The 105,938-nt window shown below is 36.6% G+C and overlaps 6 protein-coding genes across 8 annotated transcripts; 3 read left to right on the forward strand and 3 right to left on the reverse strand.

Moving 5' to 3' along the window:
- The first annotated feature begins 383 nt into the window (after positions 1-383).
- LOC306880508 (integrator complex subunit 9-like) lies at positions 384-17,746 on the forward strand. Of its 2 annotated transcripts, none has more exons than XM_079434059.1 (17): positions 384-502; positions 917-1,044; positions 1,893-1,953; positions 2,056-2,118; positions 2,217-2,356; positions 3,253-3,339; positions 4,533-4,653; positions 4,743-4,877; positions 6,164-6,275; positions 6,353-6,533; positions 7,649-7,709; positions 7,806-7,977; positions 8,696-8,820; positions 8,909-9,076; positions 9,637-9,735; positions 12,026-12,163; positions 17,316-17,746. In XM_079434059.1, exons 1-17 carry the CDS (start codon positions 494-496, stop codon positions 17,325-17,327), a joined length of 1,812 nt encoding a protein of 603 aa, XP_079290185.1. In that variant the 5' UTR covers positions 384-493; the 3' UTR covers positions 17,328-17,746. The 2 variants fall into 2 exon arrangements, with proteins under 2 accessions (XP_079290185.1, XP_079290184.1); XM_079434058.1 differs by having other exon boundaries at positions 17,342-17,746.
- A 5,431-nt stretch (positions 17,747-23,177) lies between these two features.
- On the reverse strand, positions 23,178-54,784 carry LOC306880501 (exostosin-like 3). Its single transcript, XM_079434047.1, has 6 exons — positions 54,614-54,784; positions 30,672-33,263; positions 29,817-29,944; positions 27,269-27,413; positions 26,835-26,963; positions 23,178-25,441 (listed from the first exon to the last, which is right to left on the reverse strand). The coding sequence occupies exons 2-6, from the start codon at positions 32,814-32,816 to the stop codon at positions 25,232-25,234; spliced, it is 2,757 nt and encodes a 918-aa protein (XP_079290173.1). The 5' UTR covers positions 32,817-33,263; positions 54,614-54,784; the 3' UTR covers positions 23,178-25,231.
- Positions 54,785-55,023: 239 nt separating this feature from the next.
- Positions 55,024-63,634, forward strand: LOC306880510 (ribosomal oxygenase 1). 2 transcript variants are annotated; one of them, XM_079434062.1, is made up of 15 exons: positions 55,024-55,184; positions 55,788-55,928; positions 56,005-56,159; positions 57,507-57,606; positions 57,692-57,805; positions 58,203-58,309; positions 58,400-58,507; positions 59,449-59,483; positions 59,597-59,775; positions 61,783-61,887; positions 61,979-62,120; positions 62,787-62,907; positions 63,110-63,209; positions 63,285-63,371; positions 63,463-63,634. In XM_079434062.1, the coding sequence occupies exons 1-15, from the start codon at positions 55,113-55,115 to the stop codon at positions 63,514-63,516; spliced, it is 1,620 nt and encodes a 539-aa protein (XP_079290188.1). In that variant the 5' UTR covers positions 55,024-55,112; the 3' UTR covers positions 63,517-63,634. The 2 variants fall into 2 exon arrangements, with proteins under 2 accessions (XP_079290188.1, XP_079290187.1); XM_079434061.1 differs by having other exon boundaries at positions 55,071-55,184; positions 63,285-63,500.
- Positions 63,635-64,487: 853 nt separating this feature from the next.
- Positions 64,488-65,322, reverse strand: LOC306880531 (NADH dehydrogenase [ubiquinone] 1 beta subcomplex subunit 1-like). The gene is made up of 3 exons (XM_079434094.1): positions 65,266-65,322; positions 64,703-64,847; positions 64,488-64,621 (listed from the first exon to the last, which is right to left on the reverse strand). The coding sequence occupies exons 2-3, from the start codon at positions 64,840-64,842 to the stop codon at positions 64,585-64,587; spliced, it is 177 nt and encodes a 58-aa protein (XP_079290220.1). The 5' UTR covers positions 64,843-64,847; positions 65,266-65,322; the 3' UTR covers positions 64,488-64,584.
- Positions 65,323-65,677: 355 nt separating this feature from the next.
- Positions 65,678-83,026, forward strand: LOC306880504 (cleavage and polyadenylation specificity factor subunit 2-like). Its single transcript, XM_079434053.1, has 15 exons — positions 65,678-65,834; positions 66,432-66,581; positions 66,663-66,822; positions 69,520-69,625; positions 69,762-69,891; positions 70,573-70,688; positions 70,805-70,992; positions 71,864-72,154; positions 73,678-73,778; positions 75,160-75,363; positions 75,543-75,695; positions 77,199-77,424; positions 78,048-78,359; positions 79,456-79,590; positions 82,364-83,026. The coding sequence occupies exons 2-15, from the start codon at positions 66,433-66,435 to the stop codon at positions 82,454-82,456; spliced, it is 2,364 nt and encodes a 787-aa protein (XP_079290179.1). The 5' UTR covers positions 65,678-65,834; position 66,432; the 3' UTR covers positions 82,457-83,026.
- A 3,188-nt stretch (positions 83,027-86,214) lies between these two features.
- Positions 86,215-88,587, reverse strand: LOC306880408 (E3 SUMO-protein ligase ZBED1-like; the record flags this gene model as incomplete). Its single annotated transcript, XM_079433896.1, has 2 exons — positions 86,215-87,233; positions 87,711-88,587. The coding sequence occupies 2 exons, from the start codon at positions 88,585-88,587 to the stop codon at positions 86,215-86,217; spliced, it is 1,896 nt and encodes a 631-aa protein (XP_079290022.1).
- Positions 88,588-105,938: the final 17,351 nt, after the last annotated feature.

A 105,938-nucleotide genomic window follows, 5' to 3' on the forward strand; every position in this document is an offset into this window, starting at 1 on the left:
ACATCTGTCTTTATTATTTAGAACAAAAATATATTACATAATTATTTTATATAAATACATAAAATATATACTATTGTAATATATGATATAATACATTTATATAAATAACAAAAAATCTTTAAACAAACAAATAAGTGCATGAACAATAGCGTTTTTAATACACTTTTTTTTTTTTTTTTGGACTTGTGGGGCCTACCATTGCCGTAATATTCTTTATTTTATTTATTTATTTATCTTGCAAAGCCAGAAACTCTCTTTATTATCTAAATCATATATTTTAGAAATAATCATTATTCAACTTGTTCCTCTGTTTTACGCACTGGGTAATGCAGTGCCACACCCGACCGCTAGGGGGGATGCGCGTCTGTCATGAGCTGAATGACACTCACAGACAGTAGAAGAAGAAAAGACATCAGTCCTGAATGTTTCCCGAGTTGTAGCATCACAGAAAACAAGAAAGCTAGGAAATCAGTTCAGTTTCTGAGGAGCAGATATGAAACTGGTGCGTATATGAGCGTGTTATGTGTTTGCCATAAATACGATAAGCTTTGTTGTGAGTCAAATCAGCTGCAGTGACAGTAATATTGAGTCTCCTGCAGTAAATGATGGTGTGTGTGTATGTTTATGAGGACACAAATTTGTATAATGACATGGGTATGACAGAGGTATTACAATATGAAGGTGGTTTATGAGGACTCTGCCTATGTCCCCGTAATTCAAAAGGCTTAAAAAACATACTAAATGGTGTTTTTTTGAAAATCTAAAAATGCACAAAGTCTCCTGTGAGGGCTAAGTTTAGGTGTAGGGTTGGTGTAGGGCAATAGCACACACAGTTTGTTCAGTATAAAAACCATTACGCCTATGGAGAGTCCCCATAAACCACAAAAACCAACATGTGTGTGTTGTGTGTGTTCAGTACTGTCTGTCAGGTCATCCCACTCTGCCCTGTAATGTGCTCAAGTTTAAATCCACCACCATCATGCTGGACTGTGGGCTGGACACAACAGCAGCTCTGTATTTCCTGCCGCTGCCTCTGGTGCACAGGTCAGTCTCACATGAACACTGATCACACACATCAGTGCTTTTACCAGAACCCGGGTCCCTCTCGAAATACATACACACATAATGTGCTGATATGAAATGGCATTTTGATTCAAGCACATGTGTGTATCTCTTCGTATTTCCAATTGTCCTAAATATACACAGCATATCTATTGTTTTTTCTTATGCTCTGTAAGGTGTTGTAGTGTTTTCCTGTTATGCATTTTGTAGTGCGTTATTATTTGTATTCTGATACTACTTTACTGTATTGTATTTAGGTTTTATCGCCATTTATTACACATATGTTGTAATATTATGTTTATTGCTGCAACACCTCAGTTTGATTTTAAAGCATCAGTAAAGTTATTGTTTACTATTTTAAACTGTTATATTGGTGTATTTAAATAAAATGATTTAATTCAGTATATCATTATTTTGACTAGGTTTTACATGCATTGACATTTTTATTAATATGCTTGGGTATTAGGGCTAGATACACTAAATATTTTATTTCTATTCTGTTTTACTGAACAATTATTACAAGTGAAAATAACATAACCATCCTAATTTTCATATAATATGATATGATGACTTTGCATGTATTGGATATAATATTTATCTTATATTATATCTTATATGCCCCCCCCCCCCCCTTCTCTCTCTCTCTCTATATATATAAACATACATTATATCTTATATTATGTAAATATCTACTAGGGTTTAAGCGACACAGAATCCCATCCAGTGGACTAAAATAATTTAGATATCTTATGAACATGTGATTTAAAGCTAAGGTGATACAATTTTTCTGTTAAATTGTAATAAAATAACTTTGTTCTGCTGATTTACAGTCCAAGATTATCCAAACTCCCAGGATGGGTTTCCAAAGATGGAGCCATAAACCTGGAAAAAGTGAGTACTTGTTTGCCACTGAAATAATCGCAGAGCTCATTTTAAAATATGAATGAATTCAAATATATTTCCATAATGATTTATGTTGTGTGTGTGTTGTAGGAGTTGAAGGAATGCTCAGGACGTGTGTTTGTGGACTCACAGCCCGAATTTTGCCTCCCTGAAGTAAATATTAGCTCTTGACAGAAATAAAACTCTTCCTCCTCCTGTCCTGTCTGTGCATCAGGAAGTGTTTTATTAAAGAAATGATTTTACGTTTCCAGAAAGAGCTGTTGGACCTCTCCACCATAGACGTGATCCTGATATCAAACTATCACTGCATGATGGCTCTGCCGTATATCACCGAACACACGGGCTTCACCGGGACCGTATACGCCACCGAACCCACCCTACAGATCGGCAGGTGCGCCTCTCCAACTGATCATGTGACACTGAAGACAGGAGTAATGATGCTGAAAATTCAGCTTTGATCACAGGAAAAAAAATTTTTTTTAAATATATTTGAAGCGGCAGTCCGTAATGTTTTTTGGTTAAAAATGATCCGAAATCAATATTTGAGAAAATACATAACCAGCCAGTGTTCAAAACTATCACCTTACTGTAGCCCGATTCACAACGGTTAGCTTATAATAATATTTTCTCATTTTAATGGTACGGGTAGGTTTTCACGGGAGATTCAAGCATGGCAGTGCGTCATTACGTCACGTCTGTAAACATAAATTTACCGTTTTCCCGGCTAGTAGGCTATCGCATGTGAGGATCCAGCAGGTGGCGGATAGTTTATAGCCTTTTCTCACAGCAGCTGGAATAATTAAAGTGATCATTTTGATGGCGGATTGTGATCCAGAAAGGATTGTGTGTTTATGAAACACATGTGAATGAAATGAAATTATATTCCAGTTTTAAATGTGCTTCTGATTACAGATGTAATCTTTGTATTTTAAATAGAACCAGTTTGAAGGAAGATTAATTTGCTTCTTGGATTAAATTAATTTCTTAATATGAAATGTGAAGGGTGTGACTATTAGATTGTACAAAAATTGAAATCTACACGCTAATACTATACTCATAGTCATCTAATGCTGATGTTGTTAACATTAATAATTTGAGAACAAAGTATAACAATAATAATTTGCACAGTTTGATGTGATGTGAGCTAAACGTAAACCCTAAACGTTTGAATGGTAGTGAATGTAACTTGAATGATCTCACATTAGCTGACATTTGATTCCTCACTTGATATAATATTCAGTTCAGTTTTAAAGGCCCTCACAGGTTGGTGTGATGTTGTGTGTTCAGGCTGCTGATGGAGGAGCTGGTGACGTTCATGGAGAGAGTACCAAAGGCTCATGCTGCTACCTGCTGGAAGAACAAAGAAATACAGCGGTACTAAACTCACACTGCAGCTCATTCGGGCCAAAAGCCACCACCTCTGACAACTGATTTTTTTGTGCATGAATGAGAAATCCCATAAAGGTGTCTGTGTGCATTTCAGGTTGCTAATTAATTTTTTGTAGTTCATTAGCTATATATTGAGGGGTTTGTCTTATTAAAGATATCTTTTAATATTATAATATACTTAAATCATTTTTTTTGTAGTTAATCTGCTAGATATTGTGGATTTTGTCTTATTAAAGACACCTGTAATATAATATGCAGTAATATGTGACCCTGGACCACAAAACCAGTCATAAGGGTCAATTTTTCGAAATTGAGATTTATACATCAGCTGAAAGCTGAATAAATAAGCTTTCCATTGATGTATGGTTTGTTAGGACAATATTTGGCTGAGATACAACTATTTGAAAACCTGGAATCTGAGGGGGCAAAAAAAAAATCAAAATACTGAGAAAATCACCTTTAAAGTTGTCCAAATGAAGTGCATATTAATAATAAAAAATTTACAGTAGGAAATTTACTAAATATCTTCATGGAACATGATCTTTACTTAATATCCTAATGATTTTTGGCATAAAAGAAAAATGTATAATTTTGACCCATACAGTGTATTTTTGGCTATTGCTGCAAATATACCCCAGCGACTTAAGACTGGTTTTGTGGTCCAGAGTCACATATAATAATTAATACTTCAATGTTAAATAAAAATAAAACTATTTTTTTGTAGTTAATCTGCTATATTGTGGGTTTTGTCTTAAAAGAAATGTGTAATATACTGTAATATAATAGTGTATTTAATAATTCAATGTCAAATTAAAATAAAATTGATAATTATATTTAATTTTTCCTGTTTATCAGATGGATATTGTGAATTTTGTGTTAAGGACATCAGTAATATTATATAAAATAATATTCAGAATTTTCATTTTTTTGAATATCAAAATAAAGTTATTAAATTATATGTAATTGTATTTTTTTCTAGTTCATTGGCTAAATGTTGTAGGTTTGCATTATTAAAGACATCTGTAATATAATAATGTAGACATAATACATTTAATAATATATAATGTAATTAATAATTGAATATTAAATAATAATACAAATAAATTCTTCATAATAGTCGCTGGAAATGTCATTGATAATCACTGGTTTGAAATCTCATAAAGGTGTTTGTATTTCAGGTTGCTCCCTGGGCCTCTGAAGGACGTGGTGGACGTCTGGAGCTGGAGGAAGTGTTACAGCATGCAGGAAGTCAATTCTGCCCTCAGTAAAGTCCAACTGGTGGGATACTCTCAGAAAGTGGTGAGGTCCTCATTTCGACACTCCAGGCTAAATTGAAAGACATAAATCTGTGTAAACTCCTCAGTTTACTCTGCCTCTCTGTCTGTCAGGAGCTGTTTGGAGCGGTGCAGGTCACACCGTTGAGTTCGGGATATTCTCTGGGCAGCTCAAACTGGATCATTCAGTCGCATTATGAGAAAGTGTCTTATGTGTCTGGCTCGTCTCTGCTCACCACACACCCTCAGGTGACGCCACACGCACACAAATCACAGCAGAAACATGCCACGCCAGCCAACACAGCATTTCAGTGCCGTCTGAGTATCCTTGAGAGAGAACACAATCCCTGAAATCATGAAAAAATCCTCCAAGTCGAGAGAAATGCTGATTATTCATTTGTTCAGTATCATAAAATCTATTAAATAATCAAATAAAATGAATAAAATTCATTTATTTCACAGCAGAATGTATTAATAAAAAAGTTAAATTTAAAAAGGACTGTTTTACCCAGTGTTTATTTTATATATATATATATATATATGCACACATGGTGTAGCAACATTGAAATCAATCGTAAATTGAGTCCAGTGTTGAAATTGCTAACTAAAAAATAAAAATAAAATTTTGTGTAGGGGAATAAAGCTAAAAAACAAATCTAAATATTATATAACAAAAGTAAGCAAAATGAGAAATGCCTTGGAAACTAATTAAAATGAAAGGACTGGAGTTTAAATTAAAAAATTATAAAAATCAATTAAAGCTATAAAACAATACATAAAAAAAAGATTAAAAATGAATAAAAATGACATAAGCACATTACAAAAATACTAAAACTTAAAAAATAAAATGAAAACTTAAAATAAAAAAATAAACGCTAATCAAAATATTAATAACATATAAATAATAAATTATATAAATAACTCAAGTGCTTTTTAGAAATGTTGAAATGAGGAAAAATTACAAATGTTGCCTTGGCAACTAACTGAAATGAAGTAAGCTAAAATTACTATTAAAATAAATTAAAGCTAAATAAAAAGAAAACAAATTAAAATTGCAAAAGCACAACGAAATTACTTAAACTGAAAATATAAAAATGAAAAGTATATATATATATCATATATTTCATCTAGTTAAAATACAAATTACCAAATCACATAACAAAAAAGGCTAATTCAAAATATGAATTAATACCATAATAGTATCTAAATAATACAAAAGAAATAACACTGGTTGAGTAATATGTGTTTTCTAACATAACATCACAGTTCATTAATATCAGTTGTGAGTTTAGTCTCTTAATAGTAATGAATAAAAAATATAATCTTATTTGTTAACTGAAATAAAGCTGAAAAATATATAAATATTAGATGAAGTGCACTTTGTTGACATCTACTGTGAGCTGTGTGAATGTTCTCTGAGGATGCTGCCCATGTAGACAGTGTGCTGGACAGTAAGACAGCTCATTAGCGTTTTCACCTCTGGCATAAAACATCAGTTTTTCATGGGTTTCTATTTCTTCTGTTGTGTGCTGCAGCCCATGGAGCAGAGCTCTCTGAAGAACAGCGATGTGCTCATCCTGACAGGCCTGACCCAGATCCCCACCGCCAACCCAGACGGCATGCTGGGAGAATTCTGCAGCAACCTGTGTGAGTTTGACGCTGCAGCCTGACCCGCTGTGTTACATAAGAGCGTGTCTGACTCAGAGTGTTTTGTCTCTCCTCAGCCATGACGATCCGTGCCGGTGGGAACGTGCTGGTCCCGTGTTACTCGTCCGGGGTCATCTACGACCTGCTGGAGTGTCTGTATCAGTTCATGGACTCGGCTAACCTGGGCAGCACCCCGTTCTACTTCATCTCCCCCGTGGCCAACAGCTCGCTCGAGTTCTCACAGATCTTCGCAGAATGGTACGATTGCAAACCGCTTCCAGTAATGTGCTCGATTTAAAAATAGAATGGCTTTCCCATTACTAAAAAGTACAGTGGTAATCATAGTTCCTGCCAAAATACTATAGTTATTTTAGTAAAACTGTTTTGGTCACAGGTCTTTGCAATTAATGAAATTTAGTCCATCAAAATGACTTCATCAATCATGATAAATGTTCAAACTGTTTGTTGGTACACCATGGTCATGGAAAACCATCAACAAGTCATGGAAAAATTAATTAATTTTTTTTCTTGATCATCTTCTAGATATTGTGGGTTTTTCTTATTAAAGACATCTGTAATTTAATTTTATGTAATGTAATAAAATGTAATAATACATTAAAAAATATATGATTTTTAATATTATATTTTTCTTGTTCATCAGCTAGATATTGTGGGTTTTATTTGAGATTTTAATAAAATTTAAATATATAGTTATTCATTGAATAAAAAAAAAATCAAAAGTATATTTTGTATTTTGTTCATCAGCTAGATATTGTAGGGATTTTTATTAAAGACATTTTAAATATATAAAATTAAAATCTAATATAATATTTGAATATTAATTAATAAAATAAAATTATATTTGTTTTTTTCTAGTTTTGTCAACTATGTATTTTGAATTTAGTTTTATAGAAAACATCTGTAATATGTAAAATATAATTTTAAAATGAATAAAATAAAAATATTTACGTACAATTTATTTATAGTATTTTTTTTCTAGTTCATCAGCTTTATATTGTGGGCTTTGTCGTATTAAAGACATCTGTAATGTAGTATAATATAATATAATTAAATATGAAATTATTATTAAATATTAAAATTAATAAATTCATATGTATTTGTTTGCATTTCATTGTGGGATTTGTCGTACAAATGACATCTGTAACATTTAATATTAATCAATTATGAATAATTTCTTTAAAAGGTTTTTTTTTCATCATAGTCACTGGAAGCATCACTGAAGTTCACTGGTTTGATAGTATGCTGGCAGATACTATGGTTACCATGGTGATTGTTCATTATTGCTGTGATATTCCCATAGATGTGCTCAATAATAGCTCATTCTCTGGCTGTTTTGTGTGTTTGTGCTGAAGGTTGTGTCAGAACAAGCAGTCTAAGGTCTATCTGCCCGAGCCGCCTTTTCCTCACGCAGAGGTACGAACCAAACTCTGCTAAATCATCAGAACGCAGACCTGTACTGACACACAGCTGTTTGTCGTTCCCTGACTGTCATGTGTTTGCTTTCTGCAGCTGATTCAGACCAATAAACTGAAGCATTACCCCAGCATCCATGGAGATTTCAGCAGTGAGTTCCGGCAGCCGTGTGTGGTGTTCACCGGTCACCCGTCCCTGCGCTTCGGGGATGTGGTGCACTTCATGGAGCTGTGGGGCAAATCCAGCCTCAATACCATCATCTTCACCGGTGAGACACAGCATATCAGTAAACATGTCGCTCTTACTCAGCGAAGATGCATTCAATTGATCAAAACTGCCAGTAAAGACATTTATACTGTTTCAAATAAATGCTATTCTTTTGAACTTTCTGTTCATCAGAGAATCCTGAAAAATAAAATGCATCACTGTTTCAATAAAAATATGAAGCAGCACAACGGTTTTCATCATTGATAATAATCAGACATGTTTAATGAGCAGCAAGTCTGAGGGATCATGTGACACTGAAGACTGGAGTAATGATGCTGAAATTTCATCTTTGCATCACAGAAATAAACTACATGTTACAATATATTAAAATAGAAAACAGTTATTTTAAATTGTAATAATATTTCACAGTTTTTACTGTATTTTTAAACAAATAAATGGCGCCTTGGTGAGCAGAAGATTAATGAACACCATTTACCCAAAAAACAAGAAACAATAAAACCGTATATTTTGCATATGACTATTTTTAGGATCATTACGTTTTGCATCGATTGACACAGTATTTCTTCTCTTCTACAAACAAATATTTTTCATAATGATTTTATAATGATGCAAAGTCCTCAGTGGAAACCCATTAGAATGTCTACACTGGTTGCCATGGAAACTGGGATGGAAAAATGTGCTGGAAAATTGACTTGAAGGGTTTCCAGGTTTCCTTGAATGTGATGTAGTTCTGAAACGCTTTGACCTCTGACTCTCAGAGCCGGACTTCTCTTACCTGGACGCTCTGGCTCCGTACCAGCCGCTGGCCATGAAGTGCGTTTACTGTCCCATAGACACGCGGCTCAACTTCCACCAGGTGACCAAACTCCTGAAGGACATCCAGGTACAGTCGGAAGGTCAGATGTCCTCAGTGTGTCCATTAACACATGAAATGATTGAATTGGCCTCGATCGACTCTGTTGTCTCATCAGCCTCTTCATGTGGTGTGTCCGGAGCCGTACACGCAGCCTCCTCCGGCTCAGCCTCACCGCTCGGACCTGATGCTGGAGCTGCAGCCTCCGCCCATGGCCTACCGCCGCTGCTCCGTCCTGGGCCTTCCCTTCAGACGCCGCTACGAGCGCATCCACCTGCTGCCTGAGGTCCCAACACAACTCTCAACAGCTCTCTAAGATTCATTTTAATCACACACTGACAGATTAACTGCTTTTTACCATGCTTTAATATCTAATATTCATATATTGAATTAGATTTTAGTTTGAGATTTTCAGTTTAGTTTCAGTTCAATTTGTATAATTTTTTTATATTTATAAATAGTTTATTCATTTCTGTTTTAGTTTTATTTTAGTTAGTATTTTAACTATATATATATATATATATATATAAAAAACTGTGAATAGTTTACTTAATTTTAGTTTAATTGGCTTTTATTTTTGTATTTTCAGTTCATTTTAATTTTACTTTTTTAATTTTATTAGTTTTTTTTACACATTTCTAGATAAATTTATTTATATTTTAGTTTTATTTCTGTTCAGTAATTTTAGTATTTTAAATAACTTATTTCACTTTGATGCCAAAGCAAATTTCAAATTTTTGTATAGTTGTTGTTCATCTACTATATATATATATATATATATATATATATACTGTATATATATATATATATAGTATCTCAGTTTTGTTTTCTCCTGTTAACGTCCAGCTCGCCAGGTCTCTGGTGCCGTCAGAGATTAAAGCGGGCGTCTCTGTCGCTACAGTGTCTGCGGTTCTGCAGTCCAAGGACAACAAGCACGTTCTGCAGGTCAGTGAGTGTGTGAACACAGCATGTTCAGTGCTTTAGCCTGATAAACCGTGACCCGGCCTCAAGCCGTGATGAAGTTTGCCTTCATGCCTACATCGTCTGAAGCTTTTTATAACGCATTAGAACCAACAGCATGGTTTGTAAACTACAGTTTATTCATCCAGCGTGAACACACAGCTCATTCTGATATTAAAAATGCAAAACGCTGAGTTTACTCAGGTTTTTTTTTTGGAAACTAAAACACAAAAACATCTCGTAATGTGTTACAATATGCACACTTCTATGAAGAAAATATGCAAAAACCACACAAAAATTAAATAAATAAAGATACTACTACTGCTATATATATTAATTTCATATTACTTGAAAATGGAAATTTTAACAAAGTAAAATTATTATTAGTCAGTTGAATTGATTTTAATCACTGGTTCATATATATATACATACATACATACATACATACATACACACACACACACACACACACACACACACACACACATTTACATTTTACGTTTACATTTACATTGTCATTTGGCAGACGCTTTTATCCAAAGCGACTTACAATTGGGGAATACAAAAAGAGATTAATCTTGAAGAGGCAATCAGACAGAGGAAGTGCTCGTAACACCAAGTCTCAGTCATTGTTAAAATAAGTACAAGCTAGTAAGGGAGGGAGAGAAAGATAGAGGGAAAGAGTAAGTTTTTTTTTTTTTTTTTGAGTTTAGGATGAAGTCAAGTACTGCCGAAAGAGATGAGTTTTCAGTTGTTGCTTGAAGATTGACAGGGATCCAGCATTCCGGATAGGGGTGGGAAGATTATTCCACCAGCCAGGAATGGTGAACGAGAATGTTCTGGAGAGTGATTTTGAGCCTCTCTTTGATGGTACCACAAGGCGTCGCTCACTAGCAGATCTCAAACTTCTGGAGGGGATGCAGGTTCGTAATAGTGAGTGGAAGTAGGAGGGTGCTGAGCCTGTGGTAGTTTGTATGCGAGCATCAGTGTCTTGAACTTGATGCGAGCTGCCACCGGTAGCCAGTGCAAGGAGATGAAGAGAGGTGTAACATGGGCTCGTTGAAGACCTGTCGTGCCGCTGCATTCTGAATAATTTGTAGAGGTTTGATTGTGTTTGATGGCAGACCAGTCAGAAGAGCATTGCAGTAGTCCAGTCTAGAAACAACAAGGGCCTGGACAAGAAGTTGTGCAGCATGCTTTGTCAGAAAGGGCCTGATCTCTCTCATCTGCTGAGAGAGCTGCGTGTCATCAGCCTAGCAGTAATAGGAGAAGCCATGTGCATGAATGGTGGGACCCAGTGATGTAGTGTATGTGGAGAAGAGGAGGGGTCCAAGAACCGATCCCTGAGGAACTCCAGTGACCAGTTGATGTGGTTTGGATACCTCCCCTCCCCAGGCCACCCTGAAAGATCCACCGGTGAGATAGGATTCAAACCAGCGAAGGGGAATCCCAGTGATGCCCAGTGATGAGAGGGCAGACAGGAGAATCTGATGATTGACAGTGTCAAAAGCAGCAGAAAGATCCAGCAGAATGAGGACTGATGATAAAATAAGTCAAACAAATGAAAACAATTAATATAATTACAATACTATTTTATTGTAATAGTTTTATATAGTTTTAGTTTAGATACAGTTTCATAAACAAAAAGCAAGGCTTTTTTCACAACCATGATAGAAATTTTAGAAAGTAATAGATATAAAGTAATGTAAATGAAAAATAACAAAATTATAAGATAATAATTGATGATGATAATAATATATAAAAAAATAATGTTAACAAAATAATTAAATACTATTTTATTAACATACTTTTTGTTTAGAATATAAAACAATTTTTCTATAAAAGCAATGCTTTTTTCAAAACCATGATGAAAAAATAAAGAAAGATTCATGTGAGTATTGTAAATAACAAACAAAAATATAAAATAATAATAATATAATAAATTAAAAAATATATAATTTTTCATAGTAATTAAAATAACTAACAAAAATAATTAAAATACAAATTTATCGACATAGTTTTTAATCCAAACAAAAAGTAAGTCTTTTCACTTTATTTTCACTCCCTGGTCTCAAAGCTGATTGAGCAGCTTCATCACTTAACATAAGAAGAAAATAAATGTGTGGAATATGGCCCTTTAAGGTGAAAAACATACTTTACAGTGTTTTCATACATCTGTGTAACTAGAAGCATTTGCATTTACATATTTGTGTGTCTCAGGCCTAAGAATTAATATTCTTTTAAGCTCTTATTTATTTGTGTGTGTGTGTTGTAGCCGGTACCCAAACCCGCTCCGGTGCCGCCCAGTAAGAAGAGGAAGAGGGTGATGGAGGAGGCACCAGAGGTCCTGACTCCCAAACCTCTGCTGAGCGGTGCAGTTCCTCTGGAGCCTTTTCTGGCCATGCTACACAAGGTACAACACACACTCCATCTGCACTCTAACAGTCATCTCGCTCTGTTAAACAGGGCTCAGAGCGCCTGTAGGTTCAAGTCAAGCCGGGACAGGAGTTTGACGAATGACTCGCAGTGTCTGTAGTGAAATGTGGTCTGTGTGGCACCCCGGGGCGCTAGAAAGAGAAGCGCACACCTGACGGAGGTAACTCGACCCACATGACCCACTGGCACACAGATCTGCAGCTAGAATGTCCCGCCGGTGGCAGAAAACACAGAAGAAAGAGAAATCCAGCGAGTGCCATTAACATGCAGGGAAACAGCAAACTCCTCATCTGCTTCGGATCCCAAACGGCAGATTCTGGCAGCACTTCTGCAGGTGTCCGGAACATCGATTAGATGCTAATTAATCTGGAAGCCAAATGAATTTCTCTAATGATTGTAAAGGAAGGTGATCCTGCTCAAGGTGACTTTGTGAGCTGCTAATGAAGTCGCTGGGTTTCTCAGAGAAGTGCTAGTTTAGTGCTGATGATGCAGGTGTGCTGCAGATACTGCTGCATTATTAGCAGGAAAGCTGATGCATTTGATCAAGTATCATCTACAGAACTATTTTCTGAGATTGAACTTCATTTATGTGACAGTTCTGCAACAATCAAGGTGACTTGTAGTGCATTTATGAAGTTAGTTCCCAATCTTTTGTCTTACTATAGTTTAATAAATCAAAATTCATAGCAGTTTTATTATGTGAGCTTGTTTCAAAATTTTAAAGGGCTGGTTGATTGTGATTTCACTTTTACAATAGTTAGTGTGTAATGTTGCTGTTTGAGCATAAACAATATCTGCAAAGCGGCTCATAGGGACTACAATGAGCTACTCCCGGGTTCGTTACAGGGACAGAGCGGTGTAGAATAACGTTAAATTATGTGAAATATTATGCTTTTTTTTTTTTTTTTTAAACCAAGCATTAAAACATGTTAGACTGCACCCCATAAACACAATCAGTCAACCACCCATTTAAAAAAAAAAAAAAAATGTAACGAGTGAATAATATAATTTTTTATTTTAGTATTGCTTGTATACAACTATATAATTTATGCATATTTTGAATGAAATGTTTTTATATTTTTAGTTTAGGATTTAGTCATTTTATTTGGTAATTAGCTTTTGTCAATGTAATTTTTTTTATATTTCACTTTTATTTTATTTCAGTTTTAGGACTAATATTTCTTAGTACTATTTTATCATTATATATATTTATATATAAAAAAACAATTCAGCTTTAATGAAATGCATTTTTTAAAAGTTTTTGATTTAGTTAACATTGATCTACATTTGTTTTTTAATTATTTATTGTCCATTTTGATATGTTGATGCCTTGTAAAATACTAGATTGGTGCATAATATCAAATCTTTAATTGTATATACTTTTAAAAATTATTTTAGTATTACTTACATATTATTGTAATATTTCTTCATATTTTAAATTGGCTTTTATTTTTGTATTTTCTGTTGTCATTCATTTTAGTTTGGGTTTTAGTCATTTTATTTGCTTTTATCATTTTCATTTGTTTTTCTTTTTTAAATATTTAAATTTAGCTTTTTAACTTCAGTTTTAACAGTTTTAATAATTTTAGTGCTTCAACCTATTTTCAGTTTGTTGCCAAAACAACACAAAACAAAACACCCTAGCAACAGGCGTATAACAATGGCCTAGTGTTACGACCCTTCTTTGATTAAGCGTCTAGGGACTAAGAAGGGGAACATTAGACCAGTTCGGAGCAATGTCAGAATTCAGTCTGTGTGTGTGAGTGATAGTAACCAACACTAGAGAGAATAAATACAGTAAACTTGTTTTATTATTAAAGACTGGAACAAATAATTTAAATATAAAATAAAAGAAAAACTAGACACACCGGCAACCTCAGCCTGTTGGAGAATGAAGGGAGCCTGGACCGTGCCAAAAGAAAGAAAACAACAAAACCAAAAGAAATCTTACTAACCCATTTTAATCTAATTCTAAACTAAGAAAAGAAAAATGTGAAAAGAAAACAATCTTCAACGTCCAAGACGTCGTCATACCTCGAGTACACTACCTAACCAAACAAAAACATACAGAAAATGGCACAAGTCCCTAACCTAGGGTGTCTAGACAACGAAATAAACCTAAATGTGCATCATGTAAGTCACATGACATAACTTACCTACCCCCTTCACCTTCAGTCCAGTTGTAACAAAACTTTGAAAAGCTTTCTAAGGCTTTCAAGTACCAAAGGACAAAGGCTTCAGGACAGTAATTAGATAAGATGTCTTACATGGCCGTCAAAGCACATTATGAACTAAACCATACAAACGAAGACAAAACAAATTAACCAAGAAAAACCACAACACAAGTTCACAAAGACTGGCGTTTCCCTTTTATAGCACTGCTGGACGTCAATCAGCGAGTGCGATTGAAGAACACCCCCCCCCCCCCCCTCACGTCATCACACCCAATCAACTCGTCCCGAATGATTGACAAGCGAAGCAACCAATCTGTGCGCCACCTGCGGAAGTGAAAGTAGAAGAAAGAGAAAAAAAACAAGAGGGTGGCAAAAAAGGAAAACCCAGAAAAACAAAGAATACAAAAACAGAAAAATACTCAACAACAACTCAACGTCACTTATAGGGACGTAACACCTAGCAACTGCATAGCAACGTAACAAAAACTCAAAACACCTAAGCAATGTCCTGGCAACCAGTCAGAACACCTTAGCAATCACATTTCAACAAAAGCAAACCGAATTCTGATTTTACAGTAATAATATCGTGCTGTACATCTGAGCGTTCTGAGGCTCTCTGATGAACGTCCCGCTGAGAGGCTGTCGGTTCGACCGCAGTAACTCCAGCATTAACCGTGATCTTCAACATATAAACACGACTGAGCCAGTTAACACTAATCAATCCCCAGATGAACTTGGAGATGCATATTGAGTGTTGTGCTGGAGGAATTAACATCGCTTACAGCTCTCTGTACAAATCACACAGGCCAAGACCAAATAAAGAGAGATGGCAAGTTCAAAGCAGTGTTACTTGAAGTAAACTTTTAACTGAAATAAAATAAAACATTTCTCATTTTCATTTAGTTTTACTAAAATAACTAAAACTTAAATAAAAATGAATGAACTATATAGACATGTAAATAAAACTTTAAAAATTAAGTATAAAATTAATTCAAAATATTAGTATTGTTTAAAAACATTATACAAATGATAAACAAAAATTTTAGTTAGTAATATTAATAAAAAGTGAAATTAGTCAAACTAATTGTATCCCTATTATATTGTATTGTGTGTGTGTGTACAGTTGTGTTCAAAATAATAGCAGTCCAACATGACTAACCAGATCAATCACTGTTTTTGGTATAAATCATATTATTACATGGCAAATAATTTACTAGTAGGTGTAGTAGACTCAGAGAAACCAACAGACCCAACATTCATGATATGAATGCTCCTGAGTCTGTGTAATTGAATAATTAAGTGAAAGGGGCATGTTCAAAATTATAGCAGTGTGGAGTTCAATCAGTGAGGTCATTCATTATGTGAAGAAACAGGTGTCATTCAGGTGGCCCTTATTTAAGGATGAAGCCAGCACATGTTGTACATCCAATTCTCTCTGAAAACCTGAGAACGATGGGTCGTGCCAGACATTGTTCAGAAGAACAGCGTGCTTTAATTAAAACGTTGATTAGAGAGGGGAAAACATATAAAGAAGTGCAGAAAATGATAGGCTGCTCAGCTAAAATGATCTCCAATGCTTTAAAATGAAAGCCAAACAAGAGAAACGTGGAAGAAAACGGAAGACTACCATTCGAATGGATCGAACAATAGCCAGAATGGCAAAGACTCAGCCAATGATCAGCTCCAGGGAGATCAGAGATGGTCTGAAGTTACCTGTGAGTACTGTGACAATTAGAAGACGCTTGTGTGAGGCTAATCTATCGGCAAGAAGCCCCCGCAAAGTCCCACTGTTAAAAAAAAAGACATGTGCTGAAGAGGATACAATTTGCCAAAGAACATATCGACTGGCCTAAAGAGAAATGGAGAAACATTTTGTGGACTGATGAGAGTAAAATTTTTCTTTTTGGGTCCAAGGGCCGCAGACAGTTTGTCAGACGACCCCCAAACACTGAATTCAAGCCACAGTACACTCTGAAGACCGTGAAGCATGGTGGTGCAAGCATCATGATATGGGGCTGTTTCTCTTACTTTGGTGTCGGGCCTATTTATCGCATACCAGGGATCATGGATCAATTTGCTTATATCAGAATACTTGAAGAGGTCATGCTGCCTTATGCTGAAGAGGAAATGCCCTTGAAATGGGTGTTTCAACAAGACAACGACCCCAAACACACCAGTAAGCGAGCAGCATCTTGGTTCCAGACCAACAAAATTAAGGTTATGGAGTGGCCAGCCCAATCCCCGGACCTTAATCCAATAGAAAATTTGTGGGGTGACATCAAAAATGCTGTTTCTGAGGCAAAACCAAGAAATGCAGAGGAATTGTGGAAGGTTGTCAAATCATCCTGGGCTGGAATACCTGTTTACAGGTGCCAGAAGTTGGTTGACTCCATGCAGCACAGATGTGAAGCAGTTCTCAAAAACAGTGGTTATACAACTAAATATTAGTTTAGTGATTCACAGGAATGCTAAATCTTAACGTTTTTTCAGTTTATTGAGTAAATATTTGAGTTTGTAATGAAAAATGCAGACACTGCTATTTTTTTGAACAGCCCAATACCATTTTTCTTCTTCATTTTCTGTAAAGTAATTAAAATATTGATAGTTTTTCTTCATGTTTTGATGTAAAATATAATGTGCAGTGTTCCTAATGAATGGAAATAAAAAATATTATAAGGATTTTGAGCTTTACTCACGTTTTTAAAAACACTGCTATTATTTTGAACACAACTGTATATACACACATCTACATTCTAATTTATATATTTTAACATTCTATTTCTAACAAGTTTTTCGTTGAATATTTAATTTCAGCTTTATTCTAATTACCAAAAATGTTTAGTAGTTATTTTTAGTTAACGATAACAATCAAGGTTGTATTGCCTTATATTAAAACAAAAATATGTGAAAACTGATCACGCAACACTAAATGTTTCGAATGCATGCTATTTACAGCATAGCTGTTGAATCTCTGCTCGCAGAACGGCATCACGGAGGTGAAGGTGGAGGAGACGGCAGACGGGCACATTCTTCACCTGCAGACGGAGGACGTGCTCATCCAGCTGGAGGAAGACGCCACACACATCATCTGTGACAACAACGAGCCGCTGCGGACGGCGCTCAGAGACCTGGTGCTGCGCTTCCTGCAGAAACTGTGACCTCTGACCCCAGCGCTAATCAAATGTGACTGGAATAAAACTGCATCTGTGTATCCCGAGCTGGAAACCAGGATCCAGAACTACTGTGTGAGGCTGATGAACTGGTTTCGAGTCGCTCTAGACACATTTTCAGAAGGTGTTACTGTTTAACGGACATTTGGATGGAGACTTTTATTTGTGTTTTATATCATTGTAAAAGAACTTTTGGAATAAAACTTGTTTTCTGTATTTGCTCAAGCCTGTTTTTCTCTCTACTCTACTCGCATTTCTTACGAACACTGAAAGCTTGTTTTAAATCATGTAATGATAAATGAGGATCTAATACATCTACAGCTGTTTGAGAAAGTGTTCAAGTCACCTTTAAATCTGTCTGAATGTCACTGCATTAGATAACAAACCTAAAGAAGTTCCTGATAGTGAAGAGCAAAGCCCAACAAATCTTTAAATTAGCAGCTCACTGTGTCAGCGGCCTCCACCTTCACTCTTACTCCATATCATCACTTATGCAACAGATTATATGGCTTAAACCGCATTTATTATAAAGAATACCTCAAGCAAACCGCTGCAGTTGAAAGTGAAGACGGTCAGTGGCTCACGCTGACAGTTAATGTGATGAGCGACACCTGTGCTTCCTCTGCTAATTGAAATAAAGCAGATATAATAAAATAAACAAATTTCAAAATTAGAAATGTTGCCCTGGCAACTGAAATAAGGTGAAGTAGTAAGATTATTAATACTGAAACAAAAGTCAAATTAATTACCGCTAAACATAACTCATGCATACATTTCTAAATACATAAACCAAAAAATTTAGATCAGTGATGTTATTGATAAAATAAAATTAGTACAAATCATTTTCATTAATAGAAATAAAGCTGAATTAAAATAAAATAGCCTAATCATTAAATGAAACAAATTTAATTTGAAATACTAAAATGACTAAAACATTTAATTTTCTTTCAAACAAATGAAAAAAAATAATAGAAATATATGAAAAAAATAATAAAAATGACAAAAGCATGTAAAATATAAATGTAAACAAAAGCTAATTCATAATATTAATAAATACTATAATAGTATAAAATATCACTGCTGAGTGAATTTGAGAAGCGACTTCATAAATTCAATAAAAATCAACGAAACATCAGATGATTTAAAGACATGATGAAGGAAAGTGAGCACTCAGTTTGAGAGGAGTTTGGCCTGAAACACTGCTGTAACACAATCTCTCTCTCTCTCTCTCTGCACTGGTATCATGTGTGTCTCTCATGGGTGCTGTAAACACACACCTAACACTATTAGGAGTGCCCACGTCTGGACACAAATCCTGTAGTTATTCCGGTTACAGTCATTAGTAGAAGTATTCTCCAGTCAGTGCTTGTGTGGGATGAATTATTACTGATTTTATGGTAAGAAATAGGCCTACTACAGAAGTTTATATACTGCATAGTCTTCACTGTATGAATCCAATATGAACTGATTCTTATTAAAGATCCAAAAGTGATTCAGTCAAGAGCAGTGAGTGATTTTCTCTCATCTTATGTTGTCTAACATTAACATTACTGTCTCAGGAGGCAGCAGGTCCCTTTAAGAACGTCTGCACGGATCCAATATAATGAAATACATCCAGTTTTCACCCAAACTGTTTATTTAACACATAACGACTGTTTATGAGAATACTCCACATGATGAGCATTTTGACATAATTGTGTGTATTTGACCATTCAAGCGCAATAAGACGCCAAAGAGATGGGAATTTGAGAGAAGCTGTCTGTGCGTGTGCCACATTTAATTCTTTTTCACTGCTTATTGTGCTTAAGAACTCTATTTAACATCAGCATGCCCCACTGTTTACTGTTATTCGTGCATGTTTCTTTATCACCCTTAGGTCAGGTGTATAGAAAACCACATAGAATGAACAAGGGAAAGAACGACAGACAGAACAAAAGACGCTATATAGAACAATAGATATAGAGAATAATGGAATGCTATAAAGAATGATAAATATTACAGATGCATCGATCCGATATTCAGTATCGGTCTCGGCTCCGATATTGGCATTTTCTGTTCGATCGAGTATCGGTAAGTCTAGACCGATCCACATACGATATTGTGCATATACTATTCTGTGTTATTGTTAAGCCCCATGAAATGCATAATAAAGCACCATAAAGTGCTTGTGCACTATATTTCAAGAGCGCACAGTAACAGATTTAAAACTGTTAAAAGGCTCAATTAACTATTGCAGAGATGTAATGCACTACACATCAATATCTCTTTCTTTTGTGCGCATAAGCGTTTTCTGATGCTCTATATTGGAGCATTTCGTACTTTTGCGCAATGAAAGATTATAAATAGCCTTTCTTGTTCTGTCCTATCTATCATATGTTGCTGCCTTCCTTACTGTGCTATACATTTACAAGAAATGTCTTAGATTTTATAGTATATATTTCTATATAAATATATTTACTTGTTTTTCATGAATGTATTTTACCATAATAAAAAACCAGTAACATTTTACCAGATTTAGTCCTACACTTTTATTTGTTCCCCACTAAATAATGTTGTTTCACTAAATGTGTGCACCTGTGATTTTTCAAGAGTATCTTTTGCTGCTGAATTATCCACTAACCTAGTTTATAATAGTATTTTTGTCATAGATTACGATTAGATATTTTTTTCATTTGTTATTTTTTGCTAAAATGAAGTTGTCTACATTTCTCAGAGTGATGATCAGGTCAACACAGAAGTATAGAAATTCTACAATGATAAAAAAAGAAAACCTGCACTGGTATCGGATCGGTATCGGCAGATACTCAGAATTTTCGGTATCGCTGCATCCCTAATAAATATAATGAACGATAGACAGAACGAGTTATAGAAAGAATGATATACAAAATAGAACAAAAGAATGATATAAAGGCGGCTTGACAGAGTAGAATATAAACAGAAACGTGTCTTCCAGGATTCATCTTTAATAGCGAGGCGTTTCTATTGGCTGCTGGGAAGGTTTCTGAGGTTCGTCTCGAGAGGTTTCCTCACAGGGAGGGTCTAATTTCATGTTGCTTTACAGCTGCTTCTCGGCCTCTCATCATGTGTGTGAGAGAGAGAGCCGCTCAGCTGATGTCAGACAGTGAGATACGTGTCTAGGCTTTGATTACAGCCTGCAGTGATTCCTGAACTGCAGACCCCGCCTGAGCCCGGGGCCCGTCGAAGCAGCTGCGCTATCGGCCCCTGAGACAGGAACAGTCAAAACAACAAGTGCTAATGGAGAATATTATAAAGGTACATCTGTGTGAATCAAGAACAAACCATTGCCGCGAACCGTTTATTTACGCAAATGAATCTCTTAAATGACTGTAATGTGTGATTACAGTGAAGAGGATTCATTTGACTTGTCCAAACGAATGATGAAATCTGCAGGAATTTGTTATTGGAGAGGGCAGGTAAATTAGAGCTGTGCAGATGTCATTTGTAATATCACATTTTTGAACACAGTGTTTTTCTCATGCAAGATTGCTTAAAAAGAAATGGCCTACTGTTTTAACTAAGGAATACTGTATTTTCACAACACCTCTAATTTATTTTGACTGTTGAGTACCATAACTCAAGATGGATTTAGACCCTCTTGACAACTTTCTGGGTGAAACGTAGTACTGTCCAACATCACATCTGATCTGAAATATTACATTTAAATACAAATTTAAATAAAAAAACTAAATAATAACAATGATTACAAGTACTTACAAGATAATGTAACAATATTCAAAGGCAAATTAATACAAACCACAGATCCAGAGAACCGGTTTTATTTTAGTATAACAGAGACTGTTTTAGTTATTTTATTTGTTTAGTTAACAGGGACACTGATTCTACAAAACATTTCTGTAAATGTGCCAAAATTAGCCAAAGGCTATTTTTCATCCTTAGTCCCTTTATTGTTATATTTTGTTTTCATTGTAATTACAGTAATTTGGTTGTGTTTTTGTCATTTTTAGGTTTATACAGTGGGGCAAATAAGTATTTGATACACTGCCGATTTTTCAAGTTTTCCCACTTACATAGAATGGAGAGATCTGTAATTTTCATCGTAGGTACACCTCAACTGTGAGACAGAATATATATATAAAAAAATCCATAAAATCACATTTTTCAATAATTAGTTTCCATTTTATTGTATTTGATACAATAGAAAAATAGGACTTAATATTTGGTACAGAAACCTTTGTTTACAATTACAGAGGTCAGGCGTTTCCTGTAGTTCTTGAGCAGGTTTGTACACACTGCAGCAGGGATTTTGGCCCACTCCTCCATACAGGTCTTCTCCAGATCTTTCAGGTTTTGGGGCTGTCGCTGGGAAACACGGAGTTTCAGCTCCCTCCATAGATTTTCTATTGGGTTCAGGTCTGGAGACTGGCTAGGCCACTCCAGGACCTTGAAATGCTTCTTACGGAGCCATTCCTTAGTTGCCCTTGCTGTGTGTTTGGAGTCATTGTCGTGCTGGAAGACCCAGCCACGACCAATCTTCAGTGCTCTTATTGAGGGAAGGAGGTTGTTGCCCAAAATCTCACGATACATGGCCCCATCCATCCTCCCCTCAATACGGTGTAGTCGTCCTGTCCCCTTTGCAGAAAAGCACCCCCAAAGCATGATGTTTCCACCCCCATGCTGCACGGTTGGGATGGTGTTCTTGGGATTGTACTAATTCTTCTTCTTCCTCCAAACACGGTGAGTGGAGTTTATACCAAAAAGTTCTATTTTGGTCTCATCTGACCACATGACCTTCTCCCATGCCTCCTCTGGATCATCCAGATGGTCTTTGGTAAACTTCAGCCGGGCATGGACATGTGCTGGCTTGAGCGGCGGGACCTTGCGCACGCTGCAGGATTTTAATCCATGACGGTGTAGTGTGTTACTAATGGTAACCGTTGAGACTGTGGTCCCAGCTCTCTTCAGGTCATTGACCAGGTCCTCCCATGTAGTTCTAGGCTGATCCCTCACCTTTCTCAGGATCATTGATACTCCACGAGGCAAGATTTTGCATGGAGCCCCAGTCCGAGGGAGATTGACAGTCATCTTGAATTTCCAAGCTGTTTGCCTATTGTCCTGTATCCCATCCCAGCTTTGTGCAGGTCTACAATTTTGTCCCTAGTGTCCTTAGACAGCTCTTTGGTCTTGCCCATAGTGGAGAGGTTGGAGTCTGATTGATTGAGTGTGTGAACAGGTGTCTTTTATACAGGTAATGAGTTCAAACAGGTGCAATTAATACAGGAAATGAGTGGAGGATAGGAGGGCTTCTTAAAGACAAACTAACAGGTCTGTGAGAGCCAGAATTCTTGCTGGTTGGTAGATCAAATACTTATTCCATGCAATAAAATGGAAGTTAACTATTTAAAAATCATACAATGTGATTTTCTGGATATATATTTTTTTATATTCTGTCTCTCACAGTTGAGGTGTACCTACAATGAAAAGATGTACCTCCGTTCTTTGTAAGTGGGGAAACTTGAAAAATCGGCAGTGTATCAAATACTTGTTTGCCCCACTGTACAAACATAAATATACACACATGTTGTGTGTGTGTGTGTTCAAATTAAATTCAAATGGGGAAAAAAAAATGTTGCTGGAAAAAGACATTTTCTTCTTTTTTTTTTTTATTGCAAGTAATGAAAATGTTTCTTTTTTTTTTTTAATTAGTTTCAGTTTTAGTTAACTATTAGTTAACCATTTTTCTGTCCGAGTTGTTAGTCTAAATCCAATTTGGAATTTCTTGATCCTGTTCCTCAATGAACACAAACACAATACAACCTACTGCAAAATTTCACATGAAGAAGCAATGACACAAATCATTCTGTGAATCATTCATTTCAAACCAACTGATTGAGATCTTCACCATGAGGAAAGAGATGATGACACTGGCTGGTTTATTAGTGTGGCTGAAGAAGTTGTCAGTTATAACATTTGCTGGCATTCAACACTTTACTACCAATAGTTTATATCGTCAGTTCTTGTCCAATCCCAAAGGCCATACGGCCTTCACCATACTTAAAACATAATAAAACATTAAAGCCTGCTCAATAGATTTATACACAATATAAAACATGGGTGTAACCAAAAAAAAGAAAAAATCATATTTAATCATTCATATTCCTATTCTAAGGGGAACAGAGCCACATTTTTGTGTTCTTAAAATATAAAACTCGTTAATTTACAATTGCAGAGCCATTTTCCTAAATGTACCTGTCAAACATGTCAGGACAGCCATCATGAATGCGTTCTCAAAGGCATCTCAGATTTGTCAACCGAATGGTGAAATCAGCTCAGTAGGAGGAGTCCCAGGTAACATCCTGGCACAGAAAAGAGACTCGTACCGTTTACAGAGCAAAGAGAAACTACTGCGCTTCCCGTCACTCTTATCCTTCCTCACAACCGGAAACCATGCTTGCCATTTGTAGTCACACAGACGACACACAAACACATTCACACATGAAGCTGTCAAGAACATGTCCAGGCCACATTTCACCACAAAATCGAAACCAAATAAGAAATGATATTATGCATGAAGAAAAATGAAGACAAATTATTTTAGGACCAAATTTGGACATTTTCATGACAATAAAGCACATTTTCTCTAAAAATCTCCCTTACACCATTTTGCAAAAATAAAATATTTAAAATGTATACATTTAAATAAGTCATAGTAATATTTGTTGCACTGAATTTAATGTGATGTAAACAGAAAAATGCACATTACTGAGATTTTTTGGGTTATAGTAATGAGAACTGATAGAAATGTGTTTAATCGCCATGCAAAACCACATCTTAACATATCTTTTAATCGAAAAACAATATTTTGCATTAGAAAAAGTATTTTTTTTGCATTACAAAATGATAATTTGGGTGCTGTAATTCATGAAAATTGTCTCATTGAACAAAAAACAGGCTTTTATGTAAAATATATATATGATTAAATATGACCTGGATATTTCTTTGTGATTTTCACTCATGAAATCATTCAACCTCATTAAAATGACGTTGTGATTATCCAGCAAAATGTGTTAAGATGGATCTGTTATTCCACAAGTGAACAGGTTACATACAGACATTTTGTTTTCTTGTATGACTGACGGATATGAGAACGTGTAACAGCTTGATTTGGTGCTATTCCTATGCAGTTATGTTTGATATCTTGTGCTATTCTTAGTGATGATCAACAAACATTTGACGGGGGTTAATGATGCTTAGTCAGCATCAATCTACAGAACAACACAGTCATTCACACGTGCACAAAAGCACACATGAGTTAAAAAAACAAAACATGACCATCAGTGCGTTTCAAACGAGTATATGCAAAGTAAAAATAACACAAATCATTTAGACTCTCCCATAATTCTCAGATATGTCATCAAAAACAACCTCAGTCACTTCTGTCAATATAGCATGATCAAAATGCAATTTGATGTCTATTGACACGTCCCTGTCCCGTCAAGTGAAAAGTGGTGCAAATAAAGCCTGTAGTGGTTGCTGATGAATCACGGACAACGTTAAAAACGCCTGACGGTAATCGTTCGTTCTCTAATTGTTCTCCCTTGACTTCAAGGAAGACAAGTTCAAAGTGAAATTCTCCGATATTTACAAGAAGCTTTAATTCCCTTCACATACCCAGAGAGAGACCGTCTCGCATCTGCGCCTCCGTCTGTGCTTTTCCATCCGCTAAATGAATTTAAAACACTTCGTCTTGTCGTGGGGCAACCGCGTCTTGAAGAGTACCGAGTCCACTCTGAACTGAGTGTATAATAGCGGCATGTATCCGTAGACTTTTACGAAGAAGTTGATGCACTTGTGACGCTCGTGGAAGTGCGAATCGTCGTGCGAAAGAGCCTGCGGACAGCCGGGACAGCGGAAGGTCCAACGTGACGTCACCTGAGAGGAGGAACGTCATGAAAAATCTGATTTATGACTTCAATTTCAGTCAGTACCTCACACAATCTATCAAACAACTTGAGAAGTCTGGGAATGTAGGGCATAGGTTTGTATGAACTACTTCCTTCGGATAGCAATACAGGTCTGAAACAACATGAGGTTGAGTAACTGACTTTCAATTCTGAGTGAATTATTCCTATAAATCAATCCCTCCATCTAAAGATGACAGACTTATTAACTTCATATCACAATATCATCTTTTTCATTTGTGTAGTCTGTTCTCGCATTGCAATCTGGTCAACCTCTTCGTGACAACAAATCAAATGTAATTGATTTGTTTAATCTGCCGGGACGGCATCAGACGGAGAGAAGGGTGTGTGTGTGTGTGTAATAACGCCTGAGAAAATCCATCAAATTTCATCACACCGTTAATTCATGGCCGTCCCGATGCTTCTGTCAATGGACTTCAGAACATCAAAGGCTTTTTAAAGCTTACTGAAATCCTACTGAACAATCCCACTGGAATCAATTTATTGTAACATACACAAGTACAACTGGAAGAGGAGTGTTCTCTGGACACTTCCTAGACATTTAATTTCTTTTACAGAGCACAAGAACCACAAAATTGTGGTTGCAAAATGATAACAGGAGAATGTCCAGGTCATATTTCACCCCCAAATAAAACTAAAAAGAAAAAAATAAATTTTGGCATGAAGAATGCTTATTGACATTTATTTAAACATTTTAAAAAGACAATTCCAGAACTTTTCCATACAATTTAAATTTTTGGTCTGCTATTCTCAGTGATTAGATTCTCTTTTTATTCGATTCCGATTGTTACAGCAATTTGGGCAGCAAAATATTACTATGAAATATGAACAATTTAAATAATATACAATAATTTTCGATTTAAATATAAAAAATTAAGGGGTGAAATTGAATGCCTAAAAAAAAAATCCTAATACTACTGAAAATTAACGTAACTCATATTATTTATATTGTTTTTGATTTGGGAGTGAAATATGACCAAGGTATGTTATGTTCTTGATAACAGAGAAATGTATCAATGGCAGCATATTTAAATTTGAGCCAGATAATTAAAATGTAACACTGTGGCTGTAACGAAGTTAAAAAAACAAAAAAGAATTTTGTTTTGTCCTGACTGAAAGTGCTGCATGATGGCAAAATAAAAGCCAATAAGGCCATATTCAATGTTCAAAACACCGTTTCTCTGTGGGCGGGGCTACCCAGAGAAACAGAAAGCAATTGATTAACAGAATGTGTAGTCTGATTAACATTATTCAGTTGTCACTTTATCCAAAAGGGCATGACTGAGTAAGAACCTGAAATCTTAAAGTGAAATAACATGTGCTTCAAGTAACAGCCCACTGACCTTGATAGGGGGTTTGCCAGTTATATGAGACACGAGGAAGTTCATGGCGATATCCTCACAGTTGATGTACTCGTCCACCATGTCACGTATGGCTTGAGGCATGACGTACGAATAGAGGTACGCGTAATACTGAGGAGAGAAAGAAATGTTGGATTTTAATAAAAAATGAACACAAGAGAGCAAAAGCATCTCAAATGTACCAAGATGATGCACAGCAATACTCATAAATGAAACATGCTGTGCTGTTCACTTATCCATCTGGAAAATGAAGCACTAAGTCTTGTATTTGGCTTAACAACAATGTACTTAGTATCAGCATTGGCTTTCAACTAACTAAACCATATCCTGGTGTTATCTGGGTAAAACTACATAAGCCTGGTGTCTATTTCTGGGATAATCAGGCTCTGGAAGTGTCAAAGCAGGCAAAGCTTCACCTTGTGGAAGAAGGCCGCACCCGTCAGCACCATGGAGAGCTCACAGGAGTAGTTGGAATTGTAGAGCCAAGATTGGTGATTTACATCCCAGGCATGGAACCTTCCTGGGAATCCCACAATTCGGTCCCTGGCCTCCCGCCATACCCTGGGAGCGAAGAAAGAGAAAGAAACGGGAATGATCCAAACCGGAGCAAGAACTGTGATTATAATAATCACTGAACAGCACTTGGTAAGTTTCTTAGCAATATATACACTCAAAAAATAAATAAATAATAGTTAAGAAATGTAATATTTAAAAAGCATATAAAATTACCACCCATTTGGATTAAAACACACACACAACCTCAATGTTCTATACACAAACAATATATTTATCATCAATAAATAAATTTGATTATAATTGAATATTGCTTATTTCTCTGCTTCTTTAACAATATTCAGACTTTTTAACTGAATATATTTTAATGTTTTCACAACGGATTTATGCTGACTAAGAAATTTGAATAAATGCATTTTGAAAACTTTTTTATTTTTTATTTATTTGAATAAAATAGTCATATTTGAATATGTCGTGCCTGTTTGATGAATATGCATCGCATTGAGTTTATTAGCTTATTTTACAACTGTGTTAATCCAAATGGATGCCAAGTAAAGCCCTTTAATAGAGTAGCTAAACACATAAGCTAAATAACTAGAAGCTTTTATTGCACTATGAAAGATCTCACAAAACAGACAGATCACCCATAAAAACAGTTTAGCAATGGCAGCATCTTTGATTGCAATGCAAACCTAATAACAAAAAAAAGTCTAAACATTAGGGGTGTAACAGTACACGTATTCATAATATATTGTTACTTTTGGAAATTCAATCAGTGGCACGACAGATCGCTGTATAAATGCCTATAAATATAAATGTATAAATGCGTGAGTGAGCGTAATCATTCCTTCCTCTTTACTACTAGTTTTAACGTGAAATAAACATGAATGAACATCTCATGACTGATGTAATCACTCAATCAGTGTTTCAACCGCAGAAAAGATGTCAATAAAACAGCTTCTAAACAAAATGTCCAGAAGCATTTCATCTACCTCAGGCAATCCATCAGTGTCCACAGCTTGTTAGCTCACTGGAGAAATGAAGTGCAGAGAAGAGCATTTCGCAAAATATTAGACTATATACTCATTATATTATACATTAACATTATACCTGTTAGTGATGTCAATTATTTTATGCATGTTTAAATTAATCTGTTATTAAACAAGTTATGTCAGCCACTGTGTAAATTAATATATTTCAACAAAAAAAGGCAGAAATTTATTAAAATTTATTTAAAAAAAATCACGGTGTGATTATTAGAAGTTAATTAAAAAAACTGCATTATGTGCAATTTACATGTTGAGTGTTGATTATTATATTTAAAAATAAATAGTAATTAAATTTAAGTTTGGGCTCTGTTGTTAATTGTACCTTTATAGTAATGTAAAAGGGCTCCCTATTATTTAAGGTATATTTTTATCATTAAGAACATTTTAATCGTAATTAAATTTATTTAAAGAAAGAGCAATTTGTTCAGTAAACCAGTAATAATAATAAAAAAAACTATTTTATGTATAGTTTTTTTCCCCCTGCTGTATCGAAACCATTCAGAACCGTGATGTAAAATCTGAGGTACGTACCATACCGTCATGTTTGTGTCCTGTTACACCCCTACTAAACATGAAAATAAACATGGAGGTACACAGGAGAGAAGAACAGAGTTTTCTTCAACTGTCATGGATTTATCAGATCAGATGCTTTACATTCCTCAAACCAACAACTGAATCTGCAGCTGTTGGTTTAAACTCAACATCACATGACTGAATGAAAAAACAAACCGCAACAGTTCTTCTCTTTCTCGACAAATGCATTTAAATGGGCATACAGATGTTAATGTGCATTTGAAAACACTTTTCACATCTTTGGATCAGACTAACATTTTTATCTAAAATGGTGTGGTTAAAATGTACAGACTGAGGTGAGAAAACAGATCGGCTTACACGCTCTCTCCAATAGAAATATTTAGCTTTCCTTGCTTCATAAAACTGAATATATTCTTTCTAAACATACTTTAGCCCAAACCAGTGACATCATGGGGAGTTTCACATTCTTGTCTAATAATGTCAGCTATGAAAATGACCTTCACAAAATAACATTTCTTTAAAAGAAGCAAACGTACTGGAGCCACAGCATCATGGGCACTATCCTATACAAATCATCTAAAAAATGCCCCTAAATATATCTTTAACAAGGTTGGAATATCTGCAAAAATTTAATTGCATTTTCAGGATGCAACGTTTTACCAACAAAATCTCAGGTCAATCTCAATATTTTAAGCCTTTTGACCGTATTCAGTATATATTGATGTTTTTGCTTTGAAATGGCCAAAAGATGGATAAATATGCAAACAGATAAACTAGACTCATGAAAATATAATAATAATAATCACTGTTTAATTGCTCCGCCTTAATAAATATACTATGCTAAATCTCGGCATCACAAAAACCTTACCTGAACCCAAACATAATTTCATCGTGTCGAAGATGGGCATCATCATCAATAGACAAAATAGCCTCAGTCTCGACTGCATCCCAGGGAAGGAAGCGATTGTTTAAGCTGTTCTTTTCTGTGCGTACCACCTGCAGAGAAAAAAGCCCATCTGTTGAGTCAACATGCCATATTGTGAACGACTGAGGTAGAATATGGCATTATTACAAGATTTTACTGGGCCTGCCAGATACATGACCTTATAAAACCAACAAATGCCAATCAAAACAACTTAATACTTCCAGAAACCGTTTTTAATTAATAAAGCAAAGGCTTTGTGTGCAGTGACGGTCTAAAATTAATATTAGTTGCTAGTTCTAATACAACTTTGCAACCTTACATCCATAATTAAAAGATGTTCAATTTCATAGTTCCAAACTACTTGAAGATAGTAAGTAAATGTGGGGTACTTCGGCATTCTGTTTGGGTTTTCATTTCAAAGTATAACCTTACTGTGGGCTTAATACAGCACTGCTTCCTTTAATATCACCAGAACTAATTTGGCTTGGTGCCCTAGAGACATGAAAGCTATGCTTCAAAGACAGCAGAGAGAGCAGACCAAATCTACAGTAGAATGCAATACTTGTGAGGTTCTATTACATAAGCCTTGGAGAATTCCAACTATTAACAAGCTTAACAATATTATTTTTTTTTTCCTTGAGTGGTGCCTGCCTGTGCTAAACTTGCCACTGTGATGTTAGGGTGTTATGCATTGGTAGGGTGTTCAGGAATCTTACTAGGGTGTTTACTAGGTTGCTTACTGGCCCAGTAAAAAGATATGACTATAAGAAATATGATCAAGAAACACTGTATGCTCACCACAATTGGTAGGCCAATGTCTGGCCAGAGGAGATCATCCGAAGGTGGTTTGGGGGAATTCCACACTACCACCACTTTGTTGAGATAAGGAAGGCCATTTAGTCTCTCCAATGAGTTCATAAGAACCTCCTCCCTTTCATAAGTAAGCATGACCACAGTAAACTGCTCCCGTGGGACGTTACCTCCTAGAGCAGCCTGAAACTCTTTACCAGATCCCCCAGAACCTCCGCCGATAGGGCGAAAACCAGTCCCCGACCCCAGAAACTTGGCCTCTGAGGGAAGTATGGGGTCAAGGGGAGTATGTGGGAATAGATGGAAAGGGCCAGGTGCACGATTCCAGGTGCGGTAGACATCAGCAGCTGTGTAGGTGAAGTTACGCAAGAAGCGTGGCGAAGCATAAGGGGGCTCTACTTCAACAGGCCCCAGATCTAAGTCGCCATTGTCAGCCATGTTAGCATCGGTTCCTGCCAACTTTCCAGCTTTGTGGGGAATCTCCTGGGCAGGCTCCTCACGAATAGGTGCTGCTGGTATTTGGATGCTGGTTCGTACGCTAGCCAGGATGGTGCTGAAGATGCTCTCTGAGGTGGAGAAGTATGTCTCCCAAAGAAACCGACCCTGCCGTCGCATGGCCAGAAGGTCATTGTCTGAGATGCTACGCAACAGAAAGTGCAGCTCCGTTATGCGAGGCTTGGGTACCATAATGACTGCCTCACTCCAGCGTATAAGGTGATGATAGGGCAACTTTGAGTGGTCGCCAAGCACCACCGGTATTGCCCCGACTTCCAAAGCCTCAAAAAGTCTCATGCTACAGCCAGCAGAGGCCACCAACTGGCCATCGCCTGGAGATATCACCAAGGTAAACGTAGAGACTTTCAGTACCTCTAAACGATCCTCACGCTCCCCACACAACGCCCACTCTGTTGGTAAACTCGGCTTGGGCAGATTCTTGCAAGTGAACTCCACAAGAACCTGGTCTAGGTGACTGTCCTGTACAGCCTTAAGAGTGCCAATAATGCGATCATCATAGTCAGCTGGTGGATCCCCTTCCATTTCCTCTTCGAAGGACTGTGGTGGGGCTTCAAGCAAGCTGCTCCTCAAAGACTCCACCTTTTCTCCCTGAAAGGTAAAGAGGTACTTCCTCTTGACCGGGACTTGCGGAGGCACCTCTAGGAAGTTGGGCTCAGACAGAGCGTGGACTAGAGGAGACACCACCATGTCGAAACCTTCTCTATATTGACGTTCAAAAAAGGTAGACTGTGCCACTGCTGCTCGTCCTGTGCTCACATTGTACAGGAAGTTCTGTGTCAGAGACTTTCTTGAAAGGTGTACAAGCAGGTGGTTGTGGCCGTCCAACCTCCAATACGGCAAGGCCTTGAGCTGCTTTTCAAGGTCTAAGGGCGAGGCAGGGGGAGAGGAGGAGGGTGATTCTTGTATTTCACCAACTAGCACTATGTACAGACAAGCAATGTTGGGCTTATCGGTCACATATACACTGCTTTTGACGGATGAGGCAAAGGCTTGTTTGACAAGAGGGTCCAACTTCTCACCCCAAGGATATGATCCTGTGTCATAAACATAGACAGGGAAGCCAGATGTAAGTGGACATCTAGCGTAATCAAAACAAGTATGCAAACGACAGTTTTGGGCCGACTTTGGAGGAGGGTATCCAGGATCATCCTTGTCTGGTAAAAGTCTAACTGGCAATGACAGTTTTGGCTGGTTTTGAGCCATAAGTTCCTTGTAAGAGTGCTCTGTCTGGCTGATGACATTTTTGAGTTGTAGCAAGTCCTGTTTGGCACTGTCAATACTACGTTTACAGGCCTCGATTCGTAGGTTAAGTCGGGCTATCTCGCCATTGAGCTCTTGACGCTTTGCCTCAAGCTGAAGAAGCTCCTCGCTGACGGATTCCCGGATACGACACAGGTCTTGAACGTGCTTCGCTTCACACAGCTCTCCTCCAGGTCTTGGCCCAAAAATGCGCTTATCTGGTCCCCCTGCTTCATCGATTGTGGCGAGGTAGTAATGTGCAATGAGAGGGAAGAAGACCAGGATGAAGAAGAGCATGAAGCTGAGCCAGGTAAGCCGTATTCGCCGCAGTACCCATGGCTGGCCGCTGTTCCCGACGATGCCTCCGTTTCGCTGCATCGTTCAACTATCACTCTCCTCCAAACCAGATACGTGAATGGAGCTTTTGAGGAGATTCAGCTGCCATAATGCAACCTCATCTGTACTGTACACACTTTCCGCTTTACCCCTTTCTGGAGTTTGTCACTTGTGTGTCTTTAATTGGGACTCCTAATAAAAGGAAATTTCATCTTTCTTGTGATAGAATTATATCATCCATAAACAATATGATCTTGCGTGCTGTATGATGTATTTTGAAATTTGAACTATCCAAGAGAAGAGGGAGAGTCCCAGACAGCAGTAAAAACTGAGTGCCCTTGATGGAGATCAGCAATGGAGGCATGGCTGATCTGCATTTTTATTTGTGGCATCACACTCTGGTCACTGTTCCATAGTTGAGACTCATGAATTGGCCACAGTGTGCCATAAACTCTTGAAGATACTGCATCCCATCCAACTGCGTTTAATCTGCAAAATAGAAAGCAAGTATCAGTTAATTGTACATAATTTCAGAGTCTTAAAAACATCCCTAGGTCATCTGATATGATCAATGCCAAAGATCACTTTATTTTGATCTGAAATGAATATGGCAGATTTAATATATCATTATTCAAAGGACACATCAATCTTCATCAAGTCTAAGGCCCGAAACAGACTACATTAGCACTTCTAACTACGCATTCCAAAATGAACTGTCAGTGTTCTCTTTTTATCGCTCCTTGAGTCTGCTACAACATTGCAAGTATGCATGTGAAATATCTTCTATAGGACAGTACACACTTGCAATGTGTTGGCCAAGCATTTATGCCTGTATTTGTTTCTGGCCTAAGAGACTCTCTGGCCAAATCGCAGTTCTAATTAGCGATTACAGTATGCAACTGGGAAGAGATGTTTTTGATCACAGCTCCACAAAAAAAAAAAAAAGAAGAGAGAGTTTACACCCATTGGTTAGATTTGAAACCAACTGGCAGAGCTCAGAATGACCTCACAGGCTTGTCCTATTCACTGAACACATTATCTGGTATGCTGACAGCTAGCTCCAAGCATTAGCAGCTGTTCTAAAACAAACCCACAGAGCAAACACTCCATAAGGCATGTGTACAGGAAAAAAAAAACCTCAATAGCCTCAAGTGACCGTCTCTGATAGATTTGCCCATGCAGCCATCAGTATAAGCCTTGCAAGATTTCAGAGAGCTTCATTATCTCTGGATGAGAGAACATGAGGGATGATTTTCCCATTAATGGAACAGATTTTGACATGGCCACTGATCTTGCAGCAGAGAAGACATTAATCGTACGTTTCTGTCAGACCACTGCCTGATTCATTTACTCTATTGATGAAAACTCACACAGAACATAAAACACATATACATACATATACACACACACACATATATATATATATATGTGCTGTCAATTGATTAAAAAAAATGAACTAATTAATTTTTCTGAAATTAATTACGATTAATCCCACCTAACATTACAGTTTTTAAATATACTTTTATATTGCAATAATTTCACATTCAATCTTCAAATTAACGTAAACAACATATTTTTTATATTTGTTTAATGGCATCTTTTTTTATGACTGAAGGCCAGTATAACTGATCTCCCTATACAAAAAAAATTCCCTTAATATTTAACCATTGACTATAGCCATTAAATATTACATTATAATTAAGAGCTATCAATTTTAACATTTATAAGACTTTAAAAATAACTTCTAATTTAAGTGAACTTAAAACAATCCACATGAACCCATTAATAAATGTTATATTTAGCTAGGCTACCTGTGCAACATACAGAAATTGAATAAAGTTATCAAACACTAAATTCTAAACTAAATACAGTTAAACACTTACAGCTATATAAAAGTTATGGATTTCCTCTTTTTTTTTCTTTTATTCTTGATGAACAGACGTCACAGCCTCTGGGTTGTTAGGTTGTTTTTGGCTGCTATTTCTTTAAGAGCTGCAGCTACTGACGTGACGCGGATCTGACACGCATCGTATTTTCTCTCAACTCCCATCACCTTTTCTGACCCTTTTCAGGTCGGACCCATTTCAGTCTCCTCTAATGAGCTGACGAGTTGAATCGGTGTGTTAGATGAGGGAGACAGTGCTAGGACGCTCCGGGACAGTTTTGAAAACCATTTCAGAGACATGTTCTTAATGTAACTCATATAGACTTGGTCGGTGTCACGTCATAGCTGTGTGGGCGGAGTCGGCGTGGGGAAAACGATCCTTTACCCCCTCATTGGAAAAGCATGGCATTGACCCAGAATGGTGTACATAAAATAATTTCTGTCTCTCAACAGAGCAAGATACGTCAAAAAACCAAGCCGTATTGGGTCGGACTGTCCGTATGGTATGTGTGACTGGTCAAACGACCCAACAGAATGGCCAGAGGTGTCGTTTCCCGACCCTTTTTGTTACCTGATTGAGTCTCCAGGCAAGAGACAGCTTACTACAAGCCTATCGTGACGGCTTGTGAAAGTAAACATTTGTCATTTTGTTTTGCTTAATTTTAATAAAGTGATAAAGACTAGAGTAAAAGCCTGTCATACTTTTTTTATCGATATATTAAAAAGAATTTTAACATTGACAAAACATTGGTAACATTAAAGGTCCACTGCAGTGCCTTGAGATGGCGTGTATAGAAATACACGCCATAAAATAAAAAGATATAAAACATGAAAATATCCCTTGTGAAAATTAACCATGGTAAAAAACTAATTAAACGTTTTGCTACACTAACCAGTTTAACCATTGTATTTGTAGTAAAACTGTGGTTACAGGCTACAACCATAGTAATAATATTGTTAATTTCGTAAGGGATTGTGTATAATAATATGAAATAAATGCTTTAATAGATTAAGACATTTAAATCACAAAATATCAGGGAGTGACATTTATTTGATGTGAAGGAGGGGTACTGTAAATCCCCATCAGAACTGGGTTACGGTGCAGGCGGGACAGGACTAATGATAGGTCATTGAAGGGTAGTCTAGCCTATTTGGAGTGCATATATGAATATTAAGCTTGATATGTTTCATACATTGTATATCCGTAACTGCTGTCGACGTTCTGATGTTGTGTGCTACCCGCTCAGACTGTGCTACCTCCGTGTCTTATTCAGCAGTATATAAATCTTCAGATAGTTTTTTTTTTACTTATTAGAGGTACAGAACGCCACACAGCAACTTTTCAGCATTGCACCAAGCAAAAATCAATCGAAATCATAACAAAAAGTAAAGCCCAAGCGCCTAACAAGGTCTATGAGCATTAATTTGAATGGTTTGTTTTCCCCCACGGCATAAACGGATATGACGTTTTTGTGGGTGTTCCTAGCAATGACGACAAAGTCTATATAACATATTACATGCACACACCGTTTTAAGGCAGCTTTAATCGCCTTTTTGGTAACTTCATTCCTTAACTGACCACGACATTGCATCCACGTAGTTTATTTCACGCTTTGATATGAATTGATACAGGCTACAGCGCGCCGGTTACCGCACTCGTTTGACTCGCGCCTGCCGCTGAAGAGAAGCTGAAACGTCTCCAGATTGATGTGATCGTTAAGACGTTCTGCGACTGAATAAATGCACTTGTCAAGAAAAAGCAGACAGAAACAGCAGTTATGAGTGGGTTGGCCAACCCTAGGCTCCGCCCCTGCGTTAACGGCATTAAATAATTTTCACGTGTTAAACTGAAAAAGATTAATAGCCTGCGTTAACGCGCTAATTTTGACAGCACTAATATATATATACTACATCAAATATGTTTCCAGTATTTATAGGCTATATGTACTGCAGATTTTAAAATTACAATTTAATATTATATTTAGTATTTTCACATCTTGGTGGAAATTTTTTCAATTTGTACTACTGTCTGTTCAAAATAAATGAAAAGAAACCGATCATAGTAGATTTGTTGTTTTTTTCCTGTTGTACCGAAATCGTATCAAACCATGACCCCTGAACCGAGGTATGTACCGAACCGTGACATCTGTGTACCGTTACACCCCTAATATATATATATATATAAGATAAGCCTGTATTAAGACAATGTCAGGACCTACTCACTCTTTGATCATCAGTGTAGTGTATAGTTTTTACATTTGCAATAGTATACAAACTGGGATTCAGCACAAGCCTGATCTCCATTGCTACTTACAGACTATCAGAGCTGGACCGTGTGAGAAGGAAGGGCAGCCTGCCCTCTTCAGATGAATTACTCTAGATCTCCAGAGAAATGTTAAAGTGATGAGAGACAGACGCTGATACAAAGGGACAAATTGGGGCTCATAAAACACTTCCCCTCTGAACACCTGAAGTGGATAATCATTCTTTTTGACCTTTCCCTGATTAAGCTCCATTATTTAGCCTCCTTCCACTGCTGTAAGGGCTGTTATTTGTGGCTGGTTCAATAACACATCACGCTGATGTACCAAAAAAATTAAAAATAAAAACCCAAGCATGTAAACTCCAAAACATAAAAGCCAAACTCTGTGTTTATGCATGACAGTGTTTTGCTCCATTACTGATTTAAGCCATTTCACCTCTTTTGTGAGTTCAAAATCAGTCTGCTCAATTACATAGATTAATTAAAGCAATTCACAGCAATCAATATTTGTAGATATAGAAACGCAACTTCTAACCCTTCTACTGTACACTACTGTTCAAAAGTTTATGGACTTTTTTAAAGAAATTAACTTTTATTATATTATTAAAGACATTTATAATCTTACAAAAGATTTCAATTTCATTAACACTGTTCTTTTTATTCATCAAAAAATCTGCTAAAAACGTATCACGTTTCCACAAAAATGTTCAGCAGAACAACTGTTTTCAACATTGATAATAATAAATTATTCTTGAGCAGCAAATCAGTATATTAGAATGATTTCTGAAGGATCATGTGACACTGAAGACTGGAGTAATGACGCTGAAAATTCAGCTTTGATCACAGAAATAAATAAAAAATGAATATGGGCCCCTTAAAGCAGAACCGTTTTTCTCATGTGAACATGCAAGATCCGGCATGTCTGAGCTCCATCTCCACTGTGAATGGTCCAGACATTGAAACTGGATGTGTTCTGAAGAAGAAATTCACACTGACCTGTGATCAGGTCTGGAAAGTTTCCCTAGAATAACAACTCTCCGTCTAATCCTCACACTGCCTCTGGGTTGTGAAGGCAAAGCAAATTTACCACAAGCCAATATTTAACCAGTTTTGTAAATGGAAGGATTTTTTCCAGCCTGGCCATGGCTGAGTAGCAGCAAATACAGATGAAAGCAGGAAATTATGGATCCCTTATTATCAGTGAGAGCATATTTTATGCAGCAATGACATTTCCCGACGACAGGGTAACCAATTTTCTCCTACTGAAATTTGCTTTGAAGGCAAGAGCTTAAAAAGAACCAGTATAAAAAAATAAAAAAAATTAAAATGTTTGGTATTTTAATCAAATATCAGTCTCCACTGGTTTCTGCATAGGAATATTTTTTCTTCTCTCTTCCTCTTTTTCCACTTCTGAAAGTTGCATCAACAGAACTGGACATCAAAAGAGAGGTTTAAGAAGTCAAGCATCGATATTATTTTTAAAATTAGGATTAGTGTTCTGAACAAAACCCTAACAGTATTAAATATAGGGATGCTCCGATCGATCGGCCGTAGATCGGTATCGGCCGATATTCACATTTGATGACTCGATCGGTACTCATACATTTGGCTGATCTCATGTACCGATCACAATTTGATGACGTCAACGCGTGGCGGCGTATATGATGCATGGGGACATATGCTGCAGTCATCGCCAATGTGGAAATCCTATGACATTTCAAGAAACAATTAAATATTTTTGACTATATGTCATGTATGTTTTGCATTATGATACTATGAATGTATGGTTAATTTTTAACAGCAGATTCAGTGCTGTTAGAGCTGATCTGCGCATCACTGCACGCATCTGCGGAGCGCAGGCTTTAACGGCACGGGCACCACAGCTGATCGTGGCCGCTCTATGAACGTTTATTAATAAAACAAAATATCTTCTTTGGCCATATTAGCCTACTCAATAGCATTAACAGAGGCTTTACTCCTTTTAACCCTCTGAGCCCGACAAACGCGAATACGCGCTTTGGGGCAGATTTTCCTGATAAGGCAGAAATGAGCTTGAATTACTCTGCCATTTTTGATCGTTCAGATAAGAGCAATACACCATTCGAATCTGTAAGGGGTCTACTTTTATTTGTATTCACTCATAATAACGACTAAACTTTGTGCTTTTGAAGAATAAAGAAAACAAACAGGGTGCGCTCTCTGTCTTCTCCGTCTCTGCGATCTGTTTTCAGAAATGCGTCACTAAAATGAAGTGTAACTCAGCGAATACTCAACACACAGACATGAGAGTTATCTCTATAGAAAGCTTGAAGTGTCTTCTTTCAAATGAAGTAAGTCATATCGAAATATTATATCATATATATATATATATATATATAGATTACAAAATTTTGACTCAAGTGATCAAATACTTATTTGACACAGTAATTCACAAATAAATTGTTAAAAAATCATACAATGTGATTTCCGGATTTTTATTTTTAGATTCTGTCTCTCACAGTGGAAATGCACCTATGCTGAAAATTGTAGACCCCTCCATGAGTAAGAAGTAAGGGAACTTGCAAAATCACAGGGTGATCAAATACTTATTGACCTCACTGTATATATATATATATATATATATATATATATATATATATATATATATGTGTGTGTGTGTATATATTGCTAAATGTAGATCAGAAACGTCTTGTTACATCTGGTTTGAATCATAAGTTATAGATAGATAAATAGATAGTAAGAAAAATAACTGTATTTGCAGCATTGTTTTTTTCTGCTGTATTTTAGTTAAAGTAATCTATAATTTAGCCTCTCACCGTGTTTCTGTTGTTGTTAAAATAACCACGGCAGCTCTTGAACTTGGCACCGGCGCGCATCCGGAGAGAGAAAGCGCACGGAGCTGAAAGGGCTTGAATAAAGCGTGTTTAGCTTTAGATAAAAATACGAGGATATAGCACTGAAAGATATTTACCATAAACGACCCGGAGCGCTTGTAATATGATCCGCTCCGCTGTTTTGATGCGCCGCTCACTTAAAATGGTGCTGCTGTTACGGCTCGGAGTCCGGATGGATGCCGGGGTGCGGATGCACTTATAGAAGTATTTAAGGATAAAAGACTCCAGTTGCTTTTAAAATATTCACAAGTCCTTTTCCTCGAGTCGAATAAAGTCTGGAGTCATTTCAGGTCAAGTCAAGTCTGAAGGCTATAAAAATGCGACTCGAGTCCTAGCCCATCTCTGCCTTGGGTTGCATCAGACATTTTGTTTGCATTTATTTTTGTCTTATATTAAGTGTCCCTGATATACATAATGTTATGCATAAACACCATTTTAAAGGAATATTAAAATGCTCACTGTATAAGGAATAACTTTTATGAGTATTTATATAATATTATTACATATGTTATATAAAGCTTGAAGCATCAGAATCGGCATCGGTATCGGCCGATCACCATGACAAGAAATCGGTACTCGTATCGGCTGCAAAAATCCTGATCGGAGCATCCCTAATTAAATATTAAACTATACTCGATCAACCACATAGCAGCATGCTAAAAACACCTTAGCATCTAGCACAATTTTAGACTAATATCTATCGTCAAATGTAGTATGTGTGTATTTTCCTTTATGTGAACCTGAAACGGCTTTTAAAAAATCTGATAAGGCAAAGTTATAATGTTTCCCCACATCTCAATGAATCTTTATTGAATATTTCTGTCAGAGTTGTGGCTCTCCTTGACTTCTAAACACGGTTACTCCAATTTATCTTTATTTTGTACCATAATGAAGGCAAATTAAATTCCAGGCCGTATAAAATAACTCAGCTCAGCACAGAAGCATTCGGCGCTCGCAAGTTAACTAGGACAAGCTTTTAGCTGGATCGATGTTCTACACAAGGCAGTTTAAACATCAGACAGATGTTGAGTTGCACTTTGGGACATCTTCTCCGGGCAGGAACGATTTGGCAGTACTTTTTCCCAGATGATCTCCAGAACTCCATCAATGAATCATTCTGTTCCTAATGCACTGCTAAAACAATATAGACCACTGAGGTAATACGGCCTGTCTGATTGAATTATCTTAGATGCATTCTGGCGCATGATGTCAATATGAAGTCAAAAGGGAGATGTCAATAGTGCCTGTCAAATAAAAATTTCAAAAGATGCAATAAAATTAAGTAAAAGTGAAGCTTCTAAGTGTTTTTTAAGCATTCCCTTACCTTTTCGATTTAAAAAAAGTTGAAAAATAGGCCAACAACTTCTAAGTTCTTTTATTATTGGTGAAATACTTCTTTTACGGTCAATAAGTCTGCTTCCCCAGTCATCAATAAAACAGAAAGCTGCGCCACTAACAGACTGTATTGGCAGGGAGGGAAAAATAAACCAGTTGTTTACTCAGTATTGACCTCGTTCACACATCTTATTCTGCTCTTCTACAGAAAAGTCAAGCTTTTAAACTTTTCCAGTGGAAATAAAACAGAGACAGCTGTGTTGAATTAACTTATGCATGACCTATCAGAACGTTCTGCACTGAATTCAACATTAAAATACTCTAGACAAGGAGGTTTTGGCATAAGGGCCACACATTGGGCTTTAAATAGAGCACATAGTGTAATTCCCTTTGCGATGTTCTATGTTGATTGGTTCTACATAGGGCTGCACAATTAATCGAATTTCTAATCGCGATTACGATTATGGATGCCACGATTACATAATCGTTCAAAGCCGCGATTACAAAAATAAATAAAGAATTAAAAATCCCCACTTGCATTATTCTGTGTGCTTAAAGGCCCAGGTATACTTCACTTTCCGCATCCCGTTCCGTCTCGCGCTCAACCACATCAATCTGGATACTCAACCACGGATGAGTGCGGACGGACGAGCTCGACACATGCGCAGTACCATCTACTTGACTTGTCTCAACATTCACCTCGTGCATGCACTGTTGTACGCGCCTGCACACAGACGGGGTGCGAGCCCTCCTGATGACGAAAAGACGTAATGCGGACGGTGCACGGATGCGGACGGCGAAGTATACTTTGGCCTTAAGAGGTCTTTGCAGCGCAGGGTTTAACAAACTCAAACACACTGGATAAAAGACATTTTGTCTAACTGATAGTCACTGTCACTCTGTTGTGCATGATGGATATGTTAAACGCCAAATATGTCAAAAGCGGAACAAAATAGCGGTACTCGTTTGAACTGCGCGCCACACTGACCTTTTATCCGCTTCGCCTCAAAAGAAAACAGCGCGAGCTTAGAGCGTATGCGTTTATTACAGTGACCAGTCACAATCACGCGCTAAACAACGCTGTGAAATCCAGTAAGAAGCACCCGAGTTCAGCGCAGAGTTGTCCAGAACAAATCACGTCTCTTTAATTTAAACTAGTTTAAAGCCAAATAAATCGGAGCTGTTATTCTCATCAACGCTGATGCAGAAAGAAGCAGAAACAGTGCAACAACGATCCAGTTAGAAGACGTTTCAATCCACAAATCTGGAGCACTGATAATATAAATTGTACTATAAAATGTTACTGTAATTTGACATTTTGTCTGTTTAATTGTAAATGAAATATATAGCTTTAGAACTATTTTTTTCTTTTAGTTTTAGTATAACATTATTATACCATGCATAATTTGACCTTATTTTGTTTAAAGAAGAAACCAAACCAATGTTGACATTTGAGGCTCAATGCTATAGAAAAGTAATAAAAGTTCAGGAAGAGTGTTTTCAGGCTTATTTTTAAATATATATTTTATATAAAAATATGGTTCAAAATAATCATTATTAATAATTGCAATTACAATCGACAATTATGATTTTTGTCATAATCGTGCAGCCCTAGTTCCACAAGAATACACCGTCATCTTTGAATCTAGTTTTGCTCAGGCTCGATGCCTCAGACAATTAATCTTGCCAGATGACCATGCATGGATAGTTTTCTTTGACTAGCAAGCGCTAACAGGTCCCACCGCGAGACCTCCAACAGTGGCCTTGAGGCGCATTTGCATCCTGTTTGCCTATCTATTGTATAAATAACTAAGACTTCAGTACACTGGACAAAATATGGTGTAGAAACAATTAGACTAAGAAATTTCACAAGCAATTACTGAGATGACAAGTAACACATTTAATTAAATCTGAAATTGTGAAGCAGTAAAACTGAAATAGTATTTTTTGGGAAATCTCTGTTATACTTACAACCTCGAAAAATCAGTTTGTACAGTGCATATCAATATTAGATGACCTAAAAGTGGAAAATGCATTCGAAAGTTAATCATCTGGGCACATTATGCAAAGGAGAATTAGAAGGAAAATGCACTTATATTGTTACGAAAATAACATCACAGTGTAAAAAGGCTTAATGGCCCTAAAAATAGGTTGATTATCAAAAGAGGCCACAGTTCTGAAGTTGTTTACCAAAAACAAAGCAACAAACACCCCTTGAGATAAACGATAATGCTTCCATACACAATTATCTATGCACAGCAACACAAAACAAGCAAGATTCACACTCAAATGTCCCCCACCTGCAATCAGAAAACTGTCAGTGGAACCAGGAATGCTTTTGTGTTTTTTCAGATGACGTCCTCCAGGCAGTAGATTTGCCTCTGAATGACACTGCGGCTAAATGCAAGGACTGCGATTCTTTGTGGACATTCTAACAGTTTTAATGAAGCAAGGTGAGGCATATTCTACAATGAAGACTGCCGGCATACTTTGCATACTTCTGCCCTGCACTAAAGGTATGTACTTTGCTGGGAATGTGAAAGTATATACTTCTGAGTTCCTAACAAGACAGTACACAACAGTACTGGTACATACTTCAACATCTAGGGATGTAACGATTCACTCAACTCACGATTCAATTCACAATTTTTTTTTTTATACAAAATTAGATTTAAGACCAATTATAAATTAAATGTGTCCTTTTATTATTGCTTGGACAAAATGCTGCACGTTTCTTTGTGAAATTGAAATATAACACTACAATAATATGTTAATATAGCACTTGCATATTATTCCTCTTTTGTTGGTGTTGATTGCTTCTATTGTCCTAATAATAATTGTCCAGGTGGATGCTGCACACTGGTGGTGGTTGAGGAGAGACCCCCCACATGATTGTAAAGCGCTTTGGGTGTACAGCAATACACAATAAAAAGCGCTATATAAATGCATCATTCATTCATTCATTCATAATAACAAAATGTAAATACAGGTGCATATAAAAAAATCAGAATATCGTGAAAAAGTTAATTTTTTCTTGTAACCTTTTTCAAAAAGTGAAAATTTAATATATTCTAGATTCATTACATGTAAAGTAAAACATTTTTAAAAAATTGTTTTAATTTTGATGATTAGAGCTTACAGCTCATGAAAGTCAAAAATCCAGTATCTCAAAATATTAGAATATTTACAGTACATTTGGGTTTCAATAAATCACCATCCCTACAGTATAAATTCAGGCTCTCTCTTGTTCTTTGAAACCACAATAATGGGGAAGACTGCTGACTTGGCAACGGTCCAAAAGACAGTCACTGACACCCTCCACAAAGAGGGCAAGTCACAGAGGGTCATTACTGAAAGGTGTGGCTGTTCATAGAGTGCTGTATCAAAGCATATTAAATGCAAAGTTGACTGGAAGGAAGAAATTGGGTAGGAAAAGGTGCACAAGCAACAGGGATGACCGCAAGCTTGAGAATACTGTCAAGCAAAGCTGATTCAAACACTTGGGAGAGCTTCACAAGGAGTGGACTGAAGCTGGAGTCTGTGCATCAAGAGTCTCCACGCTCAGACGTCTTCAGGAAAAGGGCTACCAAGCCACTTCTGAAACAGAAACAATGTCAGAAGCGTCTTACCTGGGCTACGGAGAAAAAGAACTGAACTGTTGCTCAGTGGTCCAAAGTCCTCGTTTAAGATAAAAGTAAATTTTGCATTTAATTTGGAAATCAAGGTCTGGAGGAAGACTGGAGAGGCACAGAGCCCAAGCTGCTTGAAGTCCAGTGTGAAGTTTTCAAAGTCAGTGATGATTTGGGCTGCTGTGACATCTGCTGGTGTTGGTCCACTGTGTTTTATCAAGTCCAAAGTCAATGCAGCCCTCCACCAGGAGATTTTAGAGCACTTTATGCTTCCATCTGCTGACAAGCTTTATGGAGAAGCTGATTTCCTTTTCCAGCAGGACTTTAACACCTGCCCACATTGCCAAAAACACTTCCAAGTGGTTTGCTGACCATGATATTACTGTGCTTGATTGACCAGCCAACATGCCTGACCTGAACCCCATATGGAATCTATGGGATATTTTCAAGAGAAAGATGAGAAACAATCGAATCCAGACGAGCTGAAGGCTCAATAGTGCCTCAGCAGAGCCACAGGCTGATCTCTTCCATTCCTCACTGATGCTGGAGTTTGTGCTAAAGGAGCCCCAACCAAGTATTGAGTGCATAAATGAACATACTTTTAAACATACCTTTACATAACTTGAACTTTTCTGTTTTGCAAATCCTTTTTTGATTGATCTTAGGAAATATTCTAATATTTTGAGATACTGGACTCTATTGTTCACTTACATCTATTTTTATTACCACAAAAAAATTATAATTATAGGGCCCTGAAATCAGTTTTATTTCCAAATTCAATTTTTTCCATTTTTCTATACTCTGTTTTAATGGTTAAATTAAATTTTATTAATCAAAAAGCCTGTCTAATTAATTGAGTTTTACAGTTTTATCTTTAACAAATTCTGTTTTCCATTATTTTCTGGATTCCATTTTAATGGTTCCATTAAATTTTAATAATCAAAAGCATCTCCAATTAATTGATTTAATTTTTTTTTTATATTTTTTTTTTCAGAAATACTGCACATTTACATTTTTCGCCTAAATAAATTCTGGTAAATAATATTTCTGGTAAATACTCCTTTAAAAAGTGTTTTTTGATTTTTAATTTTATTAGTAGACTAGAACACGTGGAAATGTTGTCATTCTTACACTATAATAGTGAACTTTGATTTCAGTCATTTGGACTATGAGATGGACACTTGTTTCTTGCACTCTATATTGCACTTTACTTTTGCTTTAAAAAATTTGGATTTCGTTTGGTTCAAAAAAATATTTGCAAGAAAATTTTTAGTTTTTTGTGGGAAATTAATCATTTAGATTAATCGATTAATCATTAAATTAGTCGATAGATTAATCAAAATAAAAATTGTTGTTAGTGGCAGCCCTATTCTAATTACTAAAGTTCTGTATATACAGTGCCCTCCAAAAGTATTGGAACCGTAAGGCCAATTCCTTTATTTTTGGCATGAAAAATGGGTGGGTTCAAACAAAAGGTGCTATCTTCTAAGTTGTGTATCAGATCCAGATGAAAATACCTGTAAATAAAAGATGAAATGTTAATCTCTCATCTCATATTCATCTTTCGATGTCAAACCCAAATGTTTACAGTCTACAGCAAAAATAAAGGAATTGGTCTTACTGTTCCAATACTTTTGGAGGGCACTGTAAACTATACATAAAACAGTGTAAAATACTGTAAACTATACATAAAATAATTGTATCAATTCATACAGGGCTAGTAGTACATACAGCTGTATAACCAGATACACACCCAGGTATCGGATCAGTACTCGGTATCGGCCGATTCCACTGAGCCTAGGTATCGGAATCGGTATCGGGAAGGGAAAAAGGGTATCGGAACATCTCTAGTGCATACATTTTAATTGTGCCAGGCATCGCCAACTGAATGGTGGAAAAAGAGCCAAATCACAATTTCATCCTCTACCGATTGTGGGTAATATTAGCCTAAAAAGCAAACATACTTCAAAAAACCACCAGAAACAGTATATCATCTGGTCAACCTTAAGCATTATATTTTCAACATATTTTGATTTGAAATACACTAATCCTAATAAGCTTGGATATTATGCAAACTGGTTTGCAACTATTCCAGTTACCTAACATGACCTTGGAAAGAAGTAGAGATTCAAACCAGGTGTTTATTCCCGTTCCAGCTCATCTTGCAGGTTCGATCGCTGAGGAGAACGGAGCTGTAGTCTAATTTTATTCAGGACGGAGAGGCTCTGAAAGCTGACAGCCAATTCTCATTGCCTACAGGCAGCTTCAAGAGAAGTCACAAGGAGGAGTCATCGCAATCCCTTTCTTAGGAGACAGACATTACGTATAAATAAATAAAGTGATATAGATACAGAGCACAGGTATGTGAGGAAAATAAATCCACAGTGAGGTGTACCAATAAGCAGTATTGGAGCATCTTGTGCCGGATTAGTGCTCAATCATATTCAGGCTGTTTATGGGAGTTTGTCATTTGTTATCTAGTCTTGCATAACAACCCACATCTGGGGAAAAATGCTAAGATAACTACTGCAATGCACATGCCAAAATCTGTTTTTCAAGACTCTTGTTTACTACTTTACAGCAAATTTATCAAGATTGCAAATGTAAAACTTCATTAAAAGTAGACATTTGAATGAATGTGAGCTGTGCGTTGCCAATGCATTACTAAAGTGTTCTGATTGTTTTTATCAAGATACTATGCTTGCTATAGTTAGTCTCTACAACATTCTGTAAGGCAGATATTGATTTTTGCTCATTTCAGCAAATACCAGGTCAGTCATGTTCAGGTTCAATCATGTTGTCATCATGTCATATACACAAAGAATCACAAATATCTTCATGACCGTCAAAATCAAGGTTTGGTTTAACTTGAATAAACTGTGACAGAAATATATTACTATTATAAAGCAAAAAGGTACTTCTCAAAGTTATGATGATGATGATAATGATGATAATAATAATAAGTATGAATCCTTTATTTTTCAATTTTAACAGTAAACCTCTGTTGTGCAAGCACTGTTTACAAAATAAATAAAAAGTAAATAAGTAAAAATAAAAATGAAAAGGAATTGTTAATTTTCATTTGATTATATTTTAAAAAGTTTAATTATGCCTTCATATAATTACCACCATTTTTGATATACTATTTGTATTAAATCATAAATCCATAAAACAGGCAACACAGAATTTGAAAAAAAAAAAAAAAAAAAAAGATATATATATATATATATATATATAATAAACATTTAACTGGCCCTAATTGTAAAACTAACAAACAAACATACAAACAAAAGCTTTATGAATTCAATTGATTCCACATGGTTTTCAATTATTAAAATTTTAACTAAAGTCATAGAATTCAGAAAAATTTAAAATATGGGAAAATTAAAATAGAATTTGGGGAAAAAAATGAAACTGATTTAATGAACCCTAAAAATAATTTTTTCAATGTTAAATGGTATAAGCGTCATGGTTTTATTTAATTAGACATGCTTTTTGACTACTAAAGTTTTATTTAACAATAAAAATGGAATCCAGAAAAATTAAAGCCGAAAAATACTGAATATGGTCAAAAATAAAATAGATTTCATAGTGTTCTATAATATTAATGTCTGACTTGGCAAACATCACTAATAAATTAATAAAAAAAAAAAAAAAAAAACCCTGACAGAATTAAGCCCACTCCAAGCTGTGAAAATTCTATGTATTTTTTTTCTTCTGACACACTTTTTGAGAGAAGGAAGGGAAGCTTGATATCACCCAGGGGTGAAAGCACAATGTGTGTGTGGCTGAACAGGAAAAGCACAACCTTTTCCTGCCTGTATCCCTCTGACATTTATGAGGTAGAAAACAGGGATCACCTGATGTTGTGGTACAGATACACACCCTGAATGATTCCATTATGGCTGAGCTGGACTGCTAGTGAGATGTTACGCTTTTCATTTACACATCCATTAGCCTGGAGCCAGACTGCAGCCGCAGATGCAGAGCTCCACGTTCTATAATTAGCACTTTAATTCAACGTGACTGCACGCTCTGTGGTTTTTCTCTTTTCCATTTCCAAGAGAGTTGATATGAAGGAAAAAGTGAAAAGGAAAAAAACAGAAGCTATATGATTCAGCACATCTGACACCTTTAATACCAAACTTCATGAAGACCTGCCACTGGAATCAGGCCCGCGGTGATCATACTGTAGTGTTTCTCTGCTTATTGCTGTCTGTGTGGGCAACCTGGGAGGCTTCTAACTTCAGCATACAGACAATGAAATAGAAATTAAACTATACAAATATACAGAGAAAATTTGACTTATTTAGGCCCGTGAAACCCAAATAAAAGCAATCTTATTAAAGGGTTAGTTTACCCAAAAATGAAAATTAGCCCATGTGTTACTCACCCTCAAGGCAACCTAGGTGTATGTGACTTTCTTCTTTCAGACGAATCCAATCAGAGTTATATTAAAAATTTTCCTTGCTCTTCCGAGCTTTATAAATGGCAGCATTTTTGTTCAACAGTCCAAAAGTAGTCAAATAAAGCACATCCATTCATAATAAAACATGCCTCACATGGCTCTGGGGGCTGAATAAAGGCCTCCTGTAGCGAATTGATGCGTGTTTGCAATAAAAATATAAATATTTAAAATGTTATAAACAAAGTCTGTTAAAAAATACTTGAGTTAAATAAAATGATCCTTTATTAGAGGCGCTTTAGCAAGTATGGAAGTTACTGAATAATAAAAAAAAAAGGTTATGACTTCTCAGAATTAAGAGAAAAAATTATGACAAAAAAAATCAAATACTTTTTTCATTTTTTATTAAGATTTTTTTTTTTCTGAGAAGAAAAAATGTCTGCCAGTAATAAACTCAGGAATTGCAAAAACAAGAGTCAAAACTGTGAGATATAAACTCAGAATTCTGTTTTTTTCTGTTTCACCACAGAACAAAAAAAATGTAGATGTATTCTCACAATTCTGACAATTTTCTTCTTTGGATTCTGAGTTTCTACAACTTTCCACAATTCTGAGTTTAAAAATCTGAAATGTGACATGTACACTCAAAATTGCAAGGAAAAACACAGAATTGCGAGATAAAATGTTGCAATTACCTTTTTTTTATCCCGTGACATAAAAAAGCTTTCTTAAGTATCGTTACAACTACTGCTCAAACATTGCATTAATGATCTGAACAAACTGATCTTTTGGGAAGAAACTGAATTTTTCATAATGGGTAAACTTCAAACATGGTGAACAGAAACTACAACCACTAAATATAATTTTTGCATTTATTTGCTGCAACAATAGAATAAAAAAAATAAATCCATGACAGCATTTCCATGAGGAAAAAATATCAAAAGGGTAATTATGGTGGTCAGAGGAGAGAAAAAGATGTCAAATTTGCAACCACTCCCACAGCTGTTATGTTAGAAACACTCATGCAGCAGCATGTAATCAGTTTTCTGTAAAGGAATGCCAAGGCAATATAACAAAGCACAGTGTTATAAACATACTTCAAGTCTTAAAAATGGAAATATAAAAAATGCTGCTGGATTTGCGACACTAATAACTGTGGAAATGCATCATCACAGTCTGTAAAAAGGTCAATCCAAAAGAGAGTCTGTTCAGGAAAGGTGTGCAATTTTTTAAAGGAAACATATTTTGCCAATAAAAAGGGTGAAAAAACACTATAGATTTACAATAAATAACCCAAGACAGAATATCATAGAGACTCGATCGGCTTTTTAGACTTATTGGGCCAATAAGAAAACATAAGAGTGCTAAAAAAAATGCTTAGAACACCACTAGGGCAACCGACCCAAGACAAGTATAAGTGCTTTTTATTACATAAACATTACTGACGTGCCTCCAGGACAAAACCATTCTGAAACCTTAAGAAGTTCTTTAATCATCTGCATAATGCATCAGGTCCACTTTCTGAGCAGTAAGGTGTACGATCATCTTAATTAGGCCAGAACCTGCAATCGATAGTTCACAACAATGACACGGCCAAATAAGAGAGCAAGAGAAACAGATGGAAAATTCTGCTCTAACTTCCTGGCATATGGCAAAAAATAACTATTAATGAAAGCATTTCAAACATCCTGGAGCTGATGTACTTTGTCAGAAAGAATATGTTTAACAAACTCAGCTTCACTCTGTGGGAACATCTAACCCAGAAGTCTGTGCCCAGGAAATATAACATGATATATTAGCTTCTTCTAAGCACCAAAACAGAGCAAATCAGACTCACACTAAAGTAAAGAAGTAGAGCACATCAGGTTAGAGAACAACAGACCCTGACAACACTGAACAGATCAAACCAGAATAACTTAATTCTGATCATACTGAAGTAAACTACATCAGATTTAACTAATCCAAATGAAACAGGAGGAAGAAAATTGACAGACAAATGGCTGCTTTGTTCACAATTAGAGCAAGTTTCTCAGATGCGGTTTTTCAACACAGAAACAGCTCTGTCAAGCAAAACTCAAAATAGATCTGTGAAATTAGTCATGAGACTCTAATAAATGCCCATTTATTAGCGATATTTCCCAACATCAGGGTGTTTATGATGAGGGAAACGTGGCTCTATAGTTAACGAGCCGAATTCCCTGCAATAAAACAAACCAAAAAATTCCCACATGGCATTTGCCATATTCAGCACCTGATCCAAATAAGTCAAATCCCAGCAGCGTTATCCATCCAGAGCAGCAGGCCCTTTCCCAGCCTTATGCCGGATCACAGATTTAACACCTAGTAACAGCTGCCAGACCTCTGCGTATCCACACCGCTGGACAGTGACGGATAACAGGAGAAGAGCCAGCGGGATTGTTCCTTCGCCTGCGGTGAATTCTTGCATTATGCTCAAAATCACAAAGCCGACTACAGTACGAACAATGACCCGGGACAACAGAAAAGCCATGTCTATGTCCACGAAGTTTCGATTAAAAAGGGTTTATGCTGGTTTATAAAGGTAAAACAAAGACTATTTTAAAGGAATAGCTCAGCAAAAAATATAAATATAAATAATCCATAATGATGCTTCCTCCAGTGAAACAGCTTCCCTGTTGTCCTCTCACATCAAAATCCACCAACATGTTTAGATCTGTTTTGGCTTGTAAACGGTTCTTGATCTGGGCATATATTGCTCCCGATTCAGACGAGACGACTTTTTCACTGGAGGAAGCAATATTATGGATAGAGGGCTTGTATTTTAGCCAAACGCTAAAGTCCATCAAGAAATTTAAAAACATCTTGATGGATTTATTCCAAATTAGCAAAATGATAACTGATGGACTGGAATGGTGTGGATTATTGTGATGTTTTTATCAGCTGTTTGGACTCTCATTCTGACGGCACCCATTCACTGCAGAGGATCTATTGAGTGAGTGAGTGAGTGAGTGACATATTCTGCATTTAACCCATCCAAAGTGCACAAACACAGCAGTGGACACACACCCGGAGCAGTGGGCAGACATTTATGCTGCGGCACCCAGGGTGCAGTTGGGGGTTCGGTACCTTACTCAAGTCGTGGTATTGAGGGTGGAGAGAGCGCTGGACATTCACTCCCCCCACCTACAATCCCTCCCAGACCTGAGACTCGAACCCACAACCTTTGAATTACAAGTCCGACTCTCTAACCATTAGGCCACGACTTCCCTGGTGAGCAAGTGATGGATTGCTACATTTCTTCAAATCTCTCCAGAAGAAGAAACAAACTCATTTACATCTTGGATGACCTAAGGGTGAATAAAATTTTCTGAAAATGTTCATTTTTGGGTGAACTGTTCCTTTAGGACTATTTTAAGACCAAGTAAAAAGATTTAAGGAATAAATTGAAGGGAACACAATACTTCTATGTTCTCTAAATGTAATGATATTTTTTATTACATTTTCAAAAAAACTAAAAACAAACAAAAAAACCCAACCACTAGAATACGGAAATAACTTTTACTGTGCCTTCTGTTAACACTCCAAAAAATAAAATTTGATATATTTTTTCCAGTGCAAAAACTTAAAAAATAAAATAAAATAACACACAATTACCTAAGACAATATGTCTTTCTGAGAAACTGACTAAAATTAAGGTTTTTTTTTTTTTAACCAAGGACAAATATCTACTAATGGGCTCAGAAAAATCAAAATACTGAGAAAGATATTGCATACAGTGCCATGACTTTATGAATGTAAGACTTTCTACTCCAACCTTTTTAAGGCCTTAATCTCTGGAGGGGCAGATTAAGACTTTAAGATCAGCAGAAACCCGTCTTTAGTATACAAATAAATGCAAAATTAAAGACTCCACATATCTTAAGCACATGACGCCTACAATGAAAGCTGTTAGACTATAAAAATGGTTTGGTGATTTAGTATTTGTTTTAGTCACGCCTGAACTGGCACTGCATCGCACAGATGGTCACCCATTATCAGGGCAGAGAGACAAAATATCTTTATTTTCCTTCACAAATAAAACGTGTAACGAGTTATAACCTTCACAGATGGGTTCGAAGGAAAACAATTCATTTACACAAACACAGAACTGGTCAGCACCCTAAATAATCACGGACCACCTCAATACAACTCATCATCGACTGACACATCTGTTCCTCCAAATTCATCACACGGATGACCGGCTACATTGACTCTGAATACCAGATGTAGATCTACTGATCGGATCTAATCGATATTACCATGGTAATCTGATAAAATTATCATTCACAGATATTTATAATGTCTTATATTCAAAATATGTTAATAGAACATAAGAGTCTGACACTCATTATCAGACACAACATGTTCTAATCAACAATATCAGATCTGATCTTATGTGTCAGACTGAAAGCATCTTATGTTGATAGATATTCAGAATCTGATGTTCATAACATGCAAAGCTTATTATGAAGGTCTGATCTCAGAGTCAAGCTCTGATTAAGAACAATTCTGATATTCTGAGTCTGTCAAGTGAGATCAGATCACAACAGAGTGTATGTGATATTCAATATCAACAAAATCAATATCAGACATTGTAAATAATGAGAAAAATCTGATCTCACATTATATATTGTAATAGATCACATCACTGTCTGATATATCTGTATTTTGCTGATTGCTGACTGGATTAGGAGTTAGAATTGAATTACTAAACTAAAGAGTGTCTGATACTGCTAATCAGATGAAATGTTACATATTATTAAATCACATCAGTGTCTGTCTGATATTATTAAGCACATCAAACAATTAATGACCAGACTAGAATGTGAACAATATTACTGACCAGAGCAGGTGTCTGATATTGACAATCAGACGAAATGTTACATATTAATAAATCAGATCAATGTCTGTCTGATACTATTGTACAGATCAGACATTATACATTAATGACCAGATTAGAGTGACCAATATTATGGATCAGAGCAGATCGCAGAAATTAATGACAAGTGTCTGATATCTATAATCAGATAACATAAATCAGATCAGAGCGATTCTGATATAAGTGCAGATGTCATAATTGAATGTCAAATTTAAAATCTGATGTTGGTGATCAGATTAAATAATACCAATGTGTGTCTGATATTATTTGTTTAAGTGAGTCTGTCGTCGTTTAAATGACCAACTTACACTGATTCCCTGCAGTACTTTAGAAACATAGAGATCAAACATATTCCACCGATATTATTAATTTTAGAGTAATATCATAACTTAAATTACTAACGTACCAATACGAGTGCTATTTATATGTTGAAATCAGAAATGTTTTTTTCAGCATCTGTCTGTTTGATGTTAGCCGCTGCTAACCGACCCGCTAACGAACGACACAACCGTTATTTTACTGTAACTTTACCTCAGAATAAATCCATCAGAACGGGCGTCGGTGCTCGTAAACTTCAGTTCTTCAGCGTGTCCACGGTGTCGGTAACGGACAGAAACGGCCCGGTAAACGGCTACTGAAAACGCTCCGTCCTGAGGTGCAGCAAAACGCGTAGCGCTCCAGCAGACAGCAGCGGCGTTCTGCGCATGCGCGGTAGCAGCCTGAGAGCTCGCGCGGCGTTGCGTGCGCGTGCTGCCATCTAGCGCTCAGAGCGGAAAGCGCGAGAGTACGTTTATAAATATTTATGCCAGGTTTTCGGTAACATTTCAGGGTAAAAATAATTTGTAATTAATAATTTACTGATAATCGTGTATTTGCGTGTTTGATATATCACACACGGGTGGATCTAGTAAGAGGAAATTGTTTTGAACATGTATTTGCAGCTCCAGACCTGTAGGTGGCAGTATGAGCGCTGTTTGTCTGTTTTGACTCCTGCCGAAGGAAAGCGCTCATGTGTCTTCACATCTGAACCATGGAAAGAAAACACATGTCCGCATTATCTATTTATCAGTCGTTATCAGGAGGGATAAAACCACAAGTTCAGGTAAAAAATGTTGCATATGAGGGATGTCATGATAAAAACATAACCATAATTTCACTGCAAAGTTGTTAATTAAATCAAGCTCATCAGTAAAGGCTTCTGATATAATCAATACACATTGAATTTACTAGATATGCAGTGTACTAAACTTCTCTGTTCTCTCGCTAACAACCCCGCATTCTTTAGCTACCATTTAAATAAACTTGCATGTAAATATAACAATCATTTAAAACACTGGTATACACTATCACTCAATATTAGCAGGGTTTTCAAACCAAGGTGTGTGAAAAATGTTATAAAATCAATAAATCGTTGATTTAAAGACTGGTTGTAATAAACCCAATAGTGCAACTATGTTGAGTAGAAAAAAATACCATAATAGAAAATAAATGTTTTTGGAATAATATTTTTTACATGTATTTATAATGTTAGTTTTGTACTGTACAAATTTGGTCTTTATTCATGAAAATATATTGCTGCCTTTTAGCATGTGGACCCTAGCACCAGGATGGATTTGGGATTTAAAACCCCTGTATTAAAAATACCATGGAATTACCAACGTTTTGTAAGGGCTGTAAAAGTAATTGCATGACTTCTGCCTTGCAGGCTAAGTCACCGCCAGCAAAGAAAATCAAGAGGAAAGAGAATGGCATCCAACCAAACAAGAAATCCAATAAAAAGAAAAGAACGAGACCTCTGAAGTCCAGCATGAGGCTCAGCAGCAGTGAAAAGGAGAAATCTAAGGCCGTAAGTGTCTAACCGTATGATGACGGATAATGGAGCATCAGTGGAGATTTGAAGCTCACAATCTTCTGTTTTCCAGGAGAAGGACTGTGAGACACATAACGGTGAAGGATTTGAGAGTCCAGCTCTTGATGCGCTCCTGACAGATCTGGCGAAGGTCAACAACAGCAGAGCTAGAGCCAACAGACTGTTCCAGTGGCTTATTCACCCAGTCCAAGACAAGAGCTTCTTCAGGTGGGAATCAAAATTTCATTCGTTTCTTTATTGATGAGCTGAATTGTATGAAAGCTTGTTTCTGCCATGGGATAACAAATTTAAAGGGGTCATATGAGGCGCTGGTGTCCTGGAGTCGCTGTGTGTTTTGTTGTGAAAGCAAAAGTACTTTGTTTGGGCTTCCAAAAGAGGACACAACTAGAAATCAGTGGTTAAATAGTTTTTACTACACTGTTCCAGAACAGTGCAATGCAGATATTAGAGTGTGTGCAGCGCAATTTTGCGGAGGACTATTTCCTGAACCTGGGAGTAGCTTACAATGATAGCTGTGCTCAAAGGCTGTTTCTATAAAGTCGGGCAATTCCAACTTTGCAAGGACAGTCTGGCGCTGCTGACCCACAGCCTGTAAGTATGTTTTCTTATTTAAAGAATTTGCCACTGACGATTCAAACGCGAGTTTGACGTTTCTACAATCACAAATGCGGACATGGTAATGTTTACGCAGCGTGACGCGTAAAAAGACAGCATAAGTCATTATAATCAGTAATTATGTTCCCACTGGATGCAACAAATGCCTTGTTTATAATGGGTTTTATTGTTTTTGTGGTGTCGGGACACAGCATCACAATACGGTGAGGGGCGTAACATTTCCGTCACACGCTTGAGGTATTTGGCCAATCACAACACACTGGATAGCTGGCCAATCAGAGCATGCCTCACTTAGAACGATGAGCTTTGTAAAAATCGACACGTTTCAGAAAGAGGAGTAACGATAATGTACAGTATGTGGAAAATAATGTGTTTCTTGAACCTTAAACCCCATAAACACATTGCATTACACCAAATACACAAAATGTTCTTTTTAGCAACGTCATATGACCCCTTTAAAAGGTAGTTGCAATCACAATTCTGACTTTTCTTGCAATTCTGAGAAACAATCCAGAGCTGCGAGATACAAACTCAGAGTTGCGATATAAACGGAGAATTCTGAGAAGAAAAGTCTGAACTGTGATAAAAACTCACAATTGTGACGAATTTTCGCAATTACTGTGGCAGAAACATAACAGATTTGTGAGACGTAAATTGAGATTTCTGAGTTCATATCTCGCGATTCAGACTTTCCTTCTCTTAATTTCACGTTTATATCTCGCAATTCTGAGGAAAAAGACTAAAGTCTAATTTGTGAGATGAGTCCTTTTTTAATTTTGTTATTCTGTGGTGGAAAAGGGTTTCCATAGAATTGAATCAACATTGAACTGTTGAATAATTCACATAATATATATTTCTATAATATTTCATCCACAAAGTGTATTAGAAGTGGCTTTGGATCAGAGATGATTTACAGGTCTTGTTCTCTCCACATTATAGAGATAATTGGGAGAAGAAACCGATTCTGATCCAACGACAGAATCCAGACTATTACAAGGGACTCTTTTCAACGGCTGAGTTTGACCACATCTTAAGAAATGTAAGCAGTATTTTTCTTTAATTTAGAAGGAATCAATGTATCGAATGTCGCTGTCAGATGTAATAATGTTCAGTTTTATTTTTAGGATGACGTGCAGTATGGAGTGAATCTGGATGTGACGAGCTACACAAATGGAAAAAGAGAGACACACAATCCTCCAGGAAGAGCGTTACCATACACTGTGTGGAATTTTTATGAGGTACATTTTCAACATTGATAATAATCAGAAATATTTTTGAGCAGCAAATCAGTATATTAGAATGATTTCTGAAGGATCATGTGACACTGAAGACTGGAGTAATGATACTGAAAATTGAGCTTTGATCACAGGAATAAATTACATTGTACAGTATATTCAAATAGAAAATGGCTATCTTAAATTAGAATAATATTTCACAATATTACTGTTTTTATTCTATTTTAATAAATGCAGCCTTGGTGAGCAGAAGAGACTTGTGATAATATGCTGTTGTGCAAACATTCTTAAAATTGCAGGAACTGTCATTGCAATATAACACATCTGTAAAGCATTAGTGTTTAATTTACTGTTAAAGTGGGAAGTTTATTCACATATGTTGCTTGTCATCTGTCGTCAGAGTGGCTGTTCTCTCAGAATGCTCAATCCTCAAGCGTTTTCCTCCACTGTGTGGCAAGTGCTCTCTATTCTTCAGGAGAAGTTTGGCAGTATGGCGGGCGCAAACGTGTATGTGACCATGGTTCATTAACACTATATTATTACATAAATTTGCTACAATCTCTGTCAGTTATTGTTTAACTGTGATATGTTTTTCAGATACCTGACACCAGCGGGGACGCAGGGTTTTGCTCCTCACTATGATGATATAGAGGCGTTCATTTTGCAGTTGGAGGGCAAAAAGCACTGGAGAGTGTACAACCCTCGGTGAGTGAGCAGTTACGCTTTAAAGGAGTAGTTCACCCAAAAATGAATATTTGTTATAGTTTCTCACCCTCAGGTCATCCAAGATGTAGATGAGTTTGTTTCTTCATCAGATCTGGAGAAATGTAGCATTCCATCACTTAATCAGCAATGGATGCACTGCAGTGAATGGGTGCCGTCAGAATGAGAGTCCAAACAGCTGATAAAAACATCACAATAATCCACAATAATCCACACCACTCCAGTCCATCAATTAATGGCTTCTAAACTGAAAAGTTACATGTTTGTCTACAAACCATTGCTTCCGGCTAAAATACGAGTCCTCTATCCATAATATTCCTTTCTTCAGTGAAAAAGTTATCTAGTTTGAATCAGGAGAGAAATCTGCACAGATCAAGCACCGTTTACAAGCCAGAACAGATATGTGGGTGGATTTTGATGTGAGAGGACAACATATTTTGGTCAGAAGCGATGGTTTAAAGTTAAAATTAATGATGGATTTATTTGAAACAGACATGCAGCTTTTGGCTTCACAAGACATTAATTGATGAACTGGAGTGGTGTGGATTATTGTGATGTATTTATCAGCTGTTTGGACTCTCATTCTGACGGCACCCATTCACTGCAGAGCATCCATTGCTGAGCAGCTGATGCAGAGACACATTTCTACAAACCTGATGAAGAAACAAACTCATCCTAATCTTGGATGGCCTGAGGGTGAGGACATTTCCAGCTAATTTTGATTTCTGAGTGAACTCTTCCTTTAAACTTCAGCTGTCATGTCCATAAATTTAAATTATTTATTTATTCACTTCTGTCACTATAACAAATTCCTTGTATGTGTAAACATACTTGGCCAATAAACTCATTCTGATTCTAAAATCTTTACTTGCACCAACTGAAGAGATGCAGTATTAATTAGTAGCTCCTCTGTTGTCCTTCAGATCTAAAGATGAAGTGTTGCCACTAGTGTCTAGTCGTAAGTACAGACTTTACACACAAAGCAAGAGTTTTATTATTTATAGTGCATTATTAATTAAATCAATCGTTATAAGGGGGGTAAACACTGTCTCTGTTGCGTTTCTCCTCAAGCTAATTTCAGTCAGAATGAGATCGGGCAGCCCATCTTGGACGTGGTGTTGGAAGCTGGTGATCTGCTGTATTTTCCTCGTGGCTTCATTCATCAGGGCGACTGTCTGCCTGACGCTCACTCGCTGCACATCACCGTCTCCTCCTTCCAGAGGAACAGCTGGGGAGATCTGCTCCTCAAAGTACGACCCTTCACTTCTGAGTTGGGAATGAATTGAAAAGAATCAATGATGAATTTTGAATAAGTGAATCTCACAAAAGTTCATGAAAGAAAATTCAAATATCTGCACACCAAAATCAAAAGAAAAAAAAACATTTTAACCTAAATTAGGGCCTAATTTAGATCTTTTTGCATGGTGAGTTGTTTTTTTTTTTTTTCATGGAAATCAAGCACACTTAATATCCCCCTTTCCTAATTATCAGTAGTGGTATAATTTAATTACTGTACTATTTTTTTTGTTCTTTTTTATATTATTTATTTTTTACATTAAGGAAATGAGAATTTAGAGGAACATGCTACTTTGTTTCTTTTGATTTTTGGGGAGAATTTTGCTATCTAAGACTCAACAATTGACACCCCTGTTAAAATGCCAGGTTTCTGTGATGTAAAAAATGAGACCAAGATAAATCATTTCAGAACTTTTTCCACCTTTAATGTAAACTGTAATAATCTGTACAACTAAATTAAAAAACAAGCTGAAATCTTTTAGGAAAGGTGGAGTAAAAATAAAAAATAAAATAATGTGGTTGCGTAAGTGTGCACATCCTCTTATAACTAAGGATATTATTCAGAATTAAGCAATAACAGTCAAACTCATGTTGAATAGGAGTCAGTACACACCTGCCATCATTTAAAGTGCCTGATTAAACCCAAATAAAGTTTAGCTGTTCTAGTAGGCTTTTCCTGACATTTTCTTAGTCGCATCTTACTGCAAAAGCCATGGTCCACAAAGAGCTTCCAAAGCATCAGAGGGATCTCATTGTTAATGTATATTTAATGTTAATGTATCTCATTGTTAAGGTATCAGTCAGGAGAAGTGTACAAAAGAATTTCCATGGTATATCTAATGCCTAAAGTGAAGGCAGTCATCATCAAGTGGAGAAAATATGGTGCTACAGTGATATTACCAAGCACTGGATGTCCCTCCAAAATTGATGGAAAGATGAGAAGGAGGCTGCCAAGAGGCCTACAGCAACATTAAAGGAGCTGCAGGAATTTCTGGCTGTGTAGTATGACAACAATCTCCCATATCCTTCATATGTCTGGGCTATGGGGTAGGGTGGCAAGAAAAACATCCAAGCCTGGCTAGATTTTGCAAAAACACAAGTCTCCCAAAAGCATGTGGGAAAATGTGTTATGGTCTGATGAAACCAAAGTTGAACTTTTCGGTCATAATTCTAAAAGGTATGTTTGGCACAAAAACAACACTGCACATCACCAAAGGAACACCATACCCACAGTGAAGCACGGTGGTGGCAGCATCTCGCTTTGGGGCTGTTTTTCTTCAGCTGGAACTGGGGTCTTAGGCAAGATGGAGGGAATTATGAACAGCTCCATATACCAGTCAACATTGGCACAAAACCTTCAGGCTAGAAAATCTGAAGATGAAGAGGAACTTCATCTTTCAGCACGACAACTACTCAAAGCACACATCCAAATCAACAAAAGAATGGCTTCACCAGAAGATGATAAAGTTTTGGAATGGCCCAGCCAGAGCCCAGACCTGAATCTGATTGAAAATCTGTGGGGTGATCTGAAGAGGGCTGTGCACAGGATGACAGATTTGGAGCGTTTTTGCAAAGAAGAGTGGGCAAATTTTGCTAAGTCGAGATGTGCCATGCTGATAGACTCATACCCAAAAAGACTGAGTGCTGTAATCAAATCTAAAGGTGCCTCAACAACGTATTAGTTTAAGGGTGTACACTTATGCAACCACATTATTATTTTCAATTGACAAATGTTAAGTTGTGAATTACATTTTACGTATACATTTAAAAAGTAAATGAATGAATGAATAAATGTCCTAACAGCATGATTTAATTACTTTATTACATTTCTTTATTTGCATTACAGAAATAATGCAGATAGTAATAATGCAGATAATTGATTCAAATGTGAAGCAGATATTTCTATGTAAGATTCAGCTCAATTACATCTTGTCACTTCAGTGAATGTGTTTGATTTGCAGTTGATGCCAGCAGCTCTGGAGATCGCGATGGAGGAAGACGTTGAGTTCAGGAAGGGACTGCCGTGCGATTACCTTCAGTTCATGGGAGTTCAGAACTCTGAGAAGGTACCTGTGTTTCTACTCTATTTATATACTGGCTCCGTTCTGTTTGTTCCTGAGCCGTATTGACACAGAAATCACTTGTGCGTGTGAACAGGAAGACCCACGAAGAGACAAATTCATTGCACGCGTTGAGGACCTGATGGAGAAACTGGTCAGATTTGCACCAGTCGATGCTGCTGTGGATCAGAAAGCCAGAGTCTTCCTGCACGACTGCCTTCCACCGGTGCTGAGCGCTGGTGAGTCTCACAATAACACGCCACAGCTAAAGGTCAGGTGGTGTTTTACTTGAAAATATCCCCTTTGAAAGGTCAGACATATAACTTCTGTCTAAACCAATTCTGTGAGTTTCAGAAAATATATGTGTGGTAAATGTCTAAATATATTCCAGTTTTACAGAAATAACATGGTTCAAGTTATATTTGTTGTATCAGATATCTCACAAACATGACTTTTTTTCTCCAAATTGGCAGTTTACATCTCACAATTTACTTTTTTCTCTAAAGTTTGAGTTTATATCTTGCAATTCTGACATTTTTCTTAGAATTTTGGGTTTACATCTCACAATTCTGACTTGTTTTTGTTTCTGCTACGGTACTCTATATTAAACCAGTTACCAACATGGAATAAAACAGTTAACTCACAATTCTGGCTTTTTGTATCTCATAGTAACTGCATTTCATTAGCTCTGTACTTGTACTCTGCATAAATGACAATAAAGTTGAATCTAATCTAATCTAAATAGTTTATATCAGAATTGTGAGAAGTATGAATTGTGAAATATAAACTCAAAAATTGTAAGGAAAAGGTAAGCAATGTGAGGGGAAAAAAACCTCTAATTACCTTCCATAGATTAAAGTTCAAATATTCATTCAATAAAATGTATGTGTGTGTGTGTTTTATAGAGGAGAAGGCCAGAAGTGTGTATGGGGCTCCTGCTCGATGGGGAGACGGTGAGGCCCTCGATGTGACTGTTCAACTGAAGGGCCAAACCCAAATCAGACTCGTGCGGGCTGGAGCTGCAAGGTACCAGTATTTTCTATAACAATTATCACCCTTGTCAATCTTATATTGCATAAATATACTTGAGTTGTATAAAGTGAATTTGCAGTCTGAATTGAATATAAGAGTGAAACCTGGGGTGCCACAAAGTAATATTACTAATTATGAAGATACACATTCGTTTATATATGCTAGAATAAAAATACAAATATTTTTGTCTTCATAGGTTGTGCGGCGATGGAGAAACAGTCTCTCTTTTTTACATTACTGAGAACTCCAGAGTCTATCATAAAGTAGAGCCCAAGAGCATTGAGATGAAAGCAGAGGTAAACATGTACTCTTGTCTGAAACGGCAGCTTTTACTTTCTTTAAGCATTGGGCTGATCATGTTTTTTTTACAGCACATTGATGCCATGGAGTTTCTGATTCATTCATATCCCAAGTTTGTTTCTGTGGCCAGTTTACCATGCGAGACAACGGAGGCTAAGGTACTGCATGCATTTGTTTTATACGTAAGGACTCTATCCCTTAATGACCTGTTCAAATTGCTTTTAAGAATGAATGAATCTCGTTTTGCAGATGTCTCTGGCTGAGCTGCTCTTTGAGAAGGGACTGATCCACACAGCTGAATAAAAACAGTATTTTGTGACTAAAGAAAATGAGTGTCTTATGTCATATGCTTATTATCTGTTCTAACTACATTTTTATGTCAAATGAAATTACCTATGTGTATAAAACATTTTTAGAAGGCAAACTAAAGAGTATTTGTAATTTTTTAGGTTTCTTTGTCTTGTTGAACAGTTGTGGCCTGATTTTAGTACATTTTGGGAAAACAAACACTTCTGTAAATTTGCAGAATTGCATCAGTGCTAAAAGAGTGTGTTAAAACAGTGTCTTCTAACAACATATGCTATTGCATTCAAATATGAAAAAAAGGTTATTGCGTTTATTTCGGACACATCTTAATAGGCCATGTAAAGCAGGATAGGAAATCAAAATGTGAAATTATCAAAACAGATGATGCCGCAAAATCACATCAAATCGGGACATGTTTTGATATTTTATAACATTTAATAATTTAGCAGACGCTTTTATCCAAAGCGACTTACAAATGATGACAATAGAAGCAATCAAAACAGCAACAACATGCAAGCGCTATGACAAGTCTCTGTTAGCCTAACGCAGTACATGTAGCAAGGTTTTTTATTTTTTTTAGAAACAAATAGAATAGAAAAAAAGCTAGTGTTAGTTTTTCAAGAAAAGCTAGCAGTTAGAGAATAAATATGCAGTTGATACAGGGCCAAGTGTGTGTGTTTTTTAAATAGAAGACAGAGAGATCAAATAGAATTAGAATAGAGTGGAAGAGATGTTTTGTTTTTAGCCGTTTCTTGAAGATGGTTAAGGACTCAGCTGCTTGGATTGAGTTGGGCAGGTCATTCCACCAGATGGGAACAGTTAATGAAAAAGTCTGTGAAAGTGATTTTGTGGCTCTTTGGGATGGCATGATGTGGAGCAGGAGTTTGGACTGAATAGAAACCAGTCAACTAACAAAATCTCCCATCACTCATCCTTAATGTGCTGTAAATAAAAACTACAAGACATTACAGAATTAAATGCAAAATTTATTGCGCCAACATGCTTGATGAACAGACAATATACACATTCTAGACAGAGGGTCCAATAAATATCACTGCAGGAGTCTCACTTCCAGGTGTATTCCTCACCAGGCTTCAGTTCCCTGAAATCAGAAATGACAGATTCAGAAACGATTCACTTACACACTCTGGTTTTAAGACATGTTTATAAGATGTCGTATGACCTGCTGTATAAAGCACTCTTGTTCCTGAATGCTGTGAGCTTCTGGTCATTCCATCGGTCCAGATAAACCCCGATCACGAATCCCAGAGGAACCAGAACATTGACCCAGTGCTCACGAATCACTGCTGCGAAGTTCACCATGATGCCTGTCATTAAAGAAAAGAGACATCAATTAAGTTTAATTATTAATGGCTGCTGCTTAAATGCTTGATTATACAAATAAATAGTGTTCAAACATTTGACTCGTATTGTATACATGTCTCAGTATATGTGTATATAATTATGTCAATTATGTGGCGTCAAAGATAGTGAAATACAGCAATTCTGCAGCATTCATTGATCTGTCTGCATATATATATATATATATATATATATAAAGATAAATGTTTGTGTTTATGTGAAGGTGACTGCTCTGGGCCCGTCTCCGTCCTCACATAAACACAAGATTTTAATTTCATTACTTTCACAGAAAACCCCTTTTAAACACTTGATTCCCTTTAATAGTCAAAACGAAGTATAAAACATGTTTATTAATTGAATATATATTAATTTAAAGTCCTTTACCTTCCGTTAGTTTCCTCTGTGTGTTATTAGCACAGTAGCATTAGCTGGAAGGGTTAGAGGGCTTTGGACTGTACCAACTATCAACGTGACAGATTGAAGGGAATTGCTACAATTTTCGTTTCAATACCCTAGCACGATTGTTTGTATATATCGACTTCGGCTACTTACATTTTTGATATAGGTAATATAAAATACTTTAAAAATGATGTGTATAAATTCTGATATCATTTGGATGCTTTTGACAGTTTGATAGTTGAAAGGCTGAAGAATTATAACATTTTTCGTTTCGATTTTTCTCATCAAAAAGATTTTAGACATAGATTCAATGTGTTGCATGAATGTATCTTAAAAAAAAGAGCTATTTATGAGACTTTTATTAGTTATTTGTAAACGCCCCTCCGCTGCTGTCAGTGGTAGTGTCCAGTGACGTCAGCACAAGTGGTAATGGCTGCTGCTCTCATGCCGCCGATCTGAAACATTAATATGAATTTAAGATGATTTTTCAGCGATTTTCACCATTTATTACTGACAAAACCTCCTGAGATCAAAAGTGACATAACGAGACACGGGTACGCAAGTTTTGATGTACATAAATCAAGTCAGTTTTTAAAGAAAAGCTCTCTGGTTTGTCTGCTGGGTTTTTTCATTGAGTTCAGGTTAAGTTTAAATATCAGATTAATTTGAAAGTTGAGTAACTTTATCATGGATGAAGGCTCATGAATATGCATTCATTCTGTGCCCTTCTGTCTCACTCTGTTATTTTATGCGCCTTTATTAGCATTGTATTACAATTGGCTGGTTTTAGAAAATATTTCCATAGTATTTGGATAAATTTAATGAAATATCATGATTATGGTAATGTTTTTTGCCATATTCTTGTGGTACTGAAATGAATACCATAGCATTACTGTGTTATCAATATAATACCATGGTTTTATGGATATTTATAAAACTATGGTAATACTGTGGTACTGAATGATTGATTTCCATATTTATATACTATATTATGAATGACTTCTTTAAAGAATACCATGTTATTGCCGTAGTACATGTTCAAAAACATGGTATTTGTTTAGTACATGAGTTTTCATTCTGACTATTAAACAAACAAATGCTCTAGACTAAATGTAAGTTGTGTACTGATGATCTTTTGTGTCCATCTGTAGAATGACGTCCATCATCAAGCTGACGGCTCTCTCCGGGGTCCAGGAGGAATCGGCTCTATGTTACCTGTTACAGGTGGACGAGTTCCGCTTCCTGCTGGACTGTGGCTGGGATGAAAGTTTCTCCATGGACATCATAGATTCCCTGAAGCGGTATGATTTTTGGATGGTAAGGTGGTGTTATTGATATCATTTCCTGTATGTGATGTGTATTTCCTGTCCTGTCTCTATCAGGTATACCCATCAGGTGGACGCAGTGCTGCTCTCTCACCCCGATCATCTGCATCTGGGCGCGTTACCGTACGCTGTGGGCAAACTGGGGCTCAACTGCACCATCTACGCCACCATCCCCGTCTACAAGATGGGCCAGATGTTCATGTACGATCTCTATCAGGTGAGATGGACGGGTTTCAAAAGAAGCACTGATTAGCATTAGCTCTTAAATCTGAAGTATGTTTCTTAATTGTGTCAAATTAGTAATTAACATGGCAAAGGCTTGACAGTTCACGGCAGCATTTATATGATGAACGTAGGGGTGACCCCGAATAGTCGACGCTTCGATAGGAGGACCCTGATTCGAATCCCAATCTCACAGTCGAATATTCGCTTAGGTGTTATGATCGTGCCATTTTGGCTATATGGGGGTGCTCAAATGTCTGATTTCACATAAAACTACCGGTTTTCTCCCAATAAGTTAATATACAGCCTATTAAGTGAATGCTGCAAATAAGAATCTGAAAAGAAAGAAGCTTTAGATAAATAAATCCAACCACCTCTATAGATTTAAGTTTCACTTTCCATAATCCGTGACCGACAGAGGAGCAGATTTAAAACTTTAACAAAACTCAAATTGACACAGGCAGAGTGAAAGACTGGACTTTTTTTCGATCGGGTAGGGTACAAGTCATTTCAAAACATTTGAGCCGGTTTATGTAGGCTATATTGTGTAGATTATTTATCTCATATAGGATGCATTCGGTTGAGTTGGGCTGCAGTAAAGCGCTTCATTGTAACGTTAGTAGGCTACGGTGATATCTCGTCAGCGCGAGCGGCACAAACAATGCAGAATATTAACAGGGCTCGCAAAATTTCTAAATCCCTGGTAGCCCTTCGGGCAGGTACTCTTCAGACTTTGGTAGCCCGAAAATTTATTTAACTAGCCCAAATAAAAAAAAGACCATAAATGTCAATCAAAAACATTTTCAATACACAAATATCAATGAATATCAAGGAAAGAGTTTTACTTGACTATTTACAGGGTATCTGCAGAATTTTAAAAAATCAATTTAAGGCAATTTATGACTTTTTAAGAGCTGCACAAGTAAAATGAACACCGTATTTTGACTTTAAAACGTGCAGTGCTCATATTTATTCAATTACATAATGGCCTTTTGAAGTTTAATCCAGCCATATCGCGATCCTTGCCTTTCCACCCCCAACTGTAAGACCTCTTGAAATTATAATTAAGACTTTTCTTATAATACCATTTAACGCATTTAAAAACTTTTAGGCCTTAAAACTCTTAAATTTAGTTGTATCAAATTTAAGGATCCGTGGGAGCCCTGTATTTAAGAGAGCCCGTCGGACAGAGCAGTGATAGATTTTGGTAGCCCGACTGGAAAACAAAATAGCCCCGGGACGTCGGACTAGCGATTTTGTGGGCCCTGATTAATAACTATGACTGGGATTGTCATATACATAACATTATAATGAGAACACTATTACAATAAAACGCTTTGAATTTTTAGAGTTTAGTTGCTGTGTTTCTGCACATTGTTGCGTGAAGAATGCGTCCACAAAAGAGTTCATTCAGACACATTCATGCATTCGGGGCATTTTGTGCCGTACGTTATGTTGTATAAATGACGAAGCATATTCTATATGAGATAAGTTAAATCCCACTGATTAAAAACCTGCTATGATATGCTTCATTCTAGCCTACTGGTCATCTTCAGCGCGCAGCCTAAAACAGAAATGCATTAGTAACTAGTAAAGTTTCTCTGAAGTTTAATGTTAACTTTTAATCAAAACATAAAACATTATTTTTGTATCTGCGAGGCATCCGTTACACATTTTCCCTGTGTGTTAACATCAGTAATTATGACTGTCGAATGTCTGACTTGACTCTTGGTAATGTTTTTTGCCCCAAACATATGATTCGACTATCAGCAAGATTCGAAAATTCCGATTCGACTATGAAAATAGTCCCTAGATGAAAGTCACAAAATTAGCACATTCAAATTAAAATTAATAAATTTATAGTCGACACAAACATATTCGAATTTGAATTTTATTTTCATATTCAAACTATTTTCATGTTATAATTTTAAGATAATTATTTAAAAAGTGTTTATTTTAAATTAATAATTAAAACATTATTTAAAAAAAAATCACTTCATTTTTCAATCAAAAATTGACATGCAATTTGAGAAAAAATTGAGCGAAGTTTAAATAATAAAAAAAAATGTCCAGCTCACATCACACTTAAATTAATAACCATTTTTATTAGATTTAAAAAAAAAAAATTAGCATAAAGTAAATGATCCCAATTATAGGTACCAGTAAAAGTTTAATTTTCTTAAATTAAGCACATTTTCCGCCAAACTACCTATTACTATAATGCATTTAACGTTTGAGCTGAATTCCCATTATTCCCAATGGTGACTGTTTCTCATTACTTTGATGCACATTTTGTCTTTACTTTAGTAAAAATTTAAATCAGCATAGAAGCAGTACAAGAAATATTCTATATTATTTGAAGTTTTTTTCACATTACAGTAATGATAAATGTTTTTTTCAGGATGGCAATTTAGGGGCTAAAATATACTTAATTATCATGTATATAAAGTCCGATTTAATAGATTTAAATGGGACGTGTGGGAGCAAACTATTTTTTTAGTGGTTGTATGCAGTAATGGCTATTCTTATTATTAAATTCAATTTTAAAGAGATCTATGATGCATCATAGACTTGAATTGTTAGTTAAAATCCCAGTGTAAAAAAACCAACAACGTTGTTTTGTAGTGTTCAGTACTTCTCGCTTTGAGGCAGTGCTGAAATATTAATTGTTCCATCTTATTTGATCTCATAGTCTCGACACAACACAGAAGATTTCACTCTGTTCACTCTGGATGACGTCGATTCAGCTTTTGACAAAATCCAGCAGCTGAAATACTCTCAGATCGTCAACCTGAAAGGTGAGATTCATGTCCTCATTCACATGTGCAAAAAGAGAAGACCCAATCAGGAATGATGAATCTTTAATAATCCAGAATAATGATAATGTGTCCTTTTGGGCATCTTGGAAGTTACTCATAATTTATTAACGAACAGGAAAAGGTCACGGTCTGTCCATCACACCACTTCCTGCGGGCCACATGATCGGTGGCACTATCTGGAAAATAGTGAAGGACGGAGAGGAAGAGATCATCTATGCTGTGGATTTCAACCACAAGAGGGAGATGTAAGTATGAAAGAAATCCCCTGTAGATAAAATGAATATTGTATGTTTTATTTATTAATGGCCAATATTTGCACCCTGGAATTGATTGTCAGGGGTATTTCCTGCCCTTTATGAGGTCATTTTTCACTTTTTCTCTTGCTATGTTTTTTCAAATACTTTTTAATGCAATTTTCTCAAATAATGATTTGAAATCAGATAAATAATATTATTTAAAAAATAATTAAACTAATTAATGTTAAATTCACAACAATTATGGCTGTTAATTAAATATCAAACCAACATACAGATAACAACGTTATTAATTAATAAATTTTTTAAGAATAAATACAAAAAATTGAAAGCAATTTGAGGTTAAAATTGAAAATTGAAATAATGTGCATTATTTTCTCATAATATTTTGTAAATAGTTTGAGTAATTCAATTATAAATTATTTGGTCTATTGAATATTTATTATAATTTTACCTTTTAATAAAGCTTAAAAAATAAAACTAACTAATAAACGACTATTAAATAAAAACCAAGCTACAAGGTAACAACATGTAGCTTTAATAAATTGAATGTTACAGTATTTTGATTATCATGGCCATTTGGGTCTCTTTATTTGCCATTTTTCTGGTTCATTTCTGATCTCAGTGTGGAGTAAATCAGTTTTTTACATGATGTTTGCTGTGTCCAATCAGTCATCTGAACGGCTGCTCCCTGGAGACCATCAGCAGACCGTCTCTCCTCATCACAGACTCCTTCAACGCCTCGTACGTTCAGCCTCGCAGGAAACAACGTGACGAGCAACTGCTCAGTAAGTTCAAACTAAACCAACAGTTCGCCCGAATAGTATTTTGATGATTTGTCATCAAACGTATTTGCTGCAATGAAGTTCTACAGTGAAGTGTGACGTTCGACATTCTCTTCCAGCCAATGTCATGGAGACCCTCCGCGGCGATGGGAACGTGCTGATCGCCGTGGATACGGCGGGACGAGTGCTGGAACTGGCTCAGCTCCTGGATCAGATCTGGAGGACCAAAGATGCAGGATTGGGAGTTTACTCGCTCGCCCTGCTCAACAACGTCAGCTACAACGTGGTGGAGTTCTCAAAGTCCCAGGTCTCGCTGTCACAGTCAAATCCTTCAAAGATGCTGTTTGTGTGGTCTACAATAATATTGTAATTGTTTTAAAGCTAGCTGGCATTATAGAGTGTCACTTGCTTTGCAAAAACCAAACAAACATTCCTTGAAAGTGTGTGCTTTCACTGCATGATATTTAATGCCTTTTGAATGTCTCGAAATTCATGATATGCAGGCACTTTTTTCCTGTATGAGTTTTGTTTTGTATTTTTATCAAATGATAAAGTTAAGCAATATCATATGAGCAAGAGTGTGGTCTTATCTGAATATCAGCATGATTGTAAGCAAATGTTACACTGATTTTATAAAACAATATTTTGTCCATTTTATCCTTTTTCTCTCAAATGTGAGTTATACATTTAGAACTTGAAGTTCTGATTTGTTTTCCCTCTGAATTGGAGGTATAATCTCAAAATTGATTTATTTATTTTTTTTTCACAATTGTAAAGAATTCCGACTTTTTTCTCAGAATTGTGACGCGTTCTGGCTTTGCTCAGAATTGTGAAGAATTCTGACTTTTTCAGAATTCCTCACAAATGTATGAGTTATTAATTGCAAAAATGTAAACTCCGAATACTGAGAAAGTCAGAAGTCACAATTACATAGTTTTTTTCCCCATGGCTTTTGTGTCCCCAAACATTACATACTGAAACTTCATTACTGAATGAATCCGCGTTTGAACCAATGAGTTTAATGAATGATTCAGTGACCGACTGAATCAGTTGTTTCAATGAAATGTCTTAATAATATCTATATTATTTTTGAAATATCTAGATTTTTTTTTTGTGGAAATTTTGCATGAATAGCAAGACGTGTCATAAATCAGAAAGCTTCTTGTGTTTCCTCACAGGTCGAGTGGATGAGCGATAAACTGATGCGATGCTTCGAGGACAAGAGGAACAACCCTTTCCAGTTCCGCCACCTGTCGCTTTGTCACAGCCTGTCCGATCTGGCCCGTGTGCCCAGCCCGAAGGTGGTTCTGTGCAGCCAGCCAGATCTGGAGGCCGGCTTCTCACGGGAGCTCTTCATACAGTGGTGCCAGGATGCCAAGAACTCAGTCATCCTCACCTACAGGACCACACCGGGAACACTGGCCCGCTACCTCATAGACAACCCGGGGGAGAAGAGGATCGAGCTGGAGGTGAGGCCTAGAACTGTATCACTTAGATTTTATGATCAGCATGAAGTCTGGTTTACTTTTTCTGGCTAAGAACTGACAAGGAATTTAATATGAAGATTGGACAAAGTATACTTTTGTTTATTAAAGAACATTATGAAAGTGAATAGCAGGCACAACAGTAACAGATGAGTTTCAATATATTGGATCCATGCAGTCAGTCTTAAAGTGACAGCAGCCTAATAAAAATAAAATAACAAAAATAGCTATATCGAGATGTGAAGTAAGATTTTGAATAGAAATTTAACAAAAAAAAACTATCATAGGAAAAAATAGAGATTAGCTGAAAATATGATTTTAGTATCAGAATCTTTTTTTTTTGCTGATCATTTTCTTAGATATTAATGGAGGTGTAGAACATCAGAAAATAATGTTAGCATCCATTCATTTTAACTTTTTTTTAAAATTATTGTTAATTTTGGGATTTTTGCACTATTTTCATCGTCTGGCTTTAATATCTACATCATGCCAATGTTACAGGATGTGTGTCATGATTATTAATGAGACTGTATGGTCTTCCTATGAGAAGACGTTGTAATTATTCATGATAACTTATTTACCAAAATTACCAAAGAACAAAAGTGGATAAAATATGCTAGCGGGTAGGGCTGCACGATTAATCAAATGTGATTGTCATGCACTTCTCGTCAGTAAAGGCGGTTCTGTGATTAGTAGTAAATCTCCATAACCTGCTTTCAGATGGGTGGTGGTGGTGCAGTGGATAAGACACATGCCTTTGGTGTGAGAGACCCGGGTTCGAATCCACTGTGAGACACCAATGTGTCCCTGAGCAAGACACTTAACCCCCTAGTTGCTCCAGAGGCGTGCGACCTCTGACATATATAGCAGTTGTAAGTCGCTTTGGATAAAAGCGTCAGCTAAATGAATAAATGAAATGAAGCAGCATTTACTACACAGAGCTGTAGTTCTCTGACAAGCTACGCAAAAAAAAATCGCAGACAATATAATCGTACGATTATGAAATCGAAGAAATCGTTCGTGATAATCATAGCTGTTTGCGTAGCTTCTCAGTGAGCTACGGCTTTGTGTAGTGAATGCACCTGAAAATACCACATTTAATAACATGTTTTTACTCTAAACTCACTTCATAACATCAGCCGAGTGTTTGAAATTCATCCTTCTGTGAGATGATGTGGCGTATTTGGAGCGCTCTCTGGCCTCCGGATGGAGATTTACTACCGATCACAGAAGCGTGCTTCACTGAAAGATACGCATGACAATCGCAGCTTCTGTCTAATTGCGTTTTCGATTTCTTTTCGATCTTTCGTGCAGCCCTACTAGCAGGTAACTAGTTTGCTTGCTCAGAAAAATCTATGAATATCAAAGATTTGATCCCACAATTTTTTGGCAAATCTAGTGATTAGTTTTCCTCAATAACTCTTTTTTTCAAGCAATTTTGTGCAAAATGCATCGTATGGCCAGTGATTTTGAAGATTTTGTGTTTTCTTGCTCTTTAACTTAACCAGATAAGAAAACGATGCCGATTGGAAGGACGAGAACTAGAGGAATTCATGGAGAAAGAGAAAATGAAGAAAGAGGCTGCCAAAAAACTGGAGCAGGCAAAAGAGTGAGTGGAAATGTGTTTGAGACTGAATGAAAAACTGCTTGGATTCACCCAGAATACACTGCTGATCAAGCCAAGACTTTCTAACGGCATTTATCAAGGGCAGAGAGGGTCATTTTCTACAAATATTCAAAAGACAGATCATCACTGAAGAAAAAAAAAAATTAAATATTTTATGAATCATTCACGCGATTGGGTCACAACGTCTTGGCTCTTTGAGCTGTAATGTTAAACATTGAAACAGCAACTCTTGAGTTGATCAGGTTGTGCAAACCCTGCACTAACGCTACTAACTTGCCAGTGATGCCTTTTGCCTCCAAATTAATTCATGTTTTGCTTTCTGTTTCAAGTAGAAGTGCTAATGTCTGTTCACATTTGTGCTCTTTATTGACTCAAACCCGGACCCAAAACAAGTGAACTGACTGAAAAATCAGCCAGTTCTCTTTTACATTACACAATGCCATTCAAAAGTCTCTTCTGTTTGCCAAGGCTGCATTTATTTGATCAAAAATACAGCAAAAAGAGTGAAATATTATTAGAATTTAAAATAACTGTTTTCTATGTGAGTATAAAATGTCGTTTATTCCTTTGGAGCGCTGTATTTTCAGCATCATTACTCCAGTCTCCAGTGTCACATGATCCTTCAGAAATCTTTCTAATGTGCTGATTTGCTGCTTAAGTAACATTTTGTATTATCAATGATGAAAACAGTTCACATTTTTGTGAAGAAATGTATCACGTTTCACAAAAATGTGAAGCAGCTCCAGCTGTTTTCAACATTTGTAACATTATAAATGTCTTTACTCTCACTTTTTCAATTTAATGCATCAAAAGTGAAAAAAACTATATTTACTGACCTCAAACTTTTGAATTTGGAACCCAGTCAACTTATTTTAAAATATAACGCTGAATTGTTACGTATTATATTAATAAAAAAATTATATGTTATGATACACAATATATTTCATGATAGAAACAATATATTTAAATGTATATCTATATTGTCTTGTCCTGTGATATGCTTTTCTCTAAAGCTATTTAAGCAGTAATAAAAAAATATTTTTGCAGTTTTGACCCACATTAATAAAGAGACTATATGAGACAATATATGAGACCACTGGAAAGGAACTATTGAAGTCAAAAAGATGATAGAAAACTTACAACACCTAAAATATAAACTTCACTTTATACAATAATATTCAAGATATTGAGAAAAAGCACTGCTCGTGAGTGTTATATTCTGTTGTCATTTCTTCACCTTTACGCAGCGCTATAAGGCAATCTCAGTCGTTTATGGTTTAATAATGCCATTGCTATTATTAGATCAGCTCTGAATCCTAACCGTACCTGAGGGTTAATAACAGCACTCTGTGTTGATGGTCAGGGTGGACATGGACTCGAGCGATGAGAGCGATATGGACGATGATCTGGAGCAGCCGGCGGTGGTGAAGACCAAACATCACGACCTGATGATGAAGGGCGAGGGTGGGAGGAAGGGCAGCTTCTTCAAACAGGCCAAAAAGTCCTACCCCATGTTCCCTACACACGAGGAGCGAATCAAATGGGACGAGTATGGCGAAATTATCAGGTGAGTGAGACGAGTTATTCCCCGTAAAAATCAGAATCAGATGGTAATACCGTGATATTTATGGGTTTGTGCTCGTATTTACTCCATGAACTAATAAAAGTATTTTATAAATCCTTTATGTGTTGTTGTTTACCTAGTCTTTCATCTTATGTTGTGTAATATTCATGTTCTAACCACAGGCCCGAGGAGTTTCTGGTTCCAGAGCTGCAGGCCACAGAAGAGGAGAAGAGCAAACTGGAGTCTGGACTGACTAACGGAGAGGAGCCGATGGAGCAGGACCTGTCCGACGTTCCCACCAAATGCACCAGCATCACACAAACGCTAGACATCAGGTGATCATTCATTGCATCATCAGTCTGACTCTTATTACTAATTATGAGAAATAAGTGAAAAAAACTCTGGATGAAAGTTAATTGGAAAACAAAACCTACATTTACTTCATTTAAATGTTTTAATAGTGAGGATTGTATTAAAACCTCAGCAGTGTTTTCTTTTTTTTTTTTAGAAAATTCTACACACATATAATTTTTTATTTTTTTTTACATATAATTTCTGTGCAAAATGCTAAAGTTAAAATGTAGAGGTTTAATATATAAGAAAATGCTAAGATTTTTTATGTATTGTTTATGTATTAAAACCTCTGCAGTGTTATTTTTGAATAAATATTAGCAAATTTGTGAGATACGGCAGTATTCAAGATTTATTCGATACAATTTTCTTTTATACAAAATGCTAACATCAAATATCAATAAATATATGCATATTTGTGCAATACAGCAGTGTTCAGGACTTGTATATGTATATATATATATATATATATATACTGTAAAAATTAATCACTCAGAAATGGCTAGTAAATTCACAAAACAATTACAAAGAAACAGGAAGTAACATGTTGAATTAAACATCAAATTTTGAATTGGAAAGACTAAAATGTTTTTTTTTTTTCTTTTAAAATATACTCCAATAATCTTTTTTTTTATTTACAACTTTAAAAAATATTTTTACTATGTATATATAATTACTATTTTTGTATTATTTTTTACAAAATGCTAAAGTTAAAATAAGTGTAAAACATTCTTAATGGATTAAAACCAGTGTTAATATTATATATATATTATATATTATATATATATATATATATATATATATATATATATATATATATATATATGTATATATTTGTTTTCAGTGTTTGTTCTATACATTTTAAGTTGACAAGGTTTAAAAACAAAAGATATGTACCTTTTAAGAGGATAAATTGTATTAAAAAGCAGTGTTTAGGATGTGTCATCCTTATATGTGGCCTGCAGGTGGCGCTCACCCTGTAGTGTGTGTGAGATTCACAAATCAGTTTTTGGTAAAAATGTGTCACGCTTTTACTGACGTAGCATCATAGACGTATCCTACAGTCAGTTAAAACTACCCAGGTCTCTCCCAAACACACTCAGATGTCTGTTTGCCAATGCACCGCTGTCAGGTTTAACAGAATAATTAGCACTTATGCCTAATAACCCTCCATCCGTCTCTAATGAATTGCTCTTCTGTGATTTGTGTGTTTATTTGCCGCTGAACTGATAGATAATGTGAGTTCAGACTCCATGAGTGATTCTAATCTCCAGTGGTGAGAAAATGTTTAAAGCATTTGAGATTTGAGCTTAATTTAGTGCTAAACACTTGCCTGCATTTTACAATTATCATTCTATCATATATTTTATATATATATATATATAATAATTATTTTTTTATGTTGTATTGTTTGGTCGTACTTTCATGGCAGACTGACCCAGATATGCCGCGTTCAGAGTCATTGATTCATCTGTTGTGTCCCTCAGAGCTCGAGTCATGTACATCGATTACGAGGGCCGTTCTGACGGGGACTCCATTAAGAAGATCATAAACCAGATGAAACCCAGACAGCTAATCATCGTTCACGGGCCGCCTGAGGCCAGCCAGGACCTGGCCGAGTCCTGCAAGGCCTTCAGCGGAAAAGACATCAAAGTTTACATGCCAAAACTGCAGGAGACGGTGGACGCCACCAGCGAAACACACATTTACCAGGTACATTTACTCTCTCTGTCACACATATACATTTACTCTCTCTGTCATATATATATTATAATTATATATACAGTGGTGGGCAAAATTATTAGAACACTAGTATTTTCATGAGCTATAAAATGGTTTAAAGTCATTTATTGCTATCTTTTGCTGTAGTGTGTCAGTAGAAAATATCAGTTTACATTTCCAAACATTCATATTGTCTTTAATTGTAATAATCCAACTCTACGGGTAGGTTTCTTGAAGAATCTTGGAGACGTTGGCACAGGTCTTCTGGGTTTAGTCTGTCTCAGTTTATGTTTCTTCATGTCATTCCAGACAGACTGGATGATGATCAAATCAGATCTCACTGGATTATTACAATTAAGGGCAAAATTAATGTTTGGAATATTTTGCCCACCACTGTATACATAATTATAATATATATATATATATATATATATATATAAAAGTAAAAAATTAAGATATTGAATAGTGCACTAAAGGTTCTGGGAACTTTGAGTTGTGAATGTTTCAAAATACCATCATTTATCATGTTATGATATCATTTTAACTTTGGCATTGTGAAGTGTCCAGTCTTCTGAAATGTTGACAGACTGATGGAGCTGTAAATGTCGCTGTAGGTCAGACTGAAGGACTCGTTGGTCAGTTCGCTGCAGTTCTGTAAAGCCAAAGACACAGAGCTGGCCTGGATCGATGGCGTTCTGGACATGCGGGTGGAGAAAGTGGACACGGGTGTCGTCGCAGAGATGGGAGACGCCAAAGAGGAGACAGAGGACGGAGAGCCAGCCGTGGACGTCACACCGGAGCTGACGACTGAGCCCAGCGCCGCAGCTAACCAGCGGGCCATGAAGACTCTGTTTGGAGAGGACGACCGGGAGATTTCAGAGGAGAGCGACGTCATTCCCACGCTGGAGCCGCTGCCTGCTCATGAGGTGAGAGAGACACAGCAAATACTGCACAAACGACACGTTTAACCTGCGCTTTTTAACATTTTTGATATTTTTGTTTAGTTTAAGTAGATGATGTAAAACAAAAAAATTACTACGTACTATATAGACATCTTTTAAAAATAAATAATAATAAAAATAAAAATTTAAAAACATTACCAAACAAAAAAAATAAAATTAAAAACAGAAAATTTAAAATTTAAATCTAATTCAAAATATTTACAAAAACTTATAATGTAATTATATATTACAGTAAAATAGAATTGTATTTCAGCTAGTTGCCAAGGCAACAGTTCTCATTTCTACTTAATTTAATTTGATGTAATACAATTAATAAACACTATAGACAAATTAAAAAAAAAACTACTAATGAGAAAAAAACTTTATTACTAAAACCAAAAATTAAAGTGAAAACAGAAAATATTAAAAATAAAATCTTATTTAAAAAATCAGTTGCCAAGGCAATATTTCTAATTTTCATTTAGTTTAATTTGAAGTAATAAAATAATTAAAACTAAATAAAGACTAATAAATAAAAATTAATAAAATAATAATAGTAGTATAGACAAAAACTAAAATTTCTAAAACTTTAACACAAATTAAAGTGAAAACAGAATATAACGATAAAATGTAATTCAAAATATCAGCAAAAACTATAAACTTAAACTTTATTCTCATTGTTAGGTTTAAGTTGAATTATCATAAAACTAAATAAACGTAATAAAATTAATAATACATATTATGTAGTAAATATAAAGAGGAATATAACAATTATTTAATAATAATATTTATATGTAAATACATAAGTTACAAAACACAACTAAATAAAATTTAAATTAAATGTATTTTTGCTTAGAGATGAAGTAATAAAATAACTATAAAGTATATGTCAAGTGAAGAGAGTGAGTCACCATATAAATGAGAATAAAATGATCTCATGGTGAAGGCTGAAATAAAGCTCTGTATTATACAGTTGGTCACCAGAGGAAAGACATTCAAATAGATCTGCTGACTAAAGAAACGTTCTCAAACACTCCAGTGTTTTGTTGGGTATTCATGGGAAATAACGTGTTCTCCTCAGGTCCCGGGTCATCAGTCTGTGTTCATCAACGAGCCTCGCCTGTCGGACTTTAAGCAGGTTCTGCTGCGTGAAGGGATCCAGGCCGAGTTTGTGGGCGGAGTTCTGGTGTGTAATAATCTGGTGGCTGTCAGGAGGGTGAGTGGAATCACATTACACCACATAATATGCAAATTACCTCTTATGAATATTTGATTAGTGGCCGGCACATTATGAGTCATACAATCAGGATGTGTTCTTAATGTGTGTTGCAAAAAGCCAAATTTGGATCCACCGACTTGGGAAATCATCTTTGAAAGACATTTATGCAGTGATCTGTACGTCTTTTAAAATGGTAAAATTAAGCATAATTAATATAGTAATGGATCTATACTCTGCAATAATCGTAGCAATGCAGCTTTTTAAGCACGTGCAGCTTGTTGTATCTTGTCATCTTATTAACCTGTCAACACAAGCATCATTGGCGTTGTCTCATAATTAAGGAAAATAATACATTTGCCTACTGTATCCCACAATGCAGTGCTTCTCAGTTCATCTTCCATTTCCAATTAGAAAAATTAACTGGAAGTAATATCAGCCATTATATTTTTAAATTCAAATCATTATCTTACAAGCAATGTTAGAAATTTTTTGACGTAAACATAAGTGTATCTTTGAGAGAACTGGATGTCTCTTGCATAATTAAACATGTTAATGATGTCACGTGAATATCAATTTAGAAAGATTTACCCATCCATGATGCATACAATTTTGCATGTTTTAACAAAATAGGAATATAATGTTTACTGCACATGAACTTAAAAAAAATAAACATTTTGTTGTAATATATATGCAACATTATATATATATATATATATATACCCGGTCAACCCGGTTCTTGACGCGTACGGCCCTATGATTTCCGCGACGCAGAAAACGCGGACGGAATCTCGGAATCCAGTTATAAAAACAGAATTTACAGTTTAGCACGGAATGTCACGGAATTTGTCAATCGCGACATGGACTAGTATCTGTAAATATTAAGCCGCAAAAGTCTATTCAAATATGAATCCCGCATGTTCTGCATGTCTCTGTGTGAATGAATGCAGCAGACGTGTTTTTTTTGTTTTTTTACTACATACACTGAAGCACGCCTGACACTTGTGAAGTGAAGTACTGCCAAGTATGGTGACCCATACACGGAATTCGTGCTCTGCATTTAACCCATCCATAGTGCACACACACAGCAGTGAACACACACACACACACACAGCAGTGAACACACACACACACACACACACACACACAGCAGTGAACACACACCCGGAGCAGTGGGCAGCCATTTATGCTGCAGCGCCCGGGGAGCAGTTGGGGGTTCGGTGCCTTGCTCAAGGGCACCTCAGTCGTGGTATTGAGGGTGGAGAGAGCGCTGGACATTCACTCCCCCCACCTACAATCCCTGCCCGCCCGAGACTCGAACCCACAACCTTTGGATTATGAGTCCAACTCTCTAACCATTAGGCCACAACTTCCCCCCCACTTGCTGTGATTTCAGCATCTGCCATCTCAATGAGGACATGAATACATAAACAACATCTCCAGAACTGCTCTGAGAGTCACTTCACAAGCATTTTACCATTTCATTCGAGTAAAACCAGTGTCGTATCATATATCTACACACACACACAGAAATGTAAAGGTATTCAAGGCAACCCGGCAAAATAAAAGTTTATCTTATAGACATTGTGCCAGAAATATATTACTATTATTTAGTACAATGTATGTGGTACTATTACTACTGTTGAAAAAAAAACACTTTATTTTTAAAGAAATAATCACACAATATTTCTTCCATATTTTAATTTTTAATGTTTAAATTTCATAAATTAAAAGAAATTTAATTTTGGTGAAACTTGTATACTGTTTTTCATACTTGCGAAAAAACTTGAAACACAACTTTAAATAAATATAAAGAATGGCATTGATTTTTGTACATTTTTTGTTTGACTTTATTAATAAAAATAGTATGTTTTTTAATTAACATGTTTTTGTGTTTTGCTTTGCTACCGAAATTGGTACCGAGAACCGTGGATTTTCACTGGTATCGGTACCGAATACTGAAACTTTGGTACCGTGACAACACTAATATATATATATATATATATGCGGTAGGTAGGTAGGTAGATATGGCATGTATGTATGTTTTGCATTAGGATTAAAAAAGTAATTTGTCTGAACATTATTCCCAAAATAAAAGTAGACTACATTTAATTAATTAATTAATTACTTTACATGCAACCAAATAAAGTTTATTTATATTTTATTACTTTTTTTAAATATATATTTATTATGTGTGTGTGTGTGTGTGTGTGTGTGTGTGTGTGTGTGTGTTTTGTGCCGTCATATACATCTATTTTTAATGATTTATGATTTGACTGTTCTACTATCATTTAAATTTAATGAGCAGTGCATGGGACATAGCAACATAACACACATCCTCTTACACAGAACTAAAAAAAAATCTAGAAAATGTAGATTTAAAGAGCCAAGTAATGCTTTTGTTATGAATATAAAAACTTAGCCTAATATAACACACCCTTTCATAGTTATCATGGCAAATTAGTTAGCGTACAGGACACCAAAAGACACCCTACAGTGATATTGACCCATATAATACTGGTATATTGCCCACCTCCAGCATATCATATCATATATATATCAGGAGCCTGCCACGATATGACTAGTTAGCCAGACTTTTTGTACTACCAGTCAGTGGCAAGTGTTAAAATCATCTTGAGATTTCAGCGTTATGCAAGAACATATCCTGTGTGTACTGTGAACGGCTCTTAACATGCTCTTCTGAACACCTCACAGCTCTGCTGTACAGCACTGATCTCACTGACCCCGCTCTCTCTCTCTCTCTCTCTCTCAGACGGAAGCGGGCCGCATCTGTCTGGAAGGCTGCCATTGTGATGACTACTACAGGATTCGTGAGCTGTTGTATCAGCAGTATGCTGTAGTTTAACGGATCTCAATCAGCTCCAGTCCCTCCTTTCATTTCCTTTCCTTTTGTAGCTTTTGAGTTGTGTATATTTTATTATTGTTTCCCCCACGTTTACATGGCAGACGTTCTATCTGAAAGCGACCCAAAAAGAGAGCGTCTGTCTGGACTGAATAAGAACAATGCTTTTGTTCCAAACTGCTGGATGCAAAGAATGCGGGATGCGTTTAAGCCTTTTTTTACCCCTTATGTTGCTCAGATAAACTTCAGTTTTCATAATGAAACACAGTGTCAGTGTGAGTTTGTGCAGTTACATGTATTCTTTTCAGTGCTGTTATATAAAATAACTCAGGTTTGTTCAGAATAGCATACTACCATCTGCAGTGTATAGTATGTAGTCTGTGCATTGTATGCTAATTTTCTGTATGCATGGAAATACATACTACATTTGCTGAAATGTGCATTACGCATCAGAACATAATAGTTTGAAAGCTTTCACTATTAGTACAAGCCTGTTACAGAAAGCGTACTCTGTTTAAAAGTCAAGTCATCTGATTGTACTGTGCATAATAAATTCGCATTTATGAATTACACAGACAGGGAGCACAGTGCGATTAAAAACATGGTGCATGGCATGCTATCACAAACTTTATAAGTCCCACTCGTGATTATGAGCTCAACAAACTCAAGCGATCGAGTCACTCTTTGCTTTCATATGCAACTTTTAACTACCACGTTCCTATTCACGATCATTCATGGGCAGCACCAGTGAAAACAGACAGAGACGATGGTAGCTTTAGCATCATTAGCCTTACAGAGTGCCAAGAAGCTCTTTCAGAAGGGCAATTTGGAAAACAAATGCGTGATACTTTGTCTGGAGCTGACGTTCGCGCACGAAGTGTTGGTATTGATCCCTACACATATTGGGGACTTTACCGTTTTTTTCAGGACATTTCCTTAGACAATTAAACTTAACCACAGTGTCCTCAGCGGCTCAGATGGAGGGAGTCTATGGAGACTCCTATGTTCGTTAGTGCATCCCAAAACACAGCACTTGAAATGCCTCTTTGGCGCTGACATGTATATCTCCAGCAGCTACAGCAAGTAATCAGTAATGTCGGAGGCGGACTGCTGCTTCTTACTGTGTCTATAGGGAAGCGTCACAAATGGACTTTTTCCCCTCGGTGACGTGAACAGAGGGAGAATCTGAAACGGCTCGTTCCGAGAGACTGTTTATGATATTTTTAGATGGGTTGATTTTTACCATTATAGGCTGGTTGTTTTCAAACACCAACATTTTAGTTTGGCTAATGCACAGGAAGTTATATCATCTATTATATTTGTAACTTTTTGGACTAAGTTAAGAAATGTTCACTTTAATCAGAAGTGCAAAATAACTATTTGTAGTATAACTAGATGCCACTTGCTGAATTAAACATAAACATGCAATATAGTGGTCATTTGACAACAATTTTGAAATGTTCATCTTTATAGAATGCATGCCATTTTACATGTTTTTAAAAAAATATAAATGTATACTGCACATTATGCAACATGCTAGTGTTTCATTCTAAACATGTTCTCTGAGCTGTGCATTTTATCCATGTGTGTTCCCTAGAAATCTAACCTCTAAGATGCTATACAAAAAAGACACCATCATTTTTTTTTATTCTCTTATGAACTGCGTTGTTGTTCTTCGTATAGTCTTTGAGCTTGTGACTATTCCACGTCATGCCCTCTTTCCTTGACTTAAATAACTGATCCAGGGTCAAAGCTTCCTGTGATATTCATAAATATTTCCAGCACGGCTGATCCTGAGTCAGCTGTTTGAACGCACGATCTGCCAGCACAGCAAATATTATGGCCCAGATATGTTTATTCTCATCTCTATACAAAACATCCAGCATTAATATAGGATTAGTCCCTTCTTTTGTCAAAGTTTTCTCTTTCTCTGCTAAATATTTGAAAAGAACTTTTAAGGCATTTGCTGTATGGAAAGATAACAATAATGGCATTAAGAGTTCAGTACAAAAGTAGCCACGAGTATTGCTGTATATTGGTTAAATCCGTTTATTTTATTGAATTTTGTTCAATTATAATTTACACTTGGTGTGTTTTGTGTTTCCACAAAGCACAGAATCCTTTAAACCCAAGATGGTCTCTATCTGTATTTAGAAGAGTTTCTCCTGAATAATAATAATAATTAAAAAAAAATTTAATAAATAGCCAAATATTTTATCTTCCACCAAGTTCCACCTCGTTACAGTTGACCGGACATCTGTTGAACCTAGATTCATCTGTCAGACTCCCAGATGGTAGATTGTGACCCATCAGGCCTGAGAAGATGCTTCCACTGACCCACGGTCCTCCTGGTCGAGATTTACACCATTGTAGTAAATTAGCTCAAAAGGGAATTGTATATAAATAATTACAATTAATTATGTTTAATTACAATTATTTATATCGGCTGACAGTAATAACTGTAGCAGAATTAAATTGCCATCAACTGATCTGTTCGTCCAGTGAACATGCAGTGTAAGTTCATATCAACTCTAAGAAAGGATATTTCCTTGGCCACAGAAAATACTTTCCAATTAATGCATTAGAGCATGTAGCACGGGTCAAAATCATAAAGAGACATTCATTTGCAAGGCAGAACCAGAAACTCATGTAATTTGTGCACACGACTTTTATTAACTAAAGACTAATGCAAACTAGTCTAACAAACAAACAAACATACAATCACTCATACATGGGGAAAGGGCAAATGAGAGTTGATGGATGAAATCATCAGGAAACCAGAGAATGAAGCTATGAAAAGAGTCAGTTAACTACCTGAGTAAAACCATCAGCGCCGTTTATAATGGGGTCTACAGCTTATACTAAGCCTCTGTTTCGTTTAGTTAAATATACGATACTTGCATTGCCTTTGGTCGTTGAACGAGGTTCCGGATGCAGTCTCGGATGAAAGTTCTGATGGTTTGAAGGTTTGGTGGTGTTGGAGTTGGAGTTCTTCAAGTTCTTCCGGGTTTGAAGGGTGATGAACTCCAAAAGATGTTATTCTGGCTCGGTGGTAATTGGGAGTTTCTTCCCAGGTAGAAAGGGAAAAAGAGCTAAGAAAGAGATCTGCTGAGATCCGAGGGTCCTTGGTTGAATGGAAAGTCAAGGCCGCAAGGCATCAATGATGTGAGAGATTTATCTGCTATAGAGGTCACACCTCTGGGGTGTCAAAGAGCCAATGGAGTCCTGAACTTTTGGAGGGAAAGTTTTACGACTCTTTGTCTCTGAACATGGTAATTTGCATAGGTAATTCGCCTGGGGTTAATGCACAAACTACTAAAGATTCTTAGGACACTAAAGCCCCTTTCACACTGCACGTTGGTCCCGGAAAATTTCCGGAGTGCCTTCTGTGTGAACTAGGGGTGGGCGATATGACCTAAAATTAATATCACGGTATTTTTTATCTTTTGAACGGTGACGGTATAATATCACGGTATAACTTTTTTTTGGTACATTTTGGGAGGAGTAGCCTGTCCTGTCTCTTTAGTATGTGAATAAAGTTAATATTTTTATAATATAATAAGTAAATGGTAGGTATCCTTATCAAAAAGAGACATGGGAGAGTATTATGCATTCTCAACATTTATTTTGCAAAAAACCTAAAGATCTTACTTAACAGTGTACAACAAAACAAAAATTAGCAGTGTAATAACACAAGAACAGTGTAATAATGTGTACTTTTCTCAAAAACTAACTCTCTCTTCATCTGAACTCTGATGAAACTAGACATTCAAGTTCTTTGCCAGGAACACCAACCTGTCAACATTTTCTGGCTTCAGTGATGCCCTGGAGCTTGTTACAATATTGCCCCCTGTGCTGAATGCACGCTCGGAGGGTGAGCTTGTGGCTGGGATGCATAAGTATTTTTTTGCCAGACGGCTAATGCGCGGGAAGTGGGAACATTGGAGACGCCACCACTCCAGTGGATCAGAGTCACTGTCAGCCGTCACCATCAGCAGGTAGCCATCTAGCTCCATGTCAATGCCCTGCTGCTTTGGTGGTGCACTGCTGCACTTTTTGAAGAAACTGCCCAGGCTGTGTTTGGGCTTTTTCAGTTGTACAGGAGCAGTGCTAGTTTCCCTCTCGCTTTGGTCCTCTGTGGAAGAGGCATCTGTGGCTGTCTTCTCCTCCAGTGCTTTGGTTTCTGTAGCTACTCTGCTCCTCACTTCCTCCAACTTTTCAGGTGACATGTAGGTGGTCTTGAACCGTGGGTCCAGGAATGTTGCCATGGTGAGCAGCTCATCAGTGGCAGGATCTTTGTATTTTTCATTCAAATAATCCAAGACCCTCTTCTTGATGTCCTCGCACAGTCCTGCTTTGTCTTCTTCTGGCTTCAAAATGTTTGTATTGAGTAGATGGAGGACTGGCTTAACATAGGAGACACTAACATACTCCTCTCCTGACAGGGCATCTGTAAAATCTTGCAGAGGCTTCAGTGCTTTGGTTATGGCCTCCAACACATCAATGTCTTGCCAGGTGGGTAGAAGGAGGCGTGACTTTTGGTCTGCTGCCAGGACTTGAGTGATGGCCTTCTCCTGCTCCAACACCCTTTCCATCATTTTGACACGGGACCCCCACCTTGTTGGGGATTCTGTGATCAGCTTGTGGGGGGGCAGGTTCAGCTCTCTCTGTGCACTGGTCAGGGCATTCTTCTTTTTCCAGCTGTAGGAGAATGTGCTGACCACTTTTTTGCACATACCTGTGGCCCGTGCAACTCGAGCATCATGTTGGACACTCCTCTCTGGGAAGTAAAAAGAACGGATAAAAATATTAGCATAAGTGGGAAAAGTAGGTTATCATAGTTGAAAAACGTAATAAACCATTAACTGTAGAGCAGCATAAGTATTTATTGTATGGACACACTGAACATTAGGCTATTACAAATCTAATAGGCCATGTTGTATGTATGTTGGTCAATATTTTGCACATTCCTGCACAAATAGTACAGCTTTTTCATTTTAAATACATTTATATTGTACATATTTTTAATAATATTTTTCATATAATCTGATGATAATTGAATTTTATATTTATGTTTTCTTTTTACTTTCTGATCCGGTCCCCAGAGGAATCACGGCTAAACAATACTAACAATGAAAAATACAATACTAATGTGGTGGCCTTAAATTTGTTTTTGTTTTCTTTTTTTAATACAAACAGAAAAGGACTTGACAAATTTTCTGAATATAAAATGTTAGGTTTAGAAAGTGTAACTTACCAATAGCGTTGTGCAGTCTGTGTCCAAAACATGCGAGTCTCGACCATTTATTGATTTCCAGAGCGCGCACCATGTTTGCACCGCTGTCAGTCGTCATGCACACCAAACGCGCTTCATCCAAGCCCCAGGCGGAAAGTGCATCCTTCAGTCCTAACGCAATTATTGCTCCGGTGTGGTCTTCGGGGAAGAAGGCGGTCTGTAGGCATCTGCTGCGCAACTTCCAGTCATCGTCAATGAAGTGGATGGTGAGGCTAATGTATGGCTCAGTAGTTCGGCTGGACCATAAATCAGTAGTGGCCGAGTAGGCTTCAAGGTGGCGAATTTCGTTCATGACTCTGTCCCGTACCTCCGTGTACAGCTCTGGCAGACACTTCTGGCTAAAAAATTTCCGACCAGGCAGCTCGTATCTTGAGTCCAGAGTGTGAACCACATGTCTGAAGCCATCTCTCTCTATGGTTTGAATGGGCACCATGTCCTTTGCGATATATAGCGCAATTGCCCTGGTAATATCTTTCCATTTCTTACTACTCTTGTCGTAAGGTGTAGCAGCAGTAAACGATGCCTTCAGTGAAAGCTGTGTAGTCTTGGGACGCGCTCCGCTGGTGCTGCTGGTCCCACTTGCGCTCGTTTTGGCCCGGGTTGCCTCTTCATATTCACGGGCGTGCGTGTTTTTTAAATGATGAAACAGGTTGCTTGTGTTTCCACCTCTTGCTGTCACAACACGGCGGCAAACCTTGCATATTACTGAAGTTTGCTCCGTGTCGGATGATTTAAAACCGAACCAGTTCCAAATAACGGAGGTTCCTCCTCTTTTTGGAACGAGAGTTACCTCTACAGCGGCCTCGGTCTCTCCGTCTGGTTCTGACACTTCACTCATCTCTTTTCAAATAGTATATAGTCTACAGGCCCGACCTTTCTTCACGATGTTTCACCAGTCGTTTAATGGCCACTCCGCTTTTACCTACCACGTGCAAGGCTGATACGAATGTGTTTTACTTTTTTATTTACAACAAGTATTCAGACCACAACTGAACGTTTGAAGAAAATTTAATGCCTTATTATTTAGAATTAGATATTATTGATGTAAATGCAGCCGTTCAAGGAACATAATTGATTTATTACGGTATTGACGGTATTAGAAAATCCATGTCGTGGCGCAATGTCACACCGGTGATGACTATGACACCGGTGTACCGCCCACCCCTACTGTGAACGCAAATTTGTCCCGGGATTAATTCTGGGATCGATCCCGGGTTGGGGACCTAGTACCATTGCCGGGTTCAGCACACAAGCTCTGTGTGAATAAAAGCCAGAACCAATGCCGCGTGTTATCATGCGACTCTTTTACCGACAGATCAAAGTTCATACGACGAAAAATGTGTAAACTGGAATGAAGCAGCGATCAGGGAGCTCCTCACTATAAAAATGAAAAAAGCTGAAATCATTCGCCAGTTTAGTGAAATGGTGCGCGGCGCATTATACACGTCACATGAAATGTCATGTGTCTTTACGGGTTGTGTGTGAACGCACACACAGATTCCGGAAAATCACTGGCAGTGTGAATGAACCAAAATCCAACAATCCCGGAATGATTTCCAGAACACATTACCCGTGTATGTTCCAGAATCTCTGTGTGAAAGAGGCATAATATGTTGCATAGGTATCAACATGTAATATGAATCTCAATTAGATCATCCGAAGATGAATTGATAGAGACTAAACATGGTACATTTAAAGTGATATTAACTAGTGATCTATCATAAGCATGCATAAAACAGTATACAATAATAATAATAAATAATAATTCGTTACATTTATATAGCGCTTTTCAAGGCACTCAAAGCGCTTTACATAGTAAGGGGGGTGTCTCCTCGTCCACCACCAGTGTGCAGCATCCACCTGGATGATGCGACGGCAGCCATAGTGCGCCAGAACGCCCACCACACACCAGCTTATTGGTGGAGAGGTGACAGTGATGAAGCCAATCAGTAGATATGGGGATGGTTAGGAGGCCATGATGGTCAGAGGCCAATGGGCAAATTTGGCCAGGATGCCGGGGTTACACCCCTACTCTTTTTCAATACACAAAAACATATACAAGAACAGTAATAATATACACAATGACCTGAAGGATATGTGTGTTAATTCAAAGAAAGGTTTTTCTATGAATTACATTTACATTTATGCATTTAGCTGCCGCTTTTATCCAAAGCGACTTACATTGCATTCAAGTTACAGTTTTTACATTTTATCAGCTCTTGCTTTCCCTGGGAATCGAACCCATGACCTTTGTTTTGCTAGCGCCATGCTCTACTATATGAGCTACAGGAAAGGAGAATTAAATAGAGAAGAGTCCATTTTTATGGCCATTATGTGTCTTTCCTAAAGGGGAAATTGGGTGCTCTTTCCTTTGAGCAATAAACTAGTGTTATCAGATTGGTTGCCATGGAACCAGGGGCCTGTTCTGTCTTTCTGAGGTGTTAGATGCATTTCGGGGGTAGGGTCCACAGACCCTCAGAGGGGGGCATTAGAGATTATTTGTTAAATATAACAAATAGTTGTGTGCCTGATTGGTCCAAATGCTACACCGTCATGACAGACACTTGGCATAGTGATCTCAGTCTATAAAGCAAATGGAAATGAAAGTCCCTTATGGGCCCTTCCTGTGCTGAAATTGAGTCTAAAATTAAGGTGGAAGTCAGCAATTAATGTTGGTAATAAATAATAATTTTCTATGCTCTTCAGTCCTTAGCTTTGAGCATGTATAACCTACTACTCTGCACTTTTTAGTAGTAGCACTTTAATCTCTTATTGTTGAAAAAATAAGTGTAATTTGCACACTAGAACCCAGCTAACACCGAATGTTCTCAGAAACGTTCATAGAATGGTTTTTAAAGTCGTCTTGTCTTTAATGTTTACAAAATGTTAACAAAAAAATAAATCAATTATAATTTATAATTAGAGGGGAAGTCGTGGCCTAATGGTTAGAGAGTCGGACTCGTAATCCAAAGGTTGCAGGTTCGAGTCTCGGGCCGGCAGGGATTGTAGGTGGGGGGAGTGAATGTCCAGCGCTCTCTCCTCCCTCAATACCATGACTGAGGTGCCCTTGAGCAAGGCACCGAACCCCCAACTGCTCCCCGGGCGCTGCAGCATGGCTGCCCACTGCTCCGGGTGTGTGTTCACGGTGTGTGTGTGTGTGTGTGTGTGTGTGTGTGCATTTGTTCACTACTCACTGCTGTGTGTGTGCACTTGGATGGGTTAAACGCAGAGCACCAATTTCAAGTATGGGTCACCATACTTGACAATACGTCACGACTTTATTTTTTTAACGTTAATACTTGTTTCAGAATGTCCCATGTTGTTTGCAAAACAATAGCCCAAAAACGTTATATATACATTGTTAATGGAACATTTTTTAGTTGGACATTCATCTAAGCTTTTTTAAGTGTCATTACTTAGTATTGTTTCATAATGTTAAGATGACACTTAAAAGTAACATTCCCATAATGTTTACAAAGCATTAGCACAAAAGCATTATAACATATTTTTTTTATGTTATTACCGGTACTTACCACTCTCATCAGAGAACAGTTAAAGGCAGCTTTCCCATAACGTTTGCAAAATGATAAATGTCTGCAAAACATTAGCACGAAAAACATCTTTCATGAAACCTTTTTCTGAAATGTTTTAGTTGGACATCCATCAAACGATTTTTAAACATTATTTCTTGTTTCAGTTTTCAGAGAACATTTAAAAGCCAACATTCCCATAATGTTTGCAAAATTGTAAATGTTTGCAAAACATTAGCACAAAAACGTCATTAATACATTGTTCATGTAATGTTTTTTGAAACATTGTAGTTGAATATTGGTCAAACATGGTTTAAACATTTTTTAAACAGTCACTTGTGTTCAGAGAACATGGAAAAGTCATGTTCCCATATTGCTAAATGATGAAATGGAAAGTTCTGGGACATCAAAAAATGCCTAATGTGTAAAGACAGTGTTTTATACTCTGTAAACACGTTATTAATAAATCATATGTACAGACAAGCAAATGAGTCCAGTATATGTGTTTAAAAACAGGTTAAGCATTTTCCTCCCATAGAAACCCGTTATAAGGAAGATGTAGCCTATTAAAACAGCGTTCTTATTATGGGCTCTGCTTGTTTGTACATAGCATGATTTATTAATAGCCTACTGTGTTTACTGAGTTTGGTCTTTTAAAAACACTGTCTTAATGCATTAAGCCACCTTAAGTGTTTTCCTATGAAAATGCTTAACACGTCATTAAACAGGTTGCGTTCTTATCAGGTGCTCATCTGCTTGTCTGTATATGGTATGCTTTATTAAAATTGTGTTCAGAGAGTTTGGACTTTTAAAAACACTGTCTTGATGCATTATGCCAAGTTAAGTATTTTCATTTGCGGGTTAAATGCTTAACGTGAAATGAAACATATTGCGTTCATATTCTGGGATCATTTGCTTGTCTGTGCATAGTATGCTTTATTAATATTGTGTTTGAGTTTGGTTTTATAAAACACTATATTAACGCAGCCACGTTAACGTTGTCCCAACGTTCCCTTAATGTTTTCTCTAACATTAGCATAAACAAGAAAATGGCTTATAATGACAGGAAAAACAGCTAAATGTTCTTAGAACACATTTTTGTTAGTTGGGAAGAGAAGCGCAGTTCACTGAGTGACTGTCTGCACCTTCTCTGTTGCATAATAGTTTTATAGGCCTACTCTAGAGACATTTAAATGTAAAGGCTTCATGTGAAGGCCAGAACATTGTCCGTCCTCGTGTTTTATGTCCCCCAGAGTAAGTCAACTCCAGTAATCCTCTCTGTGAAAGAGTTGAAGAGATTTAGAAAAGGCGAGCGCGATTCCTCGCTAAAGTGGAGCATGATTCCAGCTCCACCTCTCTGCATTTCATTTTGATAAGTGACAGGGACCGGCAGAAATGTCCATCAGCTAATCCTCTTAGCGTTCATAATGCTGAGTCCGCTTTAATGGACCTGACAGCTGAGCTGTAAGACCAGACCGGCCAGAAATGGACCGTTGTGTTCCTGGAGCACAAAGTTCAGCCACTCATCCTCAGCAGCGGCGAGATGGCGACATAAGCGCTGTACTAAACCTAAAACCTACCTAGACAGCATTTTAAGACATCAACTTCCAGTACAACAGCTGTTTAGTAAGGTATATTCCTCCTTTTAACCAAAATCTGAGACTATTTGGGGGGAAAAAACACCCAACATGAGTAACATTATGATTATAAATCATGATTGTTGCCAAAATGTAAAAATGTACCAGTATTTATGTGTGCTATTTATTTATATGCGTATCGATGTGAGTATCATTAGCTAAGCTACATGCTAATGACAACACAATGGGATTGACTTGAACTGTCACCAACTCATTTTCAGAGGCCAAACAAATGAAAATATATGGATCGCGTATCACAAATCTTTTTTTCTTTCTTTCTTAAACAGTAAAAACATCAAACAATTAAGGTAATACTGTTATAAATAAGATAAAATAAATAAAGTACATAGATACAAATCCCTTAAGAGAATTAACCATGGTTTTGTTATAAAGTGTAGTAATCATGTTTTTTTTTTGCATATTTATTACCATTTGTATGACCACAATTTTACTACAAATACCATGGTTAAACTATGGTTAATTTGTGGCATTGTTTAACTAGTAACCATGTTTTTGTTGTTGTTGTTTTAAGTAAAACCATGGTTTGACAAAACGTATATTTATTTTATTTCAGTTAAATTTTATTTCAAGTCACATGACCCTAGTGATAGCTTTTTTTGTAGGTATCTACATCTGCCTTGCACTACCCTCTTTGATTTACTTTGTCAAACATAATCAGTGAGATTTACTGGCAAAATGGAAAGGAAAGGACGTGTGGCGATCCATACTTGGAATTAGTGCTCTGCAGTTCACCCATCCAAGTGCACACACAGCAGTGAGTAGTGAACAAACACACACTCACACACTGTAAACACACACCTGGAACAGTGGGCAGCCATTTTTGCCACGGTGCCCAGGGAGAGGTATTGAGGGTGGAAGAGAGTGCTGGTCATTCACTCCCCTCCTACAATACCTGCCAGACCTGAGACTCGAACCCACAACCTTTAGGTGACAAGTCTGATTCTCTAACCATTAGGCCACAACTGCCCGTGAATGATATATATGAGGAGTTTATTCACAGAGGTGTACACGCAATGATTATAATAAATGATCAATCAGCAATGACTTTGATTGACAGTGTTTAAACCCCCAGTTTTTACTTTCTAGTATTTGGAGTCATTGATAGAAACCGAGCATCCACAACAGTATTCATTTTTCCCAAACTGTGCAAACTTGTCTCTTTATCTTCAGTCGTGGTGCTCCTCGCAGCAGGTGGGTGAGATTGTTGTTCACCCACGGATAATCGAAGCAGTAGTTTGGTGCCAGCGAATGGCATCACTGCGTGTGGGATCTTTAATGGTGGACCAGCTCAAAGCTCTGTTGATTTACCTACAATTCTCACCAAAACCATGCAGTTTACTGTAGTTTTGGGGACAGAGAGGGTTTTGCATTCTCTGCTTGCAAAAGTCACCATGTTCTGGATGGTTGCTATGCAGTTACTAAGGTCTTCTGAGTGCATGCCTGCCTTTGCAAACAGTTTGAACATTTGGATGGTTTGTGTTGGTCTGTGAGATTGTAACTAATGATGTGTGAATATGGGCAGCGTTAGACGCTAATCAAACCCTCCGCTGCAGATTTGAACCGCAGTCAGCAGAATTAAATCATGCTTGATAACATTATACTCCTCCTTACAGCAAATCAGTGGGGATGTGGGTGATGATGTTTTTCCATTTAATAATTTAGCAGACTTGCATTACAATTTAATAACAAATTTGCATTATTATTCCCATTTTTGGAAAATATTGTATGGCATGTATTGTAGTACATTACTGTGAAATAATAAATGAGCATTATTGTTTCCATTTTAGGAAAATAGATTTCCTTTTTTATTTTTGATAACCATTTAATAATAAATTTGCATTATTGTTCCCATTTTCGGAAAATATTTTTTTTATTATCATTTCATAACAAATTTGCATTATTGTTCCCATTTTTGGAAAATACATTTCTTTGTATTATTTTTGATTAATATTTAATAACAAATTTGTGTTATTTTTCCCATGTTTGGAAAAAATATATTTTTTAATTATCATTTAGTAACAAATTTGCATTATTGTTCCCATTTTTGGAAAATAAAATGTTTTTGATAGCCATTTAATGATAAATTTGCTTTATTGTTCCTATTTTTTCTATTGTTTGTTTTCCTGTTTTAGGAAAATACAATGTTTTTTTTATTAATTCATAAATAAGTTTGTTTGTTTGGAAAAAAAACATGGTATTTTCTGCAGTTCATTACCATGTACTTTCAGTTCAGTCCATTTTCTCATGCATATTTTCAGATACTAACCTGTTATAGTTATTTAAATATGCTCAGTATAACGGCTGATAATATCCACCAGGTGCTTGAATTGCAGATGATCGACTGAAAGTTTGTTCCTGAGCTGGTGGAGTTTGTGATAAGCAGGAAAGTACAGAAATAGCTGTCAGTGTGTTGAAAGAAGAACGAATTATGCCCTGCTCTATCAGTATTATACAACATGAGAACAAAGTGCATTGTGGGTAAGCTGACACTGTCATTTTTCTGCAAGAGAGAGATGTGGCAGTGCAGATATTAGATAATATTCTACGAAAAAGAGAGTAGCAGCAATAATGTAAAATGCAAGGGAATGAAAACAGCTCCCTGAATCTTAAATTTTGTTCAAACAAAAAAGTATTTCCATTAATATTTGTACACGTACCACAAAATATATATATAATTAAAGTCACAATGGTTATTCCATTTCTTGAAGATGATATACAGCACAATTTTCAGCTGGTTAGAGAGTATTAAATTGGTTTTAATGATGATGCGCTCTCATAATGTATAAGATACAACGGGTTTTGCAATTGTGACGGTATCATCATGATAAAGACCTTGTTTGTGTCTCTACTGCCGTCCAGTGCAGAAGAACTCAAAGTAAATTCACCTTGAGGACAATTGCAAAGCCTATTGATTAAATGGGCTCTTTCTCTGAGTAATAACCTTTGTGATTTGTCTTTGTCTGAGTAAAGGTTAACCTCTTAAACCTCTGCGTTCCTTCCACACACAGCTAATGGCGAGTGGTTGAGTTGAAACACTCTACTTTGGGCAAACCATTCACAGTATACAATACACAACACCCACAAATGTTGTTTTAATTGAAAACCTTTCATATTTAATGAAATGAGTGTATTATGATGCTTCAATGTTGCTCTTTTAGTCATTTTGTAGCTCTACACACCATATAATGGAACCAGTGGAATGGATGTTCTTCAAATCGTTTGTGTTTCACAGAAGAAATAAGTCATAGAAAGACTCGAGGATGAGTAAACATTTATTACTAATCTTATTCGTTAATAAGTGTTCATTAGTTCATGCTAGCTGAGGTCCATTTAATAATAGTCATTTTGTATTATTTTATTCATCTATAACTAAATGTTGAAATTAAAATGAAGATAAATAAATGCTTTAGAAGTATTTTTCATTGTTATTTAATGTTAAGTAATGTGTTGTTTTAGTACCATTTTTAGTATTTTGAATATTTTTTGTGTGGTTTTGTTATTTTCGATTATTGAATTTTGTTTTCTATATGTATATGTAGATTGTATGAATTTTTATTTCAGTTTTAGTTATTTTAGAAATTGAGAAATGTTTCCTTGGCAATTAGCTAAATATGTTGCAGCATTTAATTTTTTTTTCAGATTTTATTTTATTTTTTTTATATATTTTCAAGATTTGTATTTTTTATATTTTAGTTAACTATAGTTATAACAAATAATTAAGAAAAACTATTATATAAAACAGGACACAATACTGTTATTATATTATTTGAATGAATTTCCAGGTGTTTTACCTCTAAACTTGTACTTTTTGAATTTTACACCGCATTACCTTGTGTTTTAGAGTTAACGGAAATATCTGTAAAACTAATTGATAATGTCCTGGTAATGAGCTGCCAGTACGATTTCTGTTATTATTTCTTACAGTGAACCCTAGTAGTTAACAAATAACGTGTAACTTGATGACAGGATTTTCATTAATATGAATTGGCAGCTGAGTCATGTTTATTGCATTACATAAACAGTCTAATTTTCGCACTGGTCCTCTTCTTCCTCAGCTGAACGTGATGGTGAGCAGATGCGACTGAGTGTTCGGCACTAAAGGTCAGTGTTTACCAGCCCGCAGGTTTGTAATCATTAGTGTTGGAGGGGAGATGTTTAATGTGTAATGAATCTGGCACAGGCTGACACGGTTTATTTGGTGAACGTGTTTGTGTGCGCGTGTGCCATCCAAACAAACCCCAGCACACCACCATGAATAATCGTGATTCTGATGAATATTTTATCTTCCTGCCAGTGATGCAAGAGCTTGTGGATGCATTCAATGTGGAGTGTACCGATGGGACCGTAAGCCCTGCGAGTGTTTGAGCTGTCTGTGACATCAAAACGTGTGCATCTCATTGCAATAGAGAAATAGGCTATTTTCCAAATTTCCACAATTATTGCTTTACTGTAGAATTACTGAAGTAAAACATTTAGGGGCATTACAGGCATGTGAACAGCCTGTATCAAATTTGATATGCACATTTCTAAGCCCAGAAAATAAACTACTGGAAAAACTGTTGCACACAATAAACTCCATGCCTTCTGTCCTCTGCTTGATAGTTCATATTTTTTAGCAAGCAAAAGGCCTTTAGTATAATTGTACAAACATTTTTCTTCTAGAAATAAAAATTTAGTTCAGTAGGAAAACATACACTACAATTCTAAACTGAAAGCATCCATACAAGCAAGCGTTTATTTATATAGCACTTTTCCAAACAAGTTAATGCAGTTCAAAGTGCTTTAAATCAAATACAAAACAATAAAATGCAAAATAGAAATAACCCATTAAAATACAAGAACAAAATTTAAAATGAAAAGTAAAAACACTTCATTACAGGTTGCCAGTCATAAATAGCCCTAAGTTTCACAATAAATATCAAAACTCAAAATATGTCATTTCCATACCTAAAATACATATTTTACAGTCACTGTTATGCACACTGATCATAAACACAAATGCTTCCTACCAGTGGTCAGCGCCAGCGGTCACAAAACTTAACATCTAGCTCAGGTATTGCAAAATATTTCAATACATGGTGGATTTTTCTAACTGTTGTTTCATATGTCAGGCTTTACTGTCATGAAAATAATGGCACAATGCAATCACAATGTGTCATAATTCTAATACAAATTGCAAGGAAAATAACTTTTTTTAAAATAGGCTTTTGCATGCAAAATATGACTTTATTATGACTTAATATGATTTTTTTCATTATCCAGATGACCTTGACTCTGGTGTGAAACTCAGTCGACTGCCGCTCTCATGCAGGTCTGCCAGACGTCGTGTTAAAAGGATTTATCCGCTGCTGGACGCTCGTGGCACGAGATCACAGAAGTGTACAGTTCCTGTGCCAGAGCCATGGACTCCTCATGATCTCCTGAGACACAGACAACCGAAGACATAGAATAAGACACCGAAGAGCAAATCAAACAACTCCAGCTCAACATTAAATCAATATTGTTGCTATTTACTTCCATTTTACTGTCAACTCAGTCATGTATGCTATTGAGCCATGTTAAGCCACAGTAAAATATCTCAACCTTTCAGTGAACAAAAGTGCAGTATGTAATATAGACAGATAGTAGTTGAAATGTGTACTGCAGTCCAAATTCAAAATATTAGCTTTGTTTCTCCAGTCATAGAGCGTTTTTTAGATGGATTCTGAGACTTTTTATGTCGGGTAGAATCTGCGAACTCTGACCCAGTTTGTTTGCTGACTTCAATGGCTGCAATACACTCTGTTTTCCGCCAACGGTGCCACCCGGGCTGTTGAAATACTATTGATTAAATTGGCAGTGGGCGCAGTCACAAAGACCAAAACAAAAACACACATTCCGACACAAAACACACATTTGAAACTACAAAAACTGGCTGTAGAAGTTTTCTAAATTCAAATGTTACTTGCTAAATGTTAATTAAATAAAGTAAAAGTAAAGTAAAGTAAAGTCGTGACGTATTGTCAAGTATGGTGACCCATACTCGAAATTGGTGCTCTGCCTTTAACCCATCCAAGTGCACACACACAGCAGTGAGTAGTGAACAAATCCACACACACACACACACACACACACACACACCGTGAACACACACCCGGAGCAGTGGGCAGCCATGCTGCGGCGCCCGGGGAGCAGTTGGGGGTTCGGTGCCTTGCTCAAGGGCACCTCAGTCGTGGTATTGAGGGTGCAGAGAGCGCTGGACGTTCCCTCCCCCCACCTACAATTCCTGCCGGCCGGGGGCTCGAACTCGCAACCTTTCGATTACGAGTCCGACTCTCTAACCATTAGGCCACGACTTCCCCCTATAAATAACTGGCTGTAGAATTTTTTTTCGTATAAATGAGTATGTGAACTGAAATGATGTGTCTTAAATATTTGCAAACATATATTTTTATGGAAAAATACATACACCTTTAAAAGAACCATTGTTTTCTTAATGTGAAATACATTTTAATAATCTAAAAGAACACAATAAGGAGTCTTTTAAAGGGGTCATATGATGCGATTTCAAGTTTTCCTTTCTCTTTGGAGTGTATCAAGCTGTTTATGCATAGATAAGATCCCTGAAGATGCAAAGACTAAAGTCTCAAAACCAAAGAGATATTCTTAATAAAAGTTAAGACTCGACCATGCCCTCCTAAAACGGCTCATTCAAACACGCCCCCACATGTCTACGTCACGATGTGGGAAGATTTGAAAAACACCGCTCAAATGTAAACTTAATGAAAGAAGGTGGAACTGTTATTCTCGCTGTAGTGTTGTTGCTGCCACCGGCGCCATGTCCTGGAGACGCTGTGTTTCGTTGTGAAAGCGAAACTACTTTGTTTGGGCTTCCAGAAGAGGACACAACTAGAAATCAGTGGTTAAGTTGTATTTACAACACTGTTCCAGAACAGTTCAACCCAAATATTAGAGTGTGTGCAGCGCATTTTACGGACTATTTCCTAAACCTGGGAGTAGCGTGGCAGTTATGCACAAAGGCTGTTTCTATAAAGTGGGGCAATTCCAACTTTGCAAGGACAGTCTGGCGCTGCTGACTCTCAGCCTGTAAGTATGTTTTCTTATTTAAAGAATTTGCCACTGACGATTCAAACGTGAGTTTTGAGCAGTGTAGAGTAGTGCTTGTTGTTTGTCGTTTCTACGATCACAAATGCAGACATGGTAATGTTGTAAAAGGACAGTATAAGTCATTATAATCAGTAATTATGTCCCCACTGGATGCAACAAATGCCTAGTTTATAATGAGTTTTATTGTTTCTGTCTCATTACGCCGGGACACAGCATCACAATACGGTGAGGGGCGTAACATTTCCGTCTCACGCTTGAGGTATTCAGCCAATCACAACGCACTGGATAGCTGGCCAATCAGAGCAAAACTCAGAACGATGAGCTTTGTGAAAATCGCCGTGTTTCAGAAAGGCGGAGCATTGAGGAGCAACAATAATGTACAGTATGTGGATAAATAACGTGTTTTTTAACCGTAAACTGCATAAACACATTGCATTACACCAAATACACAAAATAATGTTCTTTTTAGCAACGTCATTTGACTCATTTAATCAATGGAAAGGTTTCATGGATGTTAAAGGTTCTTCATGGAACCACGAATGCCAATTAAGAACCTTTATTTTTAAGAGTAAAGGTGCAGGCTTTCTAAAGTTTTGTAGATTAACAGCGATTTATTGCTAATATTAAAGTTTTGTATGTTTCCTCAATAATAGCAAGTAACAATATATTTATTCTTTGGTTCAGGGTTTGTTTTTAAATTTACTCATGAGGTTTGACTTCCTCACATCATTTGCATAATATTTCCATATGGTGAGGGTATGCAAATTTTTCCCCTGCAAACAAACTAATCATTTGTGAGCTTGTGAACACAGAGCACATTGTACCTATTTTTAAAGTCTTAAAATGTTTTTGCTTTGCAGATGTACTTAGATGCCTCAAAAAACTCTGGGATGACAAAAAGATAATATACACAGCTGCTCAAAAGTTGGGGTAGGTAAGATTTTTTAAAAGTAGTTTTTAAGAGTTAATCTTTGCTCAGCAAAGATTTATTTGGTTAAATATAAAGTAAAAACAGTAATATTGTGAAATATTGTTACCACTGTTTTCCGTCGGTAATTTTGAGAGACTTTTACTTAGCAAGGATGCATTCAATTGATCAAATGTGACATTAAAGGCATTTATAAAACAAAATATGAAGCAGCACAACTGTTTTCAACATTGAGAATAATAAGAAATCTTTCTTGTTATCAGTATATTAGAATGATTTCTCAAGGAATATGTGACTGAAGACTGGAGTAATGTTGCTGAAAATTCAGCTTTGATCACAGAAATAAATTACATTTTGCAATGTATTCAAATAGAAACACTTATTTAAATTTTTTATAATATTTCACAATACTACTGTTTTTACTGTATTTTTAATCAAATAAATGTAGCCTTGGTGAGCAAAAGAGACGTCTTTCAAAAACATTAAAAAAATCTTACTGACCCTCAAACATTTGAATAGAAAATTAATACATTTTGAAGAATGGTGGCACAAGCAAATCTTCTTTTACACAAAAACAAACAAACGTATTGGGTACAAGATGCCAAAACAGATGTAATGTTGAACGTGGAGCGTTTGTTAGTGGATGATGTTGATACTGAATGTGATTCTCTGCTTTAGGACACCTGTGTGATCTTGAGCAGAATGATGCTGATGTGTCCAGGTGTTTTTCTAGTCTAGTATATCATCATGACAGTGAACGTCCTCATTCTCTGGAGGTCACATCTCACGTTCCTCTGTGTGTATATACTTTATAATTGTATTGCAAAGGAGAATGAAAAGTTTCCATTATCACGAACTTGAGCAGCATTTAATTGAACACGGTGAGCAATAATAGTTCAACAATGAGTCGGGCTAGTTAAGGCAAACGCTGGCATTATTAAAGCTGGTGGATTCTGTCTGCTGAACAGTAAAGGACAGCAGACCTGGGACAAGGACACCGAGATATATGTGTGTGTGGTTTATGAAATAAAAAATGTTTTATGTTAATGTTTTTCCCCCTTTTTTCTCTAATAATTTTTAAAATAGTTATTTTTTATTTGGACTTTTAAGTAAATGTGTGTTGCACAAAAAGACAATGCTGTTTTATTTAAAGGCTCATAAATAGCTTATAGATGAGATATGAGGTGACAGTATGAAGCGTGACACTTAATGTAGCAGTGCAGATTCTTTATGTCTATATAATGTATGGTATGCACCATACATGTCTGAAGCCATCGTTTGACCTTCAAGGTCATTATATAACTGAAACAAAGGTAGATGTTAACACAACATGCCACACACACACACACACACACACACACACCCCTGAACTTCTTAATGTGACTCTTTGTGTGTATTTAACCAAAGATATTTATTTTACATGTATGAGTTTTGGGAAAATTAAAAAAAAGTATTTTGCTCACCAAGGCATTTATTGCATCAGAAATATTATTACAATTTAAAATAGCTGCTTACTATTTATATATATTTTAAAGGGGAACTAACACACACAGTTTCACCCAATCTCATGTTAATCTTGAGAACCTGTAGAGTAGTACTGCATCCTTCATATCTCCAAAAAGGCTTTAGTTTTATCATATTAATAAAAGAAAGATACAGCTTTACGATTCTCTCCGAAAAAAGCCGAGCCCCTGGAGGCGTGCCGTGTGGGCGGAGCTTAAGAGTGACGAGCACTTGCGCTGATCGCCAACAAAACAGAGACATTTGATGCCGTTTCACTGAGTAGCCCCAGAGTGCACCCTGGACGATGGGGCGGGGCGACACATTAAGGTGGGGCGACACGTGTCGCTCCGCCCACCCCCAATTTCATTGGTTTATAATACAGCAGAGCTTATTGGTGCAGACGTTTGAGCATGAGCATTCTTTTATATAAGTTTTTATGAATGATTTACGCTGTTTGGCTGTACTACAGAAATATTAAGTGCTAACAACAATGATTTCGGTTAGAATTAATTAGCAAATGTGTGTTTTTTAATTTTTTAATTTATGACGAATTAAGATTAAGTTCCTGTCAAACGCTTGGATGGCTCAGTCCTTTAAAAAAAACAGGAATCACTGTACTATATTAGACCTACTGATTTTAGATTTTTAGTAGGCTAGTTATTATATCTTTAATAAATAAAAAAATATTAATCACAGAGACGGCCTGTTTTACTCATTAAAGCGTATATTGCACAGATTTACAGCTCTGAGTGATTTAATAATCGATAGTTATGCAGGTCTATATGGCTGCAATGATCGAGTGTTAATGAATCTAAATTCATCCCGTACACAGATTTGAACAGTGAGGGTGTGGATACATGAATAATTGGATTTTTAATATCTGATGTTACGTGGACACTTGTTTACTATAATATATGAACCTTTAAAAATAGTAAGAGAATCAATATAGGCTCAAATATTTTATTAAGATATAAACAAGGAAACATTGAGCTTGCCATGAAAACATTTTATTAGCACTTTATAACCTACAAGTTTGATTGAGCAATGTAACTCATCTCTTTAAACAACAACAAAAAAACAGTTGTGCTTTAAAACGTAAAATCAGCCGCTTATGTTCGTGTTTGTCCATTTCTAAAATACATTTAAATTATCGTTAGTTGCATATAAAATCCCAATTTAGTGCCTGCTGATCCTCAAGGAAATATGAATGAAGCCTGAAGAACCAAGAGGTGCTGTCAGAGTTTATTTGTAAACAATGACTTCATCTGACTAAAATTACCATGGTTACTAATCAGATAATAATTAAGATAGGCCTATGACACTAGTTAGCACATAATATTTCTGTAATATGGCCAAATCAATTACAAAATCGTACACAAAGGAATGCGCATGCTCGGGTCTACACCAATAAGATTTGCCGTGTTATAAACCAATGGAATTGGGGGTGGGCGGAGCGACACGTGTTGCCCCGCCTCAATTGTCCAGACTGCACTCTGTTCTGAATCATGACCGGGATCTTTTATAGCTGGGACCGCTCCATCTTTCAGTATCAAACGATGTGCAAATCCAGCGTCGAACTGGGCCTTGTTTATAAAACGTGGCTCCGTTGCTGCCCTAAATAAACAAACTGCATCCACTGTTCCACGCTGTGTTCTGTTGGGAAGCTGAACAAGGTGATCTTTCCCTTACAACTAAAAACACACTTCTTTAGAGACATTCTTCCCGAGCGAGTCCCGTGCAGTGCAGCCGAATGAAGCAGCCGGGCGCGCTCTCACTCTCGCTCTGGTCGATGCGTGCATGAGCGCATTCTTCTGGGAGAAATGCCCATATAAGGAGTTCCACCATCGTTTACGTCAGTAAGAGCCATGATTGAAAAAAAAACTCTCCGACACTTGTAATCTCATGTCACTCAGTAGATCTTCAGTGCCTTTCATCATCCAAGTCAAAAAACAATCAGAAAATGAGAGTTTTGTTTCAGATTTCTGTGCCTTATGTAATCTCTTATTGGAATGGTTTAGTAAGTGATATTTCCTGGAAGAAAGTTTGGTCATTACCTCACAAATATTTAATTACTAACAAAATGAGAGAAACTGCATTTAAGTTGATTCATAGAATTTACCCGGAGTAGTGCTCTCTTAAAAGACTTAAGAATGATATTAATACCAACTGTTCTTTCTGTTTTTACATTTATTCTGGAATTGCTCTCACACAGCATCATTTTGGTGTGACATTCTTGACTTTATCAAATGTTATGTGAATCCTAGTTTTCAGTTTGCTTATAGATGCTTATTTTATAAGCTAAATATATTCATAAATTTTCTAAATGCAAATCTCTTTTTTTAAGATTCAAACTTGAAATGAAAATTGATTTTGATTCTATTGAGTTCTCTACGAACTTGAAAGCCATAAGAACAATGACTTTGTTGAAGGACTTGGCACTTCCTCTGGACTGAAAGACTGAATGACCCCGAGTGGTTGTTGATTAAGTGAAGTGAAGTGACATATGGCCAAGTATGGTGACCCATACTCGGAATTTGTGCTCTGCATTTAACCCATCCAACGTGCACACACACACAGCAGTGAACACACACACACACCGTGAACACACACACACCGTGAACACACACCCGGAGCAGTGGGCAGCCATTTATGCTGCAGCGCCCGGGGAGCAGTTGGGGGTTCGGTGCCTTGCTCAAGGGCACCTCAGTCGTGGTATTGAGGGTGGAGAGAGCGCTGGACATTCACTCCCCCCACCTACAATCCCTGCCGGCCGGAGACTCGAACCCACAACCTTTGGATTACGAGTCCGACTCTAACCATTAGGCCATGACTTCCCCTTGTGTTTTGATAATTTGATTATGTTTTGACGATGACAATTTTATTTATTTTTTGTTGTTGTTGTTGTTGTTGTTTTTTTTCAAGCATTCAATAAATAAAAAAAAACCTCTCCAAAACTTGTCCTAAGCCGGAAGTGAGATTTTTGGCACAGAAATACTCTGTTATACGTCCAAATTGTTTTTTGAAACTTTGGCCATGCTTAGCATGTGAATCCAACTCTTTAACAGTGTAAACAACTCTGAATGGAGGAAACAGCATTGTACCCCCCCCCCCCCCCCCCCCTTTAAAATGTTATTTATTTCTGTGATCAAAACTGTATTTTCAGCATCATTCCTCCAGTCTTCAGTGTCACATGATCCTTCAGAAATCATTCTAATATGCTGATTTGCTGATCAAGAAACATTCCTGATTATTATCAATGTTGAAAACAATTGTGCTGCTTCATATTTTTTATGGAAACCGTGAAACGTTTTATTTTTCAAGATTCTTTTGATGAACAAAAAGTTGACAAGAACAGTATTTATTAGAAATAGAAACTTTTGTAACATTATTAATATCTTTAAAGTCACTTTTGCATAATTTAATGTACTTGCTGAAAAAAATATCACTTTTCTAAATAAAAATA

The sequence above is a fragment of the Barbus barbus genome (genome assembly GCF_936440315.1).
Source record: "Barbus barbus genome assembly, chromosome: 14".
NCBI classification, from domain to species: Eukaryota; Metazoa; Chordata; class Actinopteri; order Cypriniformes; family Cyprinidae; genus Barbus; species Barbus barbus.

Excerpts from the sequence above, each read along its gene's own strand:
- LOC306880508 (XM_079434058.1), top strand. Across the intron at positions 1,045-1,892 it reads CCGCTGCCTCTGGTGCACAG|TCCAAGATTATCCAAACTCC; the intron begins GTCAGTCTCACA and ends GCTGATTTACAG. Across the intron at positions 6,276-6,352 it reads AGAATTCTGCAGCAACCTGT|CCATGACGATCCGTGCCGGT; the intron begins GTGAGTTTGACG and ends GTCTCTCCTCAG.
- LOC306880501 (XM_079434047.1), bottom strand. The coding sequence starts at position 32,816 with ATGCAGCGAAACGGAGGCATCGTCGGGAACAGCGGCCAGCCATGGGTA. Across the intron at positions 29,945-30,671 it reads ACATTGGCCTACCAATTGTG|GTGGTACGCACAGAAAAGAA; the intron begins GTGAGCATACAG and ends TTTTCTCTGCAG. Across the intron at positions 27,414-29,816 it reads GAAATTATGTTTGGGTTCAG|GGTATGGCGGGAGGCCAGGG; the intron begins GTAAGGTTTTTG and ends CTTCGCTCCCAG.
- LOC306880510 (XM_079434061.1), top strand. The coding sequence starts at position 55,113 with ATGGAAAGAAAACACATGTCCGCATTATCTATTTATCAGTCGTTATCA. Across the intron at positions 55,929-56,004 it reads AAAAGGAGAAATCTAAGGCC|GAGAAGGACTGTGAGACACA; the intron begins GTAAGTGTCTAA and ends TCTGTTTTCCAG. Across the intron at positions 61,888-61,978 it reads GAGTTCAGAACTCTGAGAAG|GAAGACCCACGAAGAGACAA; the intron begins GTACCTGTGTTT and ends GCGTGTGAACAG.
- LOC306880531 (XM_079434094.1), bottom strand. The coding sequence starts at position 64,842 with ATGGTGAACTTCGCAGCAGTGATTCGTGAGCACTGGGTCAATGTTCTG. Across the intron at positions 64,622-64,702 it reads AAGAGTGCTTTATACAGCAG|GGAACTGAAGCCTGGTGAGG; the intron begins GTCATACGACAT and ends TTCTGATTTCAG.
- LOC306880504 (XM_079434053.1), top strand. The coding sequence starts at position 66,433 with ATGACGTCCATCATCAAGCTGACGGCTCTCTCCGGGGTCCAGGAGGAA. Across the intron at positions 70,993-71,863 it reads TGGAGTTCTCAAAGTCCCAG|GTCGAGTGGATGAGCGATAA; the intron begins GTCTCGCTGTCA and ends GTTTCCTCACAG. Across the intron at positions 75,696-77,198 it reads ACACAAACGCTAGACATCAG|AGCTCGAGTCATGTACATCG; the intron begins GTGATCATTCAT and ends TGTGTCCCTCAG.